We start from the raw sequence: 141358 nt of genomic DNA, 5'->3' as shown, positions 1-141358 counted from the left end.
AGACTCCCCTAAGTCCAGATGACCCTAGACTCCCGCTCTTCTTTTCCCAATTCTCCCAAGGCAACCAGTACATGGAACACTGGAATGAAATATCCCATGACTCCGAAGGTCCCAACAAACGATTCCTCCATAAGGTACAGAGTCCCGTCCTCTCCCTTCCTCCCCTGAGGCTCACATTGGGACGAACGCTGAGGGCGGCTGTGAAGCAGTCGACCGCCTTGTCATACTCCCCACTCAGGTTGAAGAGGACCCCCAAGCCACACTGCACATCGGGGTCAATGGATGTCGGGTCCAGGCGCACAGCCGCCAGGAAGAGCTCTTTCACTTCGAGAAACAGAGAGCTGGACAAGGAAGAAAAAAAATGCAAAAAAGCAGGTGGATGGATACGTCTATATTCCTACCCCTCCCAAATAATCCTTTCACTAACCAATCATACCCCCAAGATGCGTCCATCTCTCCTCCTTCCAATCCTGAGTCTTCCATCCCACTCTTAGACCCTGAGCCTCAATCTATCCAACATTGCACAAGCCAGGTACCCCTTCTACTCGGGTTGCCACTCGTCATCCCAGGAGCTCCCCACACTCACTCAGACAACAGAGAGCCCAGGATGCGCTTGCTGGGGCCCAGTCCCGCCCCGCTGGCCCCTTCTTCCCCGGCTGCCACCAGGTGGGCATAGGCCGGTGTGTAGCGCAGCCAGTCTCGCAGGGTCTCACAGGCCTGCCGCTGCAGGGACTCGTTGGTGAAGCTTACAGCCAGCGCCATCAGTGCCGTCCGGTTGTCTGGCTTTAGCTCTAGGCACCTGTTCGGACAGAGATGGACAGAGCTGGGCTCTGCAGTGGACACTGCGCCTATCAGCACCCTGGGAGCAGAGCCAAGCTTCAGAACGCAGAGTTACCTGCCAACTCCCTCAGTTAGGGTGTAGAGGGATCCTCTACGGGTGGGTTATTAATAAAGTTACAGACCTGAGAAAGGGAACATTTCAGCAGCCAAGGAACCAGCCAGGGAGGGTCCCACAAATAAAACCAAAAGCTGAGGAACGAATGGAGCCAGTTATCTCCAGACTCACCCCAAACCTTAGAGTTTCATCATGAGAAAACACTCGCGTTAGTAGCCAGAAAGAAGAGAAGGATCTGTCATTCTAAAGGTTATTTGTAGAGCCCTGGGACCACCTCGCCCCCCCCTACCCTTTCAGTGTACTCACTTCCGCAGTGCGCTGATGGCTAAGAGTTCTTGCTCATTCTCTGCCTGGGTGGTCCCCAGATACTGCCAAGCCTAGAAAGAAGTTGCCAGATTTCATCACCCCGGTATTCACCTTCCCACCATTGCTTCCTCTGCCCCCCCCACTCACCATCGCACTCTCAGAACCCGACCCCAGGCTGGCACCCAGGCCCTAATCCATCTGCACTACCCTTAGGGGCCCCCCTCAAAACTGGAGGGAGAGTCTCTAATCTGAAGTCAGAAGAACGAGCTGCTCACTTCCATGTGCTTGGGGTCTTGCTGCACAGCTGCCTCAAAGAGCAGGACGGCGTTCGGCAGGTCCCCCTCCTCAAGTCGCCGCAGCCCTTCCTCAAAAGGCTGGGGGTGGTCACGCAGGGGGTTCTCCTCCTCAAAGTGGTACCCCTACAAGGAAGGGAAGCCAAGTGAGACCCCATCTCAGAGGGAGCCATCAAAGAGCAGCAGGAATGGGAGCTGACAACCAAGACTGAGGCAGAGAAGAAGCTGAAGGCCTCCAAAAAGGTATCCGGATAAATGCCGGCAAATTCTCCGTATCATAAAGGAGATCACCTAGGACCACAGTGAAGAAATTCCGTGTCATGCCCACAGCAACTGGAAAGCCAGGCAAACTCGGATCCACGCTGGGATTAAGCTTATTTTAGGAAGTTTTTATCAGCCAGTGTTTCCACATCCTTGATTTCTCATTACTGGACAGAGCACATTTCTTAACTGGATCTGCTTACAGTAATAAGTTCTCTTTAGCTATTCAAAGGGCATTTCTTGTTATCCTGCAAGAGTGTGATAATGTATAAAGGAAATGCAATTTGGAGTCAGAGGTCCTGCTATTCAAATGCAACTCTTACCCAGCTCACGGAGTCCTGTGCACACTGACTGGATAGCATGTGTTCAAGCACTTTGAAAATTTTAATTTATTCCCCAATTTCATTCTTAAAAGTTATTAATATTAATCTGTATCTGATAGTAAATGAAAGCTAGATTCCAAAATCCTGAGGGCAGAAAACGCTTCAGAAAGACAAGTCCTCTTCTAGCTGAGGCTTTCTCGTTTGAGGGAAGTTATGATGCTCTGTGCAGAGTTCTGTCCCCAGGTCTTCCACGTAGGCAGAGAGGTGTTAAGATAAAATGGATCCCTAGTAAGCGTGTGACTTGGGACAAGGGAATAAAATGCTCCTTTTTGGATAGTAGTGGTTACCATCACAAAACAATACTCCAGAATGAAAACAAGATGCAAAATACAGGGCAGGGCCCTTTCTAAATGTAGTTAAGGACAAATCAGAATGAAACTGTACGAAATAAAGACATGAGTGAGGTCCTTCTTCACTATCATTGTGAAACTGCTCAAGAACCAGAAATGCTTAAATCTTGCCAGCAAAGTTCTAAACCATTATTAAGTAATCTGCAAATTATTTGTGACAAATAAAAATTAAATAATTACAATGGGGATTTAAGAAGCGAGACATACAGGAGATGGATTTGGGATAAATGTATAAAAAGTATATTCACGTTGAGAATAGGTAATGTTCCTGGGACACCTCTGTGCAACAGGAAAACTCAGAAGATAGAAAAGGACCCTAGAACAAGGATCAGCAAGGGGCAGAGGATAAATATTTTGTCACAACTACTCATCTCCACCAGAGCAGTGAGAACGTAGCCACAGATGATATGTAAACAAGCATGGCTGTGTTCCAATAAAACTCTATTTATGGACACTGAAGTTTGAATTTTATCAATATATAATTTTCACATTTCACAAATTATTACTTTTCATTTTTTTTAAACCATTTAAAAATGTTAAAACCATTCTCAGCTCACGGGCCATTAAAAAAAAAAAAAAGGTGGAAGGATAGATTTCCCGTGGGCCATAGTTTGCCAGCCCCACCTAGACTATTAGAGTCTCATGAGATAAAGCCTTCTGCATTCACCCTCGACTATTGCCCACCCTCAATCCATGTTTTAAGCCACCCCGTAGGAAACAGATCATTGTCACCTATAACACAATTTCCTAATGAAAGTAATTCCTGCCTCTCAGAGCTACTGAGAGCATCAAATGAGAATATCTGCCACAGCCTTAACAAAAAGCTTAAAATACTATGCGTTAATAGGTATTATCCTCAGCAGACAATGCAACAAATCAATTCCATCATGTTGCAACCACAGGGTTCTCTAAGTATGCTCTTGTCCGTGTTATCTATCCTCCTTGAGGTTTTATCAATTGCTAATCAGAGAGGAATTTTTCAAAAGTAGAATATTTGTATAGATGAAAAAAAAAGAGTCCTCTGGAGGAACCTTTAACAACCCACAGGATGCAGGATAAGCTTGGGATCACTGTTGCATCTTAAAAAGTCTAATCCAAGCCAATCATTAGTCTAATCCAAGCCAATCATGATCCTATGATTTCATAGTATCATACTGCAAAAATAGGATCACTCCTAAGTAGAGTGTGTCCCATCACAGAAATTTCTCCTTCACGCTAACAGTATACAGTATCATATCTGCTCCAGCTGTAGGTGTAGCCTTGAAAATTTAAGGATCATGAATAAAAAATACGACATTCAGATACCCATGAATTTACCTGATAGAGTCAGATCCACATTTGAAAAAAAAAACAAGTACTATTGACATATAATTTATTAACAGTTTAACAAAAGGCAGACAAAATCTGGGACATTAATGCAAATGTTTCTAATCCTAATTTTGCAATATCCCAAGGTATCAATGATATCAAAATGGGTTCAAAGATCTAAAAACATAATTATGTTTTTAAGTTTTGAATTAAAGAATTTATTCCAACTATCATGTCATTGATACAGAAGTAAAAAATGCTAAGAGAAGAGCTATGCCTATATTTATCAAAAACCAGGAAATTTGTTTAAAAATTTATTTTATTTTTATTTATTTTTTGGCTGTGTTTCATCTTCATTGCTGTGCACGGGCTTTCTCTATTTGTAGCGAGCGGGGCTACTGCTCATTGCAATGCACGGGCTTCTCATTGCGATGGCTTCTCTTTTCATGGAGCACGGGCTCCAGGTGCATGGGCTTCAGTAGTTGTGGCACGTGGGCCCTAGAGCACGCAGGCTTCAGTAGTTGTGGCACATAGGTCAGTAGTTATGGCTCACAGGCTCTAGAGTGCAGGCTCAGTAGTTGTGGTGCACGGGCATAGTTGATCCGTGGCATGTGGGATCTTCCCGGACCAGGGATCGAACCCGTGGCCCCTGCATTGGCAGGCAGAGTCTTAACCACTGTGCCACCAGGCAAGTCCCAGGAAATTTTTATCTAAACTTTATACCTTGCCATTTATAAGTCGACAGGGCCTGTGCAACTTATCAAGTGTCTATTACAAATTAATAAAAGTACTATCTCCAGGTATTTCCTTCAGTTCTTCCTCATCACAAGTCTATAGAAGAAACTCTTACTATGGAAAAACCAGAGGACGGGGTCCCAAAAGGTAAGCTCCCTTTTCTATTATATCACAGAACAACTCTCAGAAAGTCAGGCTGGGATAATAAACAAAATCATCCTTTTCCTAGTACTAAGATTTTCATTGGCTTTTAAATCCTAGCCTTTTCTAACTTATCTTGAACTCTGTTCTTCTCTATCTTTGCAAGATCTACCTCCAGAATCCTGGCCCTCTAGTTCTAGCCCCAACCAGGTCTGAGCTGAGAAAAAGACACCACTGATCACCTCCCCAGTTCCTGTTTTGCCATTTTCAAACCCAAGCAATTCTCTCCCTCCCCAATCATGCTTCAACTCACAGCTCAATTATTACCCACATGTCCAAATACCCCACAACCCACAAGCAGATTTTTTTCACAGTGATACCCCGATATAACATATGCTTCTAAGGCAACAGTATATACTACATGCAAAATTCAATCATTCTTCACCACCAACTTCTGGGAAATTTTCCTAGCATTTGAATTATTTAATATAATTCTTTGAAAATACCCTAAATTGGGGGCAAGTGGTTAGTACCTACAGGAAGAGATCAGAATTTAAAATAAACTTGTGAGTTAAAAAGTTAATAGATACTAAGGTGGAGGGCAGAGAGATGGCCTACCACCTACCACTCTCTACCAAAGGAGCTATCAATCTTCTTAAAATGTTTTCAACCAACCTCCAAAGCAGAGCTCCTTCCTCCGTGCTCTTATTGCATCGTGTGCAAACCTCTACTCTAGGTATTCTGTCGCTTATTGTTGTTATTTGACAAGGGTGGTCTATTATCATTAACTTTTATATCCCAAGAATAAAGCATACTCTCAATAACTGGAGGAGAGCAGGGGCAAGGGAATAATTCAGGCTGCCTTTCACGGAAAGGGGCTCAAGAAAATAATTACTTAAAAGTGGGTACCCTTCAGATTCAGGATTAAAGGAGAGACAATAAAACAAGGAAATCCTGCAGTCTGAAAAACTAGTTCTTACCTTATCATAGGAAGCAGATGTGAGGTCGTCATAGTCAGAAAGCCAGGGGTGGGCCTCAGCATCCCGTTTTGCCATCTCCTCCAACTCCGCCTGCAACTTGTCCCAGAAATCGACATCAGACTGTAAGGAAGGGAAGGCAGGTAGAAAAAGAAGATTCATCGTGACCACCCCGCCCCACCCTTAGTTCCACTAAGATGGAGTCCCTATGGCAGTAGTTCTTTAACTTCCATGTGTTTAAGATCATCTGAAGAGCTTTTTTTTCATGCAGGTTCCTAGGTCCTACCCCCAGATTCTGACTCAGTAGTCTGTGATGCCCAGGAATTTGCATTTTTGATAGGCAACCACCCCATCCCAAGCAATTCTGCCAAAGATAACCCAAGAACATTATGAAATACAATGTTCACCCATCTTTGATGTTAAGACACCCACTCTCTCCAAAGAAGTGTTTTCTCTTGGACTGGTTATACCTGTACTAGCTGCTCTCACCTCTATAGCTGACTTGGCTCGTTCAAACTCCATATCAAGAGTAGATGTGTTTACTGGTCGTGTGAACTGGTCAACCCAGGCCTCTGAAGTACCCTGTGACAAAGAAGGATGGTCATACCACCACCAACAACTTTCTACCCACTAAATATCAACTAAATACCCATTAGACACCACCAACCTGGGCACTTCTGAGAAGAACATTCTCAGAATCTCTTTCCCACCCACTCAGGACCTGGATGCTACCAAACGAGCTGGCAATAAGATCCCTTCCCCACCTGGGACCACTGAACACTGAACCCACGGCCGGGGCCACCAGCTGGCTCTGAGGTAGGACTGGGAGGTGACAGTGTCCTACCTGCTGCTGAATAAACTCTGCTGCCCACTGCTCTGCCTGAGCTCGGCCCAACCCTGCGCCGGACTCCAGGGACACCTGCCCCTCGCCAATCTGCCGCACGAATTTCAGGAACTGGGGCACAGAGACACACACAGGCCACTTGGGAGAGGACTTCCGGGTGTGCCCTCTCAACCATGACCAGAGAAGCCTGCACTTACCCCTCCCCTTGACCATCTCTAGCTACAGACAAGACAGGCTAAAGACCCTGGAAAAAGCAGAGAGCAAAAAGAAAGGGATTTCTGGCTCGAGAGATCTGAGAAGGCACAGAAAAGACAAAGGGTTAGTAGGCAAGGAAATGAGGGCAAGAATACTGGAAGAAGAGGCAGGGTCGTAAGTCTCTGTTCTCCAGACAGGAAGGAGTGGACCTCGGATCTCATCTCTTTCGCCTTAAACTAAACTGGGGTAAGAGAAGCAGGACTCCTGGCTTCTCAGACCAGCTCTGCTGGGCAAAGCAGCAGCAGCATGTGGCTCACCTCAGAGTTAGCCAACTTGGGGTCGTCCACCTTGGCCACAAAGTCGCTGGCCATGTGCTGCAGGTCCTCCTCGGGCTGGTATTCATCACACCTGGGACAGGCGAGGACTCACTCATTTTACACATTAGTCTGCCACATCCTTCCCCACTCCCAGCCCATGGCAATTACAGTTCTCATCGGGGAACAGAGAGGGTGACACTACTCCTCTCTCTGGTTGAGGACCTACTAATTCCAATTTACATTAAAGAAGGACATTTGGGCAGGAGTGGCAAAGCACTAGCTACATGCTTTCACCTCTCTTTTTCCCAAACGCGTCTTTCCAGAGAGAAGGAATAGACAGTTGCAGGCTCCAAATTAAAAGGGGAATAGGGTGCATAAGATAAAGTTACAAACTTTTGGTAGGATAGTTAGGATTCTCGATTCGATCATATTTGAGACGTAAATGAATCGGGGTAATAATACAGGTGGAAACGTTAGAGTAGAAAATGAAGGGATTGCAACTTGGTTTAAGAACGTGGATAGAGGAGCTTGGTGGAGGGGAGCAGGAAAACCGTCCAACACTCCTTCCACAGGGATCCATCCCGAGAGAAGGGGCTGGACTCACCAGCGATCAGTGGCAGCTGTTCCCTCTGGTTCTCCCAGCCACAGCTTCTCCTCTGACTGCTCCAGATATTCCTCAGCCCAGCGGGCCGGGGACACAGACAAAGGGTCTGCAAGGAGCAGAGAGGTGGGGAAATCAGTGAAGGATCAGGAAAGGGAGAATATTAACTTAACCAAGTCAAAGCAGAATCCCTCAAGAGACCACTGGTCAAAAGAAAATACTACTAAATTTTCAACACCCAACCTGCTCCCCAGGGGCCTAGGGCAGAAGTTTACTGAACTGGGGACAGGAGACCAAATAAGGAGGCTCAGGAGAGAAGTAGGGACTAAACCCTTTTGTTTGAAGTGCAAGAGTCCTCACTAAGAAATAGCGGGCCCTGGGCCTCCACCTTCCTCAAAGGTACTGCAGGGACCTGGCAGGGAACCAGGGGAGAACACAGGAGCTCCCATTCCTTAACCAAACCTTGGTCTGTCCTCCATCTACAGAGTTCACACCCTCCCAACAAAAGGAGCCTCATAACTGGGAGATTGGGATCGACATATATACACTATTGATACTATGTATAAAATAGATAACTAATGAGAACCTACTGTATAGCACAGGGAACTCTACTCAGTGCTCTGTGGTGACCTAAATGGGAAGGAAATCCAAAAAAGAGGGGATATATGTATAGGTATTGCTGGTTCACTTTGCTGTACAGTAGAAACTAACACAATATTGTAAAGCAACTATACTCCAATAAAAATTAAAAAAAAAAAAAAAAAGGAACCTCATATTTCATCCTAATATACCTACCAAGAGAATCTGAGAAGCAGAATGCTGGGCTAGAACTAAAGATACATGGGTCCACTCTTCCCACTGGATTTTTTTTCATTTTTTGAGATGTAACATACAAACATGAAGGTACGTAAAGTGTACCAAACTTAGGTGTGCTGCTTCATTAATTTCTACCCGTGAACACACTCAAGCCACCACCACCCGGATCACGACATGGACCGTCTACAGTTCCCTCACAGGCTCCCGCAGGCCTGCACCCCCCGGGATAAACATTATTCTGAACTCTGTCACTTTTGACTGCTTTTGAGAGCTATGTTTTTAAGTCTAATTCCAGAAATCACCTTAGCAACCCTCATGAAAAAGGGCACTGCTGCAAGATCAGAATAAACATATCACATGAGGGCGCTGAACTTTTCTCAACCTCCAGGACTTCGCTCTTTACTATTCTAGGGCCAGGAAAACAAAAAAGTAATGACACAGATTAGTTAAAGGATTTAAAGGGCCCCTAAAGAGTGAGTGCACGTAGAGAAGGATGGGCCGGCGTGTTCCTTCCTTCTGCTCTGCACCCATATCCTTACAAATGGCCATCCTGTCTTTGTCCCTAATTTGAAGATCTGTTACTGCTTTTAACACCAAGAAGGCAGGTTTACCTCCTCGGGATTCATATACAACAGAACTTTCTATTCCATTTAGCTGAGACTCTGCCTGAATAATTTCAACAAACTAATCTCAACATCTGAGAAAATAATGTCAAAATCTGAAAAAGAAAGAAAAAAAAAAGATCAAGACTCACAGATTTCACCTAATCGTAAATAATAAGTGATTTATTACTAATAAAATAAAAGATACAGTTGACAATTTTTTTGATCACAGATTTGGTCTCTTAATTTCGAGAACTCTTAACATTTATATCAAGATTTCCCTCACTAGCTTTTACAGGCAACATTTCTCTTTCCTTTGCCCCGACTAGACTGCTAGTTCAAGTCTGGAGACCTAATAAGGAAATGCTTAATACCCCGTCCCATTCTGCTGAAAAATAACCAGTCCTTCCTCCTCACTCTCCAGCCACTCCCTCTCAACTAGAGTGTTTCACAAAAGCATATTTTGGCCAAAAGCACTCCTCAAATTACACAGAACACCATTTCTATGAAATGCTCTTCTAAAGGACGAGCACCAACAGAAAAAGTACAAAGCACCTGGACTTTAAAACAGACAAGAGGTAGTTTAGAAAAAAGAATACCAGAGATGAGACAACCTCAAATAGCTGTAATTTGGTATTTAGCCATATTGGCCACAAGACTCAGGATTTTCTGGCATTGGGAACCGCTCCAACAAAGAAGTCAAAATAAAATAACCAAAAGAATACTACCTGGCCTTCATAATATTTTTTGAGAAATTCTTACAGAAAGTCAGATTCATCTGGATACCTGTGAGATGGAAGCAACTAAGTCCTGCTGAGTGGGAGGGACTATCCTAGGTCACAGAAATCATAGAGTGACAACCAACAACCTAGGTACCAAACCTCTGATTCAGGGCGTTCACCTGGCCTAGGTTCTCACTGTGTGTTCATTTCATCTAGGCACATCTACCCCAAGCTCAACAGTCAAAAACTCAGAACTTCCCACCTTTACCCATGAAAGTTTCCACATCCACTAAGTAACACAGTGATCAAGAATGCAGGTTCTAGGGTCAGGCTACCTGCACTCACATCCCAACTCCACCACTTATTCACTGTGAGTCTCCAGACAAGTTATCAACCCTCTAAGTTTCCAATTCCTTATCTATGAAGTAGATATAATAATAGCTACCTCACAGGGATTCTTGTGAAGACCAGATGAGATAATGCCTATGCAAAGCACAGAGTAACAAATATTAGCTATTATTATCATTACTGTCTGCTCAAGGCAAATCCCTACAAAAGTGGAAAACATCACAATGAGATTATTATTCCTTTTATTCCATAGCCTCTTCCTCTGCCATCCAGGGGAGAGCTACTGCCAATCATCATCTGCTACTGCTGGCCACTGCCTTTCCTATGAAAGTGCAGGTTTATCTCTCATAATTGTCATATGAACCTCACACACCATTTTAGCTGAGGTTGTCTAAACTCAAAACCCCTTAAAGATGCATTTCTTCCCTAGAGCTGAGCAATCACAAGATGGACGATTATTTGGCCCAGAACACTGGGGTGAGAGGTAGGAGTGGAATTCCATCAAGAACCATTTCAGACCAAAAAATGAGCTTCATGTGGTAATGGAATAATTCCATATCTTGATTGCAGTAATGGTTATGCAAATCTACATATGTGATAAAACTATAAACATACAAATAAAGGCATGTAAAACTGGTGAAATCTAATAAGATCTGTGGATTGTACCAGTGGCAATTTTCTGTTGATATTGTACATAACTAACAACTGCAAAATGTCACCACCGGCAAAAACAGAGGGAAAGACACACAGAACCTTTCTGTACATTTTTTTGCAACTTCCAGTGAAACTATATTTCCAAATACAACATTCAAACAAGAAAAAAACTAAGCTTCAAGGTTTCTTTTAAACTAGATTCTAGAATCCTAACAATGGGGAGTTAAGAATAATAAAGATTTAAAGAATATAACCTTCTCTCAACTTGCAGTCTACTTATCCACAAAGAAATAGGTAACCTATATCATTACGGTAATAATATCAGCCATAAATGTTATGAGGCTAGTATCCACGGGTTCCACATCCACGGATTCAACCAACTGTGGATGGAAAATATTCAGAGGGAGAGGGGCAGGGGATTTCTAGGAAGTTCCAAAAAGCAAAACTTTGAATTTGCCCCATGCTGGCGACTATTTACATTGTATTAGATATTATAATAATCTAGAGATTTAAAGCATACGGGAGGGTAGGTTATATGCAAATACTATGCAATTTTATATAAAGGACTTGAGCAATTTTATATATAAAATAGCAATTTTATATAAAGGACTTGAGCATCCAGGATTTTGGTAACCACAGGGGTCCTGGAACCAATCCCCTGCAGATACCAAGGGATAACTGTACTAGAAAATCAATCCCCGTTAGCTCTTTCTCCCAGATCTCAATTCTCTCATTCAATAAATTCTGAAGGGCCACTACATACAAAGCAATATACTACTGCAATAGGACATTTATATGAAGGCAGATCCCACATAGCTCAATATCCCCTTCCAGCTTTCCATATCCCTGCCTCTGTGAAGCAGGCACAGTTCCAAAAAAATGTACAAAACAGAGGAAGAGAGAGATCTCCCAAAGACAATTTAACAGGTAAGACAGATCCAACATGTTTTTCTAAAGTAGTTTTTCATTTAAGGAAGGAAGATTTCAATGGCTCCATGTATTCAACTAATTTTAACAAAAATCTCATCAATCTCAATGCTTATAGTAGTGATGATTTTTTTCCTGAATTATCAAAAATGACTGATGCCCATACATTTTAACAGAAGTCTCTCTGCGATAAGAAACAGCACTTAAATCTAAGGTTTGTACAAAAAGCTGAGTTTCAGTCTGGTGGTGGGTCTTTATTACAGCTCAGATTTTCCAACTGGGGCAATTCCACACAGAAGATTCTCAATGACAGTGTAATGATTCTAAGTATGGAGCCTGGAGTCAGACAGACATGAGTTTGCATATAATCTTTGTTACTGAATGATTTCAGACAGAAGTATTAACCCTTCCAAATCTCAGTTTCCTTGTCTATAAAATGGGGGAGGAATACCTACCTTGTATTTCTGTGAAGCTCAACTGGCTCTGAGAATATAAAGTGCATAGAAACCAAGAATACCCATTGTTCTTCCTTAAACTCTAACTTAAAGGAGGGAAAGGGAGTCATGATAAAAGAGACCAACAGCTTTTACTAAAGGTGAGTTTTAGTTGTTAGATTTGGGGGTTTTTCTCTTGTGTGTGGAGGAAGCCCTGTCTTTAGGAGAATAAAAATGATTGGGGGCAGGGGGTACCAATTAGGTCCCATCAATCATGTCATGAAAATTCAGGAACTATGATGTGAGCACCCTGAGAGGCCAGAATCTTTGCAACTTTCTCCCTTTATCTCTTTTGTGATTCTTGATTTCTTAAATTTGAAACAGGCCAACAGTGCTCTCTTTGAGAGCAATCAGGAAGAGCAAAGAGAAGGAGAATGCCCTTGCCCAGGCCTGTAATCAGAAAGGCTTGGGGGAGAAGAATCAGTCCCCCAGGATGCAGTGAGCACAGACAACTCAAAGAGGGAAAATTAGGCTGGGACCCTGAAGAGCTTAAGTTGCAGGCCTGGCAGTATAGCATAATGAATGGGTAAGCCCACAGACTCTGGAATCATTCAAACCCAGAATCAAATCCCATTTCCACCACTTACAAAGCTGTGACTCCTTGGGTAAATTATTTAAGCTCTCAGCCTCAGTTTTCTTACCTATATACTAGGAATAATAACTACCTCAAGGGTTCTCAGGGGGATTAAACGGACAATGAATTTAAAGCACTAAAACAAAGCCTAGAACATGGTTAAGTAAACATTAGCTCTTGTTATTAATTTTTATTATTATCATCAAGACCATACACTTCAGGCCTTTGAACTCCACAATTCCACTTTCCAAGGCTCTAACCCTGTTCAAGATGACTTAATGCCAGAATCCCAAGGGATGTGTTAAACATTTCTCTCTTCCTGGGCAACACTGCCATCCATCCAATCTGCGGATCCTCTCCACCAAACTACAGTACTAAAGTTCCAGATAACAAAGAAGAAAACCTAACTCCTCCTGTTCTCTCTCTCCTCAAAATCTCTTATCCAGTTCAAACTCATGCCTCTGTTTAATATAAGTTTCAATTCCCTGTTACCACCTAAAAGAAATCAGGTTCAGTGCCCTATAGGAAAGAGTCAAGAGTCCAGAAAGGTCATAAGCAGCTAAAATCACTCTATATCCTAAAATGAATGAGGGTAACAGTGTAGAACTTTGCATCACAGGAACCACTGTAGATCTTCCCATAAGAAGCCTCACCTGTAACTTCAGAGATGAACTCTTGGGACCAGTCAGTCTCATTGTAATCCTGAGTTACATCCACAGCGTCTCCAGCTGCAAGAAACTCCTGGGCCCAGTTCTCCGACAAGGCCAAGTCTGCCACACCAGGGGCTTAAGAGAGAGATAGAGAGAGAACTAAGGAAAATACCTATCATTCTATCATGCCTAAGGAACCCTGAGTGCACATGAAAACACTCTGTTCCTTTTGTCTCCTTCTGCATCTCAGTTCAGCAATACCAGCAGCATCTAAATACGGAATCCCCTTGTCCCTACCTGCACAGAAAATAGTGACCCCCGCCCCCCCACACCCAGAACCAGACGCTGGACCCACCTCTCTGGGGTGCCTGGCGGAAGTTTGACTGTTCAATCTCCTGCATCTCGGCCAGGAGGTCATCCATCTTGAACGTCTGAGGGGCACGGGATACAAGTGGTGCATTCTGGTCCTGGAGGAATTCGGCCACCAACTGTCAGAAGAGAGATGGTGAAATGAACCCAGCAAGAGACAGGGGCCCATTGGATGCGGGATACTAACATCAAACACAAGGAAAGCAAAACACAGAAACTATAGATTTGGAAACACTCGAAGAATACTTAAAACAAAAACAAGCAGGCGAGCTGAGGCAAATCTCATTTGATCAGGGAAGTCCACAGATTGAAATATGGATGAGCCAAGTTTAAAGTAAAAATACAATGGGCGAACGAAAAATGCGACAGAAAAGACTGGCATTATTTACCTCGTCTTCAGAGGCTACCCCCAAAGGCTTAGAGACCTAAGTCAAAAGAAAGGGAGACAATATGGTACAGTGGTGAAGACCACAGCCACACAACTCAGTTAACCCTGGGTTAAAATTCCATCTCTTCCATTCATAAGGCAAGTCACAAAACTTCTCAAAGCCTCAGTTTCCTCATCTATAACATGGTTGCCTTCGTCTATATAAAGACGTTCAATGTTTAATATAGTAAACACCCATTGCCTGGCAACTATTATCATTTGCAACACAATAGAGACAGCAGTTATCCCAAAGTGTGCATCCGGACCCTCCATCCCAGGTCACAACTCGGGCTTTCCGCCTGAAGAACACTCACCGCCTCCGAGGCTGGGGCTCCTGGGGGCCAGGGGCCAGGCCTCAACCCCTCCTGCCGAAAGGCCTTGTCCTGGGTGAAGTGCCCGGCCAGCTTCATGAGCGGGTTCGCACCCCCGCATTCCGCCTCCACCAGCTCCCGCATCGCCATGGCGACCGCCGGCTCTCTGATGGGCAGAGGTTTGGAACTGAGGTTCCCGGAGCCAAACCCTTCCCCAACCCACAACTCAGCCCGTATCTGGGGGAGGCGGTTGTTGGCCGCTGGCCACTCTCCACCCCTGCGCCTTCTGCTACGGCCCCCACCTCTGCCAGGAGTCGGGGGGTCGGTGCCCTCCTGCCGCCCCCCTCAAAGGCCACCGCTCTCCGCCTGGGCCTCTCCAGCGGCCTCCACGACTGCGGTCTCAGGCGGCGGGGCAGGCGGCAGCCGCCCCCCACAGACGGGCCTGAACCCCAGGGGACCGGGAGGACAATTCCGCAACTGAGCTGTACGGGGGCATTGGCCGGGCAAGGGAGAGGGGACACGCCGCGGGACCGTAAGCCCAGTCCCCTACACCCGCAGTCACCGCGCGACCACTGCTGGGGGCCATTCCCTCTCCGTAAGTCACCTGAGCCCCTCCCGCTGCTCGGCCGGTCCCGGCCCACCCCTCCCGCGCTCAGAGCACCCAGTCTCCCCCACCCGGGTCGCTGCTCAAGCTCCGCCCCCCGCGACCCGCGAGGACACCGCGAGGGCTGCGGGAAGACCAAGAAGGTGTCCTCGCGCCCCCTCGGGGCCCCGCACTCACCACTGCGCGCGAAGCCGCACGACCAGCCGGGGTACCTGGTGCGGGCTGGAGGGGGAGGGGAGAGAAGGGGTTGGGGAGCCGGGGGGGGAACCCGGGCATAAAGGGGCCGTGACCGCCGCGCGACGGTCGCGGACCTGCGGAAGCTGTTTGGAGGGGCGGGGCCTTAAGTCTGCGACGCAGCGTGATGGGAGGAGCCATGGGTCTTAAAGGAGAAGTCTTGGAGCCTCGACTCTGCAAGTACTCGAAAGGATCGCGGACGCTAGGAATTGTTTGATGGAAAGCTCAAAGAAGAATGGAGCTAGGAGGGGCTTCCTGACCTTTGGGGGAAAGCCGAACACGCAGATCCTGGACTCAGATCATTCTGCCTCTTCCCGGGGGCGTATGGTGACCCAAGGGGAGTCCCTTCCTTTCTGGGCCTCGGTTTTTAGAGAAAGGCCCTAATGCGGGAGTGGTGGGGGTCAAATCCGGGGCCTTCCCCAGCCTTCTAGGCCTAACCCCTTCCAAACTGCCCCTAGCAGGACAGCGTCACAGTCTCCATGGTGACAGAGGCCTGCCCCCAATCTCTCTGCCACATCTGCGTATTGGGGGAAATAGCACTGGATGACGACAAATTCTGGTGACTAAAGTAGGGTCAACACATCCTGAGACCTCAAGCCGATAACCTACTGGGAAGGTGCACAGTGAGTCACTCCTCTCCCCTCCTTCCTCCCTCACCGCTGGTCAAGGTCACCGTGGTGGCCTTATTCCCACTGCCCCAGACAGGGAATGCACAAATATGATGCAAGAAGTGATCTTTAATCACGAAATAAGCCTCAGGTCCCACCATCTGCCACAGAATTGGCTCTGGTGTCAAACCTCAAGGACACTGGGAAACAAACCCTGAAATCTCACCTGCCTCCAAGTCCAAGGGTGTTCCGATGTCATGAAGAAGGAAGGGCAGGAGGTGCTCAGGGCTGCTGGTAGATGGGCAAGGACAGGTCCGTGCCAAAAGGACAAAAGTACCGTCCCAGCCTAGGGTACAGGAGAGGAGGCAGGTAGTCAGCAGGTGGCACCCAGGGCCAGGCTGGCTTCCTGGCTGTCCTGCAGATTTCACAGGTGGAGGCCCCAGGGGACCAGAGGGGCATGGCTGTGTAAACTCGTCCCTGAGATGGTAGAGAAGCTGTTCTGACACCTCAGGGGAACAGAACAGCAGGGAAAACCTGAGACTGTGCAAAATTTCTCTTTTTCCTTACCTTTTCACCATGGATCCCAGCCCTTGCCTGTTTTCTGGTCTCAGGCTGACATTGTAAAGCAAATACCTAGTACCTAATAAACTAAACCATGCCAGTGAGGAAGGGATGCCCTCTGGAAAGTGCATACTTTAAAAAAGAGGATCCCTGGAGAGAGCAATGTTTAACTGAAAGCATATGATACAGTAGAATGTCAGAAAATCAAGGCAACCAGATCCCAGTACCATTCAAACCATAACACACACATAACTTTCAGCTCTGCTAGGCGTTTAGTAACCGATTAACAATAACTCACTATGTATGCCGCTTGTAGGAGAATCCTAACAATGATAATAACAGATGTTTATTGAATGCTTACTTAAATCCAGGCATTGTACTAAAGCTTTTACGTGCATTAACACTTTTAATCTTCATAATACCCCTGTGAAATAGGTATTACTAATCCCACTTCACAATTAAGACTTAGCCAAAAGTCACACAGCTAGGAAGTCAAAGTTCAATCCAGACATAACTCCAAATACCTATCCATTATACAACACTGCCTCGCAGTCGTGCTTGTAAGTCCTGGAGAGCTTTGGTCTCCTAGGCCGTAGCTCTTCACAGAACCTGGCTCACCAGCCCAAGAGGGACTCTGGCACTGGGAAAGGACTACCAGATTTACTTGGGTATTTAATATTTATTGAAGTTCCAGATTTAAAACCTTAGATTTTGTTATTCCAGATTCAACTTTAAAGTCTTAATTCTATTCATAACAAATATCTTTATTAAATGGATATAATTATTTTTTACCTATTCTTTAATTAATATTTTATTTTACTTATTCTTTAATTAATGTTTGATAAATTCAAGCTTAATAAGTTAAATTCCTCCAATTTTTAAACACTTCTACTGTATTTACTATGTGCCAGGCATTGTTCTAAAGCATTTTTTCAAATACTGATTAATTCTCACAATAACTTAATAACTATTATCATCCCCATTTTATGGATGGGGAAATTGAGGCACAGAGAGATTTAAGTGACTTGCCCAAGCTTATACTAGTAAGTTGCAAAGCTGTGACTTGAACCTACACCAGGGGCATTAAATTTTATCTGTAAAGGGCCAAGCAGAAAATAGTTTTGTCTTTGCAGGCATACATCTCTGTCACAACTACTCACCTCTGCCATTGTAGCATGAAAGCAACCATGGATGTTACGTAAAGGAATGACTATGTCTGTGATTCAATAAAACTTTTTATGGACACTGAAGTTTGAATTTTATATCTTTTTTTCATGTCACAAAATATTTTACTTCTTTTGATTTTTTTCAACCATTTAAAAAGGTCAAAACCATTCTCAGCTTACGGACCGTACAAAAACAGGCAGCTGGACATAGTTTGATGATGCCTAACCTACACAACCTGCTCCCAGAGTCCCTGCTCTTAAGCGTTATGCTAGACTTACCCTTTTGAAAAATAAAATTTAAAGATCTCCTGAAATATTTTAAACTACATGGCATTTAATATACATATTTTTAAATACTTTAAATGCCTGACAGGGCACACCACCCCATCAGGCAAAATCTTTCTAAACCCTTATTCAACTCTATAGGTCTAATAAATCAAACTTATAAACATTTATGAAATTATCTTAGTCCTCTTAAAATCTCAAGTCTAAAACTTTACTTCCCAAATTGAAGGCTCATACATTAGATTCTCTTAAAGATCAAACGTTTTAATTCATAACGTCACTTACACACATCTGGATAGCAAATTTACTGGCTCAGGTAGGTCAGAATTACTGGGTTAAATTTTTAACCACAGTACAGGCACTTAAAGGCCAGAGATTTGAGACCAAGACACAACACCTAGGACCTACATACTCCCAAGACGATGCTGTCTGAATCACAAGTGAACACTCTCAACCCATTTTTAGAGATGAGTTCTGTCTCCTGTGTCATGAATCCCCAAGGCCATCTCCTTCAACTGATAATGATACACAACTCACAGGTTACAATCGTATCTAGTTTTTATTGTCTCATTTAGGTGCAACTAATTTCTTTCACAGCTTCACTTGGGTAAATGAATGTCTTTACTTCCTAAGTGTTAAGTTACTTTGTAGCTTTTTGTTGGAAGAAAAGTTGGAAATGAGGAATCGCCTCATCTGATTTGATTCTTTAGGGTTTTTTGATGACGTCAAGATGCAGTGTAATGGAAATATCCATGCTCTGGAAATTGCAAATCATGGTACAGTCTTCACACATGTACACTTAGAGGGGCTTGTTGGTTATGACTGCCCATCCTCCTTTCACCCTCAGTTGACATCATTGGCAGAGACAGCTTGACAGGGGAGGAAAGCTGTACGTGAAGTGAGACGCAGCAAATCCCAAAGCTAGGCTCATCTAAATACACATGGACAAAACTCACTTTGCTTTAAAAGTGTTCAGAGTAGTGAAATCTAGATTTACCCAGGTGTATCCAGAGCTACCAACGTAGGTTAGGGTAAAACCCAACATAGGTTTGGGTACCTAACTCCATCCCCTGGACACATAGCAGGGAATTCCCCCCAGATAGCAGCAAGGACCATCATGCATATTCCCTTTATCCCTGCTTGGAGCGGAATCTTACCACTTTTAGCAATACAGGGAAGATTCAGTCTATGTCACCTTTACCAAAATCCAACCGGGAAACCTTTGATCCTTTCTCCCCCCAAAGGATGGACGGAAGGAAGGAAAAAAGAAATCAAGTTTTTTGACTTGGGAGTATTTCCCCCAATGAATGGGTTTGCTCCCTTTTCAGGATTTTTCACAAAACATCTATAGCATACACAGATATACAATGTGTTTGTATGTTGATTTGTTTGTTGCGGGAAGACTTCTGCTTTGGGAAAGATGGCGTAGACTTGCTTTTCTCTATTGCTCCCATTAAATACAACTGAAAACCCTGGACATTATATGTAAAACAAACATAAGAAGATTCTGAAAGGTGGAAAAAAGAAAGAGGACTGACTAGGATCTTAGGACCAAGGACACAACATGGTAGTGAGTTCTGTGGGTTTCTTTTTCCCTCATACATCCCAGACTGGATGCTAGAGAGGTCAGCAACCTGGAAATACCAGCATGCACAGACCAAAAGAAAGCTCCAATAAAAGTTGGCTCTCTAGGGACTTCCCTGATGGTGCAGTGGTTAAAAATCCACCGGCCAATGCAGGGGACACGGGTTCGAGCCCTGGTCTGGGAAGATCCCACATGCCACAGAACAACTAAGCCCATACACCACAACTACTGAGCCTGTGCTCTAGAGCCCACGAGCCACAACTACTGAGCCTGCGTGCCACAACTACTGAAGCCCACGCGCCTAGAGCCCGTGCTCCACAGCAAGAGAAGCCACCACAATGAGAAGCTCGTGCACCGCAAAGAAGAGTAGCCCCCGCTCACCGCAACTAGAGAAAGCCCGCGCACAGCAACGAAGACCCAACACAACCAAAAATAAATAATAAATAAATAAATTTATTTTTTAAAAAAGTCTGCTCTCTAGCCAAAAGACCAGGAAAGGGGTAGCCTACAAAAACAGAAACTTCCAGACAATAACCACTCTTCTCCAGCCAAACACCAACCCCCCCCACCAGCAAAGGACAAGAAAGGAGCCTAGACTACCAACCTCATGCAGCTGTAATGAGACACCCCACCCTGGGGTGGTGTCAGAGAAGGCCAGGTAAGGAGCCCATCCCCACAGACCAGTAATGAGGCTCTCCCCCATTCCTGGCAGTGTTAGTGGAGACCACGTGGGATGCTGAAACTAACCCCCCTGCCCAGCCCAGCAGTAAGAAGTCCCAGCCCCTCAAGTGTCAGTGGAGGCCAAATGGGGAACCTGGACTTCTACCTCCACGTGGTGGTAATGAGGTAGTGCCCCTTCTTTCCCTGCAGGACTGGTGTACAAAATAAGCCATTCAAAATGGAAGGCTTAACTAAGAGCCAGAGTCTATAACAAAATGCAAAAATGTCCAGGTTTCAATAGGAAATCACTCATCATACCCAGAACCAGGAAGATCTCAAACTGAATAAAAAAATGTCAACCAATAATCTCCAAAATTTACAAACAGTTCATGCAGCTCAATATCAAAAAAACAAACAACCCAATCAAAGAATGGGCAGAAGACCTAAATAGACATCTCTCCAAAGAAGACATACAGATGGCCAAGAGGCACATGAAAAGATGCTCAACACTGCTAATTATTAGGGAAATCCAAATCAGAACTACAATGAGGTATCACCTCATACAGTCAGAATGACCATCATCAAAAAGTCCACAAACAATAAATGCCAGAGAGGGTGTGTAGAAAAGGGAATCCTCCTTCACTGTTGGTGGGAATGTAAATTGGTACAGTCACTAGGGAGAACAGTATGGAGATTCCTTAAAAAAACTAAAAATGGAGCTACCATATTATCCAGCAATCCCACTCCTGGGCATATATCAGGAGAAAACCTTGGTTCGAAAGGATACATGTTCATTGCAGCACTGTTTACAATAACCAAGAAATGGAAGCAACCTAAATGTCCATCGACAGATGAATGGATAAAGAAGACATGGTACATATATACAATGGAATATTACTCAGCCATTAAAAAGAATGAAATAATGCCATTTGCAGCAACAGGGATGGACCTGGAGATTATCATACTAAGTGAAGTAAGTCAGACAGAGAAGGACAAATATCAAATGATATTGCTTATATGTGGAAGTTTTTTAAAAATGATACGCATGAACTTATTTACAAAACAAACTCAAAGACTGTGGGAGGCATGCAGTCTTAGCTGGAGGTAACTCCTGGAGGAGACAGTATGTCTCTCACAAAAAGCAAAGCCCTTACCCTTGACTTGGAATGCACTCTTTTTCCCAGGCTTGAGGAATGTAAAAGAGATTAGCAAAGCTATCTCAAGCCAGGAGACCTCAGGGAACTGAGAGTCCTGGTTGTTCCTTATGGCTGGGGGCTGTGTGTGTGCCTGGTTAAGGGAAGATAATGTTCAAGGATGGTCGTTGTAAACTTGTTGACATCCATGGTGGTGACTGAACTGAGATGATAAGCAATTCTATGGGTTCATTGTCTAATAATGAGTTCCTCTTCTGTCTGTATAAGATTCAGTAGATTCTAAATAAAGCACCTTGCAACAATCAGTTGTCTTGGTCCTTCTGATCCCATATTCCCGGTGCTATTCAGTCCCTTACCCTTCTCCGTCGGGACCTGGAAGACCCCCTGCGGTGGCTGGACCATCGCAAAAGACTTAGAAAAAAACGTTATGGTTACCAAAGGGAAAAGGTGGTGGGGGGGGATAAACTAGGAGTTTGGGATTGACACATACACACGGCTATATTTAAAATAGAGAACCCACAAGGACCTACTGTATAGCACAGGGAACTCTGCTCAATATTCTGTAATAACCCAAACGGGAAAAGAATTTTAAAAAGAATAGATACATGTATATGTGTAACTGAATCACTTTGCTGTACACCTGAAACTAACACAACATTTTTAATCAACTATACTCCAATATAAAATAAAAATATTTTTTAAATGTCAGCCAATAGATGCCAACACCAAGATGATAGAGATATTAGAATTATTTTCAGGTAGCCATGATAAATATGCTTCAAGAAGCAATTACAAACCCACTGAAACAAATGACATAGAGAACCTCAGCAAACAGATAGAAGCTATCAAGAAGAACCAAATGAAAACTCTAGAACTGAAAAATGCAATAACCAAATTAAAAGCTCAGTGGATGAGCTCAAAGGTAGAATGGATAGGACAGAGGGGAAAAAAAATCTGTGAACTGGAAGATAGGACAATAGAAATTACCCAATCTGAACAACGGAGAAAAATTAGACCAAAAAAAAAAAAAAGAAAAGAAAAAGAAGAAGAAGACAGAAGGAGAAAACAAAAAACAAAAACAAAGAAACCCAGAGGCTCAGGGATCTGTGGGCCTGTAACAAAAGATGTAACATTTGTATCATTACAGTCCCAGAAGGAGAGGATAAAGAGGGCAGGGCTGAAAAAAATAGTCAAAGCAACAATGGCTGAAAACTTCTCAGATTTGGCAAGATACAGTACATAATCCTACAGACTCAAGAAACTGAGCAAAGCCCAAACAGGATTAACCCAAAGGAATATATAACAAGATATATCATAATTAAACTTCTGAAAACCAAAGACAAAGAAAAATTCTTGAAAGCAACCAGAGGAAAATGACACCTTGCCTATAGGGCAAAAACCAGTTCAAACAGCAGCAGATTTCTCATCAGAAACCATGGAGAGAGGCTTCCCTGGTGTCGCAGTGATTAAGAATCTGCCTGAGAATGCAGGGGACGCGGGTTCAAGCCCTGGTCCGGGAAGATCTCACATGGCAAGGAGCAACTAAGCCTGTGTGCCACAACTACTGAGCCTGCGCTCTAGAGCCCGCGAGCCACAACTACTGAGCCTGCGTGCCACAACTACTGAAGCCACCGCAATGAGAAGCTCGTGCACCGCAATGAAGAGTAGCCACCTCTCGCCTCAACTAGAGAAAGCCCACGCACAGCAACAAAGACCCAACGCAGCCAAAAATAAATAAATAAATCTATTTTTTTTTTAAAAAGAGAAAGAAAAAGAAACCATGGAGACCAGAAAGAAGTGGCACAGTGTTTATCAAGTGTTCAAAGAAAAGAACCATTAACCCAGAATCCTATGTTATTAGGATACATTAACCCTGTAATACCAGTTTTCTATTGCTGCCGTAACAAATTAACACAAATTTAGGCTTAAAACAACACAGATTTATTAGCTACAATCCTGGAGTTCAGAAGTCTGAAATGGGTCTCTCCAGGCTAAAATTAAGGTGATCAGCAGAGCTATATTCCTTCTGGAGTCTCTAGGGGAAAATCTGTTTCCTTGTCTTTCGAGATTCTAGAGGCTACCCATATTCTTTGGCTCATGGCCTCCTCCTTCCATCCTCCCTCCATTCAGTCAGCAAGGTTGGGCCAAGTTCTTCTCACACTACCATCCCTCTGGTTCTCTCCTTTCTGCCTCCTTCTTCTCATTATAAAGACCTTTGTTATTACACTGGGACCACTTGAATAATCCAGGATAATCTCCCCATATTAGGGTCGGCTGATTAGCAACCTTAATTCATCTGTAAACTTAATTCCCCTTTGCCTAAAATATTCACAGGTTCTAGGAATTATGATATGGACATCTTTCAGGGGACATTATTCTGTACCACACTTAATGAAAATATCCTTCAGAATTGAAGGGAAAATCAAGACAATCTCAATAAAGGAAAACTAAAGAGAATCTGTCACCAGCAGACTGAACTTAAATGAATTGCTAAAGGGAGTTCTTTTAGAAAAACTCTTGGAACATCATAAAAGAAGAAAGAATACAGTAAGCAAAATTATGGATCAGTACAATAGGCTTGAGTTTTCTGAAATATGTTTGCCAGTTGAAACAAAATTATACCCACTGTTGTTTGGAATAAACAGTAGCTAAAGGCATGAAACCTGGATTTGAATCACAATTCTCCCACTGGTTAGTTATATTCACTGTCTATGAGTTGCAGTAACTTTGGCCTGACACCTCATTTTCTCGTTTACAACCTGGGGGACAGAACTCAGTAGATCTCTAAAAGGCCTCCATTTATAAAATCCGTGATGTTAGGCTGTGACTGCCATGCAGAGAATAATGTCAAATGCCCTGTATAAAAGCCAGTGTGATAATCCATTTTAATTCAGTAATTCAGCAAGTATGTATTGAACACAAACCTCTATGCTAACTCCCTAGTTCCTTATTATTTACACTGGTAATAGGCACTTACCCCATACTAACATAACCTTTAAATCCCCCTCCCAGGGCTTAACCTCATATCCCTCCACCAGCACCACACACATACACTTCCTGCCCTTAGAAACATTCTAAAAAAGGCTGCTCCCACCCACCTTCCCAATCTGACTTCCATTGAGACCCCTACTGCATTCATTGATTCTAAAACGTATTGCTTCAAGAAAATGAGAAGACAAGCCACAGACTGGAACAAAAAATTTGCAAAACACGTCTCTCAAAGGACTGGTATCCAGGGCTTCCCTGGTGGCACAGTGGTTGAGAATCTGCCTGCCAATGCAGGGGACACGGGTTCGAGCCCTGGTCTGGGAAGATCCCACATGCCGCGGAGCAACTGGGCCTGTGAGCCACAACTACTGAGCCTGAGCGTCTGAAGCCTCTGCTCCGCAACAAGAGAGGCCGCGATAGTGAGAGGTCCGCGCACCGCGATGAAGAGTGGCCCCCACTCGCCGCAACTGGAGAAAGCCCTCACACAGAAACGAAGACCCAACACAGCCAAAAATAAAAATAATAAATAAATAATAAATAAAAAATTTTTTTAAAAAAACCAAAAACATAAAATCTGGAAAAAAGTTGAACACCTATATACCCAATGCAGACTTTACAATTAGTATTTAAAAAAAAAAAAAAAAAGGACTGGTATCCAAAATATAAGAGAACAGTTAAAACTCAATGAGAAAAAAAACCAATTTTAAAACGGGCAAAAGATCTGAACAGACACCTAGCCAAAGACCATATACAGATTGCAAATAAGCATATGAAAAGATGCTCGAGGTCGTATGTCATTAGGGAAATGCAAATTGAAACAACAATGATACACTACTACACATCGATTAGAATGGCCAAAATCTAAAATTATGAGAACACCAAATGCTGGTGAGGATGTGGAGCAAAAAGAACTCTCATTCACTGCTGGTGGGAATGCAACGTGGTGCAGCCACTTTGGAAGACAAAACTAAGCATACTCTAACCATACGATTCAGCAATCATGCTCCTTAGCATTTACCCAAAGGATTTGAAAAATTTGTCCACACGCAACCCTGCACATAAATGTTTACAGCAGCCTCATTCATAATTGCCAAAACTTGGAAGCAACCAAGATGTCTTTCATTAGGTGACTGGATAAACAAATTGTGATACATTCATACAATGGAATATTGTTCAGTAATAAAAAGAAATGAGGAGAAAGAAAGAAAGGGAAAGAAAGAAAGAGAGAGAGGGAGAGAGAGAGAGGGAGGGAGGAAGGAAAGAAGGAAGGAAGGAAAGAAGGAAGGAAGAGAAAGAAAGAAAGAAAAAGAGAAGAAAGAAAGAAAGAAAGAAAGAAAGAAAGAAAGAAAGAAAGAAAGAAAGAAAGAAAGAAAAGAAAGAAAGAAAGAAAAGAAAGAAAGAAAGAGAAAGAAAGAAAGAAAAAAAGAATGAAAGAAAGAAAGAAAGAGGGAGGGAGGGAGGAAAGAAAGAAGGAAAGAAAAGCTATAAAGCTATGAAAAGAAATGGAGGAACCTCAAAATGAATATTGCTAAGAGAAAGCCAGTCTGAAAAGGTGACAAACTCTATGATTCCAACCATATGACATTCTGGAAAAGGCAAAACTATGGAGACAGTAAAAAGATCAGTGGTTGGGAGGATGGGGAGGGGGATGAAGAGGTGGAGCATAGGGGATTTTTAGGGCAGTTAAACTATTCTATACGATACTGTAATGATGGATACATGTCATTATACATTTTTCAAAACCTATAGAATGGACAACATCAAGAGTGAACCCTAATGTAAGCTATGGACTTTTGCTAATAATAATGTATCAGTATTGATTAACAACTGCGCCAAATGTACCACACTAAAACAAGATGTAAATAATAGGGGAAATGGGGAGAGAGGAGGGGTATATGAAAACTCTGTAGTTTCTGCTTATTTTTCTGTAAACCCCAAACTACTCTTTTTTAAAAAGTCTTTTAATTTTAAAAAATTAGTAAATAGCAAAACAAACAAATATATCAAAAATGTTGTTCTTTGAAAACTTAAGAAAATAAACTACTATCAAACCTAGCCAAGGGGGAAAATATGAACACAAAAAATAATAGCAAGGAAGAAATAATCATAAAAACAAAACTTTTTTGAAAAAATTGTGAGACTACTTCACATAACTCTTTTGTCACAGGTTGGGTTCCCTGGGAAGCAGACACTGATACGAAAATTTGCATGCACGTTTATCAGGGAGTGCCTTCAGGATCCACAACTGGGGAGAACAAAGAAAGCAAGATTAGGCAAAGAAAGAATTTGAACTCAAGAATTAAACTTCACAGGGACTTCCCTGGAGGTCCAATGGTTAAGACTCTGCGGTCCCAATGCAGGCGGCACGGGTTCAGTCCCTGGTCGGGGAACTAATATCCCGCATGCCACATGGTACGGCCAAAAAAAAAAAGAATTAAACTTCACAAAAATTCAAAAAGAAAAAACTCATATTCGTGGATGAGTTATTGTCTGTGTGCCCCTATGCCCCTTTCCACCTCCTCAAGGAATATATAGGTAAATTAGTAGAAATAACAAGAGTTTAACAAGTTTGGGGGGAAAAAAATCAATAAATAAAAATCAGTTTCATTTCTATACACCAGCAAAAATCAAAAGCTATAGTTTAAAAAAAAGGAACAGTTATAATAGCAACCAAAAAATATAAAATGCTAAAATTAATCCCAACAGAAGATTGGCAAGACTTTTATAGAGAAAATTAAAACTTTATTAGAAGGCATTAAAGAAAATCTAGTAAATATAGAAAAAATATTCGTGGATTGGAAATTCCCCAGATTGATTGTTGATCCTTAGTAAGAACTTGTAATTTATTAAACAAGTTGATTCTAAAATTCACTTGCTAGAGCAAGGAGCCAATAATTAAGACACACATGAGGAAGAACAAGGTGAGAGCATTTGCTTTACCGGATACCAAGACTTAGAAACAATATGGTATTTGGTACAAGAATAGATAAATTGATGTATTGACAAATAGATAAATTGATTTATTGAGCAGAAATCAGTTTGTCATTACATAGTAAAGGTGTACATGACCAAATCTCTATCATTCTTACCTAGGAAAACTCATGTGTCTGCTGGTGCACAGGTACAAGAATGTCCACAGCAGCATTGCCTATAATATTCCCAAACTGGAAACCTAAAAAAAAAAAAAAAGTTGAACTCCAATGTAGTCATAGCAAAGGTTGTGGGGAGGAGACAATGTTCAGATAACTTGTGTCTTTAGCTCATAGGTCACAAGATGATGAGGAGTCGTGTAGGGAAGACTATACACCACCCATAAATCCTGGATGGGACTTGGATGTGTCTCTCAGGAAGGTGGCAGGGAGGGTATTCTCCATGTGGGAAGAAGGGTGAAATGGATATTGCACCAAAAATACCAGAAGGACGGACTGTTGCAGAGACTGCCAGCTGATTACTAAACCTCATTCCTCCTCATCTGGGGCACACAGCTAAACTACATTTCCCAGCCTCCCCAGCTGTTAAGGTGGCCAAATGACTGGATATTAGCTAATGGAACCTGAGCAGAATGATAATCACTCCTTCCAGGTCTGGCCTGAGAAATCCCCCCATGTGCCATCTTCTGATTCTTGCTCTTTCCAGCTTGGTGCAGCCAGCCATACACAGTGACCCTGGGAATTCTGTGTTGAAAATGGCAGAGGCACTAGATGGACAGAGCCTGGGTCTCTAATTCAAAAGTGATTGTCCCGGGCTTCCCTGGTGGCGCAGTGGTTGAGAATCTGCCTGCCAATGCAGGGGACACGGGTTCAAGCCCTGGTCTGGGAAGATCCCACATGCCGCGGAGCAACTAGGCCCGTGAGCCACAATTGCTGAGCCTGCGCGTCTGAAGCCTGTGCTCCGCAACAAGAGAGGCCGCGACAGTGAGAGGCCCGCGCACCGCGATGAAGAGTGGCCCCTGCTTGCTGCAATTAGAGAAAGCCCTCGCACAGAAACAAAGACCCAGCACAGCCATAAATAAATAAATAAATAAATAATTTAAAAAAAAAAAAAAAGTGATTGTCCCAAGCAAACTAGTGTTCCCAGAATCTGGAACAACGCATTATACAATCCAAACCCATATTTGCTCAGGTCCGTATTCCCTCATCTTAAACTTTTGGGACCAGTTATGTTTCAGTATCCAGAACTCTGGGGATTTTACTGAGGTAAATATAGTATATGCATTACAGCAGTGTATATGGATTACATACCTTCCCCAGCCAGGTCTGGGGCAGCCCCCTAGAATCAAGCACATTAATACTTCTTCTGAAAAAATATGAATATTTACTTTGAGATAAAGTCTATAAACAGTTTCACCTGTTCAGGGCAGGATGAATTTTGCCATCAGACTAATTAAAAACACTTTTGGTTTTCAAAATTTTGTGGACTTCAGGATGGCTGGTGAGAGATTGTGTGACTATGCAGCCAAAGCCCATAGTAAAGACATAGAAGTAACTAGAGAAAATGAATAATAGGAGAAATATTAGTTTCAGGCTATGCCAGTGACTATGAAATTAAACTCTGTTGAAGGGATTCTCCAATCAGGAGACTGATGTGGTGTAATGCTCACGTTCCATTGGCTCAGCCTTTCGGCCACCTTAATAGAGAAGGAACCTGAGAAATGTAGTTTAGACTAATGCCCAGAATGGGCTGGATTAAGGTTTGGTGAGCCGCTGGCGATCTCTACAACAGTCCACCCTTCTGGTCACCAGTGTCAGGCTATACCAGAGACTATGATATTAAACTCCATAGAAAGGATTTTCCAACACAGAAGTTGGTGTAGCTGTTTCAATCTTCCAGTTTTTAGTTGTTCCCTCATGGACTCTACTGCAGCTGACTCCAGGCTCCATACTTAGAATCATTACACTATCATTGAGAATCCTCTCTGTGGAATTGCCCCAGTTGGAAAAATCTGAGCTGTAATAAAGACCCGCCACCAGACTGAAACTCAGCTTTTTGTACAAACCTTACATTTAAGTGCTATCTCTTATCACAGAGAGACTTCTGTTATCATGTATGGGTGTTGCCAAATCTGGCTCCCTATGCATCGATGCCGAATAAAAATACGGAGACAGAGAACTGGAAGATAAGAAACAGAGAGGCTTTTTATTTTCTTTGCCAGGCAAAGGGAAGACACAGTAGGCTAATGCCTCAAGAACTGTGCCACCCTCCTAGGGGAATCAGGGAAGAATTTATACGTGGGGCTCTCAGTCCGGGGTATGTAATAAGGATCAAAAGTGGTGAAGGCCTTGCATTTCTTTTCTCCTGCAAACTCATGGCCAAAGCTGGCATCAGGTGGTTCAGCAACCCTGTCTGGTGTCCCTGAAGTTATCGGCCCGTGACCTTCTTTCTGAAATGAAGAGTGCTACAAGGGAGTGTAGGGGGAGAAGAAGTGCCAGGTGCAAAGGGTAATTTGTATGGAGTCAGAGAGTAATCAGCTTGGTGAAGGACAAGTCTAGCTACAAGTGTTTGTTAGTAGTAACAGCTAAAGAATAACCAAGATTAATTAACTCTTTCAGGCCTGTTTACATTGTTTCCCCAGACTGTTCATTGTTTCCTTATTTTCCTTGTTTATCAGAAAAGTCTCATTTCTATTTTTGCTGCAACATGGGCATCAGTCATTTTTGATAATTCAGGGAAAAAATCATCACTACTATAAGCATTGAGATTGATGAGATTTTTGTTAAAATTACTTGACTACTTGGAGCCATTGAAATCTTCCTTAACCTGTAAATGAAAAACTACTTTAGAAAAACATGTTGGACCTGTCTTACCTGTTAAATTCTCTTTGGGAAATCTCTCTCTTCCTCTCGGTTGTGTCCTGGACAGGAGATCCCTCTTGGCATCCCCTGTCTTGTCTGGGCCATGCCTTCTCCATCTCGGATTTCTTTAGGTCCTGTCACTCTTTCAGATCCAACAACTGATACCAGCTCCTCAAACACCCCATCATTGTGAATATTCGCGATGTCTAATGCGCATAGAAAAGACTATTTCCAGTTACCTGGGGTTTAACTTAATATTTAATTTATTAAAATTGTATGTATAAAACATGGTTTTGCTTAAACCTTGAAATTCAACTTACAAATCCTGAAATTCTATTTATAAATGTACTACATTTTTAAAAATTACTTCCACTTGTTCTTTGATTGATGTTTAACTCAACTTGAACAGATTTAAATTTCCTTAGCAATTAGTCTCATCTACAAAGTTGGTAAAATTTCCATAATTGTTTTACACCATATTCATACACGTAATATATCTGATTTTTTTCCCCCTCATGTACTTCAGTTGCCTGACAAGGTAGTATTTAAAATACTCACAAAATCTTTCTTATAACATAAGCAACTCTTGTAAATCTAATTACTTAATTTACCATGTTCTGCTGTTTGATTTCTCTTGAATGTTCTAATACTGTTTATAAGCTTTCGACTAAAATTCATAACTCTAAAGTCAACAGATATTTTAAGTTGGAAACAACAAAGTTTAACTTAAATTCATACATCCTTTTGAGGTTTGAGGGTCAGCCTAAAAATCTGGCTGAAAAACATGGCAGAAAAAAAGTTATTCTATCCACCAGTGCCTTACCTGGAAAGCCTTTGTAGCTAATATTTTGCCCATTTTGAGGTAAGACCGAAAGACCATCTATTTGGTGAACTAACCTCTATTTTTGCCTTACCTGTAGTGCCAGGTCACCTTTGTCCATGAAATCGGGACCCGAAAGCCCGTGAGCTCTTGTTACCAAGACCCTGTGGTGCTCCAAGGACAAAGGACGACCCTGCCTGAAAATGTTTCAGCGTTTCACCCCCTACCGGACTCTTACTCGCCCTCCCACCCGCCCTCCCACCACGTTGCAATGGTTACGAAATTCCTGAGCCCACCTGGGCGACGCCCACCTGGGCAATGGGACCTGTCCCAAGTAAGGAAAAGCATCTGCCCTGTCCCACTCCCACCGCATAGAAGGAAGGTATATGTGCCTCGACCAATCAGTAAATGAAATTTTCACCTCGGACCATTCCTTTGTTTTTTGGCTATAAAAACTGATCAATAGCACATGTTCGGGCTCGACTCTCCCAGACTACTAGGAAGTCAGGCTGCTGTTCTGGCAGCGACCCTTTCCTCTAATAAATTCTATCTTCTTTACATTCTGCCTTATATCTGGAAATTCTTTTCCAACCCACGTTCAGACCACGACAGACCCTAGCAGCTCCTGTTGGTAAGGCCCCCACTTACTAAAAAAATAATCTGTGCTTGTCTAAATCAGCCTGGTAACTGTAAAAATAGCCAATCTCCTATGGGCATTAGCCACAATAAGCTTCTGTAAGCTGCCAAAGTAGAGAAAAACCCAGGTATGTCTGGCTCCAAAGCATGTGTTCAAAACCACAAGCCCGTGCTGCCTGGGCTTCAGGGGGAAGGAGCTTTAGGGATCCTGCCGTCCCCGAGACTCCATGCTTTTCAAGACCCCATTGTCACCAGGCTAGGGATGGCTCTGTCCATCTCCCAAGAATTAATGATAATGATAGCTCACGTGTAATAAGCCGATTCTGAGTTGCTTCAGAAAAAGTGATCTTATTGACGCCTCACTCAACCCCTGGAGTAAACAATTCCTTTTGATACCTGGTGAGCCAACACTTAGAGAAGCTAAAGACCAAGGCCGAACACTAAGTGGCTGGGATTTGAACACAGGCGGAACTGAGAGCAAAGGCCACCTCAACCCCTCCTCCCTCCTCCCCACCACCTCACAGTAGCTGGTGCCCTCTGTGCTTTGGGATTTCCTCAAAGCAGCAAGATGGTGTAGGAAGAGTAGGGCCCCGAGGTGGCCTGGTGGCCTGTGGGGGGGGCAAGGCAGCAGAGCAGCTAAGTCACCTGGGCCTGGTACCTTGGGGCTTCGCTCTGTGGTCGTCTGCAACTTGTATCACCCTCTCTTCACCGCTCCGCGCCCTTTGGACTTATTCTCCCTCTCTGTGGCGCCCTGGAGCGCAGAAAGACTTGTCTCCCTTCAGCAGCCTAACTGTAAATCAGGGGTTTTCTCAACTGCTGCTTTTGCCCTTTGACAGCCTCTCCGCAGCCAATGGAGAAAGGGCAGGATAATCCAAACTCACCTGTTTAAGGGAAAAGACCACATCTCATGGGGATAGGGGAGGGGCTGCAGAGTGGGGATGAGAACTTCAGACATTTGGGTCAGGTCTTTGAGAATGGATGTTCGGGGTGGACATTCCTTCATCCTGTGGATTAGAATCCTCGTCGAGGTGATAAATGGAATATTTATAAGTGGAACGGAGTATGTATAAATGGAATATTTCCTGCCATATCAACAAACAAAGGATGTCACAGTCACCGATGATTGCAGCCCTCCAGCGTGAGCTGGTGAGCCCTGAGGAAACTCAGGGTGTGAAAATACGGGCCCCAGAGAGCTAAGGTGCCTATCAAAGGAATGATTTCAGTGAGCCCAGACTCGTGCATCTTCCCATCCATAGAAAAGCGCTAAATTCCTTAACTTGAGATACCTGGTTTTCTTTAACAATCTTTTGACGTTCCCAATTACCTGCTTTTTGTTGCAAAACTCCTATATATCCTGGCTCCCCCCTCGCCTCCCCGGAGCAGTTTTTGAGAGTTACCTGAAACGCTGTCTCCCCAGCTACAGTCCTCATTTTGCCCCAAATAAAACTCAACGCGCAACTCTCACGTTGTGCCTTTTTTTTTAAGTCAACAGAGGCATCATGGGGTTCCAATTCCGTTTCTGACAAAGCCAGCTCCATCACATCCCAGAGTCCCCATGCCCCACCCCCTCCCACCCACTGTTGCTAAATTTAAACCCTCATCTGTCCTTTTCCTGTAGGACGGGGGTATTTTAGGGAGCCACAGCGTGGTGCCGCAGGAGATGCCGTGACACCAGCGCTGTGAAAATAAGCGTGCCAGCTGCCCCCGTGGGTCAGAGGCGCCCGCCCGCCCCGGACTCGCCGATCTCCTTCCGCGCCGTCTCCCTTCCTCCTGTTCCTCGTCTCTCCGGGAGGGGGCGCCCTCTGAGGGAAGCCTCGGCAGGACGCTGGGCGAGGAGAGGACTCGCAGGGAGGCGAGGTCCAGGACCCCAGAACCCACAGCGCACCGAGGAACACTGTGGATGCAATCTCAGTTCATTCTGCAGACACCCGGGAACATCCCAGGGTCTGGGGAGTTCACCCATCAACGCAGTCCAGAGGAGCCCTGAGGGGGCCCAGGGGACATACTTTGGAGGCCAACGTGGAGATTAAAATCTAAGGGGAATACGAGCTCTTCGCCCGGCTCCTAGCAGACGGACGGAGCAGGCGTCATTCTTGACCTGCCCCAGCAAAGCCCCCAGGGCGGGGGCTGGCGGCTGGGGAAATGCGGGTTTCAGGATTGTTGCTGATGGCACAGCAGCCCGAAGGTTGCAGGGTGGTGGACTCCTGAAGTGGGCAGAGCCATGGTGTGTGAGTGTGTCTGTGTGTGTGTGTGTCCGCCCACCGCCGGAAGACACAAAGGTGAGCTTTCAGGTCTCCGGTCTGGTAACAGGAAGCAGAACGCATTTGGTTCTTCAGCACTTGGTTACCATCTCCGCCTCTACAGCCCGGCTTCTCCCAAGGCCTAGTTTCTCCATCATGCACTTTTCAGGAAGCTCGTTAATTTTCACTGCAGAGAGTGGACTGCAGAGGAAAACAGCCTTTCAGTGCAAAAGAAAAGACTTGAGTGAGGCCAAAGGAGATGTTTGCTGTTTCAAATTAAATGTGAATAGGGAAATTGGAAACCCTGCCCAAGGCCTGGCATCCTGGGGCTTTGGCATCTTCTGTGAGGGACGTTGGGGAAGAACTTTCCAGGAGATCTTGAGCAACAAAATAAAAACCCATTTGGACTCCTGCCTGCTGCCCTTTCTCTGCACGATGGGGGATGGCATCTTGCCTCATTCCTGATGCCTATTTCCAGTGTGTGGTGTGGTGTGTGTGTGTGACAGAGACAGTGAGAGAGGAGGGTGGGCCCACAAGCAAGAGCAGTAATTTGGGGCATGTGTGGCTGCGAGGGCACAAGGGCTTCAAAGTCTCCTCCAGGCACCCACACTCCTGCTGACACTGACCCCATCACGACACAACCACCCAGCTGTCATGTAGGGAGGGGCTGGCAACCATGGGCTGGCATCTGGGCTGTCAACACTGACGGTGAAAAGGATGGACAGGAGGGACTTCCCTGGTGGTCCAGTGGTAAAGACTCTGTGCTTCCACTGCAGGAGGCATGGGTTCGATCCCCGGTCAGGGAAGTTCTGCATGCCTCACGCTTCAGCCAAAAAAAAGGGGAGGGACAGGAAACGTTACACCTATAAGACACAGTCAGTGCTCGGTGGTTCTGACCCTGGAGAGTGTCTGGAAAATGAATGCAGAACAGCGCATTTCAGAAGAAACCCCTGCTTGGTCCCAGAGACAGATGATCCAGGAAGGCTGGGAGCTGGGCAGATGCTAAGAGATGGACTCTGTGTTGCCGATACGTGTGTACTCAAGAGAGGGACAGAGGGCCCTGCAAGCTCGCCCTCTCCCCCACCCGAGAGCTGGGGCTTGAACTTGAATGAAGACCCCAGCTCCCGAGTCTCAGCCACAGTGTAGGGGCTCCAAGGGCAAACACTTAGCTTTGGCTCTTCATCATGGGAAGCTGTGGCCCCTGAGGCCAGGGGTGCGTGAGAACTAGAGGGGACGGTAAGGGTGGGGGGGGGTGGTGAGCACCCTGAAATTTAAGACCATAAATTAAAAGCTCTCTCTCACACCCCATTAGTGCTGAGGCTCCGGATATCTGAAGGTTCTGCCCGTTGAGCCATCACTCTGAGCCTCTGAGCAACTCCAGGTAGAATAGGCAGGGGTGCCCCCCACGTGTTATTGCCACAGACGTGGAAACATAACCTTGGCATCTGAGGGGGTCCCTCCAGGAGAGGCTGCTGCAGGCACCTGCTGGGCCACCCCTGTCCTCTGTGCACTGGGCCCCCGGGCCAGAGGGCCATCAGGGCAGCGCCATTCTCCCCTCCTATCAATACGTCTTTTCTCTTATCATCAGTCTGAGAGCCACACACATCACCTCATTCATCATTTATGGAGCCCCTACTGCGCGCCAGGCCCCATGTGAGTTCTGAGAATACAGCGAATCTGGTGGTGGAGACAGACGTGCACCACCATGTAGTAAGGAGTGCTGTGATGGAGGCGTGAACAAGAGGTGCCAGAGCATAGAAGACTTCCTGGAAGAGGCAACGCTGGAACCAGGTCTTCAGTGATAAGGAGAGATTGCTAGGCACACGGGGGGAAAGGCCACACTAGACAGAGGGAACGGGACGTGCGAAGACAGAGGCAAGGAGGAGCAGGATGAGTTTGGTGAAGGTCTAGTGGTTTGTGTGACTGACGCCCAGGTGTGCAGGGGTGGTGGCAGAGAGGGACAGGGAGGTAGGGAGCGGGGTTGAGGGGCCTCTCAAGGTGTTGGGACTTGACCCTGGCAATGATGTGGAAGTAGGGAAGGTTCTAGAAGGAGAGCTGCACTTTATAAAAGTCACTCGGACCCAGAGGCGGGTGGAGTGGAGCAAAACACGGGAGGCAAGGAGAAGAGGTAGCAGGCAGGTGGGAGGCTCTTGCAATAGACCAGGCATGCATCGAAGACAGTATGATCAAGGCAGCGGCAGCAGTAGGGGAAGAGAAAGAAAAGACACATTTGAGAGATTTTAAGGGGTAAAAATGAGAAGGTTTAGTCATCATTTGGACATGAGGTGAAGGGAGAGGGAGAAATCCAGACTGGCTCCCAGGTTTCTGCTTAGGTAACTGGGAGGAAGGTGAAAGGGACAGGTAACAGAAGAGAGCAGAATCCGGGACAAGGCTGCGTTTAGGCACAGGATGTCCTAGGAGAACTGCCAATAGTAGTTGGGTGGGAGGTGTGGGTGGGAGATTAAGTATGGACATCAGTACATGGCTGGTGGCTGAAGCCGGGGGCAAGAATGGGCGCCTGGCAGAAGTAAGACCAGGCACAGGTGGTACACGCAGCAGGCCAGTAAGCTCCACTTCCACCCCACTGTGTCTGTGAGAACCACAGAGAAGCAGGGGAAACATTACTGATACTCAAACCCCCCCATCGCACAGAAAGGAATTAAGACCTCGATCCCTAGTCTTTCCTGGGGCCGGGGCAGCAGAGGAAGGATGCTTCCCTACAGCGCACTCTCTGAAATAACCCCATCTGGTTCCCGCCCCTTACAGCCTGGGGGACGTGTCTCAGAGCCCATTCTCTCTTATTACAAACAGCAGGGTTGGGCTTCCCTGGTGGCGCAGTGGTTAAGAAACCACCTGCCAATGCAGGGGACACGGGTTCGAGCCCTAATCCGGGAAGATCCCACATGCCGCGGAGCAACGAAGCCTGTGTGCCACAACTACTGAGCCCGCGAGCCACAACTACCGAAGCCCGCACGCCTAGAGCCCGTGCTCCGCAACAAGAGAAGCCACCGCAGTGAGAAGCCCACGCACCGCAACGGAGAGTAGCCCCCGCTTGCCGCAACTAGAGAAAGCCCGCATGCAGCAACAAGGCCCAACGCAGTCAAAAATACATAAATAAATTTATAAAAAAAAACAACAACAAATAGCAGGGCTGCCTGCACTCTCTCCCTAGACTCCCCGGGCAGGGCGCCCTGGCACCCCAGGCGGAAACCTCCAAGAGATGGGGAGGGGCTGCCAATGTCCCCCACAAAGCCCCAGCGTCTGCGGCATTCCCTCAGTTGTCTGTACTCTTCCCACAGGTGCTGAGGGAAGGAGACAGCGGGAAACAACCAGCCCTGCCCCTTACTTCAGCGCAGAGACCCAAGGGGCCCGAGACCCCGGAGCTGCCACCCGCACAGCGCCCACCGGGGATCAGCCAGGCCAGAGGCAGCTCACCGAGCTTTTTTCTGGTTGTTTTATTTGAAAACCCTAGGGTGTGTCCCCTTCCTCAGCACACCCATCCCTACCCTAACCCCAAGACGTGACAATGCCACACGCACACGAGGCTGTGAGCTGCACACGGAACACAGGGGCTGCGCTCACGACGACATGAAAAAATATACATTATATATAATACACCCGGGGCCCCTACAACCCAGCCACAGCCGGGTCCTGTAGGAAGGGCAGGGGCTGTAGGACCTCAGGCAAGGAGAGGAGGGAAGGGGGCCGGGAGGAGAAGCAGGGATCCCCAGAAGGAAATGGAGAGAGGCGGGCTCATAAGGGAAGCAGGGAAGGCCCGGCTGGGGGTCTGGTGGGGGGCTCCGTGGACAGGGTACAGGGTTTCCTTCAGTGCCCCCTACAACCCATACAGCGCGTGGCCGGCATGGGGAGAGACGGACAGGGGTGAGCGAAGGGGCCGGCCGCCAGCCAAAGTCTCCCACCCCGGGGGGGGGGGGGGAGGAGGAGCCCAGAGGCTCGGAGGGGGGTGGGCTGGGGGAGAGGGGGAGGGGGCGGGCTCCGTAGGGCCACGGGGTTCTGAGATTAAAGGATGACTCTTCCAAGAGCTGCTCCCTCCGGGTGTCTCTTCTCTCAGCATATCCTCCTCTCTTCGGTGGGGGGGTGTCAGTCTCACCAGGGAGGAATCCTCTCTCTGTCTGGGGAGGGGTGGAGGCCTTAGTAGCGGTGAGGGGGGGTCTCGATGATGCGTCTCTCGTCGCTGCTGGGCGAGTCGGCTGCCTCGGAGTCGCTGCTGTCCTCGTCCTCCTGCTGGCTGCCCGCAGCGCCCGCCATGGAGGCCTGCCGGCTCTGGTAGGACTGGGGAAGGCAGAGAGAGGCGGAGCTCAGCGGGAGTCCGCATGCTGGGAGCGCGCCCCAGCTGCGCCCCGACTCTGCCGACACCCCCCCTCCCCCCGCTCACCTCCATGGGGTTCACGATAATGGTGAGAGCTGAGTCATCCCAGAAGAGGTCGGGATCCTTGGGGTCGCTGGAGGCCCCCGGGGGCCCGCCGGCCCCCGAGACGCGGCGGTGCAGCGAGTGGATGCGCACGAGGCCCAGGACGACCATGAGCACCAGGAAGCCCACGCACACCACGATGATGAGGGTCGCCGCGCTCGGGACCACTGCGGGGAGAGCCAGGCGCACCTGAGCCGACTCCGCTCGGGGGGAGAGTCGGGGGCCTGGGCAGAGGGGGTCCCTGAGCAGAAGGCAGGGTCCGTGATGGCCCAGAAGAGGGGTCTGCCCCGCAGAAGCTGGAGGAAAAGTAGAGCTCCACCGGGGGAAGGGCAGAGACGGGAGGGACAGAGAGCCCGAGGGAGGGAGATCTGCAAAGGAGGCAAGGGCGGCGGCGGAGAAGGGCTCCCAGCCCAACGCTGCCCCGGGCAGCCCTGTTCTCAGCGCACAGAGGGCAAGGCCTGGACCCTGCCAGGTCCTTCTGCCTGTGCCTTCCCCAGGGACCACGTAGTCCAGGAAAGAGGTGCCCAGAGCCCAGCGGGGAAAGGAGAGAGGCGGCCACACAGGCTTGACAGTGCAAGAGGAGAGAATGGTTTCCTGCATCGTAAGAGGAGGAGCGAGCACCCAAGCTGCGGACAGGTCCAGGGCACAGCGAGCAGCCCCTTCACGCACCCACCTGGACAGAGCTCACCCCGCTCAGTGACGCCTCCCATCTCCCTGTGGGCTCGAGCCTCCTGGACCCCTGGGGTCTCTGCTCCCCTCGGGGTACACCCACCTCCCCCCTCGGCCCTGTCAAGCCTCTGGGCCCGCAGCCTCACTTGGAAGCCCGGGCTCAGGGGGGCGTGGACTCTGAAGGGCAGTGAGACGCAGAAGGGCGCGTGGACCCTCACTCGGACCTTAGAGCTGATGGCAGCAAAGCAGACGTGCAGGCGCAGGTACGCGCCCGGGAAGAGCGTGTGGGCGCCCAGCTGGACCGGGCTCCCCGTGCCCCGCACCCGCGCTGGGCCTCTGCCGGCCTGCACAACTGCCCACACCAGCCACCTGGAGACCTGCTCGCACGGCAGCATCGAAGGGACGCGCCTGAGGGTCTCCACCAAGGCACAGGAGAGCCACACGTGCAGGGCCACCCAGCTCCCCGCCAGCTGGGCAGACCAGGAGACCCCCTGCAGGAAGGTGTAAATGCCACAGACCCGGGCCCTGAGGGCCACAGAGCCAACAGCCGTGAGCACAGCCTTGCCCACCTCCTGTACACAGACGTGCACATACGGCCCCCAGGGGCAGCTGGGCCACTGCACGGCACGTGGGTGCGCACCCCTGCCTGCCGTGTAGGCACAGCAGCTCACTGACCACAGAGGCTGCGTGAGGCCCACAGCCTCACAGGACCCTGGGCAGTCCCGTTACTGAGGGACTATTAATGCATGCGTCTCACACACACACACACGCACACACGCACACGAATTTACCCGCAGCCTGTGAGACTCACATGTTGAAAGACAGAGCAGAGCGCAGGGAAGCACACAGCACAGGAGCTGCCCACCCCTGTGGCACACCCATCCTCCGGCAGCACACACACGCTGCCACGCGCTCCAGAGCCAACCAGGTGTGGGAGCAGCCCCTGAGCAGCCATACTAGCCTCACACCTCCCTGAGGCCGCCCTGACGGCGCTCTGCCAGGCCGGTCCCCAGCCTGACCCGACCCATAGCCCACCTGGGCCCAACGAGACCTGACTCTGCTGAGCAGGCCAGGTGGGCTCCCGGGCACCGGCTCCGGGGAGAGACAGGCCTGGCTGGGTGAGAATTTCTCAACTGCCTGGGGATGGGGGAGGAGACGGGGGAGGCAGAGTTGCCCTTTCTGCTCCTCTGCAGGCAACAGCCCCTCCCGGGTCTCCGTGTCGGTGGGCAAGATCCGAGGGCAGTGACCCCACCAGCAGAATGCCCCTGTGGCTAAGCCCAGGCTCTAGAAGGAGTAGAAACCCCTCCCCAGAGTGGAGGCCATAGCAGGTGAACTTGCTCTAGGGGCACGGTGACGACAAGCCAAAGCTTCTGTTTTGTGCCTTAATCAAATGCATTTGTTCCTCTGAGCCCCTGGCCTGGTGAAGGAAGTGACAAGTTGACTGCCAGGAATAAGAAATGACCACAAGAAAGACAAAATGCAGACCCTCTATCTGCAGGCAGACAAGTATGGTTAATTAGTTTCTAATCAGCCAGGAGGCCAGGGAGATGGGAGAATCTTTAAATTAGCTACAGACAAAAATCAAGAGTTTAGGAAATACCATCAACCTTTCTTTCTACATTAGACCCAAGCAGTTGATTCTGGCCTTGAATGACCTCCAAGGACAACACGAAGGGATGTTTTAGTTTTAGCCAGTGGCCCGTGTGAAACTCCTGGTTCCGTGTGACTGTGAGACAGGGTCGAAGCCCTGTCCACAGCCCCACATGGAGCCCCCTTTCTGAAGAGCCTAGAGAGAAACGTCCGTCTGCTCTGGGTCCCCGGGCTTCTCCTGAAGCACTGGTTGGTCCCATCATAGGACTTTCCTAACTGCTCAGCTTTCCTTCTGCTTCAGCTACAAGGAAGCTCAGAGTCCAAATTCTGGCCATTCTAGCGACGTCGCAGCATCTCACGGCAGGTATTTTATGAACTGACTTATTCCTTGGCTTCATCGTCTCCTTTCCTCATTGTCCTTTCCTCCTCACTTCCAATTTCATTTTCCATTTGTATCCTATTGCACTGTAGGTCTTTCCGCAAAGTCTCAGATACATGTAGGTAACAAGCCGGGAAATGGTTCCAAACTTGGCTGCACGTTGGAATCACCTGCGGATCTTTAAAAACCCCTGATGCCTGGCTCCCGACCCCAGACCTTCTGATTGAACTGGTTTGGGTATGGCCTAGGCACCAAGCGTTTTTACTGCTCCCCAGGCGATTGTGACATGCATCAGCGTTTGGGAAGACTGGATAAATGTTGTCTTCATCGCTCATCTTACCCTTGTCAGACAGCCTCATTCTCCCTAAACACAACTCCCCCATACCACCCACCCACCCTCAGTTCTCAAACTCTCATTCTCCCTCACGTCCATCTACGCTTCTACCCTTCAAGGTCCAAGCTCAAGGTCTGAATGCACCATCGGACCTTCCCTGGCTGACTGTCCTGATTCACACTGATCTCTCTTTCCTCGTGCACTTAGGAGCTTCAGAGAAATGAAGCCCCTGTCTCGTTGGAGGGAATTCTATCTCTTACTCTTTTGCATGGTCAGAGTAATTTGAAATTGCAAAATCACAATCCTGTAACTCCACTCTTGGGGCTGGGAGGGAGGGGAAAGGGAGAGAACACCTTGAAGAGTCAGGAAGGGCACATAGAACAGGTTTGATGAAATGGCTCTCCTGATAAGCTCAGGAGATGTCAATCACCAAGGCCCTCAGGTGAACTATGAACTCCGTATCCTACTCAGGCCAAAATCAGGGAAAAAGGCAAAAGCAGGCTGCCCCTCTCAGTTGGGATCTCAGAGCAAGCAGAGAAAGCAAGGATGAGAGTCTTACTGAGCCCAGCAGCAATGCCAACCTGGACGCACCTTGAGCCTAATCTGAGTGGCAGAACCTAGTATCCAACCCCGAAGAGGCTGAGTGGGATGATTCCCAAGGAAAGAACTGGAGGAAGAGTTAGGGAGTTACGGCCCCCAAAGTTTATTTAACAAAAACAGGTTTAGTTCACTCACACATCTCTAAAGATTGTGTGAAGCTTCCTAGAACCTTTGCAACTTGGTTACGCCTTATACTCCCTCCTCACACCTACTTCCATCTGCTTTGCTGTAGGAATCACAGGAAGAACACTTAAAAAGGCATCTGCAGTTGTTTTCAGAGAGAGCAAGGATGAAGGGAGCCAGTCCCAGGGAAAAGGAAACACAAGAGACAGTGCAGTGGTGGCCACTGACCAAGGAGAGGAAAACAGACTGAATTCCGGGGGTACCAGGGAGCTAGCCTCGGTCAAAGACATACTGGGAAGCCCTAAGGAGCTCCCCCAAATTAGGTGCAACTATAAAGTAACGAGACTTTTTTTTTAAAGCATCAAACATAAATGGACAGGGTATAGAGAGTGATGGTTAGAGCACAGGCTCTGGAATCCTGCTGCCTGGATTCGAATCCTGGCTCCACCATGTTTTAGCTGTGTGACCTTGGATAGGGTACTTAACCTCTCTGGGCCTCCATTTCCTTGCCTTTAGAGGGGATAATTCTAGTACCTATTCCATCTGTTGTCTGTAATGATTCACTGGGTTAATAGGTATAAAGCCCACAGGCAGGGTGCCTGGAACACCGATGTGTTCATTATTCTTCCGATTACATGGTTGATGTGTGAGCTGTCCTTTCAGGGTAGGGTTCAGTGACCATGACCTTCCAAGAAGGCATTTTTGGAACTCTTTAGGGAACTGCCTTCAGAGCCTGCGATATGCCTTTTGACTTTTTTAAAAAGTGACAAATCTCTGCCCTTTGAGAGTTGGTTTTATGTTTACAAACACAGAATGCTATTCAGAGCCAACTCTGACAAAAGTGGATGCTGAAGTTGGGTAATACTGAACTGGGCCGAAAGCAAGGTGTGTCCCAAAAGGAACAAAAATAAATGCATCTCATAAATTGACTTTGAAAGCAATTCTAAAAAGGGATTCCAAAAATCACTTCCAGCAACATCAGAATCATTGCAGTTTTTAACAATGTGGGAGAAGATTCATTTTATAATATTAGGTGTAAATATTAGGTTACAAAATAGTTTGATCCCAAGTTTGTTAAAAGAAAAAAAAAAAAACAGGCGCAGACAAAAGCTGGCACATAATAACACCATATTAACAATGGTCAATTGTGGCGGAATTATGGCTGACTTTTCTTCTTTATACTTATAGTTTCTAGTTTTTCTATAATTAAGTAACTCTTAAATTGTGAATTAAAAATTGCATCACTAGTAAACAATCATGGCCAGGGAATGAGATTGCTTTGAAGGGCAGTGCTCCAGCTGGATGTAATACGTGGAGTGTTTGCATATTTTGTTTTAGAAACAGTCTTATGACTTTATAGATAGCACATAATTACACATGCAATAGCACCAACTTTCTCCTTGAGGATAGGAACTGTATCTATCCTATACATTTTGTATTCTTAATTGTATTGTGAACAGTGCTAGTACACAGTGGGTGCTTAATACATACTTGATAGCTTCACTATTGAGGATCCCTAGGTCCAGGGCTAACTTGATGTTGTTGGGGGAGGGCAGCAGGAACAACAAAGGCTAAACCCACACTGACCATGACCCCAGGCATGAGTACCCCTGTGATGACCCAAGGCTCGTACTCTCCACTAGGCAAAGTGAACGATCTGGGGGATAAAGGGATTGGATCACAGCTGTCAACTAAGTCAAGTTCCACAGGGACCAGAATCCATGGCTCCACCCCCTTCCTCCCCCCACCCCGCCCCCAAGGCCCAGTGGTGGAGGGAAGGATGCTCGTGCCCACCCACTCCCTCCACCCACCCGCCCGGCTGGACCCACGCAGCCTTACGTACTGGAGTTCCGGTGGGAGCTGGCCAGACTGTGTCCAGCCATCTCAGGCGGGGGCTGGTGACCTCGGTGCAGGAACTGCTGAGAGCTGAGCATGTGGCTGGGGTGAGTGACCCGGTTCACGCTGTGCAGGACGCTGACCTGGGGCGAGGGCGGGCTCAGTGGGCACGCTCGCTTCTCCCCGCCCCTCCTCCACCCCACCCCCCGAGGTCCCAGCTCTTCCCCCCCTGCCCCCCAGCTTCCCGTTCTTCTCCACCCACCGCCGGGGCCAGGCATCCCCCGGGCTGCAATTTCCATCCCCACGCACCAGCGGGTTCAGTCCACCCCACCCCCGTTCCTCGCCAGCGGGGTTGGCTGTGGAAGGAAGGGGACTCTGGGTACCTCCACGACGAACTCATTGCTGGAGTAACGCCCATTCATTTCTGAGCAGGAAAGCCGGAACTTCCTGGCATAGAGGGCAGCCCCGCGTCGCAGCCGGTAACGAGCCAGCCTCAGGATCTCTTCATACACAGTGATGCCCTCCACCCCTGGCGACCAGGAGGCAGCTCAGGGCAGGAGCCAGTGAAGAGGCCTGCAGTCTCTCTCCCAGACTCCCACCAGCTGCCACCCCTCAGCAGGGGTGCGACCCGAGTTCTCAGACGGAGAGACGCTCCCCTGCCTCCCCACCAGCTCCGACTGACTGGGATAGAGTAACCGAGGCTCCATCTCTGCCTCCGCCCTCCTCTGAGAGCCGGGAGGAGGGATGGAGAGAAGGAAATAGGAACACCCTGCAGGACAGGAGGAGGTGGCAGCAGGGGGGAAACGGAGAGAGGATAACACAGAAGTTCTCAGTGAGGCTCTGGAAGGGAACGGAAACAGGAAGGAACTGACCGCCTCATCTTCTCCTATTCTCCCTGATGGAGGGTCCTTCAGAGAGGAGGACGCTTCCCTGGGAAGCTACCAAAAAAATCATTACCACCAGACGTTAAGAGATGAGCACTTGACTTAAAGCTATGCTGTGTCCATGAGATTAGTGAGACGCAAGACAGAGAAGAGGGCGAGTTCCAAATGGCTAGAGGATTAGAAAGCTACTCAGAGGACTTCCCTGCTGGCACAGTGGTTAAGAATCCGCCTGCCAATGCAGGGGACACGGGTTCGAGCCCTGGTCCAGGAAGATCCCACATGCCGCGGAGCAACTAAGCCCATGAGCCACAACTACTGAGCCTGTGTGCCACAACTACTGAAGCCCGTGCGCCTAGAGCCCGTGCTCCACAACAAGAGAAGCCACCACAATGAGAAGCCCGCACACCGCAACGAAGAGTAGCCCCCGCTCGCCACAACTAGAGAAAGCCTGCACACAGCAACAACGAAGACCGAATGCAGCCAAAAATAATTAAATAAATTTAAGAAAAGAAAGAAAGCTACGCAGAGACTGAGCCAAAGAAGAGTGGAGACCAAAGTGGAGGTGAGCTGGGCTGGAGAGAGAAGCTGGGAAAGAACCACCAGGAGCCTAAACCCCAGCCACCTCTAGGGACAATCTGGAAGCCAGAGGACATTCCAGGCAGGGAAGGTGCAAGGGGGCACTTGGCCACACCCCTGAGCCTGGAAGGAGGACCCTCTGAGTTTCCCAGAGACTTGACCATGGGGAGGGGCGCACCCAAGGAAAGAGGACAGGTTCTCGGGCCCCACTGACCAGCAATGGTGAGGTAGGCAGACGTGTTGGTGAGCTCCAAGCCTCGCTGCTGCAAGGATGCCATGTCTAAGAGCAGGCTTTCCCGCTCGGGGTCCAGGTCATCCCCCACCAGAGAAATCTCACAGCCATCCAGGTTGTGCACGATCTCATCCGACATGCGTGTGTCTGTCACTGGACAGGAGGCAGTCAGGATCTGGGTCAGAGCTGAAGGGCCCACCTCATGGCCACGCTTCCTCCCCTTCCGGGGTCACCCCCTGAGAGCTGCCAGCATCATCGTCAAAAACGCCACTACCCACCAACCTTCTGCCACCCGGGGGTCTCCCGCTGGCTCTCGTTCCTAACAGTCAGGGGTTCTAGAAAAGTGAATGAGGGATGACGTCGCTCTCACGTCCAGCCCCAGATTTTTTCCTTCACTCTGGTTCCAGACACGGACCCCTTCTCTGGACACTATCACTCCTTGAGGTCATCCTTACCTGTGCCCTGCCAACTCTCATCCTTTTTGGCCTCCACCTGGTGAGAAATGGAGCAAGTGATTTGAAGATCAGGGAACAAAGGGACACCCTCGGGTCCCTCGAAGTCCACAGCTGGGAGGGCAAAATGAGCAGTGCCACTCAGCAGGATCTGAGGGGCGTCAGGCTGGAGCACCACCACGTAGCCCTCCACTTCGGGGATGGAGACACAGGATTCTTCGCTGAAGCACCTATATGAGAAGAGGGAGAGAGGCAGCCTGTGACCCCATCACCCCCTCCCTTATAATCTATATTCTGACCACCACTCTGGGCCTTCACCTCTACAGAGAGCACCCCGTGTCAGGGAGGGAAAGGGGAGGAAAGGGGGATAGTGTCTCTGCACGACCATCACCCACATAGCAAAGCTGGAGGGGGAGATACCCTTTCCAGGGAGGATACCACTGCAGGGAAGGGTCAGGGGCAGAAGGTCAGGCAACCCTGACCTATGGGGATGATGACATCACCAATGCCCTACCCCAAGACCATGGAACATCTATCAAACAGTATTTTACAAACTGAACTTACAGAAATATATATATATACATAGTTCTTCACCCAAGATGTTAAAAAAAAAAAAAGTGTGTTCAGTACAATATCTGGTAGATACGTGTCAAAAAATATTCAACGACAAAAGTGGGGTGGGGGTAGGGAGCATATCAAAGGATGCCCTCAAAACTATAATTCAAATATAATTCTCAGCCAAGAACGAAATAATGCCATTTGCAGCAACATGGATGCAACCAGAGATTATCCTACTAAGTGAAATAAGTCAGAAAGAGAAAGACAAATACCATATGATATCACTTATATGTGGAATCTAAAATACGACACGAACCTATCTATGAAACAGAATCATGGACGTAGAGCACAGACTGGTGGTTGCCAAGGGGGAGGGGGTTGGGGGAGGGATGGAGTGGGAGGCTGGGGTTAGCAGATGTAAGCTTTTATACATTGAATGGATAAACAACAAGGTCCTACTGTATAGCACAGGGAACTATATTCAATGTCCTAGGATAAATCATAATGGAAAAGAATATTAAAAAAGAACATATATATATATATATATATATATATATATGTATAACTGAATCATGCTGTACAGCAGAAATTACAACACTGTAAACCAACTATACGTGAATTAAAAAAAAGAAAAAGGTGTCCTCCTGCTTGGAGTGTCTTCAATTCATCCTGTCCAGTATCAGAGAAACACATTTCAGTAGGTGAGCTAATCTGACTATCTTGGACCTGCACCCACCATCCCATGAAGCCTCACTGATCCTGGTGCCAGACAAACCCTCCCTAGAGGATTGAGCCAGCCCAGACCAACAATAGGACGGCCGCTCGGGAACACGCTCCCAGGATTGCCTCCAGCCAATCAATAATTCTCAGAGTGCTTGCTGCTTTGTGAAGCGTTTTGTCCACATTCTTTCATTTAACCTTCTTTGGCTGCTGTTGCAATAGGGATAAGAAACCAAAGCTCTCGGGTCAAGCATCTTGGCCACATAAGAAATATGTGTCCCAGGCCAGGCTTGAACCCATTCTTCTCATTCCAAGTCCAGGATTCTTCCACTAAACCACAGCCACCATGTGGGTTTGCATTAGTCAAATTTATTTGTAAACAAGTGCCCCCTTGGAAGTCCCTGGTGGTCCAGTGGTTAGGACGTGGCGCTTTCACTGCCCTGGACCCAGGTTCAATCCCTGGTCAAGGAACTAAGATCCTGCAAGGTGCACAGCAGGGCCAAAAAAGAAGGAAGTGCCCCTTGAACAAGCAGTCTTCACAGGGGAGGTGGTAATTCCAGAGCAGGGCCTGTGGTCCATACACCTGGGCTAACACAAATGATTTTGTTGAGAGGACTATCACACGTATTACCGAGCAGGCCCGGCTTGACTACTGTAGCCAGAGGGAGGTTTGTAACCTCAGCGGATACCATGAACGCAGAGCCCCTGAAGGTACCAAACCCACAGTTTGCTGAGCTCCTGTGCCATAAGGAGCAGGGCCTGAGACAGTCTGCACAGTCGTCCAGCGAGACCCGGATCAAAGCCTCTTGGAAAACAACCCCAGCTAACTCTGGAAGCACAGACTCCAACAGACACTCCCACTGTGATGGGCGATCCAAAGGGGACCCAAAAGGTACTAGGGGGCTGGTCCAGACCCGAAGGACACTAATGAACTGGTCAAGAGATTAGAATTGGCACGCAAACCTTAAAACAAGAGCCAACATGGTCACCAGCACATGAATGGAACAAACACAAACCCACGAGAGTTCAGAGTGGGAGAGGTTGTTTCTGGCTAGGATGGGAGTGGGGCATTTGACAAAGGAGGGTAGGAATAATCAAGAGAAGTAGCAAGTGAGCTAGCCTTTGGAGGAGGGCAGAAAGTTGACCCTAGAGCGGATGGTGAGGAACACACGAAGGGGAGTAGAGGAACATGAGGCAGGAAACGCTGGGCCAGACGGTCATGGGCTTTGAGTGCAATTTTTGTGCAGCGGGCAGGAGGGAACCATGGATGTCTTCTTCAGCAGGGAAGTGTGAGGATGGACATTCTCATTTCAGATCACTAACCTAGCCTCTGGGTAGAAACCGAACTGAAGTTAGAATACTAGAGATAGTCCACTAGTTAGGAGGCTAGAGCAATAGGCCAGATGAGAGGTAATGAGAGCTGCTGGAGTCATAACAGCAGATGTGGAAGAAGAGGAGACAGATGCCAGACATGGGCGCAGAGCGGGATCTAGGTGACCTGGTAACCGATGGAGTGTGGAGGATAAAGACGGAGGAATCAAAGGCGATTCAGAAGCTGCAAGCTGGGGTAACTGCAAGGACAGAGACGCCATTACAGAAGCAGAGAATTCAGGAGGAGGGGCTAGTTCAGGCATCGAAGTTCATTATTAAGCTTTAGCTCATTTATCTGAGGTGCTGGCACAACTTCTAGATAGAGGTTACAACAAGCAGGAAGAAATTCAAGAGCTAGGGAAAGAGAACAAAGCTAGAGAAAAAGATGTGGTAGCCAGATGAGCTTTCCAAGAATCCAAGAGATTAAAAAAATTAAAAAAAAATTAAAAACTCAGGGGAAACCTGCATTGACTGAATGGCTGCATAAATCTGGCTTTAAATGGACAGAGGTCCAAGCACTGAACACTGGAAGGTAGGGAAGCCACATGGACCAGGGCAAGGATATGCATCACAGGAAGGAAGGTGCTGCTGGGTATCTGTCTCTCCCTGTTACACACACACACACACACCCCTCTATATTTTCTCCTTCAACCTCAAGGAAGTGTTAGGGTAGCACTAACCACATGGTAGCCCTAAAATGGAGAAATGAGACTTCTCTCCTTCTTAACCTCATAAAGGAAAAAGGCCCCTTCCCTCTACTAAAGGACCAACGTCAGGTTCCCAGTCCTTGGATAAGCCTCTTCCCTGGGCAGGAAAGAGGTTGGAGGAATTCAGATAAGCCAGTCAACGAAGAAGGTGTCAACTCCCCGCTTGTGGGGTTGCCCCATGCAGAGCGCCACCTTAAGCCAGAAGACAGAGCCCTCCCTCTGACGTGGCTCCTGAGCCTACGAAGGGGATGAAGCCATTCCTTGGTCCCTGAGGGATGAAGCCCTTCATGCCTTCGTAGCTGGGTGAGAGCCCTCTAACAGCTAGAGTTCTGATGAGAACACGGTGGGGCGCATCCTCCGCGCAGATCTGCACCCACGTGACCTCATCTGCCGTGGCCTTCAGCTCCCCACCAGGACCACACCATGGACCAGCAGCCCAATTCCCCAAAGCCCTGCCCCTGCCTTCCGAAGCTCTGGGAGGCCTGACGATCATGCCCGGTCACCGTGCAGGGCTCAGAGCCCTCTCCTCTCCAAACCCACCCATGCCAGGATAGGGACAAGTCAGAGATGTTTCCCTTCAGATAGCTTTTGGAGAAACTGAGGCAGAGCAGGGGAGAAGGGAACACAGGAATCCTGACCCCTACATTATGTGATCCACCCACTGGATGGCAGTAGCTCCTAAAAACTGCCCCATAAACATAATACGGGGTGAAAATGCCTTTGTATAACAATAGCCAGTGTTGACAGAACAGGCACTTCACTGGGCATTTGATCTGGATTCTATCATTTACCCTCACAACATTTCCATGAGTTAGATTCTATTGTTATCCCTGCTCTATGGCATTTTCTCAGTGCTAAAAAGCTAGTAAGGGGTTTCCCTGGTGGCGGAGTGGTTAAGAATCCGCCTGCCAATTCAGGGGACACCGGTTCAAGCCCTGGTCTGGGAAGATCCCACATGCCGCGGAACTAAGCCCGTGTGCCACAACTACTGAGCCTGTGCTCTAGAGCCCGCAAGCTACATCTACTGAGCCCGCGTGCCACAACTACTGAAGCCCGCGCACCTAGAGCCCGTGCTCCGCAACAAGAGAAGCCACTGCAATGAGAAGCCCGTGCACCTCAACAAAGAGTAGCCCCCGCTCGCCACAACTAGAGAAAGCCCGCGCGCGGCAACGAAGACCCAATGCAGCCAAAAATAAATAAATTAAATAAATAAATTTATTTTTAAAAAGCTAGTAAGTAAAAGACTCTGTGTCCATAACTCTTATGCTTTCATGACCTCTCAATCAATCTGTACTTTTAAATACCTAATATACTTAAACCTTGAAGTAATGCACAATTTTTCATGTAAAGAATTCGAATCCTTCACTTAGAACTCAAAAGTCAGCAAACTTTTTCTATGAAGGGCCAGACAGTAAATATTTTCGACTTTTTGTACCAGTCTCTGTCCCAACTACTCAGCCCTGCCATCACAGGGTGAAAGCAGCTCATTTCCATAAACAATATGCAAATGAGCAGCAGGCCAGATTTGATCCTGGGGCCATAGGCTGCCAATCCCCAGACTTAGATCATCCTGTTTGATCTTGCAAGAGCTTGATGAATCAAGCAACTAGAGGTCTTTGCCCAAGGTCATCCAGAGAATTAGTACTGAGTCAGAATTAGTGTCAGGTCTCCTGGCTCCCAATCCAGTACCCTCTTCTGTCCCACTTTACATATCAGCACAGAGACACAGAGATTAAAACCCCCAAATCCTGGAGGTGTGCTTCAGTGGGAAGAGTCATGAACCCTTTACTGGAAAATCTGAGTCTGGTCCAGGCTCTTTTTCCAGCATTGCTGTGTCAATTGGGCAGGTCAGTTTTTCATCCCTAAAACGAGGGAGGTGCGCCTAGCCGTCGGCGGTGCTTAAGGCCAAGGAGTTCTGACACTGGCTCTGTTCTGTGACTTGCCCGCCCACCCAGCACTCACTTGACGGCAGTGGTGAGGCGCAGGGGCCTGACGCCGGGCGTGGCAAAGCGCAGAGTGTTCATGTAAGCCACATGCTGCAGGGCATGGTTGAAGGTCTCCACATCATCCCCCTCCAGGGTGAGCAGGGACTGCGAGGGGTTCACGTGGACCTGGGCCCCAGACACAGACAGGGCTGAGAGCACGACCAGAGGCGCGAGAGGAAGGGAGCAGAGGTGGGGGTGGGGGTGGGGAAGGGCGGGGTCAGGGGGCATGCCTGGAGGGAGGGGGCCAGAGGAAGGGGCGATACCTTCATGCCTTTGCCCAGGCTCTCGAAATCCCTATAGTCCAGCCCCTCCCGACATGCATAGAGACACTCGATGACCTCACGGCTCTCCAGGCGACCTGAGCGCACGCTGAAACCAGCCAGGTAGCCGTGGAAGTAGTGGTGGATCGGCAAGGGGTCTCCTAGGGCAGGAACACAGGGGCGGACCAGAGGTGAGAGGAGGCGAGGGGGAGTACAGGGGGAGGCACAAGGAGAGGGGGCTGAAAGAGCAGCAGGCTGGAGAAAGAAGACGGGAAGGAGCCAGGTGGAAGCTAAAAGAAGAAAAGATTGATGAGCGGCAAGGGAGGCTAAGGGAAGATGGGACAAGGCAGAGCGAGAAGACAGAATAAAACCGGGGGTGGGCGGAGACGGAGGGCGAAAAATAGAAGCCACAGAAATGAGAAAAGCTCCCGGCAGAGGCAAAAAGAGAAGGAAAGCAGGACCAAAGGGAGGAAAGAGGAGACTCAAGGCAGAAAACGAGGAGAGTGCGCGAGGGGGTCTGCACGGTGCATGCGGGGAACACCGGGAAGGATGCGCGTGAGCTTCAGGGATGCCCAGCTCTCCCGGCCGCGTGGCTGCCTCCTGCCCCCTGCGCTCTGCGCTCTGCCACGCGGAAAGCCAGCACGAGGACCCTCGACTTCACTCCGTGGGCAGGAAAGGACACCGGCGCCCAGCCCGGCTCCATCTGGCCGCCCTCTCCCGGGCGAGCCCGCCTGGCTGCGGTGCTCGGAGGCTCTGCCCCCTGGTGGTGGGCGAGGCGGTGAACGGTGAGGCCGGTAGGACCGCGCGGACGCGGGAGCCGGAGCCCTAAGCTGAGATGCTAGCTCTCCGGCCACCAGATCTCACACGCAAGTACCTGCTGTGGCGTCCGTACTGTTGTCGCCTCCCTTTTCCTTCTCTTTGTTCTTCTCCTCTGGGGGAGAAAAAGTGCCAGTGAGCTCAGGGATGTGTGGCCAGATTGACAGAGAGGACGGGGAGGTCTTCCAGGCGTTGCCCCTGCCCGTGTAGGACTTGAACCTCTCTGCTGAATCCCAACCCTTCTTTTGTCATGTCTGAGATTATCTCAGGCCTCTGTTATAGACAAACGCCAAATATGCTGCTGAGGAAGCACAAGGACTCTGGTACAACACATACACACACACACACACACAGATACACTATACACAAAAACCACATACACCACATACATACACACATCACATATGCAAATACACCACACACACACAAACACACCACACACACACACACACACACACACCCTCCCAGAAGGAAAAGATGAAAGAAACAGCTTAAAAGTTAGAAGGTTGCTGACCCTCTGCAGGGTTACCATCCTCCAGCAGGGGAACGGGCTGTGGAATCATCATCACTGGGATGGAACGAAGCGGGAAGTGACTGAAGTTACAGAAAGAAAGATGCTGGTGGTGCCCGAGCAGGAAATTCCCCCGAGTCAGAGGTGATGACCAGTCCAACAGGAAGGAGACCTGAGGGGCTGTGGTCTCCTCCCCAGGAGACCTTTCCCAGCCTCCCTGCCCAACTGCAGGGCTAAGAGCTCACGAGGTCAGGCTGCCCTTCCTCCTCCATCAGCCACGGGAAGCCCCAACCATTAGCACCTCCATGGAGAAGCTCAGCGGGCCTTACCAGTCCAGCAGGCCCCAATCATGAGCGCAGGCTCCCTTCGGGGCGGGTGGATGAGACCATTGTCGTGGATGAGGGCAGGGTCGAAAGAGATGCCATCGGCATAGAGTGTGACCGTGGGGAACTCGAGGTTCAAAGCATAGTGGTGCCACTCATCGTCGCAGACCTGGGGGGTGGGGAAGGGCAGGAACCTATCAGTCACATCATCCCCAGGGAACGAACGCAAGGCACTGCCCCACCTCCTGGGAGGCAGGGGACAGTCCCTCATAGACCCTGTCCTATCAACAGGTCCTACTAGTGAATTGCTGCCCACCCAGCTCAAGGAATAATATCCTTGCCCGGAATCTATCAGGCTCCAACCTCGTACCTAAAATTCCACTCTGCAGGTAAACCTTTAAAAGCATCAACATTCCTAAGAGGAGTACGACATGGTCCGTCAGCAGGTGCTGTCCATCCCGAGTCCAAACAGAACTAAAAGCTGTGGGTTTCTGTGCCATTTTCTCCATCTCCGTTGCCACCCAATCATTCAAGTCCCCAGTCTCTCTCTGTTGCAACAGTCTCGTCTGAGCACTTACACTCTTAGGTGTCTCCGATACCGTCCTCCCATAGTTGCCAAAGGGATCTTCTTTTTTTTTTTTTTAATCTTTAATCTCGACTGAATTTAATGTTGTCAAACTTAGCATTCATTAACAACTCATTACATTTGAAAAGATTGGATTCTCCTCACTTCACAAATGTTCCCAAATATAAATGACAATTGTTGAAAAATCATAGCTAATTGCAAATTAAATAAATTACTTGTAACCAAATCTTTTCTGAAGCAAAATTAGAAAAATCCTTCCTATTTTTGCAACAAAAAAAAAAATTTTTTTTTTTTGGCTGCGTTGGGTCTTTGTTGCTGCGTGCGGGCTTTCTCTAGTTGTGGCGAGCGGGGGCTACTCTTTGTTGCAGTGCGCGGGCTTATTGCGGTGGCTTCTCTTGTTGCGGAGCACCGGCTCTAGGCGCATGGGCTTCAATAGTTGCAGCTCGCGGACTCAGTAGTCGTGGCACACGGGCTTAATTGCTCTGCGGCATGTGGGATCTTCCCGGACCTGGGATCGAACCCATGTCCCCTGCATTGGCAGGCGGATTCTTAACCACCATGCCACCAGGGAAGTCCCAAAAATTTATAGTTAATTTGAGAAATACATCCCAAATTTGGTGGAGCAGAACCTTCAAAATTTAAGATTTTTTTTTTAATTGGAGTGTAGTTGATTTACAATGTTGTGTTAGTTTCAGGTGTACAGCAAAGTGAATCAGTTATACATATACATATACAAAGGGATCTTCTTACAATGTAAATCTGATCAGGTCACGTCCCTGCTGTAAACCCTTCAAAAGACTTCTCATAGGACAAAATCCAAGTGACCCCAACCAACAAAGTCCACCATACACCTGATCAATATCCAGCTCTCCAACCTCAAACCCAGTCTCTGCCCTCGTCCACTGTGCTCTAACTCCCTGGTCCTCTCTCCATGCTTGCAACATGCTGATCCCTTTCCTGCCTCAGGGCCTTTGCATCTGCTCTTCCCTCTGCCTGGAACTCTCTCTCCTCACAGCTCTGTCTCATCCTTAGGATGAGCTTACATTTCACTTCCATCAGGCCTTCCCTGAACATCCAATCTAAAGTGAGTTCCCTTCTCCTTGCCTCCTATTCTCTACCTCAGTCCCTTGCTTCTTCTTTCACAGCATTTATCACAATTTATCACGTGTATATGTCTGCTTACTTTTTAAAAATCTATCTCCCCAACTAAAATGTAAGCTCCATGAAGGCAGAGATTTTGTTCCATCTTAGACCCCATTGTATCCCCAGAACCTAGCAGAACGGCAGGGAGTTGGTATTTACTAAATCTTCGTAGAATAAATAAGGGTAAATTAAAGAAAAATAGAAAGAGGAATGTTACCAGTATTAGCAACGTGGGGGAAAGATCCAGAAGAAGCAAATGGCAGACTATCTCTTTAAAAGAGTGCCACAACAGGACAGGAATAAAGATGCAGCCATAGAGAAGAGACTTGAGGACACGGGGAGGGAGAAGGGTTAGCTGGGACAAAGTGAGAGAGTGGCATGGACATATATACACTACCAGATGTAAAATAGACAGCTAGTGGGAAGCAGTCACATAGCACAGGGAGATCAGCTTGGTGCTCTGTGACCACCTAGAGGGGTGGGATAGGGAGGGTGGGAGGGAGATGCAGGAGGGAGGAGATATGGGGATATATGTATATGTATAGCTGATTCACTTTGTTATTAAGCAGAAACTAACACACCATTGTAAAGCAATTATACTCCAATAAAGATGTTAAAAAAGATTAAAAAAAATTAAAAAATTAAAAAAGAGTGCCACAAAAAGCAGAAGCTTTTGTAGACAGCCCTCAATTATCCAGTTTGTGGGCTTTCGTTCCCCTTTCTCTCTCTTCCACTTCCTGCCTTTTTTCAGCCATTTGCTTACTCAGCCACTCCACCGGGGCTTACGAGAAAAACAGAAGGAGATGGAAACACAATTCATCTCCAAGGTCCTTGTGGTCAGCTTGGAGAATGAATAAAGAAGAGGCTGCAACTGTTGGCTCAAGAGATTTTTCTTTTCTGCCCATTTTTATTTATCCCTCATAACCATGAAAATAGTGAGAATTTATATATGTGTGTATATATATATATATATATATGTGCATGGATATATAAATATACAAACACACACACACATATATATACTGCTTTTTAGTCTATAAAGGTCTATTACATCATTTAATCCTACAACAACCCTGGGATATAGAATTCTTATTATCCTCAACTCATAGGTAAAAAAAAAAACTGAGTTGTAAACGTATTTACCAAGATTTCATGGCTAGGAAGTTCCCCTAGCGGGACTCAAACCTAATCTATGTACCTCAGATTACTTATTTCCTCAATTACAACATGCTAACTGCTTGAGAGTCAGGGATCTGCACTGGTAAGGTTCTAGATAAGAAACAGATGAAAGAAAACAAGAGGGGAAAGATGGCTGGTCGGGTTTGGTGTTTGTAGTAATTTGTTCCCTACTTCCTTTTAATCCAGGAGTGCTTTCTGCAAGAGACAAGCCTTGGAAAAAGAGAACAAGAAAACGGAGCCAGGGTGGGGGGCATAGGGGTGTGAAAATAGTCAGGAACTGAAAGTGGAGATTGAAAGAAGGGACACAGGGCAACCCAGAAAATGCCCACCCCTGCCCTAGGACCTCCTCCCCTGAAAGCAAGTTACATCCACCCAGCTTTCCCAGGAGCCTGGCTCCGGCCTCACCTGCTCCAGCTTCCAGAGGAACTTGACTGGCCGGGCACTCTCCAGCAGAGGCCAGTAGAGGAAGGCAATTCTGCAGCCATGGACGGTCAGCGAGTAGTGAGAGAAGCCGTCCTCTGAGGGCAGAGGATGGGGACACAAGTCAAACACAAAGCGTGGGCAAGAACTGCTTCAAAGCACTAGGAGGGAGGGGATGCCCAATTCTCTTCATCCCTTCAGGTTCTCTCTCTCTCTCTCTCTCTCTCACACACACACACAGAGTCCAGCATCGGGCTTCTCTTGGTCACTCTGACTGGCTGAGGGGGGACACTGGCCAGCCTGCCCCTACCCAGATCTTTACCGGTCCTTTGGTTAATACAAACTTCATGGGCAACACTCCTTTTCAGGTCAAGAGAGATGAGCTCCGAGAAGAGGCAGAAATGTAAGAGCAGGTCAAGGCTGAGCTCCCCACGAGGGCTGTGCTACTGTCACAGAGGGAAGAGGGGTCCTGGGGGCTGGAGCCCACTAGCCCTTAAAGGAGGAGGATGGGGTGGTGGAAGAGGAAGAATGGGGCACAGCATTACTCAGGCTCTTCCACGGCGACGGGGGGCTTTAAGGGGAGCAGGTTTGGGGGGCAGTCTACTACACGGTGGATGCAGGCAGCTGCAAATGAGAAGGGCGGTGGGCGGTTCCATCACTCTGAGAGCAGTAGGGTCTCAGCCTGTCATGTTGGGAGTAAATCACAGGAATACGAAACCTAGCACTGCTATCTTACAGATGAAGAGAGAAGAGTGACCCGTCCACAGTCACAGGCTGGACAGCGACAGAGGCAGGACAAGAAGCCAGTCTCTCCACACTCAGACGGGTGCCCTAAGGAACGCTCACCATTTGGGACAGTGTTACACACGATGGTTTCCTCTTCCTTCTTGCCCTTGTTGGGAGTTACACCGTGCTTCATCCAGAAGGACAGGGTAAAATGGTCACTGAGGCTGTCCTGGGGCCCGGAGCCCAGCCCAGCGGTGCCACCCAGTGGCACCTGCACAGCTTGGGTGCCGTTGAACCAGTAGATAAGGCTGCTGTCCTGGCTGTAGTGCACCGAGAGGCCCGCCGTCCAGTTGGCATTGGGGCCGGGCATGGGCAGCAGATCCACCTCCCCAGGGGCCGCGCCTGCCGGAGCCCCAGAAGGCACAGGTGTCAGAGCAGAGAGGCAGCAGATGGGGAACAGGATGCAGGCAGGGAGAGAGGGACAAGAAAAGATTTCCTACAGCTACTTTCACCGCCTCTTCTGGCCTTTCAGAGATGAGAAAGGAATGGCTAGGAATAGCTCTCTAGTGACCTCAACTCCAACCCTTCATCTCTCCTGCCATTGTCCCATAATGTATCTGGTGCCTTTCTTGGGCCACAATTATGCATCTTTGCCAACCACATATTCATGTGCTCTTTGGACCACAAGAGATAACCACATGCCGGCGGATATATACATTTATGGATGGGCAAAGGAAGATGTAAGACAGATTCATTATTTCTGTTTTTGGCCATAACGTGCGGCTTGCAGGATCTTAGCTCCCGGATCAGGGATTGAACCTGCTCCCTCTGCAATGCGAGCGCAGAGTCCTATCCACTGGACCGCCAGGGAATTCCCAAGACAGATGATTAAGAAAGAGGCAGAGGAGGCTCAGGCAGAGGCTGGGGGTAGGGGGCACAGGGGACAGGCCCGGGCAGCCAAGGGGGGCACACCCACCACAGAGTTTCCGCAGTGCCCTCTCTGAGTAGTTGTCACGGTCACAGCCCTTGGCCACATGGTTGGTCTGCAGCTCTATGGTGGCCTGAATGTTCCAGAGAGGTTCATCGCAGGTCTCCAGGCGGATACCAGGGAACAAAGCCAAGCTCCCAGCGCCTGGTGCATATTCAATCCTTTTGTTCCAGCCTGCAGGGGTGAGAGGGAGCTGGCAGTGGAGAAGGAGATGGGTGAGGCAGCCCCTCCTATCCATTCTGCTCTGGCCACATCCACGGACAGTCTCGGGCTCCTACGAAAATAGCCAGCCAGGGTAGGCAGCTACAAGCCTGCCTCAAATATCCCTCCCCTGACTCCTAGCCTAGCCCCTGTGGTTGTCAGAAGGGATGAAAAGGGAGACCAAGGTGAAAGATGGGTTACAAGACAGGTCCCAGAGCGGAGCTCCTCACCTTGCCAGCTGGGTTTACAGGTGGGCTTCACCTGGATCTCCACCTCTGCGTCATCCACCGCCCGCTTCTTCCCGCAGTCATAAGCCGTCACCGTAAACTTGTAGAGCTTCTCGCCACTGTACTGCAGCTTCTCCGTGTTCTCAATGTTCCCTGGGGTGGGGGTGGGGGATGGAGAGGGTCAGGAGCACTAGAGAAAGTCTGGGGAGGCCAGGGAGGACTTGTGAGCTAACAGGGCAGCAGGTGAATTAGACAGCAGGAAGCTGGGAGGAAGGAATCTAGGGAAGGAGGCTCCACATCTGGGAAGGAGGGTGAGGAATGAGGATGTGAGGGGCAGAAGTGGAGGGCACAGCCCCGAGATGTCCTGAGGGATGCGGGCACCCAGGGCTGAGCAGCTGGAGTGGCAGGGGCTCACCGTCGTTGTCGATGAGGAAGGGGGTGTTGGGCGTGAGGATCTCGTAGTAGCAGATCTGGCTGTACTGGGGGGAGCAGTCGCCATCGATGGCCTCCACCCGCAGGATGCGGTCGTACAGCTTCCCCTCGGTCACGGCCGCACGGTACAGCCGCTCCACAAACACTGGGGCAAACTCATTCACGTCATTGACCCGCACGTGCACGGTGGCCCTGCAGGTGCCAGAGCGGGAGGAGGATGAGGAAGAGTCAGCCACAAGTAGGAGTCCAGACAGGGAAGCAGAGCAGGCAGGACCAGCAGGTCCTGGAGCCTGGGGCAGTGGGCACGCTTATCCCCCCAACCAGGGCACCAGGCACAGCCAGGGACAGGAACCACCGGGGAAAGGGTGACTGATGTATGGGGTGAGGAACGACCCCAGGGGATACCAGCGGCCGATTTTGATGACTTCTGTACAGTATGCTATAGGCTGGGGACAGCCACGTGAGACAGAGGATTCTGTGTCCAGCAGGTTGTTCCTTCCTGAGAGTCAAATACAATGGGATAATCAAGGAAGATGCAGGGGCTTCCCTGGTGGCGCAGTGGTTAAGAATCCGCCTGCCAATGCAGGGGACACGGGTTCAAGACCTGGTCCGGGAAGATCCCACATGCCGCGGAGCAACTAAGCCCATGCGCCACAACTACTGAGCCTGCGCTCTAGAGCCCGCGAGCCACAACTACTGAAGCCCACGCGCCTAGATCCCATGTTCCGCAACAAGAGAAGCCACTGCGATGAGAAGCCAGCGCACCACAACGAAGAGTAGCCCCCGCTCACTGCAGTTAGAGAAAGCCTGCAAGCAGCAACGAAGACCCAACGCAGCCAAAAATAAAATAAATAAATAAACCTTCTTAAAGAAAAAAAGGAAGATGCAGAATAAAAACCGAATTAAAAGCAACCATATTCAGGGAAGTGGTATTTGTACTAGAGTCACAAGTCATCTGACATGTGCAGTGAGCAAGCTAGCCGTGCCCCCTCCCCCGCCCAGGCCCCCGCGAGGCAAGCAGAGGTTGGGGAGGGGGCTAAGCCCTTCATGCTGAGCCCTGCCCCCAGCCCAGATCCTGGCACCCAGGGCCCAGAGGCAAGGGTCCTGTCTCCAAATGGGAACTGAGTCATCACAAGGAGTGATTTATCTCTAGTGCCTCGTAGTGGCCCAGGAGTCCTGACTGCCCATCTTTCTCCCATTCTCAAAGGAGAAGTGAGCTGGGAACAGATGTCGGAGCCCTGGGCCCCAGCCTTCTTCCTGCCGTAGCCATCTCCTGCCCACCCTCACCCACTGCTGTGCGTGTGCATGTTGTGCGTGTGAGTGTGGCACACACTGCAGACGGCTGGACAGTCGGAAGGAATCTGGGTGTGTGCTGAATGTACCATCCTCTTCCTCGTTCTCTCAGCACCCTGACTCCGTGTACTGAGCCCTTTCAGTGTCAGGCACTGCAGTGCCTGCTTTTTATACAAACCATCTCCTTTCATCTTCACAGTAACCTGAAGAAGTAGGCATCATCATCACCCCATTTTACAGACAAGGAAAAGCAAATCCAGAAAGGCTAAGAAGTTGCCCAAGGTCATAAGAGGCAGAGCCAAGATTAGATCCCACTGAGTTCTACCACATGCTTCTGTCCCCTTGGCTGAAGGCTCCTGGAGGACAAGGCCCCATCCCTAAACCCCAGGAACAGAGCGGGGAGGGGGTCGATAGTCAGTGATGGCGAGGACAGAGGGTGGCGGGGGGCCTGGGAGGAGGGGGGGGGCCTGCAGCAGAGGGCAGGGGGCAGGAGCGTCCTCACTTGTGGGACTTCTTGGTGTTGGCCCCGTCAGGGCCCTCGCCACAGTCGTAGGCCTGGATGGTGAAGGTGTGCTCCTTCTGGGCCTCGCAGTCTACGGGTTCCTTAGCCCGGATCAGCCCTTCTCCTGTCGCCTTGTCCAGGATCACGGCCTCAAAGGGCACCCCAGACCCATGGAGCCGGAAGCCACAGATCTCACCTGGCCAGTGGGGGAGGGAAGGACGCAGCTCTCGCACCACCTCCAGGGTCTCCTTCCTGTACTCGCCAACCCCCCTCAGCCTCCCACTTCACCTCTCCTTCCAAACCCCTGTCCCTTCTCTTGCACATGGAAAAGCATTAATTATCAGACATTCAGCTCCAACCCCAGCTTCCCCGAGCGGCAACCTCTCAGAGCCCCCAGGTCTGAGATCTGGCAAAATCTGACTGCATTGACCCCCACCTGCCCACGTCCTCCTCTCTGGCCCCCTTTATTTTACCACCGTTCTTCACCGTGGCCCGTTTCCTCCTGGAGTCTACTTCTCCCTCTTCCCCCACGTCCTCACTGCTCTCCCTCCCAGGACCTCCCCTCTCCTCCCTTGCCCCTGCCCTCCCACCCACTTCTCTCTATCCCACCCGCCCTCCTCTGCCCCAACCCCACTGACCTGCATAGCGCAGGGGGGCATCCTTGTCCAAAGCAAAGAGTGGTGGGTTCAGCAGTACCGTGTTGTCGTTCTCCATGACGATGCCCTGGTATTCCGCCTCGATCCACGGCTTGTGCTTGTTGGCTGCCCCCCCAGGGAGAGGAGAGGAAGCACCTGTGAGCCGGCCCTCCGCCTCCAGACAACACACTCCATCATCACCACCCTATCCAGCCCCTGCAGAAGCACCTGCAGGAGAAAGGACTGAGGACAAGAGGTCAGCCATGAAAGGAGGCAGAGGGTCTGTGGGAGGTCACGGGAGAGACAGTTTCCATGGCCACAGCCTGCCCTGCTGGGAGGGGGACTGCCATGTCCCCTGGGAAACCTGGTCAGAAGGTGGAGACTTTCTTTAGGGATTTCAAGAGCTAGAGTGTGGACCCTGGGCCTTCAGGGAGCAGTGGTGGGCCATCAGAAGGCCCTGGAAAAGGGAAGAGATAGATTAAGGGCAGAGTTGAGATTAGGAAAAGCAGACTAGAAGCTTCCTGAGATCCTGATTTTTTATCATCTCCACCACCACCCCATTTCAGTCCTGATCCCTTCTTCTCCCGGCCAAGTCCCATCCTAAGGCCATTCTCCCAGAGGAGAGGGAAGAGGAGAAAAGAGAGAAGGGAAAATATATAGGACAGAGGGAGGAGGACAGAGAGGGGCAGGGATGGAGCAGAGGAATCAATGCCGAACAACTGGGCCCAGCAGAGCCGACATCCTCAGGGATTATCGAACTGGCCTAGAAACACAACAGATCCTCTCCTTGCTTCCCACCCTCACACCCAGAGAACACACTCGTAACCAACACGGTCCTATGTCCCCCAGAAGGCCACTAAGCCCCACACTCCCTGAACCCCGCTCTTATACAGACTCATGGCTGAGTCCTAATTCTCGCCTACCCCACCCCTCCTCTTCCCTTCAGCCACCAGCCAACCCACGATGGATGTGGGACTCACTCAGCCTCCAGATCGCCCCATCTGCTACCAGACTCAACTCAATCACGTCTCCTCCCCAGGACCAATCTCCCACCAGCCTGGTGAGGGGCTCCCTTCCCCAGGGACGCCAACCTCCACTGCCTGCTCTATTGAATCCCATCAAGCCAACGCCTAAGCTCCCAAAGCACATCCACGATGGCCCATCAGTGAGACCTGGGCAGAGGAAGACACGTCATCAGAGGGAAACTGAGTCTCCAAAAGGAAATTCATCCCCAGTATGTCATGGTGAGCAAGAAATCCTGATTTCCATTCTTTCTTCCAGTGACAACCCCCAAAGCCTTCTGGTATCTGAATGCCGGCCTCTTCCTCGCCGAGGACCCACCATAACCCCCTTCTCTAGTGGCGGAGGAGAAAGCCACAAGATGGTGCCCAGAAGGCAGCAGAGGAAGTGGCAGGAGGCTCAGAGCCGGCTGAGGTCAGAGATTGAGCCGAGGATGGAGGGGCTGCGCACAGCTCACGCCCCACCCTGCCCTTCTGCTGCCTTCCTCTTGGCCCCCGACTCTCTCCTTGTGTCCATCTCCTCTCACTGACTCCTGGGCTCCCTGTCTCTTCCCTCCTGGACTCGCCCCCTCCCCCTCTCCTCACCTGTTCTTCCTGATTTCCCTTTCATTCCTCTCTCTCTCTTTTTTTTTTTTTTGTTGGCCTCCACCTTGACCCTGGTCCACCCACTTCTCATCTCCTCCCACACCTCATCTCCCTTCTCCTTCTCCCTTCCCCTCTCACCACTCATTTAGCACTCCCACACCTCTGCCCTTCCCTGCCCATCTCCACCTACCTGAGCCCTCGGCCCCCACCCCCTCCCTCCCTCCTGGTCCCTCAGACGGCCTCACCCAGCTGAATTTATCCGCTGTCTGCAGAGAGGGCAGCTCTGGTAACCCTCAGCCCAGCTGTATGCAGACGGAAGGTTATGGATGCAGAGGAACACGCCAAAACATACGTGCTCCGAATTGCTGAGCTGCAGGGAACAGTTTCTCCCCAGGATGGGATGGAAAGGAACCAGATGGATGTACCACACACCCTCAGCCTGGCACACCCCGGTGGAAACGGAGACCCGCCCAGAGACGTGTATCGCCCCTCAGGGGCAAGTCCTTCCGAGACCTGAGATAGCCCCAGGAGGGAGAGATTGGGGGAGGGGGAGAGAGAGACCCCAGGATGGGAATGGGGACCAAATGGGAGCAAGAGAAGCACATGGGTAGAGATGGACCAGAAAGGAGGATGTGGGAAGGGGGATGCGAGGGGGAAGAGAAGAGGGCAGGTCTGAGAAAACGGATGGGAAGGGGGATGGTCTGAAGAACCACCTGTCATGTGCCAGGGAGCCTTAAGGGCTCCTGCCCACCCCGACACCCCCCCCCCACGCCCTGCCTGAGACCCCTCCTTCAGTGCCCCCGCCCCCCGCCTCACTCACCTTTGTTGCAGGAGCTGGAGGGGAGCAGGGAGCCGAGCGAGAGGAGCAAGAGCAGGAGGGGCATGGTGTGGCGCGGGCAGGGCAGGGCCCCGATCGCTCTTCCCGGGAGCCTCAAGCCCGCTTATTCCCCCTTGGGGGAGGGATGCAGGGGCTCTCCAGGAGGGGAGGGACGAGAGCAGGCAGCAGGGCAGAGACTGAAAGGAGCCTGCCGCCCACCCTAGTCCATAGAGCAGACCTGAGCAGCCCCCCAACCTGGGCGGCTGAGGTGGGGGACTGGCAGTGGCTTCTTCTCCTTCGCTCTGGAGCCCGGCGTCCTGGCTCTCTCTCTCATGCCCACCCCATCCCCGCTACTGCAGGATGACGTCAGCACGGCCAGGCGAGGATTGATGGGGCCGCTGGCCAATCGGGTGACTGGGGGGGGGCCAGGTGCTGCAGGGAGGGGGGAGGGAACCAATGGGACCGGAGAGCAGGGGTGGGAGAACGTGTTAGGGCTTTTTCCCCTGACTGCAATCTGGGGGAGCAAGGGAACTGCGGGGGCTGGGGAGGAAGCTGGAAAGCCGTAGAGGGGGTGGGAAAAAAGAGGGCCATGGGGAGAATGAAGACGCGAGAAGCCCGGGGGTGGGGAGAGCAGACGTCAACGGAGACCTGAGGGAGGCGAGGAGGGACAGTATCCGCGTCACCCCACCACCACCATCACCAACTCTGCATTAACCTCTTTTCACAGCCCATTCCATCAGCGAGTCCCTGCTGGGTGCCTCCTGGGAACCGCGCAGTCAAACCCACAACCTGACCCCGACCTACGCTAGCATTTCATTTCCCAGCCCCAGGTCTCTGAGGAAGCCACGGGGTGGGCAGCCGGGCCCTGTGGACCCGGCTCTGGGACCGGAGGAAGAGCTCACCCTCCCTCACCCGCTCGCCCCAAATTTCCCACCTTAAACCCTGATGAACCAGCCCAGTTGGTTCTGAAGCCAGGGAGGCTGGTAGGTTCGAGAGGCAAAGAAGAGTCCGCGTCGCGGGGAGGGAGTGCGGGGCGGGGCACACGGTCATTGAGGCGCACCGCCCCCCGCGATGGGAGTGCATCTGGTAAGCGTGGGCTGGCCAAGGGCTGCGGGCGGGGGTGGCTGCCGGGACCATCAGTGACTCCAAAAGGAGAGGGGAACCTCTGGGTCCCAAGCCGAAGCGCGTAGAATTCTCCCGAACAGCCAGCCGACTCCTCCCTCCCCTGCTCCAGCCAGACTTTGTCAGGCTGCTGACGGCCCCCTCTGCAGTTTCTCTGCTCCCCTCCTAATGGTCCTATAGGACAGAGTCTGGAAAGCCAGTGTCGGGGCCCCAGCTCAGCGAAGCTGTCCGAGGGAGCTGTAGGGGCCAGCGCTGGAGGATTTTCTTCACTGGGGCTCCCGGCCAGCTGTCTGTCCCCCCTTCTTTCCCCACCTCCTCCCCCTCATACCTTTCGGGATCCCCGACTCAACCCCAAGGTCTCAGGATATTGTTAGAACTCACCCTTGGGTGAGTCTGAAAGGACGCCCCCCTCCACCCAGCAAGACCAGCTCCCTCCCAGGAGAGGCTGCCCCCGGAGTCTCAGGACGGTTCCCAAACCTGCCAGAAATGGGCTGGAAGCCAAAACTGACCTTCGGGACGGCTCAAGTGTTGCCTGACTGACAGCCCCAGATCCTGGTCCAGGTTTCTTCCTCAGGAGAAGCCGAGGTCAGGCAAAAACTTGCCAAGTCCCTGCCCCTCTCTGGAGCTGCAGACACCAGCCTCACACTCATCACGGCGGGGGGGAGGGAGGGAAGGAGGAAGTCTGGCAGGAGCTCTTACTGCAACAGGGCCCCAGCTCTATAAAAACCCTGGTAGCACAGACCTTACACAAGCTGCCTCTGTGTGTGTGCAGAGGCTGGCCAGGAGTCTCCCAGCCCCACCTGTCAGATGACACCCCCTCCCTCTTTGCCCTGTCCCCTCTATTCTCCTGAAATCTTGACCTCCACCTTGGCCAGCCTGGACCATGCCTCCCAGCCTCACCGGCTACTACTGCTTTGTCTCACAGAAGAACTTGGAGGACTACCTGCGGGCTCTAAGTAATGGCCTCACCCCTCCCGAACCCTTTCACTCTCATTCTCCCCTCTCCCTTCCTGCCTCCAGTCCCATTGAGGAGGGGGGATGCGAGGGTCCGACATCGTGGAAAGGCTGGGGGTCGGGGGGCTGGGCTCCTTTTCTAGCCAGGGGCATTGCTAGGAAGGAGTAAATCCACAGTCCCAGACGCGAGGAAGGGCACTCCCTGCCCTTCCTCAGGCACTTCTTCCTCCTCCTCTGGAGACGGATGCTCCTGCCCGGCCTGGGGACTACCTCCAGTACCCCCAGCCAGCTCTCTGGGATGCCTCCCCCAGCCTCCCCCACCATAACAGCACCTGTGCCATCAGGGTCCCCAGGGACTGACCTGGAGCTGTCCCAGAGCTGCGACCATGATCGTGGACAGGCCAGGATGGGGGAGACCTTGCAGGTCCAGCAGGAGGTGAAAGGGTAGTGGGTGAGCAGACTTGATGGGAAAATCAAAGGGTTATGTGAAGGACTCTGACATACCCAACCTGGGTTTGCAAGGAGGGCAGAAAGTAAGAAACAAAGATGGTAGCCCAGGCCTCTGAGGCCAGGGGCGTGAGCAGTGGCCTGACCTGACCAGCGGCCAGACCAGCACCCATCAGGCCCTCCTCATCCTCCCCGAGATCTCAGCCAACAGGACGGCTCTGGGTCAGCTCTGCAGGCACCTGGGCTCCATGCTGAACACCCACCCTCACCAGAGGCCATTTAGGTTCCAGGGGCCTGAGGTGGAGCTGAGCTGTCACACTCACCCTTCCAGCAGCAACAGGGGGCCTCTGTCTTCTCGAGCACTTGCCAGCCCACCGTCTGTCTGTGGGTTAGCCTCCTGCCTCCCCCGACCCAATCAGGCCCGAGTCTCACTGCCCTCTGCCCTCACTCTTGTTCTGGCCACCAGGAGAGGGTGCAACCCTTAGGAGCCTCTGCTCTGTCCCCCGTGGGCAGTGCCCAAGCAGAGGGTTGCCGGCATAGCTAGGCCACTGGGTTCACGCATAAACCACTTGCCTCAGAGGCTCTAGATGAGCCTAAAATGGCATCCAAAATCGGGAGGGAATAACACACAGTGGGCAGGTGAGCCGGCTCTGTGTCAAACAGCTACCTCTCATTCACCGTGTGGACATATACAAGCCACTAACCCTCGGTAAATGAGCCACGTTTGCTGGTCACCCAAGGCAATGCCCAGAGTACTCGCTTCCTGCTAGGAATTTTGTGAAGTTTCTACATAAAATCACTCAGCAGAGTACCTGGAATAGAGGAAGCACTAATGAACGTTAGCTGTCATCACTTTTATTATCCCTACCTCTTCGCCTGATTGAAATTCTCTTAACTGGACACAAAGCCTTGTTTTCTACAGTTAAGGATAAGGCCTCACGAGGCTCCAGCCATCCCTCCATTCGTGCCCCAGTTTGGGCCTCCCCAGCTCTCCCTGCCCTGCAGATGAGCCAGGAGGCCGAAGGGCTGCTTCACCACCACCTGCCCAGTTTTCCTTCCACGTGAATATGTGTATCCCTCATGAGTCTGTCTTGCACATCTCTTCTACGTCCTGCATTGTCCATGTGGCCTTTCATCCAAGTTCTAGACTGTTGCTGAGAGCCGGCCCTTCTCCCTTTCCTCCCTGCATGGAACAGGAGCTGTTGTAGTGCATTGGTTGTCCCAGGCACGCAGGCAAGACAGAGCTAAAAGCACTGCTATCAAAGCCACTGTCGCTGCCTCGCTGTGTGATCTTGGGCAAATTATTTCACTTCTGTGCCTTTGTCTCTTCACAGGACTGGTCTGTTTGGCCTCAATGCTCTATAACTGATCTACTATCCTGCCTTCGACACCCACCCCTCCCCTTGGCTTCCTCTCTCCTTCCCAACTGTTTGCAGAAAAACCTTGCTCACGGTCCTTGACCCAGATGTAAGGAAACTGTTGTCATTCTTAAAGGGGGAGGTACCCAGTGGAGAGAGAACCCCAGCTCGGGAAGGGGCAGCTAGGTCACAAAGCACTTCCTCTCCTCAGTGTGGCTCCCCTGTCCTCTGCTGCCACTCACCTCCCCTCCTTTCTTTGTGAGCAGCACAGATGGGGCAAGGGGACACTGTTCAAATAAGGGTTTGTTAAAGTCTTGGAGGAAACAAAGGGAGCTAGAAGAGAGTATTATAGAGGTCGATCAGCTGAGGTCCAAGTGCAGCCTCACCCGTAAACTCCTTACCGTGGTAGGAAGGAATGGTGCAGGCCACCGCAGAACTGCCTCACCATTAGCAAGCCAGGCACATACACAGGATGTTTAAAGGGTCCTTTACTAAAAGACTTTATTTCAGGCATGAGAGTCCACACAAAGCCCCTGGGGTGTGGGAGCTTTGGAACTGGGATCTCCAGCCTCTGAACTTGTCCCTCTGGACAATCTGCTGGTGGGGGACCACAGTCCTAGATTCTCGGGACTCATGCTATGGCTACCCTCCCAAGATTGGAAAGGGCATCCCACCTGGGGCTTCTCCTTCCTGCCCATCCCTCTCCTTTTCAACAGCTTCTTGGTCCTTTTTAACCCTTTGCTGTCCTCCTAAATCCCCACCTTCTCTTGTGTTTGGTCCCGTGTAGGTCATACTTTGATCTGTGCAGTCTTGCTACTTGACAGGGTGGGTGAAGGAGTATTTCAGATGTTAGGGAGGAGGAGGAGAGGATCAGAGCCTGGCTTCAGATTACTGCATCTGAAATACAACCATACCTGGCAAAAATAACGTCCTGCTAGCTGATCTTCTGCATTTATTGTACTAACATAATCTATCTACTACTTCTGTCATAGCCAGCCTTCAAGACAGCCCCCAAGGATCCTTACTTCCTGGAATTCCCATCCTTGTGTCGTCTCTTCCCACATTGTATCAGGGTTGGTCTGTGTGACCAATAGAATATGGCAGCGGGGATGATACATTACCTCCAAGACTAGATTATAAAAGACATTTGAGATTTTCAGTACGACATTGTGCCTGTAGTTAACACTTGTACACTTAAAATTTTGTTAAGAGGGTAGATCTCATGTCAAGGGCTCTTACCACAATAAAAAATTTTTTTTAATTTTAAGACATTTTGGCCTCCACTTTACTCTTTCTATCTTAGGTCACTCTGGGGAAAGCCAGCTACCATGTCATGGGGACATTCAAGTGTCTTAGGAAGAGGGCCATGCAGCAAGGAACTGAGGCTCCCAGCCCTCAGCCGTGTGAGGGGACCATCTTGGAAGCAGGACCACCAGCCCCATCAAACCTTCAGGTAACTGCAGTCCTGGCCAAGACCTTGACCGTGAGAGACCCTGAGCCAAAACCACACATCTAAGCTGCTTCTGGATTCCTGACCCTCAGAAACTATGTGAAATAATACATGTTTGTTGTTTTAAACTGCTAAGCATACAGGTGATCTACTATACAACAGATAACACATATTCTCAAATATGAGTTTCACCATAAATGACCCTCATCCTATCACCATAGCCTCAATAACTGGCAAGTGACTTAGGGTGATAAAAACCTGTCCATCCACAAAAAGATATGGCTCTACACCCAGTGTCATAGGCCCTTCCATCCTAGCTCTAAGCTCAGACACCTTCTGAGCACCCAGCACCGGGGCCCACATCTCAGCGTCGGCCCCTCTAGAAGTCTAAAGAGAATGGAGTTCAGAGACAGACAGGTGTCGCCTGTCCCTCATCTTTGAGGCCCACCTGCTGGACTACTGTCTGAGAACCCACCTCTTCCCAAGGTAATTGTTAAAAGTAACAACCAGCATCTTCGGGTGATACCCCACCCCTTTCACCAGTGTGTGACCTTACTCTGTGGCTTCAATAGGACAAGTGCAGCAGAGTCCGACTCAATAAGCCTCATGTCGTTAGAGACAGTGTACATCCAGAGGCAGGGAGGATATCTTAGCTAGAGTCAGATCCTTGCTGGTGGGAAGCTGATTGACAAATTCTGCAGAGGACAGAGCAGCAGGGCCCTGAAGACCAGCAGCAATGAGGGGAAGGTGGTGTCCTGATGTACAAGGCAGGGGAGAGCCACACCCAGATGTGGCTTTACCTCGCAGAGTAAAGAATCTCTGGGGTCCTCCCCTACTCTCCAGGGCCAGCACAGTAATACCGGAGCCAGAGGTTTCTTTGCTGAAAAGAAGGGGGTGAGATGGAGAAACACTGGTGGAAGAAGACTTGGTGTAGATGCCAGAAGGTGTAGCCAAATCTGATGACTGGAAAGAGGAGGCCACCAAAGAAGTGTTTTAATGACTCTCTGTTCCGCTGTGCTCTCCCCAACAGAGACTATGGGCATCCCCCCATCCTGCCACACTGTAACTTCTGCTGTCACCCAAGAGAAGCAGACTGCTCACCAGGCCAGATCCACTACCACTGCCAGGAGCCCTATCACCAAATGAAGACCAGAGGGGGTAGTAGCCAGGCCCCCAGGTGAGGACCAGCCAAGCTATCTCAAGGACACCATCCATTCATAAGGCAGCTCTCTCCGAAAACAAGCAAGGTACCCAGCAGTGAGCGGCAGGGTCACATGACAATGGCCAGGACTCTCACTGGGGAACAGTAAAAGGGGCAGGGCTATGGTGGGAGTGAACTTCACTCCCTCCCCCCACTGGCTCAGGAGAACAGGAAGGAGGCTCAGGCACCCTCTCCTGGACCACATGGCTCCACGGCCAACCCCAGCTCCTGGACGCACCTGTCTACCACGGGCTCTCTTCCTCCCCGGGCACCTGCCTTGGAAACTCCAGTACCTGCCTGGTGCACACTCTCCCTCTCTGCCCCATAGCGTGAGCTCATGCACAGATACAGGTGGGTACCTCCGTGTGCCCCAATAACGAATGAGGAATGTGCCCTGACAGTCAAGGAGCTTGGGCTTCATCCTGAGGATGAGAGGACAAAGTCATTGAAGGGCTTTAAGCTGGGGAGGGGCATGATTGGCGGATACTGTAGACAGAGAGCTGACAGAGTAGGGAAGGTGGACAAGAGAGGCAAAGCTAGTGGCTGACCCGCCTTTGGGGTTGACTCAACCCCTCCCAACTCTCCTTAACCTATGGAAGACAACCAGAGATGACTTGGGAATAGGGGAGTGAGCAGGACAGACCTAACTCCAGCGGAGTCACTCTTACCCTTAAATCCCTGGTCTGCCCACATCTCTACTGGCCATTAAGGACAGAAGCCCAGCTGACTCAGGCCTCCTCTGCCCCCTCTGCTCTCCACCTGGCTCCCTTATCTCTCCTTACCTGGTCCAGACGGGAAACTGCTCTGCCCCCTCAGCCCAGGGTCTTCTGAGGTTGTTTGGATTCCAGGAGAGAGCAAACTCCTCTCTAAATGCTGGGGTCTAATGAAGGCTGCCGAAAAACCTCCCTGATCTGGAAAACCCAGCACCGCCCCTCCCCCACACCTCCGCACACACACCCCTCCCCCGCCATCCCTGCCCGGTTGGGTCCTTCCCCATGCGGGACAGCAGGTGGCAGCACCAAGGGGAATTTCAGGGGCTTCCCTGGTGGCGTAGTGGTTCAGAGTCTGCTTGCCAATTCAGGGGACACGGGTTCGAGCCCTGTTCTGGGAAGATCCCATATGCTGCGGAGCAACTGGGCCCGTGAGCCACAATTACTGAGCCTGCGCGTCTGGAGCCTGTGCTCTGCAACAAGAGAGGCCGCGATAGTGAGAGGCCCGTGCACCGCGATGAAGAGTGGCCCCCGCTTGCCACAACTAGAACAAAGCCCTCGCACAGAAGCGAAGACCCAACACAGCCATAAATAAATAAAGTAAATTAAAAAAACAAAAAAACAAGGGGAATTTCAAAAATAAAAGCAAAAATAAAAATCCAAACTCTGAAAATGAGTCTGTGTACTAGGTGCGCTCACGGCCATGTTCTCCCCCTGCTTTGTCTCCCTTTCCCCATCACAGCTTTGAAGACTGTCCCCCTCCCCGCCTCTGCCCTTTGCCCTCTTCAGTTAATGAGAAACACAACTCAGTGAACCCAGAAGCAAGCTCAGAAGGTGTAAGTGAGAATTGGAGATGAGGGGCAGAGTAAAGACAGAGGGATACAGATTTGTCTTGAGACATGAGCTCCCAGGGTTGAAAGGATCGGTGTGTGGCCTGAGCTCGTATCCAAGGACCAAGAGTTCTTCTCCATTAATCACATGGATTAAAGATGCCCCCAGTGGGCTTCCCTGGTGGCGCAGTGGTTGAGGGTCTGCCTGCCAGTGCAGGGGACACGGGTTCGAGCCCTGGTCTGGGAAGATCCCACATGCCGCGGAGCAACTGGGCCTGTGAGCCACAACTACTGAGCTTGCGCGTCTGGAGCCTGTGCTCCGCTACAAGAGAGGCCGCAATAGTGAGAGGCCCGCACACCGCGATGAAGAGTGGGCCCCACTTGCCACAACTAGAGAAAGCCCTCGCACAGAAACGAAGACCCAACACAGCCATAAATAAATAAATAAACAAATACTTAAAAAAAAAAAGTAAAAAGTCTATTAATTAAAAAAAAAAAAAAAAAAAAGATGCCCCCAGAGCCAAGGTCTAGCACCATCATCGGGATCCATGGCCTCATCCTTCTAATCTCGTCTGGCTTAGAAAGGGCTGTCTGGTCACAATGATCATTTTAAATACATTTATTTTGCAATTATCAAAAGGATTTAATAACATTACAAAAATTTCACTAAGCAGAGAAACATTTTTTAAACCATCCATAGTGATATACTCTAATAGACAATTATCTTAGACTTGTCCTGTGTTTTCTATTTTTGTGGACGTAGTGTACTTAGAATTTTGCTTCCATTATTTTCTTTATTCAGTCCTCTTACCTATCTTGGGGGCCTGCACACAGATCAGATGTGCTTTTGTTCTTTAGGGGCTCACATTTGGCTAAGGGAAGGGGGACAAAATAGATGATTGAAAGGCTAGAAATTACCAACTGACCCAGTTTGCCTGGGACTGAACCAGTTTTAAGATTGAAAGCTCCATGTCCCAGACAAACCAGGATGATTTCTAATAGGTCACCCTACTAGAAGCAAGTCCCCCAAATTAAACCGGGTTAGAGTTCAGAATTCCATTTTCACGCATATAGTGGCCTTTTAGCTCTACCTCTTTGCCTTTCTTTTCTTATTATGTTAATTTATTTTTAGTGGTTGCTCTAGGCAACTGTTCTCAAACTTTATACCCTTAGAAAGTATTGAGATCACTTATTCTTTCTTCTGCGTTATTCATTCTGCTATTCAGTGCCTTTAGCTCAGCTTTCGTCTCTGCAAATGAATTTTCTAATTTTTCTTGACTCCTCCTTATAGTTTCTTGATCCTTTTTACAATAATCTGCTCTTCTGTCCATAGCCTTTCTTAACGCCTCAGAGAGTGGCACAACATTGTAAATCAACTATACGTCAATAAAATAAATTTTTTGAAAGTATTGTGGACCCCACAGAGCTTTTGTGTATGTAGGTTATATCTATTCATATTCACTGTATTAGAAATTAAAACCGAGAAGAATTTAAAACACCAGGATACACAGCACACGTCCCGTTAGTTGTCTGGGGTGATGTCGTCACAGCTCATGTAGCCTCTGGTAACCAAGCCCACGGTGCCCTCATGAGAGGAAGAGAGAGAAAAAAGATGTCAAGGACACCCCCCGGGGCTTCCCAGACCACAGGCAGAAAACCACGGCTCTAGAGAGAACAGCATCTTGCAATTGGAGTTAATACTGTATGAAGAAACCAGCCCCCAGGGTTTATGCTATAGTTTTCCTGTATGTCACATCCACATATGTTATCAACCTCACGATACAACGTTATGTCTTGCTTTTAACAGGTATATGTATTTTAAAGACATTAAAAAGAAAAATATGCCTTATATTTACCTGCAAATGTACCATTTCCCTTGATCCATTCTCCAGCTCTGCTCATTCACCTGGATTCCTGCCCCTCAGCCTAAGAACTGAAGCATTTTTCCCAGAGCAGGTCTGCTCACGATAAAGTCTTGAAGTTTTCTTTTACCTGAAAATGCTTTCACTTCATCTCCAGTCTTGAAGAATATTTCCACCGGAAAAGTAATTCTGAGTTGACAACTTTGTTTTTTCTCTCCGTGTTCTAAAGATGTAGTGCCACTGCCTCCTGGTCTATATGGTTTTTGATGGGAAAGCAGTGACATTGAGAGTGTTGTTCTCTGTTTGCGGTGTGTCCTTTATCTCTGGCCTCTTTCAAGATTTCCTTTTTATCTTTGATTTTTAGCAGTTTGACTCTGATGTGCCTGGATGTGCTTTTCTGTTTACTTTCAGTTCTGCTTGGAGTGTATGGAGTTTCTTGAACCTAAAGCTATATGCCTTTCACACAAGCTGGAAAGTTCCAGCCATTATTTCTTTGAACGTTTTTTCTGCCTCACTCTCTCTCTTCTCTCCTTCTGGGACAAGCAAATTGGGGCACAGCACTATTCCACTATATCGGCTTTCTCACTCCAGAACGTTGCAAATCTCTTCCACAGCCCTCTTCCTGCTCTGAGGCTTCCTCCTTACCCTTCCTTCCAGCCACCCTGGCAGGGAAGAGGCAGGAGGGTCCTTTTTGGGGAGGTTCCCCAGCCTCTTTCTCACACCAAGTTCTTAGTGGCTGGTGGACAGACCTCAGAGCCTTGGGAAAAACTCATCCTCCTCCATGAGTATGTTGAGATGACATTTTTTTCGTGCTGAAGAAGAAGGGAGTCTCTGATTTCAGTGGAGAGAAGGGGGTGAATTTCAGTGGCGATTCTAGGGGAGTATCTCTGTGTAGCACATGGGAGCTTGGTGACTGAGGCACTGAGCACAGAGCTGCTGGAAAGTGTTCCAGGTAACCAGGGCTCGGACTGGGTCACGGCCACAGAGGCTGGGAGAGCGAGTGGGGCTAATGAGGAGGAAGGTCTCTTGCAGCACAGCCGCCATATTGAAGTAGCTACCAAGCACCATTCGCTAAGGTGACCGTATTACATTGTCCAAAGGGGAAACTATTAATAATTACACTGGAACAACCGGTGTAAACTAGGACTGTTCCAACCAAACTGAGACATATGCTCTCCCAAAAGATGATCCTAAAGAATGTTCTGGAAGATTGGGTAAAGTTAGTCCACCAAAGCTACAAAGAGGGGAGAGTCTACACCCTGGTAGGTGAGGCACTAACAATCTTGCTAGACCTATCAGAGTCCCTCAGGGAGATGAGACAGTGATGGAGAGGAGGAGCCCTCCTGCCGCTAGGAATTTCTTCAAATAAAGTGAATCAGGGTGGGTAAAAATAAATGCCCTCCTGCCTCTAGGAATTTCTTCAAATAAAGTGAATCAGGGTGGGTAAAAATAAATGCAGAAGTCACCAGTATTGTGAGCGCGGATAGCGGTTAGATAGGTATAGGATGGAATAGCTATAGTGAAGCTATAGTCAGAGAGACAAAGAACACAACACGTGGCCCCCTGAGCCTTATGATCCCCTCCTCTCAGGGCCGACTCCTGGGGGCTCACGCCATGGCCCCTCTTGCTCATTGGCAGGCCCTGGCTTTTTACCTGCGGGTGTCAGTAGGAGGCTTCCCCTTCTGGGGCTCCATTTGCCTAGTCCTTCTGCTGCAATTGCCCCGACCTAGACTTGTAAGGCCATGAGGCCTCCCTCCCATGGGCCAAGCCATCCTTACGTCAGCCACCTTACGTGTTCTGACACCCAGTGAGAAGGCAGGACCTCAGACACGACTGTATCTCCAGATTTCCAACTCAAGGCAAGGTGGAGCAGCGAAGACCAGGAACTGCGGAGGAGTCCACAGAGGTGAATTCCACTCACCGTCACGGGACTGCTTCTCCCTCCACCACCTCATTTCGATGGGGTCGGGCCCTGGTGCCCCTCCCACGGCCATCGCTCCTCTCCCCAGAGCACCCAGCCTGGAAAGGAAGGGCAGAGACAGAGAAAACCATGGGCTAGGGGACAACTGATAGAGAACCAGGACCATAAAGAAATGGAAATTGAGTCTCTAAAATGCAGAACTTTAAAAAAAAAATGGGCAGCTGGCATGGCTCCCACAGCTTGTCCTTCGAGTTAAGCCTGGGTGTCGGTGGGTGGGAGGTCTTCCCGGTCTCAGAGACATCAAGCCTCAGTTGGAGTAAAACTGTCTCCAGTATTTCAGCTAGCCCTGAGCCAGACAGCAAGTGGTATCTACTCCAGAGAGTTCTGAAAGGCCGTGCTGATGACCACTATGCTTCCAGGGTCTTTCTGCTCGTCCTGCTTCTTGGATTCGTCCCCAGCCGCAGCTCCATTGCCTTGCTTGGGCCAAGCCCTCACCCTTGCCTTGAGGTGAAGGGACCTGTCTCCCAAGTGAAGATGAAAAACATAATGTGTTCCATATCCATTTAACTTTCTCTTTTCTTTACATTTTAAGCTTCTTAGGCCTGCCTTTTTTTTCCCCTCTAAATACTCTGTAATGAAATGCTGGTACTTGGTTTTAAAAAGCAAGACCCAATTGTAAAGCAATTATACTCCAATAAAGATGTTAAAAAAAAAGGAAAAAAAATAATAAAATAAAATTAAGGAGGAGTTCCACAAAAAAATAAAATAAAATAAAAATTAAAAAAATAAATAAAAAACAAGACCCACAAATGCTCATGAAATAAATCTCAGGAAGACGAGAGTATAATCCCTCTTATCCTGGAGCTGCAGAAAATCAGACATGATTCTGCTTCACAGAGTCAATTCTGATAAAGTGGTGAATCAAGACCATTCAATCTCAATGGTGTGAAAATAAATAATCCCGTTCTCTGTTATGCTTCTGTCATCTTTACGAGTGTAACTTGTACAAAGGGATCTTTTAAGATATTCAGACATCAGAGATGATTGCTATAGGAGCACTGCAATATCATCTATAAACCTTAAAAGGCTGCAATTCGGGAATTCCCTGGCAGTGCAGTGGTTAAGACTCCATCCTTCCACTGCAGGGGGCACGAGTTCGATCCCTGGTCGGGGAACTAAGATCCTGCATGCAGTGAGGTGCTGTCACAAAAAAAAAAAAGTTGCAACTCTGGTTGGCCATTGATAACTTATTACTCTGAAAACAATATTTAAATTAACTGCTTCAATTTCCAAAAAGCTTCAATTTCCAAAAAGCATAAGTACTTGTGAAACTATTGTTTGTTTGTTAGACCAGAAGTATACCTTTGGGACTCTCTTCTCCTCCTTTCTAGCATAAAGGTAAAATCCCATTACTCTGCTTGATTTTTTTTTTAAAGAGTTTTCAACAGCTTAAGAGCCTGCAATTATTTGAATTAACAGGAGAAATCCCTGCCCTGTGCCTTACCAGGAGAGGCAGGAATCAGCCTCGTGGGAAGGGCTGGAAAAGGAAAGAAGGGGGACTTTCCTGGTGGCGCAGTGGATAAGAATCCGCCTGCCAACGCAGGGCACACGAGTTCGAGCCCTGGTTCAGGAAGATCCCACATGCCGCGGAGCAACTAAGCCCGTGCGCCACAACTACCGAGCCTGTGCTCTAGAGCCTGTGAGCCACAGCTAGTGAGCCCACACGCCACAACTACTGAAGCCCGCGCACCGCAACAAAGAGTAGCCCCCGCTCGCCGCAACTAGAGAAAGCCCGTGCGGAGCAACAAAGACCCAATGCAGCCAAAAATAAATTAATTAATTAAATAAATTTAAAAGAAAAAAAAAAATAAAGATAAGAAGGGGAAGCAGCAGAACCCTGAGTTCAGTTAACCTGAAGGGATTTGGAATTGGTCTGTGACCTATAGCACCACTTCCCTGGGGTAATCATAAGAGAGACAAATGTATATGTGGGGTCCTCACCTCCGTGGTGACCCTGTTACTAGGTGACAATAAAAACTCCCAAGCCTGACAGCAAGCTACCTCCTCAAGTCAGAGGCTCCCAGGAGGATGGAGCTACATGACGCTTAGCAGAGTGGAAGCTCCAAGAGATTAAGCTTGGACGGAGGAGGATGAGAACAAGAACACAGAGACCTGGAGAAAGGGAAGAAAGCGATGGAGGAGAGGGAAAAATAAAGGAAGAGTAACGAAAAGCAGGGAGCATCCCTGGGTACCTGAGCCGTGCATGGGGCCCCAGAGTAGAGGTCACTTCATGAAATGGGGTGCGGGCAGTTGCCTCCCAAGCTCCCCCTGGGACTAAGGGTGGAGGAAAGATGCTCTAGAAGGAGAGGAACCCGGAGGAATGGTGCTGGAGAAGGACCCTTGTCATTTGGGACGATCCAGAGTGAGCCTGGAAGGAGATGCCTGTTGCTATTACAGGACAATAAAATATTACAGACGTGAATCATGTTCAGCATCTTTTGTATCTTTAGATTGTTCTCACTTATTGGATAGCTGTGTTTTGTTGACTCGTGTAGGGTAGGGGAAGCATCCTACAGGAGAAGGGGAAGAGGGGAAAGTCAGGTCCCAAAAAGTGGCAGCAAAAAGTGCTTAGCAAAGTGATGGTGGGGCTGGAAGAAGGGGGGTTGGAGGGTTAGCGCAGGGGAGGAAGGGAGGAAGCTGGCTAAGAGGCTTTCTACCCAGGTATTCAAGATTCAGCTACATGCACGTCACCATCTCGTATCCAGGCAAGGCAGCATACCAGCCATCAGTGATGGAGAACCCAGCAGCCACAGTCCTGCCTTCGTAGAGCCTGCTAGCTGTCCTGGGGGATGGTTTGGAAGGGCCCCTAGGGGCTCCCAGAGAGACTCTTTTTTTTTCACTCTATACCTTAATTTATTCTTTTTTATTTTCATTGGAGTATAGTTGATTTGCAATGTTGTGTTAGTTTCTGCTGTACAGCAAACTGACTCTGTTATGCATATACATTTATCCACTCTTTTTTAGATTCTCTTCCCATATAGGCCATTACGAGGTATCGAGTAGAGTTCCCTGTGCTGTACAGTAGGTCCTTATTAGTTATCTATTTTATATATAGTAGTGTGTATGGGTCAATCCCAATCTTCCAATTTATCCCTCCCCCCCTTTACCCCCCCATAACCATAAGTTTATTTTCTACATCTGTAACTATTTCTGTTTTGTAGATAAGTTCATTTGTAGCTTTTTTTTAGATTCCACATATAAGCAATAGCATATGATATTGCTCTTTCTCTGTCTGACTTACTTCACTCAGTATGGCAATCTCTAGGTCCGTCCATGTTGCTGCAAATGGCCTTATTTCGTCCTTTTTTATGGCTGAGTAGTATTCCATTGTATATATGTACCACATCTTCTTTATCCACTCCTCTGTTAAAGGACTGAGAGCACTGGCGTGGGTGAGGAGACTTTCTCAGCAAATGGCAGCCTTTGTGGGTGGAGAATAGGGAGGGAAAGGGTACACAGGACTCTGCGATGAAGCCACCATGAGCTAAGACCCTGAGCCCCAGAGGTGCACAGAACTTCTAGACCAGGCTGGAGTCCACCACAGGACATGACCCTGTGACCTCCAGGGGTGCAGAGGCCACCCACACCTGCCTGCACCCCGTCCCCTCATCTCTCCGATCACAGTGGGTGTGGGGACTGTTGTGAGCCAGCTCTGTGGGCAGCAGGGCTCCCCAGTGGGCACTCCCCACCCCCTCGCTCACTGGTCAGAGGGAGTCTGCGTCCACGGGGAACAGTTTGCGGGTGACCTCTGAGAACAGGACTCCTAGCCTCCACAAGGGCTTCCTGGTCCCCTACCAAGCTGTGGGTGAGAGTCCCCCCTGGGGGTTCAGGGAGGGCATCCCCTGCCCACAGACACGGCCCCGGGTATCTGCCTAAAGAAGCTTCGGCCTGGGCCTGACCCCGGCCCTGCGCCAGCCTGACCCTGCTGGACCAGCAGTGTCCAGGGGTTGTGGGCAGGATTCAACGACTACCTAAGTGAGTGCCCCCAGCCATGCTTGGTGAGGAGGGAGGGGGAAGGAGGCGCTCCAGTTCAGGCTCACAAACTTCAGTTTCTACAAGAGGCGGGCCGGTCACAGAATGAGTGGAGAGGTCAGGGAGGGAGAGGTATGGCCCATTAAAGGGGACAGCCTAACTCACAAGGAGCCATCCTACCGTGTGTGATACACGCACATGGTAAAAATTAAATAGTTTTAAATAGTGCAAAAGAGTCAAGAGTCAGTGCCCTCCCACCCCTGGTCTCTCCTGAGGCCCAGCGTGGTTTTCGAGATGTTTTTCCTGAGTTGCGGTGGGTGAGCTGTTCCTGAATCAGACAGCAGGTGGCGCTCAAGCCAGATAATTAGAAAAAGGGAACTGCCGAGAGTTACTCAACGCATTTCCAGTAACTGCTCCCTCCTCCCCCGCAGGGCCTTCTCCAGCCCCACTTCCTGTTCCCTGGCCCCGGCCAGGTCCCCTCAGGGCTCAGATGTCGGGTTCCAGATGCCCGGACTCAGAGTGGGGGAACTGTCTCTGGGGAAGCCCCATTCCACTCGCTGCCCAGGCACCACGTGAGTGTGCCTGGAGGGGCTGGAGAGGCTGGGGAGGAGGAGGGTGGGGACGCGGGAGGGGGCCCAGGGGCGGATGTATACACACACGGCCTCCAGCAGCCCTCCCCGGGGTGCTCAGGCTCAACGCTCCAGACAGGACCCTGTCACCTTTAAATGGCCCTGGGGCTTCCCTGGCGGTCCAGCGGTTAACACTCGGTGCTCCCACCGCAGGGGTGCCGTTTGATCCCTGGTCAGGGAACTAAGACCCCACATGCCATGTGGCCAGAAAAATAAAATAAAAAAATAAATGGCCCTCACTTGTACTCCGGTCGCTCCCTCAGATCCCAGGTGAGGCTGGGATTGGCTGAAGCAGAAAGCAGCCCCTGCGGGGATGAGACTCTCCAGGGAGGTGGGCAATGGTGGAAAACTCACCTTCCTAGCGCGGGCTGACCAGGAGGCTGAAGGAACTGGGGTGAGGGGGGGCAATAAGGGAGTGGCCAGAGGTGCCCAGGCGCCAAGGGCTGAGGCCGCCGCTGCTGAGCCTTTGCCAGGCCTCTCAGCCCTCAGCACTGCCTGCCCCGTTCATGTCTCCGCAGGCTCCAGGCCACAGCCATGTGGTCCCATCTGCCCCCGCCCACTCCCAGGTGGTGGCTGCTCCTCTGGGGAGTCCTCCAGGCTTGCCCCACGCACGGCTGCGTGCTCTTGGCCCAGCCGCTGCCCCAGAAGCTGGCGTCCCCCGGGTACCCGGAGCCGTATGTCAAAGGCCAAGAGAGCTCCACGGACATCGAGGCTCCAGAGGGCTTTGCCGTGAGGCTCGTCTTCCAGGACTTCGACCTGGAGCCGTCCCCAGACTGTGTTCGGGACTCCGTCACAGTGAGCTGGGGGGCGGGGGGGGGGGGTTGTTCCTGGAGGGACTCTGCGGAGGGAGCCCAGGGGCAGCAGGAGGTGGCCGGCCCCGAAGCGCGAGGCTTACCTGGGAGGCCAGGTGTACCCAGCGCACAGCCTCCCACCGGAGGCCCGGTGCCGACCTGTGCCCCCTGCCGTCTGGGCCCCATAGACGAGGACAGGGCAGCAGGTCTGGCCCTGCCTTTAGAAGTCTCACAATGGGACACACAAATACTGCAAATTCCTAGAGTCAAAAGCAAGAACTCACACATCAGTCTTTAAAAATCCATCGTCAAGTATGTTGAGTGCCTGCTCTGTCAGGCTAGAAAGGTGGATGTAAATATAATAAAAGATTAGGTGACTATGAGTTTCCCTTAGAGGCGCTATGGCAAACCTCACATATGACAAGGGCATTATTCAGAATAAGGACACTTTAAAAACAGTGCTTTACGTTATCTTTTTTTTAAAAATAAATTTATTTATTTATTTATTTTTGGTGGTGTTGGGTCTTCGTTTCTGTGCGCGGGCTTTCTCTAGTTGCAGCGAGCAGGGGCTACTGTTCGTTGCGGTGGGCGGGCATCTCACTGCGGTGGCTTCTCTTGTTGCGGAGCACGGGCTCTAGGCGCGCGGGCTTCAGTAGTTGTGGTGCACTGGCCTAGTTGCTCCGTGGCATGTGGGATCTTCCCGGACCAGGGCTCGAACCCATGTACCCTGCATTGACAGGCAGATTCTCAACCACTGTGCCACCAGGGAAGTCCCTACATTATCTTTTGGTTTAAATTTTATTTCTAACCAAATAATACATGTGCATAATTTTTTTAAAAAATCAGAGTACACCAAGGCTTATCATCTCCAGCCTCCTCCCCCTGCCCCCATTGCTGCTGCCCAGGGCAATCATTTATGATTCATGTAGCTGTTTCATCTGATATTTATGCTCAGAAGTATAAATAATTTCTCTATTAACTTCCAGCTGTAAAAGATGAGGACTAGCTTTATCTTTCTTAGACCTTCACCACCCACGTTTCCCCTCCCCCATCCTCTCAGTTTACCTCTATTATCGTTTTCAGTTAAAACTATATTCATTTTTTACATCATTATGACTTTGAAATATTCACATCTGTGCACATGGTGTACAATTTCCTTTCTCCAGCTTTTAGATTTCCCAGCAGTCAATAACTACATAGTGTTTTGGGGGTTTGGGGGTTTTTTGTTTTGATTTTAATTTGCTGAGTTCTCTCTGTAACAGATCTCCCCCAAACTCTCAGCCAGGAGAGTAAATTTCTTGACATCTTCAAGTACAAATCTCAGTCTCTCGGTCCTCCTGTGCGTTGGCGACATCCCACCCCATCCCACATGGGTGACGTCCCCATGACTTCTTTCTTCAGTCTGAGTTCTTTGCTTTCTAAGCCTTCACATGTCTGGGAGTTCCCTTTTCCCACGTTCTGGAGATTTCCTTTACTTGTCCTGTGTTGGAAGTGACTCTCATCTCCTTCTCTTTCTTGGTTTACTCTCTCCTTTTGGAGGAGCACATTCTCCTCCAGAAAGGGAATGAGGGAACACATTTTAGAGAAACTTGTATAGCCCTGAATGTCTTAGTTCTCCCCTCACACTTGGTGGATAGTTTATCTGGATTACATTCTAGGTTAGATGTCATTTTCTCTCAGAACTTTAATGACATTGTCTTCTAGCCCTAGTGTTGTTATGACTCTTGATCCTTAGTGTTTTCTCTCTAGAACTTTCAGCATATTTTCCTTATTACCAGCATTCTGAACTTTCATCAGGATGTGCCTTGATGCAGGTCAGGTCATTTTGTACTCATTGTACAGGGTTCTTTTAATCCAGAGACTCTCTTAATCAAGACCCTTCAATTTGAGAATGTTCTTGTATTAATTTTTAAATCATTTCCAGACATCTACTTTATTTTCTCCTTCTGGAACTCCTATAATTTCACTGTTGTTAGGTTCTGGACAGATTGTCCAGTTTTGTTATCCATTCTGTTCTGTTTTCCATCTCTTTGTCTTTTTGTTCCACTTTCTGGGAGATCTCCTCATTGTAAATACCAACTTTGTAATGATTTTTTTTTTCTGCTAACATTTTTTCATGTCTAAAGGTTCATTCTAATTTTCTAAACTTGCCTTTTTGTAGAATCTTGTTCTTGTTTCGTAGAGGCAGTATCTACTCTTTTCCCTCTGTTGGGATTATTTTAAAACATTTCTCTGCTCCCTATATTCTCTCTTCTTCACCAAGTTCCTTTGTACTGTTCTTTTGTTCTGGCCTCTGCTTTTCATGTTGGAGACTTTCCTGCAATGTGTGATAATCCTTGGCTGTCCATTCATACTTAAGAGTGACGTGCAGAACACTCTTGGATGCTCTGTGTGGATAGCTGAAATCTGTCAGACGACAGCTTTGAAAATCGGGTTATCCACGAGGTGACCCAGATTTACTGCTGGGGGCCTCCTGCACATCCACAGCAGAAGGGTGTTCTCTGGTGACAGCCGGTTTCCTCAGAGGAATCCTCCCGTCTCCTGCTTACCCCGGTTCTGACACCTCCCAGGGATCTGTGATCAGAACCTGCTGCTTTCTGTTGCCCCAACCCAAGACTCAGGTTACATGTGTCCATCTCCACTCCACCTTCCAAACATTGTGGGCCTCTCTCAGCGGCTATCACCTCCCCTCACCTTTTTGTCCTTGATCACATATCCATTTTTATCCCTCTGCTGTCATATCAGTGGGATTTGAGGTGGGAGAGGAGGTAAATGCATGTATTTATTTCTTCAGATTTAGCTGAAGTCGGGACTACACTTTATTCAACTCAGCCTATGTCTGTCGAGCACCTACAGTGCCCTGTTCTTCTTAGCCTTGAATAATTTTAACCGCAGCCTGACCCTTCCCTTGTCACTGACGGAGTTCGAGCTCAGGAATAGGATTGTTCCCTCCTTTCTGCTTCCAGAGTAAATCACACACACACACACACACACACACACACACGCACACGCACACGCACACACACACACACACATGTCGAATGCAGAATTCAACACACTGTAACCTAGTTCATCTTTTGCCCTTCAGTATCCTCAGCCAGACTCTGGTCTCCTCGGTAGCAGAACTGTGTCTTAATTCACATGGTGCTGTATCCCCAGCACCTAGCACAGCATCTCCCACACAGAACATAATAAACAGCTGTTTGTCAAAGGAATAAAGGAAAGAATGAATGAAACCCAAGCTTGTCATGCATGTAGGACACACAACACAGTGATTTCTGAATGAGCGGGTATTTGGTATCACTTTCCCCACTGCTCTTCTGCAGATACTGGAGAGCTGCCCTAGGACGCAGTGGTGTCCTGGCTGGAAGGGGCCTCAACAGACCATTTTATAGGAGAGGAAACTAAGATCTGGGGAGAATGAAGGAATGAAGATCCAGCAAGAACCCAGGATATGTGGATCAATATGAAAGTCAGCAATAAAATGAGTTGAGCAGGGAGCTGTATGCCCAGGAGAGAGATTAAACATGAAGCGGTGGCCAGGGGAACTCCTTCCAAGGTGCCCTTCCTTGGGTTGGGGAACCCATAGCAAGGCATTTGAGCAGGGTTTTGATTTAAGTTAGGCAACAATAGACAGTGTAACCACACCGTGTACATTTTGTGTCCTTAGATTCCATACCTTGCGGGGGCTTCATTTATAGTTTGTGGGCTAAGAGGAGAGACACTCCAAAAGAAGGACAACAGGGAAGGCCAGGAACCCCAGGGGCTCAGTCTGTGCAGAGGGTCTTCTCGCTTCTCAGATGTTGGCCATAGGAAGTTACTCAGAGAAGTGAAATGTGCTGGGGGTGGAGGAAGCCGGACGGGAGGGACTTATGTCTGCATATTCATTGATTCAAAGCTGTGATGCTGTAGGTACCATGTTGAGCATCAGGGACTCGGTGGGGGGCAAAATAGATGTAGTCCCTGCCTTCTTAGAACTTATAATCCAGTTATTATAAGTTTCTATTTCAATTCTTGAAATATTGTGGGCTGTATAAGTATGGCAGGCTAAAGAAATCTGCTAGGTATCTGGTCATGGATGGAAGAAACTTGGGAGCCAGTCATGGAACAGGAAGCAACTTGAGGAAGGCTCCATGGGGTGGTGCGGTGTCTGAGCCCCAGCAGTATGTAGACCTTGAAGGCGGGGCTGGGGTCCAGGCTGCGGCATGACCCTATGACCACCTGTAGTGCAGATTCACCCCACGCCTGCCTGCCCCCCCCTCCCCTTTCAGATCACAGCCAGTGGAATGAATCCCAGCCGCTTCTGTGGGCAGCAGGGCTCCCTGCTGGGCAGCCCCCCTGGTCAGAGGGAGTTTGTGTCCTCAGGGAACAGTTTGCGGCTGACCTTCCGTGCACCCGCCTCTGAGGACAGGACCCCGGGCCTCCACAAGGGCTTCCTGGCCCTCTACCAAGCCGTGGGTGAGTGAGCCCCTTGCGGTGCAGGGAAGGAAGCCCCTGCCCGTAGCCCTGGCCCCTGGTATCTTGAAGTGACAAGTGGAAGCTGAGGCTGGGGGCTCGGGGCACCTGGGCTCAGCCCCTTGCTGCCCGGCCCGCCCTGCTGGTGAGCAGCGCAGTCACAGGGGCACCCAGCTCAGCTCCAGCTCTTGTCTCCCTGCGTATCTACAGGCCCAGCACTTGCAGATCATCTCGTTTTTCAAGAGAAGCCAAAAATTCAGATTTTTAAGTGAAATTCTAGATTTTCAAATGGTAACCCCAGGTTTTTTGAAAGATAATACATGCCCACAGTAAAATTTTCAAAAAAATCATCTTCCTCTAATCTCTGGCCCTTAATCCCTGGCTATTCTGTCCAGAAACGACCCTGTTCTCTATTTCCTGGGTATCCTTCCAAAGACATTCCAGGCCACTCGAATATAAATATTGTGGGGGGTGTGTGTTGCTAATAGTCACAATGTTTTAAATTTGCCATTTTTCATTCAATGATATAATGATATGTCTTTTTTTTTTTTTTTTTTTTTTTGGCCGTGCTGTGCAGCTTCTGGGGTCTTAGTTCCCCGGTCAGGGATCAAACCCAGGCCCCGGTGGTGAAAGTGCTGAGTCCCAACCACTGGACTGACAGGGAACTGCTTCAGTGACGTATCTTAAAGATCATCCCATATATATGTGGTTAGCATTGCCTAATTCTTTTTAATGACCGTACAATATTCCTTTGATTGATGCATCATAATATATTTAATCAGTCCTCCACTGATAGGTATTTTTCCCCCACAAACAGTACTGCTCTGAATATCTTCGTGTATACATCTTTGAGCACATATATGAGGATAAATTCTTAGAAATAAAAAAGTGAAAAACATTTGCAATTTTAATTTTGATATTGCTAAATCTCCCTACAAAAGTTTTGCTAATTTACACTCCCACTAACCATATGTGAAAATGCCTGTTTTCCATACCCTACTTTCACAGTTACTTTCAAACTTTTATAGCATTAACAATCTGCAGTGAAAAATAATTCAAATAATAAAAAAAAAAAAAAAAAAAAGAAGACTGTGCTGGGAATTCCCTGATGGTCCAGTGGTTAGGACTCGGCTCATTCACTGCCGAGGGCCCGGGTTCAGTCCCTAGTTGGGGAACTAAGGTCCCAAAAAGCCATGTGGCCAAAAAAAAATTTTTTTTTTATTTAAAAAATAAAATTAAAGAAAGACTGTGCAGGTTAAACTAAATATGGCCACGGCCCAGAATCAGTCCCTGGGTTGCCAGTTTGCAGTTCTGTTCTCGGTCCTATTGACCTCTGTTTTCCTTTAGGTGTGAATCATAGTCAGCCCATCAGCCAGGCCAGTGGGGACCCTGAGGCCATCAACACACCTGGAGACAACTCCACTGAGATCCAGAGCCACTGCCAGCAGCCCTATTATCAGGCTGTGCCCGCAGGTAAGTCCCCACCTGCTGAGGGACCAGCTCCTACCTGCCTCACTCCCCCCAGGAGGTCTGAAGCCTCTTTCAGCCCCTCCTCCCAATTCTGAGCCTGTTCTGTGCCTCCCTCATTTCACTCCCAGGGACACTCACCTGCACCGCCCAGGTGCCCTGGAAGCAGACACAGGAAAGGGAGGAGGTGCCTCGCTGTGTGCCTGGTGAGTGGGGACCTGTGGCACCATGACGACGGCCACTTCCCAGACAAGCCTCAGCTGTTGCACAGGGCCTGTCTAAGGGCGCAGAATAGAAAGGGGGAGGTGAAGGCAGAAAGTGAGGAAGAAAAGGGGAACCAAGAAGGCCCAGAAAAGGAGAAGGAAGGAGCTCATCTCTTCTCCTTCGAGGATCAAGGGATAACTGGGAAACGAAAAGCCAAAAGGAATTTAATCAGAGGGACAGATGAGTTGAAATAAGAGAAAACCCTCTTTTGACGTGGTCTGCTTTAAGGATACACAGATAGGCTCTCTGTCCCCAAAATATTTCCCTGCCTTGATGCCACAGCGCCAGAAAGCCCAGCATTTTTTTTAAAAAAATTTTGTGAGATAAAATTCATATAGCATAAAAATCACTATTGCGAAGTGTACAATTCAGTAATTTTTAGTGTATTCACCATGTTGTGCAACCATTACTACTTATTCTAGAACATTTCCATCACCCCAAAAAGAAACTCCAATTCTCCCTTCTCCCATCTCCTGGCAACCACTAACTACTTTCTATCTCTATGGATTTGCCTATTCTGGACATTTTATGTCAATGGAATCATATAATAGCCTTTTGTGTCTGGCTTCTTTCATTTAGCGTAATGTTTTCAAGGTTCATCCACGTTGTAGCATGTATCAGTACTCCGTTCCCTTTTCTTTTCTTTTCTTTTCTTTTTTTGGCCGAGCTGTCCAGCATGTTGCATCTTAGTTCCCCAAGCAGGAATCAAACCTGCACCCCTTGCAGTGGAAGCAGGGAGTCTTAACCACTGGACCACCAGGGAAGTTGCAGTGCTCTATTCCTTTTCATGGCTGAATAGAATTCCCCTGTACAGATAGACCACCTTTTGTTTATCCATTCATAGATTGATAGACATTTGGGTTGTTTTCCCTTTTTGCCTTTTATGAATATTGCCACGGTGAGCATTCATGTACAAGTTTCTGTTTGAACACATGTCTTCAGGTCTCTTGGGTATAGACCTAGGAGTGGAATTGTTGGTTCACATCCTAATTCTGTGTTTAACTTTTTGAGGAACTGCCACACTGTTTTCCACAGTGACTGCACCATTTTACATTCCCACCAGCAATAGTTGGGGGTTCAGGTCCACCATTTTGGGGTTCTTTGGCTGGGGGGGTTTGGTTTTTTTAATATTTTGGCCCAGTCTAGTGGCTTGTGGGATTGTAGTTCCCCCATCAGGGAGGGAACTGGCACGCTCGGCAGTGAAAGCACAGAGTCCTAACCACTGGACCGCCAGGGAATTCCCTCAGGTCCACCATTTCTGAAACCCAGTTTTTTGAGTCAAACATGTCTTTCTAACCCAACCTGAGCACATTTCTCAGGTTTTACTCCCGAGCCACAGAAAGCTCTAGGGGCAGAGCCTGACATAGTGCTTTGGGAGGGGAAGATGTTAAAAATGGAGAAATGGGACTTCCCTGGTGGTGCAGTGGTTGGGAGTCCGCCTGCCGATGCAGGGGACACGGGTTTTGAGCCCTGGTCCAGGAGGATCCCACGTGCCACAAAGCAGCTAGGCCCATGTGCCACAACTACTGAACCTGCGCTCTAGAGCCCACAAGCCACAACTACTGAGCCCATGTGCCACAACTACTGAAGCCCACGCAAGAGGCCACCACAATGAGAAGCCTGCGCACCACAAGGGTAGCCTCGGCTCGCCACAACTAGAGAAAAGCCTGCGCGCAGCAACGAAGACCCAGTGCAGCCATAAATAAATAAGTAAATAAATAAATAAATAAATAAATATTTAAATGGAGAAATGACCCAGAAACAAAGACAGGACACACTGAAGACAAACTCTGCTTGCTGCATGATTTTGCTCAAGGAAGGTCCCACCAAGAGTCTAAAAAAGTGGCTTAGGACTTCCCTGGCGGTCCTGTGGTTAAGACTCCACATTTCCACTGTAGAGAGCACCGGTTCCACCCCTGGTCGGGGAACTAAGATCCCGCACGCCTCGCGGTGTGGCAAAAAAAAATGAGTAAATAAAAATTAAGATTAAAAAGTGGCTTTAAAATGGCTGAGGAGGCAGGAGAAAGAGCACTTCCCAGAAGTAGGTTTTCAGATGCAGCGGCTGGTTTTTCACTTTACCCCTCCTCTCTCCCAGTCTGCGGACGGCCGGTCATCCCCATCGCCCAGAACAGGGAGCCCGCTGGTGCCTCCAGAGCCGAGCTGGGCAACTTCCCCTGGCAGGCCTTGACCAGCATCTACGGCCGAGGCGGCGGGGCCCTGCTGGGCGACAGGTGGATCCTCACGGCCGCGCACACCATCTACCCCAAGGACGGCGTCTTCCTCGGGAAGAGCCGGCGCGCGCAGGTGTTCCTGGGCCACACGGACATCGACGAGCTGCTGGAGCTGGGCGGCCACCCGGTGCGCCGCGTGGTCGTGCACCCAGACTACCGCCCGGACCAGACCCACAACTTCCACGGGGACATCGCCCTCCTGGAGCTGCGGCACCGTGTCCCCCTGGGCCCCCACCTCCTCCCGGTCTGCCTGCCCGACCGCAAGGCCCTGTACCGCCCGGGCCTGGCGGGCTACGTCAGTGGCTTTGGCGTGGAGAACGGCTGGTTGACCACGGAGCTGAAATACTCCCGGCTGCCCGTGGCCCCGAGGGCGGCCTGCGAGGCCTGGCTCCGAGCGAAGCGGAGGACCGAGGTGTTCTCCGGCGGCATGTTCTGCGCCGGGGACAGCACGCAGCCGCAGAGGGTCTGCCAGGGGGACAGTGGTGGTGCCTACGTGGTGTGGGACGATCGTGCCCGTCGCTGGGTGGCCACGGGCATCGTATCCTGGGGCATTGGGTGTGGCGAAGGGTACGGCTTCTACACCAAAGTGCTCAACTACGTGGACTGGATCAGAGGAGTAATGGGCGGGAAGTATGACCCCGGGGTGCTGAGCAGGGGCGCCCACCGTGGAGCCCAGACGGGAGAGGGTTGGGTTGAGGACTGAGCCCTGGGCGTGGGGCGGTGAGGACAGAGATTCCTATTCAGGTCGCAGCTGCAGCAAACCACTGAGCCAGAGAAACCCTCCGCCTCCCTCAGCCCCCGTCTCCTCACCCTTCACCTTCCTGCGCGCTACACCCACGCGTCTCCTCGAGTTTCCGCTTTGAAATCCATCCCCTGGGGACACGGCGTCTTCTGCCCTCTCCCAAGAGACAGTCACCTCACCCTCCTGTTCAAGTGCAGCGTGGGAAAGTGGTCTCAGTTCATTTCATTTCTGAAACACTTCAGAGCCCCTGTGGTCGACCTTCAAATAGTCAAATAGTCTTGGCTTCACCTAGCACAACTCCTTGGCTGCAATTATAGTCACAGCTCTTTACGTTGTTTTGTATCTTCTTCTATCAGGCGCTTCCCGTGTGTTACTTCACTGACTCCTCACACCAGCTTTGCAAAGGATGAGTTATTATCCACGTTTTAGCAAGGAGGAAACTGAAGCTCAGGGAGATGAAGGGACTTTTCCGAACCCCACAGCTGATACAGGATGGCGAAGGCACGTCCTTTCCAGCACACCTCGACAGCTCTCAGGAGTCCTCAAGACCTACTGTATCGCCCACTCCCTGATCCCCACATCCTTTTAGATTCTCCCTGCTGGGAATTCCTGCCTCTGTGAAGCTGACAACAGCTGGCTCTCACTTTCCTGCTGGCCGCACTCCTGCAGACACCTCGGTGAGCCCAGCCCTGGGCTGGACGGTCCTGCAGGCACCCCCAGTGCTGCTGGACACCCCGGGCCATGTCCCCAACATCAAGCACACTGCTCCCCCTGAAAAGACCAACTCTTTAATTTTTAGAAAGGACTTGATGTCACTTACAGTAAAAGACACAAGTAAGATAACAATTGTTCAAATGGAAAACAAATAAAAAGACACAAATAAAAAACAATTGTTCAACTGGAAATAGAAGACAAATACATAAAACAGAAAAGAACAAATTTGCTAGACTTCAAGGTCAAGTTAGCTATATGGTTAAAGGTTATATTTATCTTTGAAAAAAATAGCAGGATTCAAAGTTATACATACATGTGGTTACTTCTATTTTTTAAACCTATACATAGTACAGAATACTCAAAATATTAATCTGAGAGTTTTTTAGTGGTATAATTTTGGCTGTGTTGTTTTCCCCTATGTTCCACTAAATTTTATTTAGTGAGTATATATTAGTTTTATTTGTCTTATTTCTTTAATTTTTTAAAATTTATTTATTTATTTTTGGCAGCGTTGGGTCTTTGTTGCTGTGCGAGGGCTTTCTCTAGTTGTGACGAGCGGGGGCTACTCTTTATTGCAGTGCGCGGGCTACTCTTTATTGCAGTGCGCGGGCTTCTCATTGCGGTGGCTTCTTTTGTTGCGGAGCACAGGCTCTAGGCACGCAGGCTTCAGTAGTTGTGGCTCGCGGGCTCAGTAGTTGTGGCTCACAGGCTCTAGAGCGCAGGTTCAGTAGTTGCGGCGCACGGGCTCAATTGCTCCGTGGCATGTGGGATCTTCCCGGACCAGGGCTCGAACCCGTGTCCCCTGCATTGGCAGGCGGATTCTCAACCACTGCGCCACCAAGGAAGTCCCTGTCTTCTTTATTTTTATTATTGAGAACATGATGAGTTTCTCCCTGCCAAGGCAAAAAATATATAGCTATACATATCTATATATCTAGATCTAGACATGTCTAGATATAGACAGGTACAGGTAGATATAGTTATAGGTACAGATATATAGATATATAGATGTAAATATATCCACAGTGGGAAACATACCATTATGTTAAGAGAGAAACTTTTTTTCTCCCCAGAATCAAACCTTAAAAGGAATGATCAATATAACAATGTCTTCAATACTGGTTTCAAAACAAATGCCTGAGCAATCTTCACATGGCTGTTTCTTCTTGCTGTCCTTGGTGTACATCAAGGGTATAACACAACATGTAAGTCGAGGTTATTTTGTGTGGTTGGGCAGAGTGGGAATCCCACTGGGACTGAGCTAATGAGGTCCAAGCTTGTCAGTTTCCAGTCACGCTACATGGTACCAGGACAGAACTCAGAATCCCTAGGAGGAATGGGAGAGTTTCTGCCAAGACTTCCCTTCTTGGACCACCTCCTCTACCTGTATATCTGCCATCCTGCCCCGTGGTAAACACACAGCACACACATACTGCTGTCCAGATACGAATGTGCAATTTGCTAGACAAGATTCCCCTTCTTTCTTGCCTCCTGACCTGCTCCTTATCCTTCTTCCCTATCTTCTGTCCTTCCTCACCTGATAAGGCCACGGATCATGCCGTGGATCATGTCATGGATCAGCCCTGCCGGCAGATTCATTCCTCAGCTCTGACATATAAACCTGCTGGAAATCCTCCAACCCTCCAACCTGGGCTGATCTTGCCTCTCCCACGTGCCTGCTCTCAAACTACATTCAGTGATGACTTGGTCACTGCCTAATAGGAAACAAGCAGGATGGACTACAGAAGCCTGAGAACTCAGAGGCCTGTTCTGGATCTGCGTCTCCCTGTGGAGCACACCACCATAGGGTCTCTGAGCCCTGGAGAGTTGAAGAAAGTCTTCCCCAAAGAGCAAAGGTTTAAAACAGAACACGATGGCCTGGAGGACAAGAGAGACAAGAGCCCTTTCTCCCTCCCAGGGGCCTGGCCTTCTCTCAGAAAAGACCAAGTCACTGTGTGCCCAGCCCTAGGCAGCTGTGACACTCAGGGGCTCAGTTTCTGAGGATAAGAGGATGTGTCTATCCTGTCCTCAGCTGCCCCTGCTTCTCTAAGAGACAAGTTCATTGGCAGGCCTGAGTTCACTGAGGTGGGGAAGAAGGGTCTTAAAACAGAGCCTGGTGCTGCTTTGGGGTCACAGCAATCCCTGCTCTACGTGTCATTGATGAGTGAAGTAGGCCAGGACCCCAGGGCAACCAAACTTCATTCTCCTCTGTGCCCTCCTGCACTACCCTTCTCCAGCCCTTGTTCCTGTCACATCATCCCGGGCATTGAAACCCTGGCTGTTCCCAGACCAGGGCTGCCAGGCGGCTAAGGACAGGAAGGGTCCAGGAAAGAGAGTCACCCTCAACTGCAATCTCCACTGCCCTTTTGGTGGGAACCTGGTACAACAACATCAGACCCCAGGAAGGTCCCTGAAGAAAGAGGGAATTCCCATCAGATTTAGAAACGGAAGTCTGGGCCTCCAACCAAAGGCTTTTCTGTCCCTAAAAAGGCAGACCCATCTCTAGACCTTCCCCATGTGGCCAGCAGGTGGCACCACCATCAGAGATTTCAAAACCAAAACTAAATTACCCTGGAAACAGATTTTTTTTTTTTCGGTTTTGTTTATGCAAATAGTTCATTCCCTCCAACATTCCTCCCGTAATGGTCCCCCCCTTTTCCCCCTCATTCCCTCCCCCTTCCCTCCTCTGCGTGACCCTGCTCTCCCTGGACGCAGAGTGGATGAAGACGCTGTCAGGAGAGTCAGGGACCCAAAAGCAGGCCTTGAGAAATGTGAGTAAGACTGATGGGGACCAAGGAGGGAGGGAGAAGCCAGAGCAGAGAATCCTGGGCACGGGAGGCAACCCTGCCCCCAGATTTACTCAGGGAGGTGGGAACACACTTCCTCTCCGTATATACCTTACCCCTTCCAACGTGCACATGCGTGCGCACATGCAAACTCATACCCCCCGTCCCTCCTCCTGAGGACAAAAGGAGACCTCAGACCCAGGAGGTGATGCCACCTTGTCTTCCTCCTCCAGCTCCTAGGGAGCAGCGAGATGGGGGACCCACTCAGCCCTGGAGAGGCGTCCTTTTGTGCCCGAAACCATCTTCCATAGGTGGTTTCTCCCAGAGGCCTTTGCTGAGCCTTTGGGAGCCCCTTCAAAGAGCCATGACTGGAAACCCTCACCCTCAATTAACTGGTCCCAAGCCAGCCCTATTCCAGGAAGGGGAGGGGAGTGATGGGACAGGGCAGAGGAGGAGGCTGGGGACAGAGGTGGAGGGAGTGTGATGACCTCTGGACTGGACACTGCCCTGGGGAGGAACACCCAGTGCCGCAGCTGCAGAGACCAGCCTCCCCACTCCACCCGCCCCCGCCCCCCAGAACATCTCTGTGAGGTCTAGAATGGGCTGAGAGAAAAACACCTGGCGGTATGATCATCCCCACCCCCTCCGCAGCCACTGCCCAAAACGCAAGGCTGCTGCACCCCTCCAGCCCTACAGATAACCTTTTCTCTTTTTGGCAGGTGGCTCTTATACGTCCTGGTGCCAGTCCTGTTCTGCAGGGTGGGAGGCTCCGTCTTCACCCCTCGGAAGCTCTATGGGGAAGTGACTTCGCCTCTGTACCCCAAGCCTTACCCCGACAACTTTGAGACCACCACTGTGATCACGGTCCCCACGGGATACAGGGTGAAGCTCGTCTTCTGGCAGTTTAACCTGGAGCCTTCGGAAGGCTGTTTCTATGACTATGTCAAGGTAGGGGGTCAGGTTGGGTGGGCAGAGGGAGAGCTGGGTGTCTCTGGAACCTGGGAACTTGTGTTCTGACCACCCTGGTTAGGACCCCCACCTGTGGACAAAGCCCCAAGCCTGTAAAAGCTGATGGCCAAGTGGGGTTCTGAAAGTCAAGTGATGCCGTGGATGGGTGTCCACTGCTTTGAGAGCCCCTAGGGGAGCGCTGAGGGGAGAGACACAGAGGGAAGGTACGGGCCCCACTCTCAGGAAATGTACTGCCTACCGGAATCAGAAAAACCTTCGCCATCTTCTTACTTGCTAGGAGTCTTTGGGAACTCTCTGTGCCTCAGTTTCCCTGTTTCCATGGAGAGTATCACCTTGGCTGCCACCTCACCAGGAACGCAGGGACGTGGGGAAGGGAGATGTTCATGGTCGTGGCTCAAGCATAGGCTTCAGCAAGGACAGGGAGCTCAGTCTCCTCACCTCTGTCATGACCAAGGGCACCGTCCCAGTTCCATCTTTCTACATCCAATAAAAATGAGATTCTTGACTCAGGATTCAGGTAGAGCATGCACACAGCCCATAAATACTATTCCAAGGAGACCTGCTGGAGGTTATAAGAGAATAACATGAAAATGAAACATCTTCCTAGCCCAGAGGACTTGAGACGGCAGTGTTGGGGGCGAGGGGTCTTGGTGGCAGGGATGGTGAAGAATGAGGTGGGGGGAGGGATGTCTTCTGCTTTGGAGGTGTTAAGGAGTCTGTGAAGAAAGAGGTAAGGGAAGTTCAGCCACGCTTGCTAAGGCTACCAGGCCCCAGAGGCTCACGTTCAGCTGAGTCCATCACGAGGCATGGCTGGACGTGAGTGGTTTGACTAAGACGAGGTGGAAGGACAGGGCAAAAGGTAAAGCAGACCATCCAGGCTCTAAGCATGAAAGAAAGATAGAGGCCACCAGGATTCCAGTGGGAGGCGGCACAGGAGGAGATGGGAGTGAAGAAAGGTCTGAAACATGCTGGGGGTCATAAAAGGGGAGGGACGATGTTTGGGGGACAGGATAACGTGCAGAGTTAGCGGATGGAGATGCAGGGGACAGAGCAAAGTCACCTGGGGAAGCTTGCAACAGCCAGAGCCCAGCAGGCAGAGAGCAGCTGGAGGCCGTCCAGCAAGGAAGCATGATCCGCTCGTTGGGACAAGAGAAGGATGACCTTCACTGACCCTCCACGTGGGACGTGTCCCCTCAACAACTGTCTTCCTACCCCACTGTCCTTCTTCCACCAGATCTCTGCCGATAAGAAAACCCTGGGGAGGTTCTGTGGGCAGCTGGGCTCTCCACTGGGCAACCCTCCAGGAAGGAAGGAATTTATGTCCCAAGGGAACAAGATGCTCCTGACCTTCCACACGGATTTCTCCAACGAGGAGAACGGCACCATCATGTTCTACAAGGGCTTCCTGGCCTACTACCAAGCTGTGGGTGAGTGGTCCCTGTGCCCGGGTTCCAGGCCTCGTATTGCACGGGGGCCGGAAAACGAGAACCTTGACTCCAAAGACGCAGGAAGCCTGGCCTTCCTTGCTTTTCCCAAGAGAGTTTTTTCCAGAAGACGGCTGTCCACCTGGGCCCTGTCCCCACTGGGCAGTTCCCAGAAAGCGTTTAGAGGGGCCGGGAGGTCCAGGTGGCCAGGAGCTGACTTCGTCTATTTAGGCCTCTGGTGAGTGACCTCGCTGAGACCAGCGCCACCACAGAAGTCCCCCGGCAGGAACTGAATCCTTCCTTCCGGAATCTCTTCCAGACCTGGACGAATGTGCCTCCCAGCTCAACTTGGTCGAGGAGAATCCCCAGCCCCGGTGCCAGCACCTGTGTCACAACTACATTGGTGGCTATTTCTGTTCCTGCCGTCCAGGCTATGAGCTTCAGAAGGACAGGCATTCCTGCCAGGGTGAGGTCAGGGTTGGGAGGCAGGGACTGAGCAAGGGCTCACCGGGCCAGCCCGAGTCTCCGGGTGACCCCCCTCCCGGCTTTGCTCTCACAGCTGAGTGCAGCAGCGAGCTGTTCACAGAGCCGTCGGGCTACATCTCCAGCCTGGAGTACCCCCAGCCCTACCCCCCCGACCTACGCTGCAACTACAGCATCCGGGTAGAGCGGGGCCTCACCCTCCAACTCAAGTTCCTGGAGCCTTTCGAAATCGATGACCACCAGCAAGTACACTGTCCCTACGACCAGCTACAGGTACAGCAGACCTCCCCACCCCCAGAGATCCTGTCCTCTCCTCCCCATTGCCACGTGGCTCCTCTCATCGCTCCTTCCTGCTAGACCCTCTGGCCAATTGGTGCAGAAATGGCCAACATCACACATGAGTTGGGCAAGTTCCTACACACCTGGCAGCTGGGTACTGGGGATCCCTTTTACTCTCCAGCTGAAAACATACACAAAGCAGGATCCCCACCACCAGCACCACCGCCCCAGCCCTGGGGAAAAGTGTCTGAACTGGAGAGGTGACCCTCCCTCCTCCCCCATCAGATCTATGCCAACGAGAGGAACATCGGTGAGTTCTGTGGGAAGCAAAGGCCGGAGCCCATTGACACCAGCAGCAACTCCGTGGACCTGCTGTTCTTCACGGACGAGTCAGGGGACAGCCAGGGCTGGAAGCTGCACTACACCAGCGAAAGTAAGGCTGCCCGGGGCCCCTCACTGGCCAGCAAGGGGGCAGGATGTAGTGGGTAGAAAGAAGGCCAGTGGCTCTGCCATAAATGTGCCCTCCGCTTTCCCTGACAGTCATCAAGTGCCCCCAGCCCAAGACCCTAGACTCGTTCACCATCATCCAGGACCTGCAGCCTCAGTACGAGTTCCGGGACTACTTCATCGCCACCTGCAAACAAGGCTACCAGCTCACGGAGGTAAGAGCCACAGCTGAGGGGAAGGAACTGGCCCAGCATCAGGAGTAATTCACACAGTCAGGCCCACAGCAGATTGAGGCTCAGCCCCAAGTAGAATCATACATGTTTGAGCTGGAAGGGTCACCTGGCCTGTTCCAACTTGACTGCCCATTGGAAACACTTAGGATTTTAAAATACTCATGTCCAGGTCTCCTGCTAGAGACTAGTCTATGGGTCTGGAATGCAGCCTGGGCATCAGGATTACTAAAAGCTACTCAGGTGATACTAATGACCAGCCAAGTTTAAGAGCTACTGGCCTTGCCCAATAAGTCATTGTAGAGTTAGGAACCAAAGAGGCGGGGGCGGAGGTGAAGTGCAAGGAGTGACCCAACAGTACCGGGATTGTGTACAGCAAGGATTACTACCAAATCCCCTGCCTCTTGCCCCAGGGCTCTGGGTTTTGGGATTTTGGGGTTTTTTTTAAGACCTAACTGACTTTATTCAATGATTCATGAATCGGGCAGCATCCCACCTAACAACCAGAAGGGGCTCCTTTTCTGTACATTGGTGGTCTTACCCCAGGTCCACCACCCTGTCCTCAGCTTTGCAGACTCAGGAAAGAATGTGGTTTTCTCCACTGGTCAATCTCACAAAAGCTGGTAAACTAAAATGCTATTTTTAAAAAGCATGCAGTTGGAGTTACCCCTGGCCAGGGACCTGGGACTGGACATCCCATCTTTGTTCAAAAGAACCACTTGGAAGACCTACTCTGAATCAGAGAAGAGACCTTTGGTTTGTCCTTCAGTTGTAGCAAAGTCACCCAACAAACATTTTAAGTGTTACTGAGTGTCAGGCAGTGTTCTGGATGTGGGAAGTACAGTAAAAAGAAACACACATTCATGCATGCTTCTTGGAGCTTACCTTTGAATGTTGCATCAAGCTGAGTTAGCCAGGTAACTGTTCCTTGCTCCAGGAAGGACTCAGTGCCCTAGACCCCTCCTCTCTGCTCAGGTTACAACTCACCACGTCCTACGCCACCCTACGCCACCCGCACCCTTACCTTGGCATTTGTCATTCACATCGTAGAGTTTAAAACAAGTCACACGGTTTATCTCATATTATTTACATTTCACTGGGACATCCTAGTCCTCATACACACTCTCTTGCAATCTGTTCCAGGGGGAATTGTCTGGGATGACTGTTGATCTTAATAAAACTCATTCATTTTGTCCAATTACTTTTCATTTCAGAGGGGGCCATCTCCCGCCCTGGTCCCTGCCATCCGCTCACCTACGACAGCACTTAGCATACGTCAGCATCCTCAAGCACCCTTGAAAGTGGCTGGGCTGTGCTAGTATTTTAGGAAAGGCCCTTGCCCTTAAGAAGACTACAGTCTAGGGGCGATGAGGTGATGCAGGGTGCTCCAGAGGAAGAGAAACATGGTCCTACTTCAGGGCAGAAACTTTTGTTTCAATGCAGAGAACACACAACTGGGCTTGTTGTTTTTTTAATTTAAAATTGTGGGGTTCAATTGGACCTCAGTGGAAACAGGCAAGAGTCTAGAGAGAGGATTATTGGGTCTAACAACTAGCCCTAGGTCTGACTTCCTGCTGTGTGGCTCATGTGCGCCCATGTGTAAGTCTGGTCTGAAAGGACCGGCTAGGAAGAAGGACCAAGGAGCCACGTCCATGGGTGCTAAGGTTTGAGGGCTTGAGAGATGACTTTGCATCCCTGCTGCTCCCGTGTGGGCGAGGACAGGAAGGGAGCTGCAGCACCTCCTTGTACTAACAGCACCTCTATCTCTGATCAAACAGGGGAAACAGGCGCTCCTGTCCTTCACAGCTGTCTGCCAGGATGATGGCACATGGCATCGCGCCATGCCCAGGTGCAAGAGTAAGTTGCAACTCAGGGATGTGTCTCCCCCTAGGAGAAGGGAAGAGGGGTCTGGCCTAAGCATCTCCCCAGAAAGACCCTCCCCTGACTTGTCCTTTGAAGCCTCTGGCCCATCCAGGAACCAGTCAGCCCTCACCTCAGCAGGACTGACAGGCTGTACCCAGAGCTGAATTTCATTGTATCCAGTTCCCATACATCACGAGAGCCCCCCACTCACCATATTTCCCGAAGGTTCTCAGCGTGTTCTGTGGATCCACTCCTGCTCTGTGGGCAGATTGCTCACATTCCTCCCACTGAAGTTCCGGAACAATCCTTCCCAGCTCTCATACGGCCCTATGTTCTCTCCAAGTCAAGAACTGTGGGCAGCCCCGAAGCTTGCCTAACGGAGCCTTCAATTACACCACCACAACGGGGGTGAACACCTACCAGGCCCGTATCCAGTACTACTGCCACGAGCCGTATTACAAGATGCAAACCAGAGATGGCAGAAGCATGTCTGAGCGAGGTAGGGACCCATGCAAATCTTCTCATGGGGAGGGAGAAGACTGAGGGAGGCAGTCTTCTCCCTCTTGTTGGGACATCTTCTGCAATTTTTTCCAGTAGAATCCCTACAGAGTGAATATTAAGATATTTATCTAGGGCACTGGCTTCAGAGGTACCAAGAGGCATCTAACAAAGCTGAAGAAGGAAACACCTGAGCTGATACAAAGAAAGACTTGAATCTCATAAACAGCTTCTTCTCACCACCACCACCACCACCACCATCACCACTACCATCACCACCATCACCATCACCACCACCACCACAACCACCATCACCACTACCATCACCACCACCACCATCACCACCACCATCACCACTACCACCACCATCACCACCATCACCACCACCACTACCACCATCACCACTACCATCATCACCATCACCACCACCACACCACTACCATCACCACCACCACCATCACCACCACCACTACCACCATCACCACTACCATCATCACCATCACCACTACCACCACCACCATCACCACCACCACACTACCATCACCACCACCACCATCACCACCACCACCACCACCATCACAATCACCACCATCACCGCCACCACCATCACCACTACCACCACCACCATCACCACTACCACCACCACCATCACTACCACTACCGCCACTGCCACCACCACCACCACCATCACCACCACCATCACCACTACCACCACCACCACCACCATCACCACCACCATCACCACTACCATCACCATCACCACCATCACCATTACCACCACTACAGCTTTATCAGTGAGACTTCCTCAGCCTTCTCCCCACATACCCTCTCAGGCTGCTATGTTGTGAACTTCTGCATTTAGGTTTACTAAATTACTCTCAAACTCATCTATGGGTATCTTTAAAACTTTTTTTTAATAAAAGAAATCACATGCTTTGTACAATAGGTGTGAAACATGCAAAAAAAGGAAAAAAATCTTATTTATAGGCTATTCAAGGTGTTACTTAAGAGCTGAGCTTTGAAGTCAGACAACCCCCTTTGCATCTTGGTTCTGGCACTTAGAAATTATGTGACCTTGTGCAGATTATTTAAACTCAGTTTCCTCGTCTCTAAGGTGGGGATAATGATGCATATCTGAAAGCCTCACGGTGGTGCTTAAATGAGATAATGCAGATAAAGTTCTGAGCAATGAGCACCGGCACACTGTCCGTGATCAGCAAACATAGCTACCAGGAATTCCCTGGCGGTCCAGTGGTTAGGACTCCACTCTTTCACTGCCAAGGGTGTGGGTTCAATCCCTGGTTGGGGAACTAAGATCCACCCAGCACCGCCAAAAAAAAAAACCAAAAACCATAGCTACCACTAACATCTACTACCCAGCACCAAGATGCAATCACTGATGGAAGTTTGATAAGTTCCTTGCAGGTTTTGTGTCTACTTTCACAAATAGGGATCATGTCGAATATAATAGTTAAGTATTCTGATTTTTCCACTTAGCATTAAAACAAAAATATACGTATGGAGCCTCTTAACACTTTCAATATCCCATCCACATATATTTGAAACTTTCCCTTTGATTCTTGTCCTCTCCCTCTCCGCACTTGTGTGCTCACTGGCCCCTGCCCACGACCTCCCAGCCTGAACGCAGCCCCTCTCCCCTCAGGGCGGTACACCTGCACAGCTCAGGGCATTTGGAAGAATGAGCTGGCCGGAGAGAAGATGCCTCGGTGTTTGCCAGGTGAGTGGAAACCCTCCGCCGTCCTCTGTGGCCCTGGCAGCCCTGCAGGGCCTCCGTGGAGGCAGGGCACAGAGACGGGAGAGACACTCCAGCTTGAAGCTGAAGGTAGACATGGGGTGAGGGAGGAATCAGGAAAAAGGCGAGGAGACGCCCCAGCAGAAGGGCAGAGGCACCCAGAGATCTGGACCTGTCCCGACATTCCTGGACTTTTCACTGAGCAGGTGGGAGATCAGGAATTAAAAAAAAGAGCAAGAGGGACTTCCCTAGCGGTCCAGTGGTTAAGACTCCACGCTCCCACTGCAGGGGGCACGGGTCCCGCGGCGCGGCCAAAAAAAAAAGAAAAAGAAAAAAAAAGAGCGAGAAAAGCCGCAGGAAGAATAAACAAGAACGAGGAGAAGAGGCTGACCATACGCCAAAGACGGAAGACTAGGGAGGGAGGAGAGAGAAGAAAGGGCCATGAGCCAAAAAGAGGGGGCGAAGGGGAGGGGCCAGCCCGCGGTGCCGGGCGCTGACTTCTCCCCCCCGCCCCCTTCTCCCCCCCGCCCCCTTCTCCCCCCCGCCCCCTTCTCCTCCCCCCGCCCCCTTCTCCTCCCCCCCGCCCCCTTCTCCTCCCCCCCTGCCCCCTTCTCCTCCCCCCTCCCCCTTCTCCTTCCCCCCCCCCCGCCCCGGCCCCCTTCTCCTCCCCCCGCCGCCCCCCCCTTCTCCTCCCCAGTGTGCGGGAAACCCGTCAACCCTGTGGAGCACAAGCAACGCATTGTCGGGGGCCAGAAGGCCAAGCTGGGCAACTTCCCCTGGCAGGCCTTCACCAACATCCACGGGCGAGGGGGCGGCGCGCTGCTGGGCGACCGCTGGATCCTCACGGCCGCGCACACCCTCTACCCCAAGGACTACGAAGCGCAGGGCAACGCCACCGTGGACGTGTTCCTGGGCCACGTCAACGTGGAAGAGATCACCAAGCTGGCCAACCACCCCGTCCGCAGGGTCAGCGTCCACCCCAACTACCGCCAGGAAGAGTCCCACAATTTCGAGGGGGACATCGCCCTCCTGGAGCTGGAAAATAGTGTCACCCTGGGCCCCAACCTCCTCCCCATCTGCCTCCCCGACAACGAGACCTTCTATGACCAGGGTCTCATGGGCTATGTCAGTGGCTTTGGGATCATGGAGGAGAGACTTTCTCACAACCTCAGGTTTGTCCGTCTGCCCATCGCTAAGCGAGAGGTTTGTGAGAGTTGGCTCCGGAAAAAAAATAGGAAAGACGTGTTTTCTGAAAACATGTTCTGTTCTGGGGACCCGACTCTAAAGCAAGATGCCTGTCAGGGGGATAGCGGAGGGGTCTTTGCAGTGAGGGATGAGAAAAATGATCGCTGGGTGGCGACAGGCATCGTATCCTGGGGCATCGGCTGCAGCAGGGGGTACGGGTTCTACACCAAACTACTCAACTACGTGGACTGGATCAAGAAAGAGATGGGGGAGGAGGACTGAGCCCAGAATTCACTAGGTCAGAATCCGAAGAGCAGTGTGTAAAAAAAAGAAAAAAATAATAATCTAACCAGTTGTTGACAACCACTAAGAATCCATATTAAAATCACTGATGCAGAAAGACACTGTGTGAAATAAATCCTTTTCTATAATCCCATCCACACCCTCCACCTGAAACAACCCAAAGGTCACCTTTATTCCCCCCACCCCCGCCCCAGGGCTGCAGAAGATACATTCCACAATCTCTAGCTAGCACTGTCCTCTTCCATTTCTGTAACCATCGGGTAATTGAATAGAACTCCTTCCAAATAAAATTTTATGAGAAAGCCCATTGTGTAAAATGAATTAAAAGCAGTATTTAATAAATATAAAAATATTTAATGAGATCATATTTAAAATATTTTACTTAGGAAGGCAATGAGAACAATTAAGTTTATGCCCACATTTACAATTAGAGTCGTAGATAACAATTTATTTCTGTATTTTGTTTTGCTTGTACAATATGAAGAAAATCCTTATTTTCCCACATGCATAGTTGCAGGTATAAGAGCTTTTTTAACAGCTCACTTTCCAGTCTCTAAATATTCCTTATGAGAGGAGTGATATGAAATTTTGGTTCCCAAGTTGAGTCACTAACAATATTTTAAAATAATTTGTATTCTTTAGGATATATTTAAAGACCAGAGAAGTACCCAGAACTTGGGATAAGCATTATAAGTATTTATGGTAGAATATTATCATGATATTATTGCACAACTGACTCTTCTGGACTCGTCTGAACAACTTTACACGAGCTGACTCACACAGGCCTGAACTCAAGAAGACCAAGGCAGAGTTAAAACATACCCAAGTAATGACGAGTTTTTAAGTCCAAATGCAGGTCCACAATCCCTTATCTGACACCCTCAAGGCCAAATGCCTTTCAATGTTCAAGATTTTACAGATTTCAGAAATGCAATATACCATCTATGTAATGTAATGTAATGGCCCCAGCAACACCCTGTAAGAACACAGATGAATAATTCTGAAAAACATTTGAATATTCACAGTAAGTGAGATAGATAAGGGCTCTAGACAACTACCCACCAGTTACTGTCAGGTTTTGCCACTAAATAAGTTTTGGTGCCAAACTTATTAAAACACTTTCTGTTTTTAAGAGCATTTTAGATGTTAGGATTGTGGACTTGTATAGGTGGAAATGAAAACGTTTTCTCATATAGTCTACACAAAAGCATACACAAGTGGTGTGGGTTACATTTAAGGAGCATACATTGATTGCAGTTTGGTTTTTTTTTAATAAATTTATTTATTTATTTATTTTTGGCTGCGTTGGGTTTTCATTGTTGGGTCTTCGTTGCTGTGTGCAGGCTTTCTCTAGTTGTGGTGAGCGGGGGCTTCTCTTTGTTGTGGTGCACGGGCTTCTCATTGCGGTGGCTTCTCTTGTTTCAGAGCTGGGGCTCTAGGCGCGCGGGCTCCAGTAGTTGCGGCATGTGAGCTCAGTAGTTGTGGCTCGCGGGCTCTAGAGCGCAGGCTCAGTAGTTGTGGCGCACGGGTTTAGTTGCTCCACAGTATGTGGGATCTTCCCGGACCAGGGCTCGAACCCGTGTCCCCTGCATTAGCAGGCGGATTCTTAACCACTGTGCCACCAGGGAAGTCCTGCAGTTCTTTTAATGGTTAGAAATGTTTTCAGAAATGAAACACCTTCAGGACTCTAATGGAGGCAGGAGTTCAGTGGGTGGAGGAGATGGAAATGGTTAAAATTTAAAAATTCAATTCTATGTTATTTCTAAGGTTCCTGGCAAATTTAAGATTCTGAGTCCCTGGTCCTTATTGTAATCATCAAATGTGATCTCAGGAGAATCCAGTGACTGCTCTGACCTTTCTGGTTCCCACTCTCTTCCCACAAAGTCATGTGCATCTTATTCTTCAAGTGCACTGGAGTAGAAAAATAAGGACAAAACCAATACTCTGTGAATAGAAAACTAACAGAAAAAAAAATACAAATTGCTTTTGGACTTTGGGGGTTAACCTAACTCATAATAAGGAAAATATTTAAATTAAAACACTATCTTTTTACCAGTAAGATTGGCAAAGATAATACATTATATTGGTGAAGACGTAGAGAAAACAGACACTCATGAATTCTTTTTTAATGTAAATTGGTACAAACTCTATAAACAGCAATTTGGCAACATGTAATCAAAATTACCAATCCACACGCCTTTGACCCCGCAATTCCACTTCCATTAATTTTTCCCACAGATATTCTCACATATGAGTTAAATGACCTATGTACAAGGTTAGACAACCCAGCATTGTTCATAATAGCAATGTATTAGAATCCTGAATTCTGAAAGGTCTGGTACCAAAGTTTCAAGTAAATTATGGAATATCCAAATAATGGAATACAATGTAGCCATTCAATCTCTAAGATAAATGAAAAGCAGAACAGTGTATATAAAATACTACCATTTGTATAAAAAAGAAGAGTGGTTTTATATTGCTTTATACGTATAAAATATTGCTGGAAGGTTATATAAGAAATGGTGGTGGTCTCTGGGGGAGAAGAAAAGTTATCACTGTATTCTCTTCCTATCTTTCAAAATTTTGAGCCGTGTAGATGTTTTATCTATTCCAAAAAACAGGTACAGAGCTGTATTAAAATATTTTTAATTAAAAAAAATTTTAAGGAAATAGCCTCATTGAGAAAGTTGACATTTAGCAAAGATTGAAAGAAGTTAGATATTCAGAGATCTAGTTGGAAAGCATTCCAGGAAGAGAGAACAACCAGTGCAAAGGCCCTGAGGCAAGAACATGCTAGATCCATTAGGGAATTACAAAGGCAGCCAAAGCAGAGTAATACAAACTTACATTTTGAAAGGCTCACTCTGGCTGCTGAATTGAGGTCAGACTCTATGTGGAAAAAAGCATAAAAGGGACCAGTTAGGAGGCAATTTTGGTAATCCAGCAAGAAGTGATGGTAGCTCAGACCCGGTGGCAGCAGTGGAGGTGATGCAAAGTAGTCATATTGTGGATAAAATTTGCAGAGAGCCAAAATATTTCGTGATGGAGTAAATATTGGAGAGAGAAGAATGAGAAAAAGAGAGAAGTCAACTAGATGCAGAAGATTACCAGGGGAGGAGGTTTGATGAAACACATGAGTCCTGTTTTGAACATGTTGAGTTTTTAATAAATGCCTGTCTGATTAGGGCCAAAATGGAATAACAGGGATCAGATTGACCCTCCCTCCTGAAACAAACAAACAACAGTAACAACAACAAAAACATCAAATATATGAAACAACGGTTTTCAAGACATGGACTTCAGGTACCAAAGACAATGATTCCTGGGAGACCGAACCCTGTGATTGCCCCAGCTTACTGCCTTGAGAGAGATTCCAAGCTGAGGTGCTAGAAGGAGAAACCCAAGCAGGGCTCAGCTGACTCCCTGAGTTGAGGAGACAGAGCCAAAGTGCACAGAGCTGAGTATCAGAGAGGAGACAGCCACACAGAGAAAACACCAGAAGATCCCTACAAGTATTCACCCACAGGCAAGGAAATTACTGAAGGATGGAGAAGAAAGCCTTATGAGATGATGAAAGGTAATAGTACCCTACAGATGGCCAAAAAGCACATGAAAAGATGCTCAACATCACTAATTATTAGAGAAATGAAAATGAGGTATCAAAAAACTACAATGAGGTATCACCTCACACCAGTCAGAATGGCCATCATCAAAAAATCTACAAACAATAAATGCTGGAGAGGATGTGGAGAAAAGGGAACTCTCTTACACTGTTGGTGGGAATGCAAATTGGTACAGCCACTATGGAGAACAGTGTGGAAGTTCCCTAAAAAACTAAAAATAGAACTACCATATGACCCAGCAACCCCACTCCTGGGTATATACCTGGAGAAAACCATAATTCGAAAAGATACATGCACCCCAATGTTCATTGCAGCACTATTTACAATAACCAGGATATGGAAGCAACCTAAATGTCCATCAACAGAGGAGTAGATAAAGAAGATGTGGCACATATATACAATGGAATATTACTCAGCCGTAAAAAGAAACGAAATTAAGTTATTTGTAGTGAGGTGGATGGACCTAGAGTCTGTCATACAGAGTGCAGGAAGTCAGAAAGAGAAAAACAAATATCGTATGCGAACACATAAATATGGAATCTAAAAATAAATAAATAAATAATGGTTCTGATGAACCTAGGGGCAGGACAGGAATAAAGATGCAGCTGTAGAGAATGGACTTGAGGACAAGGAGAGGGGAAAGGGTAAGCTGGGACGGAGTGAGAGAGTAGCATTGACATATATACACTACCAAATGTAAAACAGATAGCTAGTGGGAAGCAGCTGCATAGCACAGGGAGATCAGTTTGGTGCTCTGTGACCACCTAGAGGGGTGGAATAAGGAGGGTGGGAGGGAGACGCAAGAGGGAGGGGATATGGGGATATATGTATACGTATAGCTGATTCACCTTGTTATACAGCAGAAACTAACACAACATTGTAAAGCAATTATACTCCAATAAAGATGTTAAAAAAAATAAAAGGAAGATGTGGTACATATACACAATGGAATATTACTCAGCCATTAAAAAGAACAAAATAATGCCATTTGCAGCAACATGGATAGAGCTAGAGATTGTCATACTGAGTGAAGTAAGTCAGACACAGAAAGACAAGTATCACATGATATCACTTATATGTGGAATCTAAAAAAAAGGGTACAAATGAACTTATTTACAAAACAGAAGCAGAGTCATAAATGCAGAAAGCAAACTTATGGTTACCAGGAGATAAGGGAGGAGGGATAAATTGGAAGATAGGGATTGACATATACACACTGCTATATATAAAATAGATAACTAATAAGAACCTGCTGTATAGCACAAGGAACTCTGCTCAATACTCTGCAATGGCCTATATGGGAAGAGAATCTAAAAAAAAAAAAAAAGAGTGGACACATGTATATGCATATGTAAAACTGATTCACTTTGCTGTATACCTGAAACTAACACAACATTGTAAGTCAACTATACTCCAATAAAAAATTTTTTTTAAAAAGTAATAGTACCCAGCAATCACCAGGGCTGGGAACAGAGCCTGATCCCACCAGCCAGACTGGAAAACCTTAGAATTTATGGGGCATTGGGTAGGGTATGCAGAAAGGTATTGCCTCAGTAGCAGAAAACAATGGGCTCTAAGTTAAATGCTGCTCTGGTCCCAGCTAACAAATGTTAAAAGTGAGACCAAAAGGATCAAACTGTTTCCAAGTAAGTTAACTGAGTCCCAGAACAAAGCTCAAAAATATTTACAGAATTACAAAAATATCCAGCACCCAACATGGTAAAATTCACAGTCTGGCAACCAATCAAAGAATATGAGACATACAAAGAAGCAGGAAAATATGATCCATAATGAGGAGAAAAATCCACCAGAACCAACCAAAACTGATACAGATGTAAGAATTAGCAGACTGGGACAGTAAAACAATTGTAATAACTGTATCCTGTGTGTTCAAAAAGTTACAAACATGTCTATTAGACACCCAAGGAGAGGTGCTGAATAGGCTGTTTGATGTATAAATTTGGAGTTGATGGAAGAGGTCTGAGCTAAAAATGTAAATTTCAGAGTCATTGGTAGGTATAGAGATGGATGTTTAAAGCCACCTCTTGAATGAGGCCGCCAAGGGAGTGAAGTTGGATAGAGAAGAGAAAAAGACCAATGACTATGCCCTGAGACACACCAGAATCAAAAGTCTGGGAGAACAGCAAAAATCAGCAGAGGAGGCCCAGAAATAGTGACTGCTATGGAATGAATGTCTGTGTCCACCCCTGCTCCCCACCTCAAAATTCATATGTTGGAGCCTTAACTTCCAACATGATGGTGTTTGGAGATGGGGCCTTTGGGAAGTAATTGGGTTCAGATTAGGTCATCAGGGTAAGCCCCTCATGATGTGATTAGTGCACTTACAAGAAGAGGAAGATTTCTCTCCCCACACAAGTACCAAGGAAAGGCCATGTGAGCACCCAGTGAGGCTCTGTCTGCAAGCCAGGAAGCGGGACTTCACCAGGAACTGAATCTGCCAGCACCTTGACCTTGGTCTTATGTCTATTGTTTACGCCACCCAGTCTATGGTATTTTGTTATGGAAACCTGAGCTGACTAAGACAGTGACCACTGAGGTAGGAGGAAAACCCAGAGAGTCCAAAATTTCAGAAGCCAAAGAAAGAAAGTGCATCAAGGCCAAGGAGTGATCACTTGATCAACTGGGCAAATGTCACTTATAGGTCGAGATGAAGACAGAGGATTGATCCTGGGATAAAGCAATGTCAAATGTCAAAGTCAGAGGTGATCCAGAAAAGCACAGTTTGGTGGAACAATGGGGACAAAAGGTAGACTGGAGTTGGAGAGAGAGCGGAAGAAGAAGTGGAGACAGAGGGTAATAATCAATGATTTCAAGGAATTTCCTGCAAAAGGGAACAAAGAAATAGGGCAAGCTTTCAGAGAAACTGGAGTCAAGAGGAGATTGTTTTTAAAGATTAGGGAAATAGCAACATGTCTATATGCTGATGGGAATTTCATAATAGAGAAGGAAAATGATGATGATGTGTGGAGGAGGGGTGAGATGGAATCCAGGTGGAAGCATGGATACGTTATCTAGGGTAACAGGCAAGCAGAGTTTAAGATGCTTCCATTTCAGTAGGTGTGGTGGTAGGGATGTGTCGACGTTCTCTTTTAATTCTTCATTTGTCTTGGTCAAGTAGAAAATAAGGTCATCAGCTGAAAGTGTGGATAGAGAAGGATTTGGGGATTTGAGGAGAGAGAAGAAGGAATGAAATAGTCATCCAGGAGAGTGGAAGACAGAACAGGTTAGGGAATTTTGATCACCTGGGAGCATAAGGGCCCACTTGAGATTCAAGATCATGACTTAAAAGTGAGACAGTTGTTCTCACTTCTGTGAGACAGTTGTATGAGCTCGGTCATGTGTTTTCCCCCAGCCAATATCAGCTGCACCAATACAGGCATAGAGGAAAGAGATTCGATTTTGCCAAGTGAATATATTGAAACCATAGAAGGGCAAGGGAGTCCAAAATGTATGCAAGAGAGTTATTATATGGAATTTAAGCTGGGCAAAGAGGGGATCAAGCACAAAGTGGGTGATGGGCAGTAAATATGCAGAAGATTTGATGTATTAGGGTTCCTGATGTCATGGTATATAGAAAGTGTGGTCCTATAGGAACAGACCTGGAAGAACAGGAGGTGATGGCAAAAGAATATGGTGTGTGAAGTTGAGATTACTGGAGAGGTTTCAGGTATTAGTAATAGGGTCTATCTAGGCATGAACATGGGAGTGTGTGACTGAGGTAGAGTGGAAGATAAGATTGTTGGAGAAGATTCATGGAACCACAGGGCCACAGTTTTAGAAGGATCACCTATCTGTATGTTGAAACTGCCAAAAATTAAGACAGGAATAGTGTTAGAATGACAGTGAATCAGGAACTAAGATCATTGAGAAATGAGGGGAATGACATGGGTCCCAGGAGGTGACTGTAACAATGAGTAGATGTGCATAAGATAGTCTGATGACATGAGCTTCAAAGCTGAGAGGCTGAGAAAAGAGGGGGAGGATGGGCTGTACGTGGCAGTGAGGATCACGGAAGGCCCAGTGAAAGGGAGGCTGTCAGGGGGGAAAATACCGTCACCAATTGAGAGAGCAGCAGGAGGGCACCAGAGTTCAGGGAATTGGCTCTGGGGCCAAATTACCTGGCCACTTTCTATCCATGGTAGCTTAGCAAGTTACTTAACCTCTCCGAGCCTCAGTTTCTTTGTCTATAAAATGGGAATAATAATAGTATCGCATACAAATCTTATACAATAGTATCTCATGCAATCTCATATAAATATTAAAGAGTTACAGCCATAAAAAAGAATGAAAGAATGCCATTTGCAGCAACATGGATGTAACTAGAGATCATCATACTAAGTGAAGTAAGTCAGAAAGAGAAGGAGAAATACCATATGATATCACTTATATGTGGAATCTAAAATATGGCACAAATGAACACATCTATGAAACAGAAACAGACTCACAGACATAGAGAACAGACTTGTGATTGCCAAGCAGTGGGGTGGAGGAGGGAAAGATTGGGAGCTTGGGGCTAGCAGATGCAAACTGTTATATATAGAATGGATAAACTACAAGGTCCTACTGTAGAGCACAGGGAACTATATTCGATATCCTGTGATAAACCATAATGGGAAGAATATGAAAAAAAATGAATATATATATATATATGTATAACTGAATCACTTTGCTGTACAGCAGAAATTAACACACTGTAAATCAACTATACTTCAATAAAATTTTTAAAAATAATTATTAAAGAGGTAAATGAGGTAATACATGTAACAGGCTTAACTCAGTGTCAGGCACATCGTGAGCTGTACTGGGGAGCGATACTCTGGTGTCTTACTGCCTTGACATCCACAATCAGAGGGGAGGATCCTTCTTTGTGACTATGATTTTAGAATCACAATTTTTACCCCTTTCCTGTCCCGACACACATTTTAGTCAGTCTGGTGGAATGCAATAAAAATTGCTACTATCATTAAAGGCATTTCCAGGGTCCCAAGACAATTTTAAACCCCACTCTCAAGTAGTTCCTCCCATTTCTGGCTGATCATTGAAACGTCACGAAGAAGGAGCAAAAGTTCTTCAAAGCTTTAGACGTAGGTCAGCCTGGTGAGTTGACCTATCTATTCACACTGAAGGATAAAAGATGATAGTGAGGACAGCATAGTAGGCCAAAACAAGCAGCCAAGGAGCAGGAAAGGAGGCTGGAAAAGGCTCAGGGCCACCTACGACACACTGAGACAACTTCTTAAATTGCTGGGGGAAAAACTCTACATTAAATTGTGTCACAAGTAGACACATACACACACGCCCAAGCAGATGTAGAGTTCAGCTAGGCCCAACCGAGTTAATTTTTTCCAAAATCTCAATAAGCGTATCTCTGTCCAGCCTCTTGGGTTCAGCCCTTCCCCACTCTCACTACCTCTGCTTGGTTCCATGAAAAGACCAGATTCTCTCTTTTGGGACTTCTTTGGGACCCTGGCCTCCAGTGATCCCAGGATTGTTTTTCTTTTATCCTGAGTTTTCTCTCCACTGTCTACTTAGGCACTTCTTTGCTTTTGTCCCTGTCTTCTGTGAATTTTTATTCTAACCATCCTCTTTTTTTTTTTTTTTCCTGTTGGAAACCTTAGGTTCTTCTTGCTTCCTGTCCAAGAGAGATCAAGAAACATTTTCATTTTACCCATGAATAGAGAGTGCCCAGACAAACCTGAGCATTGTGCCAAAAATATTTCAAATTCAGTCCCAAGCAGTGAAGACCAAAGAAATAATTTGCTTTCGCACTAAACATAAAGGAAGACAGAGACCGCAAACAGCCTATTTGGAGGTCAGACAGAATACAGTGGTTAAAATTAGAACTAGCACCTTACTGACAGTTGTTGGTATTCTATGTCATTTGTATTCCCTTGTAGTACAAGAGGTTTTTCAAACAGGACCTGAACCCCCAGGAAAGAAGAAAATAGGGCACTCTCTCTTTAAGTTTATGTTCTCCCCTTTGGGGTTCCTCCACTGTGGCTCCTGTGACCACAACTTCACTATCCCCCATCATTTATCTAGTCTCCCCCTTTCTCTGGCTGAAAGGTGGGTACACTCAAAATCAATTCCCTTGACCTCTTAGCACAACTGAGAAAAGGCTGGTTCTTTCAAAAGTGTCTTTTTAAACTTGTAAAAGAAAATTAAAAAGTAAAGAATGTGACCATAAAGGGGTAGCATGAGGGAGATCTTTGTGGTGATGAAACAGCTCTGTATCAATAGAAAAGATCAATGAAACTAAAAGCTGTGGGTTTTTTTTTTTTTTGAAAAGATAAAATAAATAAACCAATAGCTAAACTTTCCAAGAAAAAGAAAAAAAAGAGAGGACTCAAATAAATAAAATTTTAAATTAAAGAGGAGACATTACCACATAAAGGTTCATAAGAAACTACTATGAACAATATATGCCAACAAATTGGGCAACCTAAGAAGAAATGGATAAATTCCTACAAACATACAGCCAACTAAAACTGAATCATGAAAAAATAGAAAATCTGAACAGACCAATTACTAGTAAAGAGATCAAACCAGTAATCAAAAATCTCTCAACAAACAAAAGTCCAGGACATGATGGCTTCACTGGTGAATTCTACCAAACATTTAAAGAGTTATGCCAATCCTTCTCAAACTCTTCCAAAAATAAAAGAAGAGGGGACGCTTCCCAGCTCATTTTACAAGGCAAGCATTATCCTGATAACAAAGCCAGAAAGAACACTACAAGAAGAGAAAATTATAGGCTGATATGCCCGATGAACATACATGCAAATATCCTCAACAAAATAGCAGCAAACCAAATTCAACAGTACCTTAAAGAATCAAAGAATCCCACCATGATCAAGTGGGATTTATTCCAGGGATTCAAGGGTGGTTCAACATCTACAAATCAATCCATGTGATATGCCACATTAACAAAGTGAAAGATAAAAATCATATGATCATCCTAATATATGCAAAAAAAAAAGCATTTAACAAAATTCAACATCCTTTCATGATAAAAACTCTCAACAAACTGGATATAAAGGGAATGTATCTCAGTATAATAAAGGTCATACATGACAAGACCATAGCTGACACCATACTGAACGGTGAAAAACAGAAGGCTTGTCCTCTAAGATCAGTAAAATGACAAGGCTGCCCACTCTTACCACTTTTGTTCAACATAGTACTAGAAGTCCTAGCCAGAGCAATTGGGAAATCAATCAATCAATCAATCAATCAATCAATGGCATCTATATCAGAAAAGAAGAAGTAAAGTTGTCTCTATTTGCAGATGACATAATATTATTTTTTTATTTTTATTTTTTTTTTTAATTAATTAATTAATTTATTTATTTATTTATTTATTTTTGGCTCTGTTGGGTTTTCGTTTCTGCGCGAGGGCTTTCTCTAGTTGCGGCAAGTGGGGGCCACTCTTCATCGCGGTGCGCGGGCCTCTCCCGTCGCGGAGCACAGGCTCCAGATGCGCAGGCTCAGCAATTGTGGCTCACGGGCCCAGCTGCTCCGCAGCATGTGGGATCCTCCCAGACCAGGGCTCGAACCCGTGTCCCCTGCATTGGCAGGCAGACTCTCAACCACTGCGCCACCGGGGAAGCCCTAATATTATTTTTTTAATGTGCTGTTTGTAGATTTTTTAAAATTATTTATTTATTTATTTGGCTGTGCCGGGTCTTAGTTGTGGCATGCACTTAGTTGCGGCATGCATGCGGGATCTAGTTCCCTCACCAGAGATCGAACCCAGGCCCCCTGCATTGGGAGAGCGGAGTCTTAACCACTGGACAACCAGGGAAGTCCCAGATTACATAATATTATATATAGAAAATCCGAAAAGTTCCACCAAAAAAAAACCTATTAGAACTAATAAATGAATTCAGTGAAGTTGCAGGATACAAAATCAATATACAAAAATCAATTGTGTTTTATACACTAACAATGAACTATCAGAAAGAGAAATTAGGGAAATAATTCCATTTACAATAGCATCAGAAAGAATAAAATACTTAGGAATAATTTTAACCAAGAAGGTGAAAAATCTATATGTTGAAAACTATAAAACATTGATGAAAGAAAATGAAGACACAAATAAATAGAAAGCTATTCCATGCTTGTGGATTGAAAGAATTAATATTGTTAAAATGTCCATACTACCCAAAGACGTCTATAGATTCAGTACTATTTCTATCAAAATTCCAATGCCATTTTTCACAGAAATAGAAAAAAATCCTAAAATTTGTATGAAATCACAACGACCCTGAATAGCCATAGCAATCCTGAGAGAAAAGAACAAAACCGGAGGCATCACATTTCCTGATTTCAAACTATATTACAAACCTATACTAATCAAAACAGTATGGAATTGGCATAAGAACAGACACATAGATCAATGGGACAGAATGGAGAACCCAGAAGTAAACCTATGCATATATGGTCAGTTAATTTTTGACAAAGAGCCGAAAATATACAATGGGGAAAGGATAGTCTTTTCAATAGATGGTGTTGAGAAAACTGGATTTGCACATGTAAAAGAATGAAACTGCACCACTATCTTACACCATACACAAAAATCAACTTTATTTTAAGTCTTTAATCCTAAAGACTTGAATATAAGACCTAAAAATATAAAACTCCAGAAGAAAACATAGGGGTAAACTCCTTGACATTGGTCTTGGCAATGATTTTTTTTTATTATTAAACAGCAAAAGCAAAGGCAACAAAAGCAAAAATAAACAATTGGGACTACATCAAATGAAAAAGCTTCTGCTCAGCAAAGGAAATCATAAACAAAATGAAAAGGCAACCTACATAATGGGAGAAAATATTTGCAAAACACCTATCTGACAAGGGGTTAATATCCAAAACAAACGAGGAACTCATATGACTCCATAGCAAAAAGGGAAATAACCCAATTTTTTAAAATGAGCAAAGGACCTGAATAGACATTTTCCAAAGAAGACATACAATGGCCAACAGGTACATGAAAAAGTGCTCAGCATCACTAATAATCAGGCAGATAGAAATCAAAACCACAATGAGGGAATTCCCTGGCAGCCCAGTGGTTAGGATTCCATGCTCTCATTGCTGAGGGTGCAGGTTTGCTCCCTGGTCAAAGAACTAAGATCCTGCCATGGCCTAAAAAAAAAAAAAAAAATTGAAATATCACCTCACCTCTGTTAGGATGGCTATTATCTATTATCACATCTGTTAGGATGACTATTTATCAAAAAGACAAGAAATATCAATGCTGGCAAGGATGTAGAGAAAAAGGAGCCCTTGTACATTGTCTCTGAGAATGTACATTGATACAACCACTAATAAAACAGTATGGAGGCTTCTCAAGAAATTAAAAATACAACTACCATATGATCCAGCAATCCCGCTTCTGGGTGTATATCCAAAATAAACGAACCATTATCTCAAAGAGATATCTGTATTCCTGAGTTCACTGCAGCATTATTCACAGTAGCCAAGGTACGGAAACGACCTAAGTGTCTCTCGACAGATGAATGGATCAAGAAAATATAGTGTGTGTGTGTATACACACAATATATATTATATTATTCAGCCTTAAAAAAGAAGGAAATCCTGTCATTTGCAACAACATGGGTGAATCTGGAGGATGTTATTTTAAGTGAAATAAGCCAGGGAAAGGCAATACTGCATGATATCACGTATATATGAAATATTTTTTTTTTTTTAAGTGAGACTTCCCTGGTGGTCCAGTGGCTAAGACTCTGCATTCACAGTGCAGGGGACCCAGGTTCGATCCCTGGTCAGGGAACTAGATCCCACATGCCGCAACTAAGACCCCACGCAGCCTAATTAATTTTTTTTTTTTTTAAAGGTAAACTCATAGAAACAGAAAGTAGAAGAGAGGTTGTCCTGGGGTGAGGCACGGGGGAAATAGGGCGCAATGGGTAAAAGGGTACAGACTTTCAGTTATAAGGTAAATAAGGTCTGAGGATCTAATGTATAACATGGTGACTATAATTGATAACACTATATTGTATTATTGAAATTTGTGTTCGCACCAAAAAAAAATTTTTTTAAGGATAAATATGTGAGGTGAGAGATATGTGAATTAACTTGAGAGATGAAATCTTTTCATAATATATATGTATATCAAATCATCACATTCTACACTAATTAACTTACAATTTTATTTGTCAATTATACCTCAATAAAACTGAGAAGTAGTTTTCTCATATTTTTAATTTTAAAAAAGAACAGCTGGGGACTTCCCTGGTAATGCAGTGGTTAAGAACCAGCCTGCCAATGCAGGGGACGCGGGTTCGAGCCCTGGTCCAGGAAGATCCCACATGCCGCGGAGCGACTAAGCCCGTGAGCCACAACTACTGAGCCTGTGCTCTAGAGCCCGCGAGCCACAGCTACTAAACCAGCACGGCCACAACTACTGAAGCCTGCGCGCCTAGAGGCCGGAGCTCCGCAAGGAGAGAAGCCACCGCAATGCGAAGCCCGCGCTACCCGACGAACACCCAAGGCAGCCAAAGATTAATTAATTAATTAATTAATTAATTAATTAATTAATTAATTAACTTTAAAAAACCAAACAAACAAACAGCTGCCCTCCACCCGGGCTCTGCGCACCTCGCCCCCCGGCCCACGCGGCTGGGACTCCGGCCCCTGAGAGGTGGGACGGCGATGGGCGAGGCTGCTGGGCTCTCCCTGCTCCCAGAGCCGGCCCCAGCATCGACGCTCGCCACATGCTGCAAAAGGATAGCAGAGCAAAGAAGAACTTCAAGATATTCAGATATGTGAAGCTGATTTCCATGGAACCCTTGTCATCCTCTGATGACAGTTGTGACAGCTTTGCTTCTGATAATTTTGCGAACACAAAACCTAAATTCAGGTCAGCTATCAGTGAAGAACCGGCAAGTGTTTTTTATGAGGACTCTGCTAATGAATCTTCCTGCAGCTTTTCAGAAAGTGAGGTGCAAGATGTGTTAGACCACAGTGGATTTTTACAGAAACCAAGGCCAGATGTCACTAACGAAATGGCCAGTGTTTTTCATACCGACTCTGAGGATGAATCGTTGTGCGGTTTCTCAGAGGTGGAATGAGGCTGCGGGCAGACCGTGCGGGCTGTCGGACCGAAGTCAGTGAAGACGTTCCGGACCTCTCCGGGTGGCCATGAAGTTCCCAACTCGAAACACCGGGGGAGGGGCTTCCCTGGTGGCGCAGTGGTTGAGAATCCACCTGACAGTGTGGGGACACCGGTTCAAGCCCTTGTCTGGGACGATCCCACATGCCGCGGAGCAACTAAGCCCGTGAGCCACAACTACTGAAGCCCGCACGCCTAGCGCCCGAGCGTGCTCCGCAATGAGAAGCCCGCGCACCGCAATGAAGAGTAGCCCCCGCTCGCCGCAACTAGAGAAAGCCCGTGCGCAGCAGCGAAGACCCAACACAGCCAAAAATAAATAAATAAAATAAATAAATTTAAAAAATTAAAAAGAAAAGAAACACCGGGGGAGCAGCCAGCAAAAGAGCAGCGGCCCCATCCCCACCCCGAGCCCGCAGAGAATTCCGTGACCGACTCCAATTCTGTTTCAGAAGACGAAAGTGGCATGAATTTTTGGGAGAAAAGGGCTTTAAATATAAAGCAAAACAAAGCAATGCTTGCAAAACTAATGTCAGAATTAGAAAGCTTCCCTGGCTCCTTCCCTGGAAGGCGTTCCCTGCCAGACCCCAGTTCACGTCCAAAGACACCCCGAAGGCGCACATTCCCAGGTGTAGCCTGCAGGAGAAACTCTGAGCAGAGAGCTCGTCCTTTCACCAGGTCAAGGTCCCAGGTCCTTGGGTGGCTCAGCGCCCTGCCCACAGAGGAGGAAGAGGGGGAGGGGGAGGGGGAGGAGGAGGAGGAGGAGGAGGACATGTTGGTGAGAAATAGGAAGCCCCTGGCCGGCTACATGAACGAAGATGACATGCCCCGAAGTCGTCGCCCCAGCTCCATGACCCTTCCCTATATATTCTCTCCATTGACGAAATCGCATGGGAAGGATTGGACAACATCTGCAACAACTCTGGAGAGAAGATCTATAACCGCTCATTGGGATCGACTTGTCATCAGTGCTGCCAGAAAACTATCGATACCAAGACAAACTGCAGAAACTCAGAGTGCTGGGGCGTTCGAGGCCAGTTCTGCGGTCCCTGCCCTCGAAACCGTTTATGGTGAAGAAGTCAGGGATGCTCTGCTAGACCCAAACGGGCACTGCCCGCCGCGTCACGGGATCTGCAACTGCAGCTTCTGTCAGCAGGGAGAGGGGCGGTGTGCGACAGGGGTGCTCGTGTACTTAGCCAAGTACCATAGCTTCGGGAACGTGCATGCTTACTTGAAAAGTCTAAAACAGGAGTTTGAAATGCAAGCATAATAATTGGAAATACCTGCCTTCCACTTCACAAACCTTCCTTGTTAAACTTTTCAATTTTGTCACGTGATTGAAAGCCAAGTTAAGAATTCTGATGATCAGTCTGTCTTATAGGCAAATCAAATTAATATCATTAGACACGCAAGTGTGTCTGAGCATCACAGAGATATAGCGCCAGCTGTACTCTGCCCGCCTACAGTTTCTCCTTTGCTTTCCCCCCTACCCCTCACCCCATGCCATCCCCCCTCTTATTTCCAGTGGTTCTTTTCCATCATTTAGTTTCAGAATCCTCTTTAAATGACAATTTTATGAAAGTGTGTTTTATTTAATTGGTGTTGAAATAGCCCTGGAATCCACCCATAAAACCAAGCACTTAGAAATGCAGTAGTAGTGTTAACTAGCTACATCTATCAAATTCCAGAGACTAGTCCTCTAACTTGCTTACATGAAAACACTGGGTCTGATTTAGTGTTTGTTGACATTTTTAACAGAATCAAGGCACAAAAGTCTTAAAAACCATGTGGAAAAATTAGGTGATTGATGACAGGTGGAGTATATGACTTTGGAGGCCTTTCAGGAGAATATTCCGTGTATGTGCTTATTATTCAAGTTGTCACAGTTGAAGCTTAGTTGCTGCTGATTTCTTCCACCAAGTGCATCGGGCCCACACGGTCACGCCCCGAAGGTTCTCGGGCAGTGCTACACTTGAAATCATTGTAGAAAAGCCATCCTGGGGAATTGGGACAGGGAGGTTTCAGGAGTAGGTCGATTTGAATTCATGGAATAAAACTTCAGGATAATTGTAGTTTGCCAAGTTTATTTCAGTTCATATCATAAGGTGTTTCAAATAAATTCTTGATTATGTTGCATGGAAAATTGGAAAAAAAAAAAAAAAGAACAGCTATGCAGAAAGTAAAAAGTCACATTTTCATAGAATATTTTTCTGATTCTAGAAATCATGGTAAAAGCAACTTTTGAGAATCCCAAAATCCCTCAAGCCCCTTCTGGGCTAGTCCTGTTTCAACTAGGGTCCTACCCGTAAAGTCCTCTTGGCTCCATTTTTTTCCCCCCAGCGTGAGGAAGTTTATCCACCAGTCCATTTTCTTCTGACCAAAGAAATGTGACAATTCACCTGCTTTTTTAAAAGTTAAGTCTTTTCCTGAGTTTCAGGTGAAGCACACACGTTATTCCCAAGCGACTTGCAAGGCCGTACGATTGATGTCTTTTAAGCCACAATGAATGATTTTCTAGCCCTTCTAGGCCTTGGTGATGAGCCTTTCCCAGCTCCAAAGTCTCTGATGATGATTCACTTAAAACCCCTCCCTGCCCCTCACCCAGGGAAATGAGCTGGTAGTACAGCTAACGAAGCAAAAAAAAGACCCATCCTACTGTCCAAGGCAGCAGCCACAAGCGAATCCTTTCACCAATACCTCGGCCTATCCGCAAGGGCAGAACCCAGGTAGACTAAAGATTCTCTCTGGCAGGGATGGACTTCCTTTTTCTGTTATTTGTCAGATTCCAGGTTGATTTTTTTTCTACTCCTCCAATTATTAAAAAGAAGGAAAATTTCTACATCACAAGCATGTTTCTTAATATTTTTCCAATTCTTTTTTTCTCTAGAGGAATCCCCCTTCTCCTGCCCAAAACTCTGTAGTCCAGGGTACACTGTCAACTCTATGGCACGTGTAACGACAGGCAGGTAGGGGAAGGTAGTTGGCAGGTGTAGAGTTAAGGAATAAAGTAAATGGCTTTATGCTGCTTGGTTGATTTGACACGATACTTCCAGTAGCTTCCTATTGTTGGTTTTTTTTTTTTTTTTTGGCTGTGTTGGGTCTTCATTGCTATGCACGGGCTTTCTCTAGTTGTGGCGAGCAGGGGCTACTCTTCGTTGCAGTGCACGGGCTTCTCATTGCGGTGGCTCCTCTTGTTGCAGAGCACGGGCGCTAGGCATGCGGACTTCAGTAGTTGAGGCACGCAGGCTCAGTAGTTGTGGCTCGCGGGCTCTAGAGCACAGGCTCAGTAGTTGTGGCGCACGGGTTTAGTTGCTCCGCGGCATGTGGGATCTTCCTGGATCAGGGCTCGAACCTGTGTCCGCTGCCTTGGCAGGCAGATTCTTAACCATTGGGCCACCAGGGAAGTCCCATTTGGTTCTTCAGACATTTCGATTAGAGTTCTGGTTACTTCATCATGTGTTAACCACCAGCCTAAGGTCAGCTGTTGAATTTTGCTCTTTTGGTCCATGGAAGATCAAAGTCCTTTCTTGATGGGCCACAAATATACCCCTTTTGGCTTCTGATAAAAACTGTTCTCCTGAAAGCCACGTGTCACGTCAAACAGACCAGAGTGTCCCTGAACTCTTAATCTCAGGCCATGGCTTTCGTAAGACACCTTGTTAGTGCAATGGCCACCCTAAGATAGCTCTCCTGTGCTCAGTTTAAAAAATACTAATCTCTGCATAGAAAACAAACTTATGGTTACCAAAGGGGAAAGCGGGGGGAGGGATAAATTATGAGTTTGGGATTAGCAGATTCCAAACTACTATATATAACATAGATGAAAAACAAGGTGCCACTATATAGCACAGGGAATTATATTCAATATCCTGTAATAAACCCTAATGGAAAAGAATATGAAAAAGAATATATATATATATATTCACAAGATTGTAAATCAACTATACTTCAATTAAAAAAAATACTAGTCTCTATTGTCTGGTCCTGTTTCACCACTAATCATTTTGTGGGGATGAGGAGTGGTTTGTTTGTTCACTTGTTTGTTTTTCTGTTCCCTTGGAAAAAAGTAGAAGGGAGTCTTTGGGTCCCTCCTCACCAAGATGAGCTATAACATCTCGGTGCAGAGTTCGATCCAGGGAAGACGTTGTTGCCTGACTGACAAGTTAACCCAAACCACCAGGAAAGCAGATGAGCACATGCTGAATTTCTTTTGTTTTTCTTTTTCATTGAGTCATAATATTGTATTATACAAATGCACACTAAAAGAAAATTCATTTTCAGGAGACATATTGAAACAATTTATACCACAAAATTTTAGACTTAAAGATCTTAAACAGCCAATTCTAACTGTTGTATTTGGATGTCTGAGTGAGGTTCAAGTACGTTTGATGAATTTCAAAAAACAGAACACGGTACCTTGTGTTGACGTTATGCTAATCCACAATACTCAGTAAATGTCAATTGGAAGAGAGGACAGAAACTGAATTCCCTGTTTTCATGACAATTAAATATTAGCTGCTAGGGGCCCGAGTTTCCAGGACACAGCAGCCCATCCCACTCCCTTTCTATGGTGCTGAAGTCTTGATGTGGAATAAGACAAGTCAGCCAGAACTGGGTTATAAACATGCTTTATTACCAGTAGATAGTAGACACTGATAATGATAAACTGCAAACAGGTAAAGGGGAAACAAAAATCAAGGGTGTGCCCCACAATGAATTTCAGAGTCAGAACTGGAACAGGAGGCAATCATCAGGAAAGAGGGCTCCCGGTGGAAGAGTACAAGGTAAGCGTCCCTTCCCACATTGTTGTCCACAGGACAGATTCAGGGCAGAGGACCCCAGGAATTCCAACTACACTGAATGACCAACACAACGACATGATCAAACCCCTCCTCCAACCAGGTATCCCAACAATCAAGTTCTAGTTAAATCATACTCCCACGTCTTCTCTCAGTCATGGTGAAATAATGGGATTATTGTGAGGAACAGAAAGCAACAGGTGGGTCACAGCCCTTAGAGAGGCTGGTGGGACCTGTATGGTTAGCCTACACTGGGGGCGCTATTTTCCTGCATCGTCTTCATGATCCAGTCAATGTAGTTCTTGACGCGAGTGTAGATCCCATAGGTACCACACTGGGGGCCCCAGGACACCAAGCCAGCGACATAGAATTTGGGGTTCTCTTCATTAGGGACCTGTAGAGCAAAGGCCCCACCGCTGTCCCCTTCACAGCTATCGACACCCTTCTCACCTCCAGCACAGATCATGTTCTCAGTGAAAACAAAGGAATTTATATCTATTCTGGGATTTAGCCCCTTCACCTCCCGGCACTTTGCTAAGGGAGCAATGGGTAACTTTGCCCCTCTGAGCTTAATAACATGATCTTTGGTATTTGTTCGGCCCCAGCCTGAGATCAGCCCCAGATCTCCCACTGAGGGGTTGTATTCTGAGGAAGTGCCTGGCAGGCAGATAGGGGAGACAGTGGGTCCCATTTTCACTGGGTCTTGCAGCCGCACCAGGGCAATGTCATTGTCAAAATTCTTCCGTATTTCCGAGGCATCCAGGACCTTCCAACCGGGATGAATAAACACTTTCTCAGCAGTGAGCATCTGGGCATTTGCCAGTTGCGAGGTGACCACTGAGGTGGATCCAACGTACATCACTGGGTCACGGTTTCCCTCCACGGTGTGGGCAGCTGTCAGCACCCAGTGCTCGTCAATGAGAGCCCCGCCGGCCCGGGGGTTCGAGAAGAAGACTTGCCAGGGGAAACTTTCAATCTTTGCCATGGAGCCTCCAAATATCCTCTGTTTTTCTGTAAAGGGCTCACCAGGGACGCCACAGACTAGGGAGGAACAAGAACAAGGTGGGAAGGGAGCAGGGTAGATTGCTGGCCCCCTGCAAATCCTACAACCACTCAAACACCTGCTGGACCTCAGCGTTCTCAGCACAACATAGCCAAATATTTGGTCAACCATCTCAGTGCCTGACTCATCCTGAACTTACCTAAGGACCAAACAAACATCCCACTTTGCCAGTGCCAAAAGCAGGCTTGTGGGAAAGACTGGTTTAAACTGAGGCCGTGTGCCAATTACTGAACCCAAACGAGCCTCACACTATGGACGGCTTAACTCACAGTGTGGGGAGGACACTTCACCCCAGGCTCGGCACATGGGGCCGGGGGCCCAGCTGGGAGCCAGAGCTGGGCAACCCTGTCCTCATATAAGTGGTAGGGGAGGCGAGCATTCTACCTTCCTCTGATGCCCAGATCAAACGCTTATCACCTTCTTTTCTCAAGTCCTAATTGCAGCTGAGTCCCTCCTAGTAACCCGTGGAGGGTTCTCTTTTTCCATCTTTCATCTCATCCCCCATTGACTGGATCAAGGTTTGATTGCTTTGCCATTGCCGAATATAACTAAAACGGAATTTTATTTCAGATAAAGTGGGCTTTCCTAAATCCCTCACTAGTCAGCCTGAATGCACTCTGAGTTGAGCATAACAGACAGACCAGGGTTCAAAGCCTACCCATGCCCCTTCCTAACTCTGTGAACTTGCACTGAATTCCCTCAACTGTAAAACGGGACCGATAACACCTACCCCAGAGCGCTGTTGCAAAGACTTAACTGAATGAGATAATAAATGCAATTGTTTGATTGCATTTGATTATTTGATTGAGAGCTAGCTCGGTACCTAGCTCTCAATCACACTGTTGTTACTAAAAGGATGATTATTATTATTCTGGCTTTGCCTGGGAGCCTTCTTCTACTCAACTCTGATCTCTATGCAACCCCTTATTTCTTTTATTCCTCTATATCTTGTTACCAGATAGACTTTTAATATAATAACTAGGCTCTTCGAGTAGTCTTGTTTCTGAGTGTTGATTCCTCACTCTCTTATTTCAGGCCCTGTTTTTAGCAATCCTAGACGACCTTACTACATCTACATTACCAAACCTAACTGGCCCAGACTCTGACACCAATTGTCACAGGCTGACTTTTCTCTTTCCCGTCCATCGGCCTGACAGTGTGGTTGATGAATTCCCCAAGGCCCTGGCAGGTCCACGGCCCAGCTTTGTCTCCACCTGACTGAGCTAGACTCTGGCAGCCCAGACTGTCAGGTCCCTTCCCAAGAAGATTACAGCTACTTTTAGAAGGTGAGACCCATGCAACCACTCCTGTGGCCGTGCTCTCTACCCAAACCTGGGCCCTGATTACCTGGAACACATTTTGGCAGCTCTGCGCCCAGCAGCTCATTCACCCAGCTCCCGTTGCCAACGCAGCGATACTCCTCTGGAACAGCACAAGGGACAGGGGACACACTCACCATCACATCTTCTGGAGTCCGTCCCCCCCCCGTTTTCGTTCAGAGCCTTAGCACCTCTGGGATTTGAGGAGGCGATCAGATCAAACCAACTAGAAAAGAATCTTGAGAACATCCTCCAAACAATCCCTCTGGCCCCTATCCTGCCAAGGGAGGGGAAGGAACAGTCTCCAAAGCAGAAGGAAGAGGGTTATGGTAGAGGCTGGGAAAGTGCGTCAAGTGGGAAAATAAATTAAATTAAAAGCAATGAAGTGGGACATATTGTGAGCCATCCAGACCTTCATCCAGCGCCACCAAGGCCTCTCCATCGAGAAAGTCAGGCGTCATAGAATAGTGACTTGAAGCTGGAATCATTACTCCTATTCTACATTAAATAGTTGGTCAGGGGACTTCCCTGGTGGCTCAGTGGTTAGGACTTCGTGCTTCCACCGCAGGGAGCACCCAACCCTGGAAGACTGTGTGATTCACCCTCCAACACTCTCATTCTTTCCTTCTCTTTTCTTTAGTCAAAGAAACCTACCGCTTCTTTCATTTTCCATGTAGTAATATGGCTTCTCACAAGTGTAGCGAGTGACAGAACCAAATAGAGTATTTTCCGGATCTTCGACTCTACCATGCTGAATGGGTTCAGGAGCGCCACAGTCCACGGCTACAAGAGGAAGGCAGGAGAGAGATGGTCAGGATGGCCACTTCCTCCCAGGAGGAGTCACTGGGCCAGTCCATCCTCCCAGCCGTGTTCCTCACTCCTTCCCCACTCCCCACATCCATAAGCACACCTGGGATGAATCCCCCCATGTCAGCCTCTCTGTGGCCATGGTCTCCAACTGGCATCCCTCAACACCCTAGCCCACTGAGTCCTGCCAGGTCTGATAGCCCCTTGAAAGCTACAAGGATGAACCTGGTTCTCAGTGGTTGGTGAGGCCTCTGAAGGAATGGACCCATATAATGCTATTAACTCTACCAATCTCATAGCCTCTTTCTTTGGAAGAAACCTGCTAGTCTGGCTGGCCTGGGATCAGATCAGGGCTGGGACTCCATGACTGACTTCCCTTCAAAAACCCAATCTACTCTCTCACAAGCCTAAGAGGAAACCATGCATTTGTATCTTAATGCACTAATCTTTCCATTTCCTTTGGGAGGAAAAAAAAAAAAAGAGTCCCATTTTAAAGAGGTACATACGTTGACACCGCAGTTTGGAATTACTCCACTTTCCATTGCTTTGGCAAGTAGAATAGAAAGATGTCGAGCCAACACTTCCCTGGACAATAATAAACATCTCCATTAATTTATAAGGAGAGATTTAGGGAATCAAAATCCAGAAATGGAATCGATCTCTGGCCCTGGATCAATGAGGAGTCCTCACCACAAGAAGCTTGGGGACATCGTAGCAGAATGACCCAAAGTACCCAGGAGTTGGGGCTAAAAGACAACTTTGTCCCAGCCTATCAGTCCCCCTGCCCCAGGAAGACCAAAGCCAAAAAGGGAATGTCAAGCTGTCCAAGGATCTTCATGATTGACAAGGAAAGACTAAAGATCCTGAGCGGTTCTCTTTATGGAGAAGGTGTTAGACCTTGCTGGAACAAGAACGCTCGGTAAACGATTAGACAATTCCAGTACACTCATCCTGACCTAGGGACTAAAGAGAAGACTCTAACAGTGTTTTACCTGTACAACTTCAAACCCATCCACACAGGTTATCTTCACCACATCTTTGAACACATATTTTGCTCTATCAGGCTCCCAAAAAGAATTGGCAGTGACTTCTTTAGGACAAGGGATTGCTTGGAAAGGATAGGAAAAAACTTTTTACCAAATAGTTGGAGAATCTCTATGATACTTACATCATTCTCACACTTTCTACAGTTGTTCAGTCATCCTCAATCCTGACGCCCAGCATCCCAATACAGAGGTGTCTAAAATAATATGACAGGGAATGCCCTGGCAGTCCAGTGGTTAAAACTTGGCACTTTCACTGCCGAGGGCACCTGTTCTATCCCTGGTTGGGGAACTAAGATCCCGCAAGCCACATGGTGTGGCGAAAAAAATTATTAATTAATTAATATGGCATTACAAATGAACCACCCCTAAGCTGTCTGCATTCACAAGTCCAGTTGAAAGATTCCTAGAAGTTGAGGCATTTCTAGCAACTACTGACAGGTTTAGATCCTGCTGAGGAAGTGGAGTATTCTCAGGATACCTATCCATACAACAATCTACCTGTTTTGATTTTACATTGTGCAAGGACTTTGGTACCACCAACCAAAGAGCAACTTCTAAGTTACTCACGATCTCCATGGTAACGAAATTTCCATCCCTTTTTTTGCTCTGTTTCATCAGTTTGGAAGATGATATTGAGAGCATTACTCTTGGTTTCAATAGTTCGTGGCCCAGGGAATCCATTACCACAGTAAGGACCAAATTGCTGGTTTCCTGCAACAAACTGAAGAGAAACAAAATGATGAAATCAGAAGAGAGAAAAAACTGAAAGAAAAAGGCAAAATGGAAGGGATAAAAGTAAAATAAAATAAGGAGGGGAAAAAAAGAAAAGAAGGGGCAGAAAGCTATATAACTTCTCTTCAAGGAGAAATCTCTCTGTGTGAGTTGGGAGAAAAATTCATCATCCATCACGCACAAGTAAACTGTCAGCGCAGTGGCCTGCAGAATCAGCTGGTTCCACATCAAAATCTTCTCTCTGCATAGTCACCACCACTTGGAACCCCTCCTCCAACAGGATCTGATAGTCACACCTTGAGTTCTCTGGGTATAAACTGGGATAATTGGGACTTGTGAGCTCCCCAATCAGTGTGGTGAATACATTCCCACTGCAGTTGACTAAGGGAGAAAAAGAGAAAAGGAGCATCAAATATAGGGTCAAGCAAAGGAGTCCCTGCCTTTTTCTATGATACTTCTCATGAATTGACAGTTCACATTGATTGACTGTCACATTGATTGATTGAAGCCCACATGCCACAATTTCATACCCAATACATATCAGCAGAGATACCCAATACCTATTAGGTTTCTATCACATTGCTGATGATAGAGCCTTTCATGGTTATGGAGAGCCCCAGGTTGACTCTTCACAGGCACCTATCTCTCTTCTCCAATTAATTAACTTGACCCTGTAGGTTTGTCTTCCTCCACTCTTGTAGCTCCCCTTCAGTTTATGGGTAACTAAAACTAGATGTCAGACTTCCCTGGTGGCGCAGTGCTTAAGAATCCACCTGCCAATGCAGGGGACACGGGTTCGGGCCGTGGTCCAGGAAGATCCCACATGCCACAGAGCAACTAAGCCTGTGTGCTACAACTACTGAGCCTGTGTGCCTAGAGCCCGTGCTCCGCAACAGGAGAAGCCACCGCAATGAGAAGCCCGCGCAGTGCAATGAAGAAGAGTAGCCCTTGCTCACCACAACTAGAGAAAGCCTGAGTGGAGCAGCAAAGACCCAATGCAGCTAAAAATAAATAAGTAAATAAATTTATTTTAAAAAGGAAAGAAAGAAAGAAATCAGCTTGTAAACTATTAAAAAATAAAAAATAAAAATAGATGCCAAGACAAGGCTGAGGCTAATCAAAATCAAAGGGTAGACAAGCCCCCTACTGAAGCCTCAAGCCATTCCAAATTCCAGGGAACACACACCCTTCTTGATGCCAAGCTCACCTCCGCAATTCTTCATATCATCATGGAGGAAGTATTCTGGGGGGCAGGAGCAGAAGTAACCACCAATGAAGTTGTTGCAGAAGTGGCTGCAAGGGGCATCTGCAAAGTCCGTGCACTCATTTACATCTACAAAGAGTAGAGAAAGATTGAGGTCAAGTACAGAGACCTAGAAGGAAGAATGAGGTTAAGCCCCACACTGCAAGGGTAAGAAAAGTAGGAAGGGTCTGTTGCTTGAAGACATTCGATGAATCACATTTCAGGATGGTATTATTCTATATTACTCTTGTGAACTATGATTCCAGAGTTGCGCTCTACCATTGCACAGCTATAGTGGAGCTCTCAATGCCAGAGACTCTGGACCTTTCTCACAAACACAGCATTTCAGCTCCAGAGACAACACTCTGCAAGTTTAACTTGATAATATCTTCTACAGGGAGGAACAATTAGTACATGTATTACTTTATATGATGTTGGCACTTCTGTCAAATCTAAACAATACTTTGGCTTTGTGAGATGTCCTGACTTCATTTTACCCTGGAGATAGCTGGAGACGCACACAGAATTTGAAAGTTTGTTTGCCATATGTTAAATGGGTTTGAATACCATGCATTCCTTGTGTGAGTCTTGGCAAGTTATTTAACTTCCTTAGTCCTTACTTTCCCTATCTTTAAGTAGAGATAATAACACCTAGTTTAAGAATTGAGGTGAAGATTAAATTAATATAGATAAAGTTCTTAACACAGTGCCCAGTTCATGGTGGTTCTCAATAAATTACTGCTTATTATCTCTTTTTTATCATTACCATCATCATCACCAGGATACGATTATGCATTTGAATTTCACAAAAGCAATTCATGGAGGGATCCAAGCCCAGTCAACACTTCATAAGAGTTATAAACAGAACCCTCACTCCCTGCATTGCTCAATGTTTGTCCGGCTTCTAATCATGTGGTTGGATCAATGAGGCACACAGAGGGGTGAGCCTTACCTACGGCAACATAGTACGCAGCAAACCCAGTGAAACGCTCTTCGTTGGAGAAGTCTGACTTGAAGATCACCTGGAGTTTATTGTATGGGACTTGGAACTCTTCCACCACTGGGGAGTTGGGATTCTTGCCGGTCCTCTGTCCACAGAGTTTCCCTTCTTCAAGGCCTCCTGACATTATCTAAGAGAAGAGTCAAAAGAAGCTAGGAAAGGGTAATATTTTGGTATGGAGGTCAGAGAAGAAGGGACAGAGAGACTGGACCATTTCCCATCTTAGGACTATGTGAGCCCAGCTCACTGTATGCCGGTGGCACCCCCTCCTGCCTCCTCTCAGTCCACCACCCCAGCCCCATCCTTTACGTGCTTATTACAATATACCTGCACTGAGTCATATGCGCAGTTCTCGGACAGCTCTATGTCCAGGTGGGTAAAGTAAAGGTGGATCCCGTACCCTTCAGGAACTTCTATATCCCAAGACTTCTCTACCTCATTGGGGTATGCCTGAGGATAGTTGGGGGACAGGATCTCCCCGTACATAGTAGGCTCAGCATAAACCCATGCCAAAAGGGAAAACAGGACAATGCACCTGAAAAAATAAAAAAGGCATATGGAGAGGTGGGTGACCCAGGTGCCAGCGGACAAGTGCAGGGAGAAGGGATGGGAAAGGCGAAGGGCACCAGCACATGGAGGAGAAACTTGGGTTGGAATGAAGCAAACAGGCCTAGGTCAAAGCAAAACCCAGGCTTCAGATCTGAGCCATTTTCTTGAGAAGATGAAGGGAATGGGGTCCATATACATCTCCGTAGACCCGTGATCACTCACCACATCTCTGGCAATTTGTCCATCCCTGGTGAGCAGCTCGTCTCTTGGTCCTGGCTCTCTGCACCTCTAGACTTTGGACCTAAAGCGGTGGCAAACCTGGTTGTATTTGTCTAACAAGCACACAGGCACCTGCTTGGGTGGTACGGGGTCAATGTCACCTTGGTAAGAATAACACAGAGGTTCAACAGAGTCGTATCATTAATCATCACTGGACGACACCCATCCTCTCACACTCGCCCTGGTTCTAGACTGAAACTACATCTTATCCTTCTCCTCTGGCTTCTCAGGACCTTCTCCCAGTTTTTCTCCAAAATAATGAGTAATTTCTCCCAGTTTTCTGCTTCCTCTGTTCTCCTCCCTCACACTCAACACCCACCCCAGCCTCGACTCGGTCAGTCTTCCTCCTGCCCTAACAGAACAATAAATATCCCCTTTTCCGCTCAGGATTTCAGGAGTCTTTCCCCATCATGACCATCCACCTACGATACGTCTCCCTCTTCTTTTGACAAGGATCCCCCTTATCACCTCGAACCAGCTCTTCTGACTGTGTATTATTGCATGTATTTCTCCCAATGACCACTGATGGAGGAATAAGCTTCTTTTCCTAGGGGAAGGCAGTGACCTTGGGAGAAGTGGTCTGAGACAGGGTTGGATGTGGAAGGAGAAAAGGGACAGCTGAATGACAAGAAACATGAAAAGAAAGGAAAGGTATTCCCTCAATTTCCTACCTTAATTTTCCAGTTGTTTTTTTTTTTTTTTTTTAACCTTTACTAAAAAGACAAGCCATCTCCCCATAGTTCTTAGAAAAGTCTTGCCAAATATGCTTCTAACCCTGAAAACAGTGGTAGGTGGTGGGGTGACATGGGGGTGGATGGGGTCAACCTAAGAGAAATAAGTGGTCTATATTCTCCCTCTGAGTTCTGCTCTTTCCAGCCCTCCATCTTTGCCCAAAACCTTCCTATGTAAAGTTTTCTGCCTTCCTTTTTCCTCCATCAAAGCTCTGCTCTTTGATTTTAAGGTTTTTACCTTCAGAAGCTGATGGGAACAAGTGGGTCAGTCCCTTCTCTCTTGCCAGTGGGCGTGCCGGGCAACCCTGCCGGCTCCCAGGAAGAGCAGCACAGGGCCTGGGTGCAGGAACCTCCACCTCCCTGTCCTGGTTCCGTTCCTGTGATTCTCTGCCCGAGTGTGCATGTCTGAAATTCCCTGATCCAAACAAAGAGGCGGGCTGGGAGACCATGACTTAGGGAAAGGGGAACTCAGCCTTGATCTTGGAGCTCCCTCTGCTTTTGAAACAAGAACTGCATACTGAGGTCTGAGATTCCTCTATCCCAGGCCACAGGGGGAGAAAGGAGGGACTGGGGAATTTCACCAATTGCCTAATGCTCTTTTTTAGCCAAAGGGTGTGTTACAGAGTTTTCGGGGAAGTCAGGTGATTTGTGGGAAAAGGAGGGCATTAATACTGCAGGGAAAAGCCAAACCCAGAAAGTCCAGCCCTCCAACTGCGTATGAATCATGAATTAAGGGAGAGGAGTTATCAGAAATGCAGGTCATCTCTGCCTTTAAAGCAAACATAATGGTTGGATAACGACTTATACCTAGATCCCAGATGCTGGGGGAAGATGCTTTATCCTCTTCCTAAAATCCCCTCCACATCTTCACACATCTAAGTGATATCTACCCATAAACCTGCAGTTCAGATACAATCCAGAGTCCTTTATCCATAAGCCTTGGGTCGAGATATGCTTCAAAATTCAGAATTTTATGGCGCTTTAAAAGACAGTGCAGGGAATTCCCTGGCGGTCCAGTGGTTAGGACTCTGCGCTTTCACTGCCCGGGGCCCAGGTTCGATGGATCCCTGGTTGGGGAACTAAGATCCTACAAGCCGCGCAACACGGCCAAAAAATAAAAATAAAAAAAAAATAAGACAGTGCCAATGCGGTATACAGACCCAATATCCCAATATTAGGTAACATCTCCTCCTGTCCCTCCCCCCGCAAGGGGCTGAGATAACACTCCATCATCAAACATTAATATTTCTGCAGCTAAACAGGTTGATCTTCACAGTGAGTAGAATAACTAAAGTTATCATTTATTTATCATTATATATTATATTTAGAAATTACTTCACATTAGTTCAAATTAGGTTTTTCTGCCAAATGAGTTTTGGTACCAAACAAAACCCACTTTGTTTCCAGAGCCTTTTGGAATTTAGAGCTTCAGGTAAGGGACCAAGGGGTGGTGGGCGTGTACAACTCCTCCACAGAGACTTCCCTGACCTCCCAGCTCTCCTTCTGTCCCTTGTCACTTTCTACCCCTGTCTTAGTGACTGCATTCCAACAAATCTACAACTTCATCAAGTGCAGATGCTCCCTTATTTTACATACCACTAGGCATGTTTAAAGCTGCCAATTAAACTATGATATATGATTGATTATAAGATGCATCCGATTTCAGAAGTGTTGAAATGTGGGCAACTATTCTAAACAAACAATACTGGCTGTGCGGAGCTTGGCCTTCTTCAGAACAATTTATCACATTTAACTTCTATTCCAAAGTTATTGATATGAGAGCAAGTTTTTAAGCACAAATATCAGCACTTGATGGCACTGTTTGGGCTGTTAACAATTGCACAGGGACTTCCCTGGTGGCACAGTGGTTAAGAATCTTCCTGCCAATGCAGGGGGAAGAAGGGTTCAAGCCCTGGTCCAGGAAGATCCCACATGCCACGGAGCAACTAAGCCCGTGTGCCACAACTACTGAGACCGTGTGCCAAAACTACTGAAACCCGCGCGCCTAGAGCCCGTGCTCTGCAACAAGAGAAGGCAGCACAATGAGAAGCCCACGTACCACAACAAAGAGTAGCCCCCGCTCACCACAACTAGAGAAAGGCTGTGCACAATGAAGACCAAAAATTTTTTTAAAAAGTAAACATGCAAATAAATAAATAAATAAATAAATAAAATGAGACTTTGTTGAAACTTTTGTTGTGCTACTTCAAATTTGCATAAAGCGGTGCCATACTCTATCTAGTGTCTTGATGAGGTGATAAAAAGAGAAATAGACATGTGACGTGTGTAATCACCAAGTTTAAAACTCCTATTTTTTAAGGAAGCCTATTTGCTCTAAAATACTGGGGGTGGAGGTGGGAGTGAGGGGGGATTATAGATGAAACAAAACTGGCCATAATTTGTAACTATTGAAGTGTTAGGTAATGGGAGTTTATTATATTATTTTCTTTAGTGTACATTTGAAATTTTCTGGGATGAAAAGTTAAAAATAAATAAAGAAGGCTTGTTTTTTTAACATAAAAATAAAAATGTGGGGACTTCCCTGATGGCACAGTGGTTAAGAATCCACCTGCCAATGCAGGGGACACTGGTTCGAGCCCTGGTCCAGGAAGATCCCACATGCCACGGAGCAACTAAGCCCGTGCACCACAGCTACTGAGCCTGTGCTCTAGAGCCCGTGAGCCACAACTGCTGAGCCCATGTGCCACAACTACTGAAGCCTGTGCACCTAGAACCCGTGCTCCGCAACAAGAGAAGCCACCGCAATGAGAAGCCCGCGCACCGCAACAAAGAGTAGCCTCCGCTCGCCACAACTAGAGAAAGGCCACTCACAGCAATGAAGACCCAACGCAGCCAAAAATTAATCAATTAATTAATTAAATTTTGTTTTAAATGTGGGGGAAAACCACATGCCTAGGAATCAGCGAAGCACAATATTTGTGATCACGTCCTCTGGTTGACATTGGGACTGGAATCAGAGGACAGGCCAAGTTCTCGCTCTACCACTCACCAGCAGTGGGACCTTGGCTCATCACCTAACTTCTTAGCTTCTTCAAGTATAAAATAGAGATAATATCAGTTCTGTCTACCTTACACAGCCGTTGGGAGGCGCTAACGAAACAATGAGAGTGAGAGGGCTTTGCAAACTCTGGTGCCAAATAAATGTACACATTGAAAGGAAGAGAATTCCAAGTCGATAAGGCCACTGAAGGCAAGTTCTAGGTGTGATTCACCTCTGTATCCTCCACCAGGTCCAGCTGCATCATTCCTACAGTAGATGTAAAGATGACCATTTGTTGTTCCTTTGGCTGCCTTGCATCTGAACGTCTTTACCACATTTGGGGAGTTTCTCATCGTGAGTCTTGGGAACAGAGCCCACCTCCCAGGAGAGGAGACGCAAGTGCAGGAAGCATGTCCCTCACCAGTCTAGCAGCTCTGGAGCAACCCGTACACTCATGCTCCATTCATCAGAGGCACTGCCTAGACTTTGAATCCAGAAGCAGTGATACCAAGAAGCAGGGATTACGGTAGCGGCCCCGAGATGGAGGAGGAGCTGGGGCTCGCAAGCAGCACCCAGCATCCAGCCCCAACGGATGAGCATCACAAGCTGAAGTGTCCAGGACACGGCAGAGGCAGTGGCAGCAGAGGCAGCCATATTCTGACCTTTGTTCCTCCTGCGAAGCATCCACACTTGTCTCTCAGCACTCCTGGCATTTCTTCGAGCAATCTAGGATCCCTTTAATAAATTCTTCTTCTGGGCTTCTCTGGTGGCGCAGTGGTTAAGAATCCGCCTGCCAATGCAGGGGACGTGGGTTCGAGCCCTGGTGCGGGAAGATCCCACATGCCGCGGAGCAACTAAGCCCATGTGCCACAACTAGTGAGCCTGCATGTCACAATTACTGAAGCCTGCGCGCCTAGAGCCTGTGCTCCACAACAAGAGAAGCCACCGCAATGAGAAGCCCGCTCACCAGAACGAAGAGTAGCCCCCACTCACCGCAACTAGAGAAAACTCACACGCAGCAACGAAGATCCAACACAGCCAAAAATCAATAAATAAATTTTGTTAAAATAAACTAAAATAAATTCTTCTTCTGCTAAAATCTACCAGAGTTGGTTTCTGTTTCTTGCAATTAAGAGCAATGCTCAATGGGAAAACAACAAGGTCCTATTATACAGCAAAAGGAACTATATTCAATATCCTGTCATAAAGTATAACGGAAAAGACTATGAAAAAGAATGTATATATGTGTATAACTGAATCCCTGTGCTGTACATCAGAAATTAACACAACAGGGCTTCCCTGGTGGTGCAGTGGTTAAGAATCCGCCTGCCAATGCAGGGGACACAGGTTCGAGCCCTGGCCCAGGAGGATCCCACATGCCGTGGAGCAACTAGGCCCGCGCGCCACAGCTACTGAGCCTGCGCTCTGGAGTCCACGTGCCACAACTACTGAGCCCGTGTGCCACAACTACTGAGACCCACGAGCCTAGAGCCCGTGCTCCGCAACAAGAGAAGCCACTGCAATGAGAAGCCTGCGCACCGCAACAAAGAGCAGCCCCCACTCGCCGCAACCAGAGAAAGCCCACGCACAGCAATGAAGACGCAACGCAGCCAAAAATAAAAATAAATAAGATAAATTAATTTATTTTTAAAAATTAATACAACATTGTAAATCAACTATACTTCAATAAAATAAATTTTTAAAAATGAACGATGCTCAGTGAGTACCTGAGAAATGAATGACTACATGAGTGCACCAATGAGTTCAGACCATTTACTAGCTGCTTGTAACTGTGTGACTTTTGAAAAGTTATTTAACCTCTCTGAGCTTCATCATGTGTAAAATGGGAACAGTATCACCTACCTCAGACAAAGCTATCATTGTCAGGGCCTGTTGTAGCCATGATTAAATGAGATCATGTATGCTAGGCATTCAGCATATATCCAGCACTCAGCAAGCCCTTAAATAAACAACAATAACTGCATCTCCAAACACCAACAGCAGAGTACCAGCATCATCTTCCACAAAAGCTTCAGAGCATGCTTCAGTACACAGGGAGAAGGAAACGAGCACCTTACCAAATTGTCCAGGGTCCCTTTTCCTTTTCCCTTTCCTTCTGAACTCAACACTTGCCAGAAAAGTTGATGACTCTCTCCTACCCACACATGTGTTTAGTCTTCTCTTTTTCAATTTTGCCATGCAACTGAAACATTTTTTTCTCTCTCTAACTCTCAAGGAGACAACAAATCACACATGTGATGTCAACTCTGGGCCCCGCCCCCTTCCCCAGTTCAACAAGGACTCAAGCCAAGACCACTTACAGTGACAGCCTTGGAAAAGCAGGGGTCATGTGGCATAATCTTCCCGGTACCATGAGGATTCATAAAAACGCTGGTGCTTATTGTCACCCTCAGGGTTGTCTGCACCCCAGCCTGTGTGATAATGCTGATACACAAACCAGAAATTAGACCTGTACATGTTACTATTAAATATAATTAACACATATGTACATAAATATGAATAAGACATTTTAGAAAATAATCCCTAGTGTAACTGAAAGTCATAACTATTCTATTCACAGCATTAGGGTCTCTGAAGGGGCTGGATAACATAGCATCCCTCTTCGCATTCCAAGTTCTAGAGAAACTGAGAAATAAGACAAAAGCAGCAAATGGAGGTCAAAATTCTCTCTTTAAGACAAATAAAGGGGACTTCCCTGGTGGTCCAGTGGTTAAGAACCTGGCTTGCAATGCAGGGAACACGGGTTTGACCCCTGGTCGCGGAACTAAGATCCCACATGCCGCGGAGAAACTAAGCCCACCTGCAGCAACTAAGACCCAACGCAGCCAAAAATAAATAACTAGAATAAATAAATCTAATTTCAATAACAAATTAGGGTGACTCTGGGGCACAGACAATGCCAGCAAGCTTACCTACAATAAGTATATCACCTTGAAACCAACCTAGTAACTTTTTGAGAATTTTCCACTCTCAGACCTTTGAACAAGCCACTCGAATTCAAGGTCAGACTTTCCAATTTCCTCCCTGGCCCTGAATGAAGAATGGAATTTGCCAGTTTAGCACTCTCTACCTTAACCAGGCACTCACAACTTAAAGCTGGAATCTCCGTAGTGCCCTGCAGCACTTGCAAAACTCAGCTTCCCTGCCGGAGGTGTTTCTAGAAGGAAATATCAGGATTAAGGAGGAGAATCCCACCCTGTTGTCAAAGATTCTAAATAGAAGCCACACTTGCCAAAATACCAATTCATGTATTGTTCAGTAAAACTAAAAAGTGATAGTTCATTGATGTACTTCTTTGATGTAGAAAAATCATTTAAAAAAAAAAATGTAGCTATATCCAAACACAAATAAGAAGCCCCAGTGCCCTCAAGGAATTTTCTAGTAATAGGAAGACAAGAAAATTGTGTGAAATTCCTATGGTAATAGTTGTAGTGGTTTTTTTTTTTTAATTTTTATTTTATATTGGAGTATAGTTGATTAACAATGTTGTGTTAGTTTCAGGTGTACAGAAAAGTGATTCAGTTATATATATACATGTATCCAAATTCTTTCCCCGTTTAGGTTGTTACAGAATATTGAGCAAAGTTCCCTGTGCTATACAGTAGGTCCTTGTGGGTTATCTATTTTAAATATAGCAGTGTGTACATGTCAATCCCAAACTCCCAATCTATTCCTCCTCCCCACCCTTCCCCCTCTGGACACCATAAATTGTTCTCTAAGTCTACTAGTCTGTTTCTGTTTTGTAGGTAAGTTCATTTGTAACAGTTTTTTTTTTAGATTCCACATATAAGTGATATCATATGATATTTGTCTTTCTCTGTCTGACTTACTTCACTTAGTATGATAATCTCCAGATCCATCCATGTTGCTGCAAATGGCATTATTTCATTCGTTTTAATGGCTGAGTAATATTCCATTGTATATATGTACCACATCTTTATCCATTCACCTGTTGAGGGACATTTACGTTGCTTCCATGTCTTGGCTATTGTAAACAGCGCTGCAATGAACATTGGGGTGCATGTATCTTTTCAAACCATGTTTTTCTCCAGATATATGCCCAGGAGTGGGATTCCTGGATCATATGGTAGCTCTATTTTTAGTTTTTTAGGGAACTTCTATACTGTTCTCCATAGTGGCTGTACCAATTTACATTCCCACCAATAACGTAGGAGGGTTCCCTTTTCTCTACATCCTCTCCAGCATTTATTGTTTGTAGATTTTTTTTTTTTTTTTGCCACACCACGTGGCATGTGGGATCTTAGTTACCTGACCAGTGATCGAACCGGTGCCCCCTTCAGTGGAAACGCCGAGTCTTAACCACTGGACTGCCAGGGAATTCCCTGTTTGTAGATTTTTTGATGATGGCCATTCTGACTGGTGTGAGGTGATACCTCATTGTAGTTTTGATTTGCATTTCTCTAATAGTGATGTTGAGCATCTTTTCATGTGCCTCTTGGCCATCTGTATGTCTTCTTTGGAGAAATGTCTGCTGAGGTCTTCTGCCAATTTTTTGATTGGGTCATTTGTGTTTTTTTTATACTGAGCCGCATGAGCTGTTTGTAAATTTTGGAGACTAATCCCTTGTCAGTGGCATCATTTGCAAATATTTTCTCCCATTTTGTGTGCTGTCTTTTCATTTTGTCTATGGTTTCCTTTGCTCTGCAAAAAGTTTTTGAGTTTAATTAGGTCCCATTTGTTTATTTTTGTTTTTATTTCCATTGCTCTAGGAGACGGATCAAAAAAGATATTGCTGAGATTTATGTCAAAGAGTGTTCTGCCTATGTTTTCCTCTAAGAGTTTTATAGTATCCAGTCTAACATTTAGGTCTTTAATCCATTTTAAGTTTATTTTTGTGTGTGGTGTTAAAGAATGTTCTAAATTCATTTTTTTTCCATGTTGCTGTCCAGTTTTCCCAGCACCCTTTATTGAAGAGACCGTCTTTCCTTCATTGTATAGTCTTGCCTCCTTTCTTGTATATTAACTGATCATAGGTGTGTGTGTTTATTTCTGGGCTTTCTATCCTGTTCCACTGATCCATATTTCTGCTTTTGTGCCAGTACCATACTGTTTTCATGACTGTAGCTTTGTAGTATAGTCTGAAGTCAGGAAACCTGATTCTTCCCACTCTGTTTTTCTTTCTCAAGATTGTTTTGGCTTGTAGTGGTTTTTAAACATGCTCCAAAATTCTTTGACATTCCTACGTCCCCTCCCTCTTGAATGGGGCTATGAGCTTGTGACTGCTCCTACAGTAGAAAGTACAGTGGAAGTGACTGCATGACTTTCAAAGCTAGGTTAGAAAAGGCCATCTTGCACCTACCCGGTCTTTGTGCTCATGGAATGCTCACTCCCAGATGCCATGCTGTGGGGAAGCCCAAGCCACTTGGATGTGCTCTGGCTGAGCCCACTGAGTTTACAGCTGTCAATCAGCATCAATCTCAATGACTCCAACCCCATCTGACTGGAACCACAGGAAACCCTTAAGTGAGAACCGCCTAGCTGAGCCCAGTGAATGCCCAGAACCATGAGAGATAATAAAGAAATATTAATAAGGGAATTCCCTGGCGGTCCAGTGGTTAGGACTCTGTGCTTCCACTGCAGGGGGCACGGGTTGGATCCCTGGTCAGGGAACTAAGATCCCGCGTGTCGTGCAGCATGGCCAGAAAATAATAATAATAATAATAATAATAATAATAATAATAATAATAATAATAATAATAATAATAAAAGTATTAAGTCATTAAGTTTTGGGGTGATTTCATTATTCAACAATAGGTAACTGGAACAGCAGTAGAAATGGGATGTTACAGGAGTACATAAAAAGTATTCCTACCCCAGATTTGGTTGGGGAAGAATTCAGGAATATTTCCTGGAGAAAATAACTCCTGAGTTCTTTCATCCTCTCTGAGTCAGGCCGACCCATCCTCAGAGAATGGCCACTTTCATGCTTTCCACAGGAAGCTGAGCATCCTTTCCCACTAACCAACCCAGGATGCAGCCTGTCTCTCCAGTGAAACACTCAGGTGTGGGACTCTGGTCCTGATCTCAAACACACACTTCAACCCATCTCACACACTCTGCAATTCTTTCTCTAGGAAGAGCTTAGGTCTTTTTTGAAATTCGAAGTCTGAGTTAGAATACTTAAAGATCACCTTCTAGGGCTTCCCTGGTGGCGCAGTGGTTGAGAGTCTGCCTGCTAATGCAGGGGACACGGGTTCGAGCCCTGGTCCGGGAGGATCCCACATGCCGCGGAGCGACTAGGCCCGTGAGCCACAACTGCTGAGCCTGCGCGTCTGGAGCCTGTGCTCCGCAGCAGGAGAGGCCGCGATGGTGAGAGGCCCGCGCACCGCGATGAAGGGTGGCCCCTGCTTGCCGCAGCTGGGGAGGGCCCTCACACAGAAACGAAGACCCAAAACACAGCCCAAAATTAATTAATTAATTAATTAAAAATAAATTAATTAATTAAATTAAATGAATTTCTTTAAAAAAAAAAAAGATAAATGTTGACACCTCTTTAAAAAAAAAAAAAAAGATCACCTTCTAGGAAGCCCACTTCCTGTTCCCATTCCTCAAAAGCTCTATAAGGTGCATTCATGTTTTCCTTCCCTTTGAAAACCCTGCCAAGCACCCTACACCAGCCCAGGGCGTC

The 141358-nt window shown here is 47.8% G+C and overlaps 5 protein-coding genes, 2 long non-coding RNA genes, 1 other non-coding gene and 1 pseudogene across 15 annotated transcripts in view; 4 read left to right on the top strand and 5 right to left on the bottom strand.

The window, feature by feature from the left end:
• The window catches only part of PEX5 (peroxisomal biogenesis factor 5), a 17397-nt gene extending 1968 nt beyond the window's left edge, over positions 1-15429 (bottom strand). The window contains exons 1-14 of one of the 6 annotated variants that reach the window (XM_068560191.1): positions 15282-15429; positions 14504-14666; positions 14152-14187; positions 13749-13881; positions 13397-13528; positions 7610-7715; positions 7006-7096; positions 6494-6604; positions 6139-6231; positions 5653-5772; positions 1477-1620; positions 1202-1272; positions 587-799; positions 176-341 (exon numbers count right to left, since the gene is read on the bottom strand). In XM_068560191.1, coding sequence (XP_068416292.1) covers positions 176-341; positions 587-799; positions 1202-1272; positions 1477-1620; positions 5653-5772; positions 6139-6231; positions 6494-6604; positions 7006-7096; positions 7610-7715; positions 13397-13528; positions 13749-13881; positions 14152-14187; positions 14504-14650 — 1563 coding nt within the window. In that variant the 5' untranslated portion in view covers positions 14651-14666; positions 15282-15429. The remainder of the gene's footprint in view (positions 1-175; positions 342-586; positions 800-1201; positions 1273-1476; positions 1621-5652; positions 5773-6138; positions 6232-6493; positions 6605-7005; positions 7097-7609; positions 7716-13396; positions 13529-13748; positions 13882-14151; positions 14188-14503; positions 14667-15281) is intronic. The other 5 variants (XM_068560192.1, XM_068560193.1, XM_068560194.1 and 2 more) reach the window with 5 other exon arrangements.
• A 14110-nt stretch (positions 15430-29539) lies between these two features.
• Positions 29540-31156, bottom strand: LOC137775941 (uncharacterized). Its single transcript, XR_011076088.1, has 3 exons — positions 31052-31156; positions 30150-30343; positions 29540-29740 (listed from the first exon to the last, which is right to left on the bottom strand). It is a non-coding gene; the product is annotated as an uncharacterized lncRNA (long non-coding RNA).
• A 6690-nt stretch (positions 31157-37846) lies between these two features.
• On the bottom strand, positions 37847-64025 carry CLSTN3 (calsyntenin 3). Its single transcript, XM_068560681.1, has 18 exons — positions 63948-64025; positions 61527-61649; positions 60889-61084; positions 59077-59285; positions 58665-58814; positions 58222-58407; positions 57366-57647; positions 56505-56617; positions 53198-53360; positions 52416-52472; positions 51545-51702; positions 51259-51407; positions 45944-46170; positions 45471-45641; positions 44180-44325; positions 43804-43939; positions 38230-38432; positions 37847-38126 (listed from the first exon to the last, which is right to left on the bottom strand). Exons 1-18 carry the CDS (start codon positions 64009-64011, stop codon positions 37986-37988), a joined length of 2874 nt encoding a protein of 957 aa, XP_068416782.1. The 5' UTR covers positions 64012-64025; the 3' UTR covers positions 37847-37985.
• An 8669-nt stretch (positions 64026-72694) lies between these two features.
• Positions 72695-80913, bottom strand: LOC137775181 (uncharacterized). The gene is made up of 4 exons (XR_011075986.1): positions 80815-80913; positions 79101-79280; positions 75800-75897; positions 72695-73601 (listed from the first exon to the last, which is right to left on the bottom strand). It is a non-coding gene; the product is annotated as an uncharacterized lncRNA (long non-coding RNA).
• C1RL (complement C1r subcomponent like) lies at positions 80289-91436 on the top strand. 2 transcript variants are annotated; one of them, XM_068560846.1, is made up of 6 exons: positions 80289-80403; positions 80979-81255; positions 85523-85709; positions 87054-87179; positions 87305-87379; positions 89533-91436. In XM_068560846.1, exons 1-6 carry the CDS (start codon positions 80336-80338, stop codon positions 90369-90371), a joined length of 1572 nt encoding a protein of 523 aa, XP_068416947.1. In that variant the 5' UTR covers positions 80289-80335; the 3' UTR covers positions 90372-91436. The 2 variants fall into 2 exon arrangements, with proteins under 2 accessions (XP_068416947.1, XP_068416948.1); XM_068560847.1 differs by lacking the exon at positions 87305-87379.
• Positions 91437-93736: 2300 nt separating this feature from the next.
• On the top strand, positions 93737-103646 carry C1R (complement C1r). Its single transcript, XM_068559978.1, has 11 exons — positions 93737-93895; positions 94630-94858; positions 96114-96306; positions 96623-96769; positions 96863-97059; positions 97351-97498; positions 97606-97727; positions 99521-99599; positions 99949-100104; positions 101767-101841; positions 102554-103646. Coding segments are annotated over exons 1-11 (2118 nt in total). The 5' UTR covers positions 93737-93893; the 3' UTR covers positions 103324-103646.
• Positions 103647-106636: 2990 nt separating this feature from the next.
• Positions 106637-119389, top strand: LOC137775218 (cell division cycle-associated protein 7-like; annotated as a pseudogene).
• Positions 116709-116781, top strand: TRNAV-CAC (transfer RNA valine (anticodon CAC)). Its single transcript has one exon. It is a non-coding gene; the product is annotated as a tRNA-Val (tRNA).
• Positions 119390-122731: 3342 nt separating the features above from the next.
• Positions 122732-132156, bottom strand: C1S (complement C1s). Of its 2 annotated transcripts, none has more exons than XM_068559999.1 (12): positions 131926-132156; positions 130900-131057; positions 130456-130663; positions 130081-130258; positions 129093-129218; positions 128067-128266; positions 127721-127874; positions 127100-127215; positions 126614-126692; positions 125955-126083; positions 125329-125403; positions 122732-123959 (listed from the first exon to the last, which is right to left on the bottom strand). In XM_068559999.1, exons 2-12 carry the CDS (start codon positions 130920-130922, stop codon positions 123160-123162), a joined length of 2088 nt encoding a protein of 695 aa, XP_068416100.1. In that variant the 5' UTR covers positions 130923-131057; positions 131926-132156; the 3' UTR covers positions 122732-123159. The 2 variants fall into 2 exon arrangements, with proteins under 2 accessions (XP_068416100.1, XP_068416099.1); XM_068559998.1 differs by having other exon boundaries at positions 130900-130978.
• Positions 132157-141358: the final 9202 nt, after the last annotated feature.

The sequence above is a fragment of the Eschrichtius robustus genome, chromosome 13 (assembly GCF_028021215.1).
Source record: "Eschrichtius robustus isolate mEscRob2 chromosome 13, mEscRob2.pri, whole genome shotgun sequence".
Taxonomy (NCBI): Eukaryota; Metazoa; Chordata; class Mammalia; order Artiodactyla; family Eschrichtiidae; genus Eschrichtius; species Eschrichtius robustus.
The sequence above is the reverse complement of the archived record's forward strand: the minus strand, read 5'-3'. Positions and strand labels throughout refer to the sequence as shown.

Bases quoted from the DNA above. Each gene is read 5' to 3' on its own strand.
- C1S (XM_068559998.1), bottom strand. From the start codon at position 132,136: ATGGTCTCCCAGCCCGCCTCTTTGTTTGGATCAGGGAATTTCAGACAT. The intron at 129,219-130,080 runs GTAAGGCTCACC...TACTCTTTGTAG, and splicing joins TGCGTACTATGTTGCCGTAG to ATGTAAATGAGTGCACGGAC. The intron at 127,216-127,720 runs GTGAGTAACTTA...ATCCTTTCCAAG, and splicing joins ATTTCGTTACCATGGAGATC to CAATCCCTTGTCCTAAAGAA.
- C1R (XM_068559978.1), top strand. The intron at 94,859-96,113 runs GTAGGGGGTCAG...TTCTTCCACCAG, and splicing joins GTTTCTATGACTATGTCAAG to ATCTCTGCCGATAAGAAAAC. The intron at 101,842-102,553 runs GTGAGTGGAAAC...TCTCCTCCCCAG, and splicing joins GATGCCTCGGTGTTTGCCAG to TGTGCGGGAAACCCGTCAAC.
- CLSTN3 (XM_068560681.1), bottom strand. From the start codon at position 64,011: ATGCCCCTCCTGCTCTTGCTCCTCTCGCTCGGCTCCCTGCTCCCCTCC. The intron at 58,815-59,076 runs GTGAGCCCCTGC...CCCCCACCCCAG, and splicing joins CTTCCTCATCGACAACGACG to GGAACATTGAGAACACGGAG. The intron at 52,473-53,197 runs GTAAGGCCCGCT...TTTCTCCCCCAG, and splicing joins GATTGGGGCCTGCTGGACTG to AGGAGAAGAACAAAGAGAAG.
- C1RL (XM_068560846.1), top strand. From the start codon at position 80,336: ATGCCCGGACTCAGAGTGGGGGAACTGTCTCTGGGGAAGCCCCATTCC. The intron at 80,404-80,978 runs GTGAGTGTGCCT...ATGTCTCCGCAG, and splicing joins ACTCGCTGCCCAGGCACCAC to GCTCCAGGCCACAGCCATGT. The intron at 81,256-85,522 runs GTGAGCTGGGGG...CTCCCCTTTCAG, and splicing joins GTGTTCGGGACTCCGTCACA to ATCACAGCCAGTGGAATGAA.